The sequence below is a fragment of the Ornithorhynchus anatinus genome, chromosome 12, assembly GCF_004115215.2.
Source record: "Ornithorhynchus anatinus isolate Pmale09 chromosome 12, mOrnAna1.pri.v4, whole genome shotgun sequence".
In the NCBI taxonomy this organism is placed as follows: domain Eukaryota; kingdom Metazoa; phylum Chordata; class Mammalia; order Monotremata; family Ornithorhynchidae; genus Ornithorhynchus; species Ornithorhynchus anatinus.
The window spans coordinates 23805536-23949714 of record NC_041739.1 but is presented as its reverse complement, the minus strand read 5'-3'; the positions used below and the strand labels follow the sequence as shown (position 1 = coordinate 23949714).

The window sequence follows — 144179 nt, the reverse complement described above, 5'->3', positions numbered from 1 at the left end:
AAATAAATAGAATCACATCTCATTAACAAAATAAATAGGGTAATGAAGATATATACAGTTGAGCGGATGAGTACAGTGCTGAGGGGATGGGACGGGAGAGGGGGAGGAGCAGAGGGAAAGGGGGGAAAAGAGGGTTTAGCTGCGGGGGGCGGGGGTAGAGGGAGCAGAGGGAAAAGGGGAGCTCAGTCTGGGAAGGCCTCTTGGAGGAGGTGAGCTTTAAGTAGAGAGGTGAACTTTAAGTAGGGACATGATCCCTGCACCCAGGAGTTTACAGTTTACAGGGGGAAACAGGCATTACAGTAGATTAGGGATAGGGGAAAATAGTAGAGAATAACAATATTTACAAATATTTTTATTGTTATCAATTGTATTTATGGAGTGCTGACTGCAAAGCACTGTACTAAATGCATGGGAGAGTACAACAGAGTTGATAGACATGTTCCCTTCCCGCAACAGTTCCAGGTCCTGTGCTAAGCACTGGATTAGATACAAGCTAATCACAGTGGACACAGCCCATGTCCCACATAGACTTCAGAATCTTTGTCCCCATTTTACAGATGAGGTAACCGAGGCTCAGAAAAGTGAAGTTATTTGCCCAAGGTCACACTGCAGACAAGTGGTGGAGCAAGGATTAGGACCCAGGACCTTCTGATTAGGCCCAACTGCTTCCCTGAGGCCTCTTGGAGGAGATGTGACTTTAAGAAGGTTTTGAAAGTGGGTAGAATTGTAGACTGTCTGATGTGAATGAGGAAGAAGCTCCTGGGCTGAGGGAGAATGTGAAGAGTCGGTGGCACAATATTTCTAGGATAGAAACTGACTGCCTTATGTATTTCTGCTTTACAGGTCAGAGAGCACCGCATCTTAAAATGTCCACCTTCAAGGACAAAGAATTTTGTGACCTGTTGGTTAAAGATCACCTGAGCGTACAAACTGGCCTAAAGTAGTAAATAAAGTACAGGGGGCAGTGATGATTTCATATACTTTTTTTCCCTCAAATCTTTTTAATGGCATCTGATAAGCACTTACTATTTGCCAGGCACTGTACTAAGCTCTGGGGTAGATACAAGTTAATCAAGTTTGGACGCAGTCCCTTGTTCCACGTAGGGTTCAGGTCTTTATCCCCATTTTCCAGATGAGGTAACTGAGGCACAGAGAAATGACTTGCCCAAGGTTACACAGACAAGTGGCAGAACTGGGATTAGAACCCAGGTTTTTCTGACTCCCGGGCCTATGATTTATCCACTAGGCCATGCTGCTTCTCTTTTTCTTTGCACGTTTGTGTATTTGCATTTGCTCTGACTTCATAATTAGATTACAAACTCCTCAAAGAGTTCCGTCCATTTCTTTTGATTTCTGTAACTCTCTGAGGCACTTAATACAAGCTCTGCCCAAGCAGGCACTTTATAAATGAAGCTGACCACCTGGGAATATACTTTCCTCCAAAGGAAAGAAAGTCTAACTCGGACAACAGACTTTTCCCTCCTCATCCCAGAGACAAGCATTTCAAAGCTAACTGCACTTAGGTACCATGTCCTCTTCCCAAAGCAAGACTAGAAATACTGATTAAGGGACCATACTTCCATTTTCAAGCCTCCCAATGAAGGGTACACTGAGGTCTGCCTATGCAGTACACACCTCCTCATTTCAACAAGTCAAAAAACATTTCTAAGTGGAAATTCACATCACTTCCACTTACTCTTATGGCATTTTGATTCTAGACACACGAGTGATCTCCATCCATCATAAGACTTCCTCGTACCAGAAGCTTCATTATTTAACAATTCCTGAGTCTCTGAGTGGAAGTTGAACTTGGAGACGCAAGCTGATGTTACTCAGAACAGATTATTTAGTAATGAAATCAAAGCTTTGAAAATCCTCTAAGACCTTCAGGAATAAGATCAACCATAAAATGTTTCCAGTGAAATACTGAATGAATAAAAGTCCCTTCCCCTTTTTTGGCAGTACAAAAGGTAAAATCCCCTCATGACAGTGCAGCCCTAGGCAACATAATCTTTCTGTGTTCCTGGCTTAAGAAAAAAAAAAAAAAAGAGTTGAACTCCTCTATAAAGACATGGATTCTTTCTTTCTCTCCCTTCCTCCATCCATCCCTCTCTCCCCCCTTGGAAGGGGATGTATCAATGATTGAACTAAAAACAAACTCTGGAGAGAAGCTGATTGACTTTCCAGTTCTGTGAGAATGCACCTGTTTTTATTTTCCAGCTGCTACAAATGAACTTTTGTCTGCTAAGCTCACGGATCTATTGTCTGCAGGACTGTGTAGAAGTATGTCCCCCAAAAAGTGTTAAAAAGCTGAGTGCTAAAGGAATGGGCACAGAGAATGTCCTCAGAACAGAAAGATGTTTTTGACTAATAATCAAACACTATTTTAGAAAGTAAATAACCAGACATAATGCATTGTATTGCTTCACAGATCAGACACATATCTGTTTTCCAATTGGAAAATCAACTATTGTTAAGCCAAGAATTTAATATTATTTGATGTTGTTGATATTCACATATGCATCTCAGCCTTTTTGTCTTTTAAATGATTTCACAGCAGTCAAGAGCATAAATGCAGATTAATATGCATTTATTGATAAATTATGGAACACACATTTTATGCCTCTACAAGCCTGATAGTCTCCTGCCTCGCTTCTCAAGCACATTTTAACAAATTGCTTCCAATGTAGGAGTGTGTTGTTCCTGGTTTTAAAATGAGACAGTTCATTAAATAAAAATGCTACAACAAAAATATACATAGCATATTTCCACACTCATCTGTTTGTATGACTTCCATATACACTGACTTTTCCCTAGTCTTTCATTCCCAAAATAATTTCTTCAGTATCATCGACAAGCAATGGGATGCAGCAGACCTAATACTGCAAATTATCAGGGTCAAATGCATAAAATATATTGCTGGAGATAGACTAGTCATAGCTGCAAATTAGCATCTCTCCATGAGCCAGGCCAGAAAGCTTCCAAGTTTTCTTTCATTGATTAAATAGCAGGGCCCTTAGAATCCATAGGAAATTGCAACAGATGAATTCTGGCTCCTGAATTCATGCCAACCCAGTTTCCAAAGTCATTTTCACTCTCAATAAATCATTTTCCCTGACTTTTCTATCTCATCATTCCCTAAGGGAAGGTTAGCAGTATCACAAATGTTATATTACCTTTCTGAATAGCCAGGAGGAAAATTATGAGTTCCCAGATCACTATTTTAGATGTTTCCTCCACCTTTGCCAAGTCAAGAAGTAAATCTGGAATTCCTTCAGAGAAAACTAATGTTATCGACTCAGCACCACAGCAAAAGCAGTAAGTTCCCTCGGTGAACTCATCCGCTCTCACGGCTTTGACTACCATCTCTACGCAGATGACACGCAGATCTACATCTCCGCCCCTGTCCTCTCCCCCTCCCTTCAGGCTCGCATCTCCTCCTGCCTCCGGGACGTCTCCACCTGGATGTCGGCCCGCCACCTAAAACTCAACATGAGCAAGACTGAGCTCCTCATCTTCCCTCCCAAGCTCGGTCCGCTCCCAGACTTCTCCATCACCGTGGATGGCACGACCATCCTTCCCGTCCCGCAGGCCCGCAATCTCGGTGTCTCGGTGTCATCCTTGACTAGTCCCTCTCGTTCACCCCACACATCCTATCCGTTACCAAGACCTGCCGGTTTCACCTCTACAATATCGCCAAGATCCGCCCTTTCCTCTCCACCCAAACGGCTACCTTACTATTACGGGCTCTCGTTATATCCCGGCTAGACTACTGTGTCAGCCTTCTCTCTGACCTCCCTTCTTCCTCTCTCGCCCTGCTCCGGTCTATTCTTCACTCCGCTGCCCGGCTCATCTTCCTGCAGAAACGATCTGGGCATGTCACTCCTCTTCTTAAACAACTCCAGTGGTTGCCTATCGACCTCCGCTCCAAACAAAAACTCCTCACTCTAGGCTTCAAGGCTCTCCATCACCTTGCCCCTTCCTACCTCTCCTCCCTTCTCTCTTTCTACCACCCACCCCGCACGCTCCGCTCCTCTGCCGCCCACCTCCTCGCCGTCCCTCGGTCTCGCCTATCCCGCCGTCGACCCCTGGGTCACGTCCTCCCGCGGTCCCGGAACGCCCTCCCTCCTCACCTCCGCCAAACTGATTCTCTTTCCCTCTTCAAAACCTTACTTAAAAATCACCTCCTCCAAGAGGCGTTCCCAGACTGAGCTCCTCTTCCCCCTCTACTCCCTCTGCCATCCCCCCTTTACCTCTCCGCAGCTAAAGCCTCATTTTCCCCTTTTCCCTCTGCTCCTCCACCTCTCCCTTCCCATCCCCACAGCACTGTACTCATCCGCTCAACTGTATATATTTTCGTTACCCTATTTATTTTGTTAATGAATTGTACATCGCCTTGATTCTATTTAGTTGCCATTGTTTTTACGAGATGTTCTTCCCCTTGACGCTGTTTAGTGCCATCGTTCTTGTCTGTCCGTCTCCCCCGATTAGACTGTAAGCCCGTCAAACGGCAGGGACTGTCTCTATCTGTTGCCGACTTGTTCATCCCAAGCGCTTAGTACAGTGCTCTGCACATAGTAAGCGCTCAATAAATACTATTGAATGAAGTAAAAAAGCAGAGGGTAGACACTGTGAGCCCGTTGTTGGGCAGAGATTGTCTCTCTCTGTTGCTGAATTGTACATTCCAAGTGCTTAGTACAGTGATCTGAACATAGTAAGCACTCAATAAAAATGATTGAATGAATGAATCTGCCACAACCGAATCTAAGTGAGTAGTCATTGCACTGAGAAGGACAGACACAAGCCTGGGAACAACTTCCAGAAGTAAGGAATCTGTATTTTCTTGGTTCCCACTTTTTTTTTTTTTTTAAAGCCTCATGAGATTTGTTTGTCTCTTTTCTGGATGAGTTGGAAGAGGAGGTCTCTTTGCTGGTTAGGTAAAAAACACTGCAGGAATTGATTCTCCCTGCCAACACATAGAGATGACTTTCTAGGGCTTGTAGTACAGGGCGTAACGTTTGTCATTTGAGAATGGATTGTGTCGAGCTACCATGAACCTATTTATATCCACCAGAATGTTTCAGAGCAGGCTTCATGGAACTGATAAAAATTCCAAGAGCCTTTTTTATGGTAAGGAAAAAACAGCAGGATGTTCTATTTACTAAGAATCTGCACTTCTTTAAAATAAATAACCTCCAAATGTCCTAAACTCATCTTTCAGTTTTAGCAATAGAAATTGAAATGATTTTAGTGGTATTATACATTTATAAAAGACAATAAGCAGTCAATCCAGGCTGGCAGAGTTACATGATGGAAATTCTTCCTTATGAAAAACAAGCCTGCAATTTGGTGAATCCCTTAAAGATTCGCAGCCATGAGGCCGACAACAGTCTCCAAGTCCTCTAAGTGCCACTTTCGCCAATCCTAGTGAGGAATGGTGAGGCCTTCAACTTGCCTCCCCATAACAACCCTCCACTTTCTGCCACATCTTGACACATTCTCCCTTTCTCCTACCACCTCCCCCCGCACTCTGTAGGATGGCAAAAGTTTCACCATGCCCAGCATGTGGCATGAGTTTCATGAGGGGGAAAGCAGGTAAGACTCAGGTGACAACTCCCTGCTGCCATACTATCCTGAGGTGTTGGGATGAATCCTCCTCCATTTCCCCTCCCTCCTAATTTCTACCTCCCTCTGGGGTGGGAGCCAAGGAAGTCAGGGGACAGGGAGGATCTGGGTTCCAGACACAGGCCTGCTCCCCATAACCATCCAGGAGGGAGTGCTGAGCTTGATGGGAGAAGTTCAGTATGGTGAAGCAATGGGGAAGAATACTGTCCCCCAAAATGGTGTATAACTCACCCTATTTTGATTTTTCAGAAACATTCTCTCTCTCTCCCTTGGTTGCTGGGTGACCCTTTCAATAGCTAGAAAACTTTCTGTTGGTTCTTCCCACATTTATTAATGCTAACTGAATTTAAAACCATTCTTTAGTCCTCAAGTTACAAGCCGAGAAGCAGGTGAAGCCCATTGTTTTTTGCTGGATGCTTTTCTGGGTTCGTTCCAACAAGGAGTCACCAGTGAGACTGATAATCAAGTTCTACCTGGTACGGAAAAGCAAAATCTAAGACAGACCCCAAATAGACAAATCACTTCAATTTACCTCCTCTTAGCAAATCCCTTCCATCCTTTTCTGTTTCCCATATTACTAAGTTAATGGTCCTTGAACATCCATACTCAATTTCATCTCAATGACAAAGAAAAACGTTAATGCTCTATCCTTGCTCTTGACATCACTACAGCTTTAAAACTGGACGTGAGGTACCAGGAAATATATCAATCAATGGTATTTACTGAATGCTTACTTTGTGCAGAGCACTCCTCTAAGCACGTACATATAACCAATAGATTGCTACCCAGAAAACTACCATCATTTTCTGGCCCCCTCAATCCTCTAAACTCCTATGATACTCTTTGTCTCTTCAAACCAACATTGCTGTGTGCTAAAGGAATTGAATATTGCTATTCTCCAGTTTGTGCTCTTAACTAGCTGCATGCAAATAGTGTTTGAAGCCAAAGAGCACTAAACAAAGTAGTTTTCCAAAGGAAATCTAAAGTGTATTAGTATTCCCAAGACCCAAAAAATGGATCAAAACATAATACAAAAGTGATAAAAAGCTTAACAGATACAGGTGTAACAATAAGAAAATATTTTAATTTTTATTATGCACATATGGAAAAATGAATTAAAATCTTTTACCTCATATTTGGTGAAGTGGCATCTCCTGATAACATATTAGAGATCTCTTACCACCTATGTAGTTGAAGTAATGCTTCTCCTTAGCACCTCCAAGGCACATAGGGGTATTAATAATAATTATGGTATTTGTTAAGCACTTACTATGTGCCAGGCACTGTACTAAGCGCTGGGGTGGATACAGTCTCTGCCCCATGTGGGACTCACAGTCTCAATCCCCATTTTACAGATGAGATACCTGAGGTGAGAGAAGTGAATTGACTCATCTGCTGTGTGATCTTCTATCCACCATGCTGCTTCAGATTAGTCCAGACCCTTGTCCTGTTGAAGATTCACAATATAATTGGAGCTGATATGGAGTTTCCATTGGCAGTAAAGGATAAGCCTTGGTTCAGTCTTGAAGATTTTGGGAATCAGAACCAACCCAAAGGAATTTTAGTACTAGTAATTTTTGCCATGACACCTGGACTCTTTCATGTCTGCAACAAGCAAGTAGGAGGGAAGTGGTGCAGCGCAATGCTTAGTGCAAGCAAGCCTTACCATTTATGGTTAAAGTCACCACAGAAACCTGTGCTGTAGCTCCATGGATCAGCAGGTGGCTACCCTAGAGCCCTCACGCTCCTTATTTAGCATACTCCCTCCATAGTCTAAGCTAAACAGCTCTGCCATTTGCTATTTTCATTTGAAATGGGCTCTAATCACTTTATTCAAGTCAGTCAAAATACTTCAAAGATTGAGGAAACAAGGAAGGGAGGTTTTCAAACCTTGAGGTGAGATAGTGCTGTAGGTAACATGGCCTTAAAATTAAATAGAATTATCAGGAAAAAGTGCTAAAAAAAAGAGTGCTGTAATGGGGGATTGCTGTGTTATACACAGAACTTCTACCACAACACAGATAATAACGATAGTATTGTTAAGTGCTTACAATGTGACAGGCACTTTAAGTGCTGGGGGAGATACGGGTTAATCGTTTTGGAAGCAGGGCCTGTCCCACATGGGGCTCACAGTCTGAGTAGGAAGGACAGGTGTCCCACATTAAAATCTTAAAAGAATAAAGTTTAATACTTGATTTTCATAACGTCTACCAAATTCCCTTTTAGACCCAGTTCATTTGTTTTAAACCAAAGCGAGTTGTCCATTCAGAATCTGAAATAAGTTACTTTTTCCTAGCAGATAGAACTCTGTCAATAACACTGTTGATTTTCTCATCAGTACAACCCCCCTAAAAACATGGAACTATACCTGCTCTTCTGGGACAATGGAATTGTTTTTAAATTCAGCTAAAAATTCCAAACATTCCAAGCCACAGGCAAGAAATCACTGTCGTCGTGATCGACTTTGGAAACTACTGTTGGGAATTCTACAGGAATAAGCTCAGGTTTTTAGAGACTTATCCAACTGCAACTCCATGTGTATTTTTTAAATAACATCTTGGAGTTTTAGAATTTGGGGGAGGGAGAAAAATTCCAATCCTAATACACTGCCAATAATTTGTTTTTTTTGGTTCAAAATAGAAATATTTGTGCAGCTATAGGAATACGCACATCTTCTGGCTCCCTCAATCCTCTAAAAACTGTCTGAACCACTGTGATTCGTACAAAACACTCTATTACTCAATAGTATGGATCTCGTGGAAAAAATAATTTAATTAGGACGGATGAGGAGGACAAGTTAATTAAAGCCATTGGCAGTTTATTCACTCCTGGTTAGATACGAGGAACAGTGACCCTTTAGAGTGGTTCTTGGATGGCAGTGGGTGAGCACTTCCTGGCAATAATAATTATTATTATGGTATTTAAGTGCTTACTATATACCAAGCACTGTTCTAAGTGCTGGGATAGATAGAGGGTAATCAGGTTGTTCCACCTGGGGATGACACTTTTAAATCCCCATTTTACAGATGAGGTAACTGAGGCACAGAGAAGTTAAGTGCCTAGTCCAAGGCCACACACAGACAAGTGGCATAGGCAGGATTAGAACCCGTCCTCTGACTCCCAAGCCCACACTCTTTCCACTAAGCCACACTGCTTCTCTGGTAGAGGAGATTCCTCTATTCCAAGTTCCAGCCCCCTCTGCAAATCCTTTTTGATTAAATTCTGGTCCAGCTCTTAGACCAGCCACAAACCATAGATATATTTGGCTTCCTTTTGCTTTCGAAGATAATGCTACTGACAGAGATCTTTTCCAGGCAAGCAAGTGTGGCTGAAGAGATCCCCCCTGCATCGATTATAAGTAAGGATAGGTCCTGAGCTGCTCTCATGCATATGTCCCATACAGGGTACCTGGTCTGAAACCACATTGAGATTCAGATCACTGACTATATCCTACAATAATCTGTTCAAAAAGAACCGTGGTATTTGTTAAGCGCTTACTACGTGCAAAGGACTGTTCTAAGCGCTGGGGGGATACAAGATGATCAGGTTGTCCCACATGGGGCTCAGAGTTTTAATCCCCATTTGACAGATGAGGTAACTGAGGCAGAGAAGTTAAGTGACTTGCCCAAGGTCACACAGCTGACTAGCAGTGCAGCCGGGATTAGAACCCGTGACCTCTGACTCCCAAGCCCGCGCTCTTTCCACTGAGTCACGCTGCTCAGAAAGATTCTAGCTAGAAGGTTGCCAGCAATGGAAAGGAAGGAGAATCTTCTGTAGCATCCACAGTTAGCTCTCTCTATTCTTGAAGGTGATGGCCATGTTGGCACCTTTGAAGTCTTACGGAAGATTGAAGAGAAGCTCGGGCAGATATCTGAGAATTGGATCTGTCTCTTGTTAGGAGAAATTGCTGCCCACTGGTTTTAAGGCACTGAAGCAGCTCTTTCCTGGCTACTTATCTTTGCTGAATTTCCTAAAGGAGTTTAGGTGAAAGTTTTTTTTAAAAGGCTTCAAATCTACATAAAAGTTGGAAAGTCTACAAAATCTACATTAGCTCCATCCATATTAAAGGTCATAGGGAATAACACACCTAATATAAGGAAGCATCAAGCCTCATGGGTTCTAATCCCACCTCTGCCACTTGTCCCCTGTGTGATTTTGGGCAAGTCACTTAACTTTTCTGTGCCTCAGTTACCTCATCTGTAAAATGGGGATTAAGGCTGTGAGCCCCACATGGGACAACCTGATTACCTTGTATCTACCCTAGCGCTTAGAACAGTGCCTGGCATAGTAAGCACTTAACAAAAATCATCATAGTTTCAGTGCAGTGATGATTGTCATTCTTCATTAGAATCTTAAAATTTTTAATTTCACATACCATTATAAGTACTTCTGGGTCCTGAGTCAGGGATAATTTATTGGCTTGATTCCCCCAGGCCCCTCTGGTACTTATTTGCTTAGGATGTTTGCCCTCTTTCTTTCCCTTTCCCCATTCACTACCCAAAAACCTCCCATAGCCCAACTCCTCGTTATCACAAATCTATTCCAAGTAGAACACACACACAAACACACACACACACATTACTTTTCTTCCACCTTCTTTCCATAGATGGCAGTGACTCAATAATAGGAAAAAAAATGGAGGCAGAAAAATAGAAAATCTTACTTCCTGTATCAGCAAGGACTTTTACCCTCTTTTTTTTATGGTATTTGTTACGTGTTACTATGTGCCAGGCCTGTAATAAGTGCTGTGGTGGACACAAGCTAATCAAGTTAGACAGTCCATGTCCCACATGTGGCTCACCATCTTAATCCCCATTTCACAGATGAGGTAACTGAGTGTAGAGAAGTTAAATGACTTGCTCAAGGCACTTGCTTGGAATGGGAATATTTTCCCTTCTTCAAACTGATGAAAATGTATCTTGCTGCTGGCATTAGAATCAGTAAGTGGGGAAAAAAAACCCCTTATGACTCCTTTAGCATTCTCTAGAACATACTAAAATACTGTGTACAGAAATCATGTCATGATTCCAGGGTATGCAGGGGGCAGGATGCCAGTGTGACATCTCTTCAGAGAACTTCAAAATAAGGGATGGCAATAGTATGTTAGAAGTGATGCATTTCACTGGTGGATATGAATCTTCTCGAGTGAGGGGACTGAAGTTGCAATGTTTGAATAAAATAAATTTGCCAAGAAAAAATAAATCTCATTTAAGGAAGCTATAAAATGCTTCAAGGACTTCAAGGGTTAAAAATCTTTTTAAAAACTTCAAAGTAAAAAAGGACAATTCCTCAGTGGGGCCAAATGGACAGCTTGTCACCAGCCCCTAGAGTCTGCTCGATGGGGAAATACTATAAACCTGAGTGAAACTCCTTCCCAGTTTGATGGACACTAAGCCCGCAGGGTTGCCAAGATAAACATTTCACATTCACTGCACTGACCAAGAGCTCTTTCTATGAACAAGGGAGGAAGTCATTTGCCAGATGTTGCTGTTTACTTTACAAGCCTCCCTTTGACTTGTGCTTATTTTCTCTTGACCTCCCAGCCTTCTCCCATATACATTTGGTGGAAAGAAAGGAAGAATCTCTAAACCTTGCTAAGAAGTACCTAGCTGTTCCTGTCAAATGGCTTGGTTTCAACATGTGTTCTTGTTTATGAATCCAGTTTAATTGCTGATGGAAACAGAACAATTATATCCTCATATGTCCTTGCTATCTGGGACATGGTCAATAAATCTCAGTATCTTGAGGCTTTGGTTCTATGAACAGACACTCATGATAGAAACTTTCTCTTCAAAGATAATAGCCATCACATTTTAGTGGACAAATAACTCAAATTAAAAATGGGAAAGAAAAATATTTTCGATTTGCCACATTAGCAATTTGGACTGTTCAGAACAGGCTTCACCAGAACATGTCAGAGGGAGCACACCAAAAAAAGAATTTACTGTAGAGCTTGCTGTAGACACTGTCTTGGATTAACCTATAAAGCAACACTTAACTTGCCTGCTCAGTATAAATGATCTCCATGAAGAAAAAATGGAAGGAGGAGAAGATGGAGAAAGAGGAGTTTCCTTTAGTTACCATCTGGACTTGAATATGCAAAAAAACCCCAAACCAGTGGTATTTCTTGAGCACTTATATGCACAGTAGTATGTCCCTGGGAGAGCACGATCCCATAGAAAAATTTTCCTTATCTACAATTTTGGGTAAATTCAGGGAAGAAAATTCCATAATGGTTGACTAGCAGTACAATTAGCAATGAATAGGGAAAATTATGAATCAAATGATACATCTGCTACCATTAAGTAATGGATTGTAAGTTCCTTGAGGGCAGGGATGGCATCTACTGACCCGATTGTATTGTATTCTCCTAAGTGTTTAGTACAGTGTCATGCACTCAGTAAGTGCTCAATAAATGCCACTGATTGATTGAGATGGATGGAAAGGAGGGACTACTCTCACCCAGTTCCTCCAAGCCTCCGAGGCACTTGCTTTGAATGGAAGACAGCATGACTCCATTGCTCCTATCTTGAAGATTGGCCCAAGTAGACCATAAATCTGATTCAGTAGTGTACATCACAAGTTCTTCGGCACATCTGAGAGAATCCAAACGGTCCCCTCTGCCTGTTTCCAGTTTCATTTTCAATTTTAGGAGTGACAAAATCCACTACTCTGCTTCGAGGCTGAGCCAAGGATTTCTGCTTCCAATATCTTTCTTTCCCACACCGTCCTGCCCTAAAATCCACTCAGGGTGGTGCGGGAGCTGAGTAAGCCAGAACATGGGCTTCCAGGAGAAAGGGAGGGAGGAGCTTACTGTGGGCAGGGAACATGTCAACCAATTCTGTTAAATTTTACTTTCCCAAACTCTTAGTACAGTGTTCTGCCCATGGTAAGCACTCAAATATCATTAAATTGTGGTATTGTACTCTCCCAAGCGCTTAGTACAGTGTTCTGCACATATTAAGCACTTGGTAAATATCACTGATTGAGGAGGGAGACTTGATTTGGTCAGGAATATCCACAGACCTCGCAGGACCTATATTCCCATCCCATAATGAACAATCCAGTTGGATCCTTTCTCGGAAGAATGGACCTCTTCAGGCCTCTGAAAGCACTGTGATTTCCAGCTTCAGGCCTTAAGAAAGTGTTTTTTGGAAAGTCGTGAACCTTCTATTGTGTGTTTCTGAGGCTCCAAGTGGTAAAAATACCTGGAATTTTTAGTGGTGGTAGTAATAATAATAAATGATAGTGGGTTTTGTTAAGTGCTTACAATGTGTCAAGCCCTGTACTAAGAGCTGAGGTAGATACAAGATAGTCAGGTCCCACTTGGGGTTGGTTATCTAACTACGTGGGAGAACAGGTATTAATTGAATCCCCATTTTGCAGATGAGGGAATTGAGGCACAGAGCAGTTAAGTCATTTGCCTACGGTCACCAGCAGAGAAATGGTGGAGTTGGGTGATTAGAACCCAGGTCCTCTGACTCCCAGGCCCATTCTCTTTCCAATAAGTTCCACCGTTTCTCTGCTTCTTTAATTCCTAACAGAACAGGCTTGAGCTGGGCACAAGGAATTGCATCATTTTCTCTGTACTCAAGGAGTATTTTTTGTTAGTACTTGTTAAGTGCTTACTATTTGCCAGGAACTCTACTAAACATTGAGATAGATACAAAATAATCAGATTGGACACAGTCCCTGACCCACATGGGCTCACATTTAAGTCAGAAGGTGGAGGATTTAATTTCCATTTTAATTAATAATAATAATGTTGGTATTTGTTAAGTGCTTACTATGTGCCGAGCACTGTTCTAAGTACTGGGGTAGATACAAGGGAATTAGGTTGTCCCACGTGGGGCTCACAGTCTTCATCCCCTTTTTACAGATGAATTAACTAAGGCACAGAGAAGTTAAGTGACTTGCCCACAGTCACACAGCTGACAAGTGGCGGCGCCGGATTTCGAACCCATGATCTCGGACTCCCAAGCCCGTGCTCTTTCCACTGAGCCACGCTATTTTACAGATAAGAAAACTGGATCGGAGAGAAATCAAGTGATTTGCCCAAGGTCTGGGCACAGGACTAGCATTTAGAAGGATCTGGGTTCTAGTTCCAGCTCTACCACTTGTTTTCTGTGTGATCTTGGGCAAGTCACTTATCTTCTCTGTGCCTCAGTTACCTTATCTATAAAATGGGGATTATGACCATGAGCCCCATGTGGGACATGGACTGTGTGCAACCTGATTAGCTTGTATTTTCCCCAGCAGTTAGTACAGTGCCTGGCACATACTAAGTGCTTAACAAATACCATAAAAAAAGTCATACAGTAGACAAGTGGCACAGCTGGGGAGTTAGAGAAAAATGCTTTCCCTCTAAGTTGAGGTAGATATGAGATAACTCTACAGCAATACAATCTACACTGTTCCTAGACTATGAATATGAACTATGTCAACTGAAAGCAGTGTGGTCTAGTGAAAAAAAGCCCAGGCCTGAAATCGGAGACCCTGGGTTCTAATCCCAACTCTACCACTTACCTATTGTGTGTCCTTGGTCAAGTCGCTTAACTTCTCTGTGCCTCTGTTCCCTCCTCTGATAAATAGGGATTCAATACCTGTTGTTCCTACTACTCAGACTTTGACCCCTATATGGGGCTGATTATCTTAGCTCTAACCCAGCACTTGGGACAGTGTTTGGCATATAATATTTGTTAAGTTATTATTATTATGTTGGTATTTGTTAAGCGCTTACTATGTGCAGAGCACTGTTCTAAGCGCTGGGGTAGACACAAGGGAATCAGGTTGTCCCATGTGGGGCTCACAGTCTTAATCCCCATTTTACAGATGAGGGAACTGAGGCACAGAGACTTGCCCAAAGTCACACAGCTGACAAGTGGCAGAGCTGGGATTCAAACCCATGATCTCTGACTCCAAAGCCCGTGTGCTCTTTCCACTGAGCCAAGCTGCTTCTCTAGTTAAGTCCTTACCATGTTCAAGCACTGTACAAAACACTGGGGCAGACACAAGATAATTAGGTCCCATGTGGCACTAACAGTATTAGTAAGAGGGAGTGCAAATATTAAATCCACATATTGCAGATGAAGGAACTGAGGCACAGAGAAGTGACTTATCCAAAGTCACAAAGCAGGTGCCATGGTGGAGACAGGATTAGATCCCAGCTCCTCTGACTGACTCCCAGGCCAGTGCCCTTTCCACTAGGCAACATTGTTTCACAGAATAAGCATTTATATACCACAGTTTTTAGTACAGAACTGTACTAGGGAATTAGGAGATATTTTCCATGCCCTAAACACATGGTTTGCAAAGTACTTCAGATATTACGTTTGTCAGTGGGATGATTATTACGGATTGGTCTTTGGGTAAACCTTTCCCTTCTCCCTCATCTCATTTGTAAAAGCTTTTTAAAATGGAGCTAGTTGGTTGAGTGATTGAAGGAGGCTTGGTAATGCATTGTAACACGGAAAATGCTATCCGGAACTGGGACAAGTAAATTCATGGAAAACTGATAAGGAACTTAATAAAAGGGAATTAAGCTAAAATTACATTCCTATGACAGCCTGTTTCCAGGAGTTCTTTGCCTACTGAATGGCTAATGAGGGTCTGATCAATATGTAGTGTTTTATCATACCTCTACCTCTTTGGCTTTCTTTCTTTCTGCTTTTTAACTCTCCAGGACTTTGAGGGCATATTTTTCATTAAAAAGTAAACCATTTTGGTTACTAGGGCTATAAGCAGAAAATATATGCTTGTGATTTAATATTACCCTCAACTGTATTTACTGAACCCTTTTTAACTAATAATAGTTGTAGTATTTATTAAGCCGCACTGAGGTACACATAAGATAATTAGGTGGGACGCAATCTCTGTCCATAGAGATCTCAGTCTAAGGGGAAGGGTGAACAGGCAATAATAATAATAATGGCATCTGTTAAGCGCTTAATGTGTGCCAGGCACTGTACTGAACATTGAGGTGGATACAAGCAAACAGGGTTGGATACAGTCCCTGCCCCACGTGGGGCTCACACTCTCAATCTCCAGTTTAGAGATGAAATAACTGAGGCACAGAGAAGTGAAGTGACTTGCTCAAGGTCACATAGACAAGAGGCGGAGCCAGGATTAAAATTTATGATATTTAATCCCCATTCTACAGATGAAAACACTGAGGCATGGAGAAGTGACTTACCCAAGGTCGTACAACAGGTAAATGAAGGACCCAAGATTAGAACCACAGTCCTCTGACTCTGAAGCCCATTTCTGTGACTGTGTGTGACTGCAGCCACTGGGTAGCCGACTTCCAGGGGACACTGGCCTTCAAGTGACTCGGCCTCAGCAGGGAATGGGCAACCCAAGAAGAAGCTTGGCATCCTCCGGACCTGGCAGATCGTGGGATTGTTTTTTCCCCTCTAGCTTTTAAGCTCCTCGTAGGCAGGGGATACCAACTCGGATACCAATTCGTATTGTATTTTACTCTCCTAAGTGCTTAGCACAATGCCCTGCATAGAGTTAGTGCACAAATACCACTTGCTTACTGATCAATCTCTAGGGGGAGACCACTGCTGGGAATTAGATCTTGTAAGGTCGTCCTCTAGACTGTAAGCTCACCCTGGGCAGTGAACATGATCTACTGTTATACTGCACTCTCCCAAGCATTCAGTACAGTGCTCTGCTCACAGTAAGTGTTCGAAAAATACAACTGAATGAGTCACTTTGGAAGCCACTGGTTCTCTCTCTCTCTCCTGCCTCAGGCCTGTGGCCTGGGCCAGAGCAGAGTCACCTTCTGCAGTGTTTGTGTTCATGAGACAGTGACAATGCACAGAGCTGGGTTTGGGTCCACACTGGCCAAAGTCAAGTCTGACCAAGACTGACCAGTGATCAAGCCTTCTCCTTTCTCCTGACTCCTCTCACAGATCCCAGCCAGATGGTAGTGGAGATAAAAATCTCTCCTTTTTCCCCTGGTGAAAGAGAAGGGTCTCTTGTGGGTTGCGAAATGGGAGACCTTCCAATGCCTGGCCTGTTCCCTAGCAATGAGGCCTGGATGCCCTCTCCCATTTCCTGGCAGGGGCAGAATTAGCCAGTACTGAGGGAAAGGCTAAGGTAATAATAATAATAATTATGGTATTTGTTAAGTGCTTACTATGAGCCCAGCACTGTTCTAAGCGCTGGGGTAGATACAAGGTAAGATACAAGGTTGTCCCACGTGGGGCCCACGATCTTAATCCCCATTTTCCAGATGAGGTAACAGGCACAGAGAAATGGAGTGACTTACCCAAAGTCACACAGCTGACAAGTGGAGGAGCCAGGATTAGAACCCACAGCCTCTGACTCCCAAGCCCGGGCTCTTTCCACTAAGCCACACTGCTTCTCTAAGGTAGTGGGAGGAGGTGGTGGAGAAGTTCTTGCTTCAGGGTAGAAAGGGAGGAGGTGCGTGGGATGTGTAGGGTGGCACAATTGCATCACATATCACTGGGGATTGAATAGCCCTGGCTCCTGTCCGGGTCTTAATTGAGCTCTGCATCTACTCCAGGAAGGCAAGGACCAGTCTTATTTATCAATCAACAGTATTTGAGTGCTGTGTGCCAAGCACTGTACTAAGCACTTCGGAAAGAGCACTGCAGGAGAGTTGGTAGACATGATCCCTCCCCAAAAGGAGCTCACAATCTAGAGCTATTTTAAGGGTCCAAGTGCTTATTATAGTGCACTGCGCACAGTAAGTGCTGACAATGGCCAGACAATAGATGCTGTTGGAGATAATGATGTTAGATACTTAAGGCCCCTGTCCTTTGCAACCCAACGGGCAAGACAAACAAAGGAAATTCTTCTTCACAGAGTGGCTTATCAACATTTGTTAATCACTTAGCACAAAGAACCTTACAAGGCACTAAGGAAAGGATAAGTGGTTTCTGGCTCACTGGGGACTGACAGTCTAAGGAGGGAGGGAGTCGATGACAGTCACACAAGGAAAAATACCTTAGAGGCAAGGTATCAATAGCAAGACCTGCAGTCCATTTCCATGGAAGAAAAGGCTTTTAGGGTCCTCCCAACAGGGCCATTCCAAATCCAAGTTAAAACTTTCTCAATGCCAGTGATGATCACGACTTGAGCAGACAAAAATGTGAATAGGTTTGCAACTGATTCACATTGATCCAGAAATAATAGGTCTATAATGGGTTGTGAGTGAAAAGTTTAAGGTAGAAGCTCCTTCTGGGCAGGGAATTGTGTCTACCAATTTTGTTATATTGTACTTTCCCAAATGTGCTAATGCCATGAGCAGTGTGCTCTAGTAGATAGTGCATGGTTGGAAGAGAGAATTATAATAATAATGGTATTTGTTAAGTGCTTAACTATGTGCCAGACACTGTATTTAGCTCGGGGGTGGATACAAGCAGGTTGGGTTGGACACAGTCCCTGTCCCAGGTGGGGCTCAGTCTCAATCTCCATTTTACAGGTGAGGTAACCAAGGCCCACAGAAGAAGTTATTTCCCCAGGGTTACATAGCAGACAAGTGGCAGAGCTGGGATTAGAACCCATGACCTTCCGACTCCCAGGTCCATGCTCTATCCACTACGCCTTGCCGTGGGAGCAATTACACAATATATGGTATATTCATCCCAAAAAACTAATAAATGGATGGGAAATGGCATTAAAATATCTTCAGAACATATTTCCATTATCTGTGTCTCCTGAAAAGGAAGATATACAAATTTCTTTTTCCCACACTGACCAAAGCAATTATTCTACCACAAGGAATTATTTTACTGAAGTGATATTGAGTACAGCAGCTCAAAGGCAGGATTACAAAACAAACAAAACTGAAGAAAAGAGGCACCCCTTATTCTTCCCAGGGGCTGCAACGGGGAATGAAATGCCAGAAGATTAGTTTTTCAGTTAAGCTATACAATTGCTCCTTCCTTAGCAGCAAAATGACAGTCATTTGGATTTACGAAGTGAATCCCGTTCAGCTCCCCATCACTTCCTTAAAATATCTGGTTGGAAATCGTGTCTCACTTCTCTCGTTCCACAACCCAGCCCACACACTTCACTCCTCTGGTGTTAACCTTCTCACTGTGTCTCAATTTCACCTGACTCGCTGCGGACTCCTACCCCACATCCTGGCCTGGAACGCTCTCCCTCCTCAAATCTGACAATTACTCTTCCCCCGCTTCAAAGCCTTATTGACAGTACATCTCCTTCAAGAGGCCTTCCCAGACTAAGGCCCACTTTTCCTCATCTTCCACTCCCTTCTGCATCACCCCAACTTGCTCTCTTTGCTCTTCCCCCCACTCTCAGCCCCACAGTTCTTATGTACATATCTGTTATTTTATTTATTTGTATGCCTGCCTCCCCCACTCTAGACTCTAATCCCACTGTGGGCAGAGAATGTGACTGTTTATTGCTGTATTGTACTCTCCCAAGTGCTTAGCACAGTGCTCTGCACACAGCACTTAATACAACTGAATGTATTATCACTTTTTCAGCTCGAACAAAGATTCTGTAATTGGTGTGTAAGACAAGGTCTTTAGTTTGTTTCAGTATTTGAAACAACTGAATAGTTATGGCTGACTGAAAACTTCCAGCCAGAGTTGGTTAGTTTAGGTAAGTATAGAACCTTATATCTATTCTAGAAGTGGACAGGAAGTGCTTAAGTAGAGAAGTGGAAGATGTAGTTAAAAAAAACCCACATCAAAACTTGGCCATTCATTTGGGAGAATCTGTCCAAATCTTGTGAGAATCTAGAAAATATATTACTAACAGAGTTCAACCCATTCATTAAGAGTTATAGTCAAATATATATGGGGATGTGGAGAAGGGCAGTGATATGTTTCAGCTGGCACTTAGAAAGCTGAGTTGGACGGTCAGATATGGGAAAGGAAAAAGACAGAAAGTTCCCTTTGTCAACTATAAAGGGAAAGTTAGGAAAAGTGTGAAAATCTGAGGGGAGTTACTTGAAATGGAGGCAAGGCAAAGACTCAAAAACAGTTTAGAGATCAAGACAAAATACAGATTTGAGAGACGTGCAGCTAGACGATGTCTCCAAGTCCAGTCCAGTCCTTTAATGTCATCATATCAATCCCTTGAGTATCTTATTTATGGGATTCAATAAACATTTAATGTCACAGACTAAATTCTGGGTTAGATACAAGATAATCAGATAAAACATACCCCCGTCTCTCCCAAGGCTCGCAATTTTAAAAGGTAGGAAAAGCAGATACTTGATCCCCAATTTGCAGACAAGGAAACTGAGGCACAGAGATGTTAAGTGAGTTGCCCAAAGACCCATTTGGCCAGTGGCAGAGCTGGGATTAGAGTTCAGGTCTCCTGACTACTAATCATTTACTTGTTCCACTAAGTCATTCTATTTGGCTGACATCTTCGGAAAACCATCTCTTTGTGAGATGTTAGATATGGTCCATTAATATCTTTTATATTTGCAAAACAGTTTGCTCTATCTATTAGCTATTCATCATGTAGTGCTGGAAAGTCACTTGGATGATCCCCACTTTAAACGGAGGTGAACCAAGCACTTAGGGGGCCTGCCCAAAGATCCTGAAAGCAAAATACAGAATTATGTGAAGCCTATCCCATAAACCTGAACGTCCACTTCTCTGTTAGTCCAATTGCTCTCTGAGACTATCATCTATTCTGGGTGGAGAAGAGTGGGCAGGATTAAATACAAGTACCTCTCATTCATTCAATTGTATTTATTGAGCACTTACTGTATGCAGAACACTGTACTAAGCACTTGGGAAAGTGCAATACAAGAGACATATTCCCTGCCCACAAGGAGTTTAGAGTCTAGAACCTCACTCGGCCTTACAATGTGTCCAGGGAGAATACCGCTACCTAGGAGATGGGCTGTTGTAGAAAAAAAATGGTTGTCCAGAGACAAACCTCACTTCTTTCCCCTCCCAAGAAGTCGGCCAGCAACGCAAGGTCACAGGCATTTATTTGTTAGTGGAATGTGTATTTTCAATAATATTAACAACCCCACTAGAGCCCACCCATGAAGGGTGAATGGAATTGAATCTCGCACTCCAACTTCCTTCACTGTCAGACTAAAGTAAGGACAGTTTATAAATACAGGTGTACTTCTGCCAGAATCATTCAAATGTTAGTGTAGTGCAAAGAACAGGGCATAATCTGTGTGTTTAATTTAGTAAAATAACCCAACTTCAAAGCAGTACATATGGCTTTAATACTACCAGAATGAAAGATTAAAGGAGTGATATGACTTAAAGAGCATCATTTTGAACATCCCACAGTCCACTTACAGGGGAGGACAACAACACTCCTCTTCCATTCCACATTTTACAGCTTCTGGAAACTAGAGGCGAGGGACACAGTCAGTCAGGAACACCATGACAGAGGGTATGGAGGGGATGGGGTAAATGTTTCCTAAGGCAGCAGGCAGAACCTTGGGAGGGGTGATCAAGGAGGGAGTTTAGAGTGGATCCCAAAGAAGCCAACCAATTAAAGCCAAATATGGGCCACCTAAGGAAATTCCAGAATAAGGCCAAAGGATTTCTCAGAGGTCTCTGGGGGTTTCGTAGAAGCTTGTGGTTCCATAGCTTCAGATAGCATTAAAAAAAAGAGTTAGGCACAAATAGCAGAAGGGCCACAGGCAGAAGAGGATGAAGCAACCAGTAACCTCCACATATTTATCCCAGTGCTCCTTCCCCTCATTACCAACTGGGGAAACACTCCATCAGAAGAGAAAGTTGGAGTATTCTCTTCATCTTCTTTTATGACTCTTTTCCTAACCTAGTTCACAACTCCAGAAGGTAGCTTCTTGACTGACCAAGATTTAGACCTACTGCAAAAGTTTTGCCTTGATACACATTTTGGGAAAATACAGTCTAGTTCAAATAAGAGACTGTCGGCTTTGTGGTCAGTGATTAACATGTGAGAAATGGCAAACATTCCCATTTTGCAGGCCTAGCAAAAGTTGTGGACAGAGCCATCGTGTTCCATATAAATATGTGAAGCCACTATTTATCTCATCTAATTTACACCAACATAAAGGGTTAGTCTTTACCAGGTATTCACAGATTGAAAATATTTTTCTTGACCAAAAGCTGATCTTGGCTGTTTTATTCAAGGGAAAAGCCTTTCCTAGGACAGAAAAAGCTTCTAGAAGAATCTATGATCCTACCCCCTCCCAGTCTCCGTTGCCTTTTCTTCTATTCATTTTGAAAACTAGCACAGTATGCCATTGTTTTCTTCATTAGGAACTACACTGAGAGCTTCAAGGAACATTCTTTACAGCTACAGACTTTTGAAAGTTCTTGTTTCACCATTTCTTTTCCTTTTATGAAGCAAACAAGAAACAGGCATTTCATGGCGGAGATCCACAGTGTAAATTAAAGCCACACCACACTCATAAGTTTCCAGATTCTATTTGGCTTGCTGACCAAACTGTCAAACTCAATTATTTTCATTCATTTACCTTTTGCTAAATAAAAATACCACCAAACTATTGGTCAGTTCTTTCACTATTATTCTTAAAAAGCAGAGTAAATTCTTTAGAGTGACCTCCCTAATTTTTTTTGTTTTGAAGATATGGTCTGTTTCCTACAGTAAAGATGTTGAAAACTAAGCTATGAGTACTGCAATTGTTTTTTAAGTAAGATTTTCAGAGGAGATAGGCAAGGGCTTGGACTGGATAAGCACCTCAAATGTTCCCAGCTCTTTGATCTTGAAAAGATCCAGACTAAAAACCTCCCCAAATGTCTCTTGAAAAGTTTCCATTATTTTGTTCAGAGACAGCCAATCCACATGAGCCACTTGGATCATGGTCTTCCTTGTCTCTCCCTCTTTTGATCCCTTCAGCTACTGCCAGAGTAGAGTCCAAAAGGTGTTCACTACACAGACACTCCCCTTCCCACCCCACCACCCCCACACAGCAGCTTGCTTGAGTTTCAATTAGGTTCAGCTTCAAGTAACTGGAATTCAGGATCAACTGAGCTCTGTGGAACAGTTTTGATTTTTCCACTCAGGCTCATCCTTCATAAAGTTTTTTTTGTGTGTGAAATGTGTCATGAACTGCAAAGTTTTCTGCTTTGACTAAGTCAGTGTACATGCTTTCTTCACTTGTAACACTACACATGTTCTATGAGTGATGGGCACCTGAAACTACATAGGACACTATAGGGGTCCTGCCTATGCCCTTAAATTTGAGAAAAACATCTATTGGTTTGGTTTTTCTTCCCCATTCTCCAAGTCAACACAGTAAGAGTAGAGAAGCAACCTGGACTAATAGAGCACAAGTTGGAGAGTCAGAATTCCAGCTCCACCACGTGTTTACTGTGTGACTTGGTCAAGGGACTTAACTTCTCTGTGCCTCAGTTACTTCATCTGTAAAATGGGGATTAAGACTGAGTCCCTGTGGGTCATGGACAATGTGCATCCTGATTAGCATATATTTACCCCAGGACTTAATACAGTGCCTGGTATTACAGTAAAACAGTTTTGTTTTTTTAAAAAAAAAGGAATAGCTATCTTAATGGCAAGTTTTTGGACCAACTGAAGAAGCTGCAATACTGTGTCAGGGCAAAGGAGGATAATGAGGAATGAGTTACATTAATCAATTCTGAAGCTAACCATGCCCCAAGGCTTCGGAATCCCTAACTTTTGATTTGAGAGCAGATGCTTGGCTCCGTGTTAAGGGCTGAGTTAAAGGTCTCTAGTCCTCTGGAGTACTTTAGTGAGAATAATGAACAAAATAATTATTATGTCTTTTTACAGTGCCTTGGGATGCTAATCAAGAAAGATGCACAAGCCATTCTGTTGGCCCCGATTTTCCCAGTGAAGAAGTAACCTACTACTTTTGCTGCAATATTTATTCTCTCAGGAGACTGGGACCACAGTTCATCCTTGGCTAGGGATTAACTAACACAGCTAGAGTAGTGACAGTTGGACAAAGGAGAACAGAGTCTGGAATTGATGCATAGAGGCCCCTTAATAGCTAGTGTTATATGGCCCTGAAAATCTTGACAGCCTTGAGATACCACTTTTCATGAGATGTTACTTCATTTTGTTTCCCTCCAAAAATTTTGCCTCCATCTCACCACACAACCGCTGCTTGGATATCCTATTATTCTCCATTCTATCTCGCATGCAGTTGAGCAGAACTACAAATTGCCTTTCTGAAAGTTTTGCTACAGTTTTGCTATTCTTTAAGTAGGGGATCCAGAAGGCACAGGTTTAGACATTTGGTCATACCACTTTTTTTGTGCTATTTGTTATGTACTTACTATGTGCCAGGCACTGTACTATGTGCTGGGGAGATAAGCTAATTAGGTTAGCCACTGCCCATGTCCTACAGGCAGGGCACAGTCTTAATTGCCATTTTACCAATGAGGTAATTGAGGCACAGAGAAATTTAGTCACTTGCTCAAGGTCACACAGCAGACAAGTGGCAGAGTCAGGATTAGAATCCAGGCCTTTCTGACTCCCAGGCCTGTGGTCTATCCAAGAGACCACACTGCTTCACTTTCTCTTTTAAAATGACATCACCATGTTATACAGCACACGTACACATAGCGCATAAAAGCATCAACTACAACATTGCAGCAGTTTCTCTACCCCATCATATCCACTCCTTTTATCAAGCAATAGCATTTGCTGAGCATCTATGGGGTGCAAAGTATTGTTCTAAGCAATTGGGAGAGTAAAGGAGAATTCAGAGACATAATCCTTGCCTTCAAGGTGCTTACAGCCTAGTGAGGGCCACAGACTCTTAGTAGTTGAGTTCATGGGATATACACATAAATGGCATAGTAACCCAAATGGCCCATAGTAACTTAAGTCCTTAGGTTGCCCACAAGGGCTGAAGTGGCAGTTTGGTGATTTAAAGTGGGAGATTGAGTCCTCAGGGAAGGCCTCCCGGAAGAGATTTGGGAAGCAGTGTGACCTATGGGCACACAGGCCTGGAAGTCAGAGAATATAGGTTCTATTTCTGCTTCCTCTATTACTTGTAGCTATCTACCCTAGTGCTAAATACCAGCCACTATTATTCTTAAAGTGTTTACTGTGTGCACAGCCCTGTAGTAAACACTTGGGACAATAGGATAGAATTGGTAGACAAAAAACCCTGCCTTCAGTGAACTTTCACTCTTAGCATCAGAACCAGAAGTCTGAATTTTAAAAAGTAAAGATTTCTACTTACCTTCTGGCTCTCTTTAGGTTCTGATGAGTGCCTATTTTTTATCATGTCTATGAAGCCTGACGTATTTATGTAGTAATTGCTTAATATCACAGTTACTATCAGGTAACGTTAGAAGGGCTTTGAAGATGAAGAGAGCTGTGGTCAGTCATCTATAAAGGAGAAGGGAGTTCCAGGCAAGGGACAGGGTGTGATAATAGGTCAGCAGGGAAGGGGATAAGAACAGGGGTCTGAGAGACACCAATTTACTCACTCCCATCCTTCGACCTCCTTGATAAGAGCAGTGGTAGGACCATCTTTGAGAAGGACAGCAGTATCTGCTTAGAGAAAAGAGGTCCTGCTACCCAGCACCATGAGACAATGGCTCACATGGGTTAGTCTGAAGCCAACACTGGACAGTAACATGAAGGAATTGCTCAAGAAAACTGATGTGATGATATTTATGAAGTCCAGGTTTCACAAGTATGCCCTTGTGTGTGTTATCAACTAACCCCACAATGAGGAGGTTGTTATTAATGCAGTTAGGAATAGCATATGGACCAAAAATAATTTAAACACTTCGTTTTGGTAATAGCACTAATTTTAGAAAGAAAGATTATTTAGGCAGACAATGCAAGGGGTAGAAGAAGATTATTTATAACATATGCTTTCCATTTCATAACTACTTATTGATAATCAAAACTGCTTGTTAAAACCCTTAGAGATCCATCATCCGCAGAGGCTGGGGAATTATTTTTCAAGTCGTTAGCAGCAGTCCGTTTTCATTTAGATTATATTTAAAAGCAGTACATTTAGAGATGCCCTTTAGAATAAAATCAAATTGAAAATTGGGACCCAATCATATTGGGGTTTTTAGGCAAATCTTTTCATGAACGCTATTAATAGGAGCTTCTCTGTGCAATCCCACTCATCAGCCCAGTGGCATAGAGAATGAAAATCAAACAAGAATATCCACATGGAATCTGGAATCCATACTCAGTGTACGGAGGCCATCCAATCTTCAGACCCTCAGATGAACTTGGTTGGAGAAAAAAGGAGGGTGGTGCAGAAGGGGAGAGGGAGGAAAATCCATCTTGTTACATCAATATAAGAAATCCCTCTTAGAGCAGGAGGCAGCACTGGCTGAACTGGGAAAGTGTTGGCTAATTTCCACTTTCCTAATTTATCCCCAGAGCTCCTATCATTCACGGCAGGGGCTCCAAGACCTGCTGACTCCCACACCAGGTTGCTTTCCCATGAAGTCCAAAACAAAGAAAGTATTTGCATCCCAACAATTCAGACATTGGGCACATGAGAAGAAAAATTGATTCCCCAGGGAGCAAGTTTTTCTCTCCTCATGGCCTCTTCTGGGGGGAAAAAAAAGGCTAAACAGCTGCCTCCTGATGCAGGCTTGCATCTAACAGCTGGCATTCAAAGGAACTGCCCGTGGCCATACAGGAGGCCAGAGGAACAAGAGGGGAAGAGAGAGAAAGGAGAAAGGGAGATGTTTCTAATACTCAATTCCCTCCTCCAGTGCATATTGGAGAAAACAGTATTTGCACCAAGACATCCAAAGGGATTGCTCTACCACATCATAGTCCCTGATTTCCTGAAAGTCCAAACCTAATTTCAGGGATGAATGTGGGACTGAATTCCTGAAATAACTAGATTAAGATTTCTCCTTAGTCCAGTTCAGTGACTAAAATAATCCACACCCGTTTTTTGCAAGCACCCAGTCCCACTAATGATTTCTGAAAGCAAAACGGCCAAAAGGGTTCACTGCATTTCTGAAACTTTAAAGTTCCAGAAATCTGCCTAAGCAAACCAGAGGGGATAGCTGTGGGGGCCTGGAAGCTAGTATTGAGGAGTTTGGTGTGGGGGGGAGGGGAGAGTAAGTGGGACCTACTGCAAGGAAAACACCTTTACTAGGGGCATCCTTCCTTTTAACCCAAGCATTTGCAGTTGGCCAAAAGGACTGTTTCTTGCATCCCTTAATGCCCAAGGCAGTGGGATTCAGCAGGACGTGGGTTCTCATCTCAGTTCCCCCACTTGTCAATTGTGTGACTTTGTGCAAGTCACTTAACTTCTCTGTGTTCATTACCACATCTGTACAATGGAGATTAATGATGTGAGCCCCAGAAGGGACAAAGACTGGGTTCAACGCCATTAACTTGTACCTTCCCCAGTGCTTAGAAAGGTGCTCGACAGAGAATAAGCACTTTGAATACCGTTATCAACATTGTGGGCAGGGAATATGACTTTTTTTGTGTTGGACTTTGCCAAGCACTTAGTAGAGTGCTCTGCACACAGTAAGTGCTCAGTAAATGACTGAATGAATTACTATTATTAACACCACTTCCCCTCTCTTATTCCCTTCTTTCCTGAGCAGCCATATCCATTCACTCACAGTTGTTATTCCAGAAACATAGTTGGAATCCCAGGACAGCTCTTCCACTTCTGTTGGTTTCCATCACATTCTCTGCACAATGTATTCATTCAATCACATTTATTGAGCACTTAATGTGTACAAAGGTCAGTATTAAGTGCCTGGGAGAGTACGATATAACAACAGACACATTCCCACCGTGTCTGTGTGATACATACATTTCTGGAAGCCATTGATAACCCCTTGTAGAACCTTTATCACTCACATGAATTTTTCTAGGTCCCTTCTCAATATCTAGAACAGTAGAAACTTCTCTTACCTTTAGGTATTGACTATCCATCCTGAAGGAGTCACCATCTTCATTTCTCTAATGTGTAGTCTCACCTGGAATAAAAGCAATCCCTTCCTATAAAACCAGAACATACAGTTTCCAACCTCTAATCCCAACAAGGGCTTCTGAGAGGAAGTATTTTTTTTCCTCTTAATGGCTGTGGTTTGTCTCTTGAAGTCTTCAGGTCTCAGCTGGGTGATTCATTTGTGCATACTGGCTACAGCTGAGATGATTGCCAATTGACTTTGGAGTGAGCCAACAGCCATACAGATAGAAGAGTCTTCACAGCCTGGACCATCTCTGACAGAGAAGAAACCGGTTGAAGACCGTGATCCTTTGTCAGACATGGTCCAGGCTCTGAAGACTCTTCTATCTGTATGGAAGATTTTTAATGAGCAGATTTTAGAAGCCAGGTGCAAAGAGTGACATTTAATATCTGACTGCCTTTTTCACTATTGTCAAAGAAGCCACAGTCAGCTGGCACTCACAGAGAAAGCAGTTTGGAAATCTTCTTGGGGGTCTGTTGGATGACTTGCACTTTCCTGGAACAGATCGGAGAGGTGTCACAGAGTTATTTTAATCCCGACCCGCCTAAGTATTTTGGCCTGCACTCCGTTCCCACATTTGTATACATATTGTTTGAACTGGTTTCTCCCCCAACCTACAGTTCATCTTAATGTCTGTCCCCTATTAGAGTGTAAAATCTCTGAATGCAGTTACTGATCTAATTCCTCTATTGCACACTCCCAAGAGCATAGAACAGTGCTCTGCACAGAGTAAATAATAAATATGACTGATTGAGTGGAAAGTGAAGCTGGCTGCTAAGGTATTTGTCTCAAAGTTATCATTCTAGTGCCTATTGTTATTGAACACTCTAGTGGCTGGTGAAGAAAGCTTCACAAATAGAGTAAAACATGGCTTTTTTTTAATCGCATTTGTTAAGTGCTTACTATGACCCCGGCAGTGTACTAAGTACTGGAGTAGATGCAAGTTAATCAGGTTGAATATGGAGCTTCCGGTCTTAATCCCCGTTTCACAAATGAGAGAACAGATGCACGCAGAAGTGAAGTGACTTGCCAACCAAGGTCACACAGCAGAAAAGTGGCAGAGTCAGGAATAGAACCCAGGTCCTCTGACTCCCAGGCCCATGCTTTATCCACTAGCCCATGCTGCTTTTCTGGTTCCTGCCTTCTACTAATTAATTAATCCTATTCTCTAGGTAAGGTAAACAAGGATTAAGCAGTCTAGAATCTCTATATCTCCTGAAGCTTTTCCTGCCCAAGAATCTGCCCAAAAGAATTATGGTTATACTGGCTTGCACTCTTTTTCTCCCTTCTCTATCAGTCATTTTCCTGCTGAAACATGTACCAAATTGAGCAAAGGGAATTTTACCTCAAACCCAGCCATAACCCCTTTATGGTTTGACCCAGTTCCTATGCCAGTATCTGAGTCTTTTGCAAAGCCTTCCATTAAAATGTGTTGCAGCAAATATTTCACCTCAGGACAATGAGAGTAAATTGTCTGGTTTACTGCTTTGTTTAATTGCAATATTTGCGGTATTTCTTAAGAACTTACTATGTTCCAAGCACTATACTAAGTGTAAAGGCAGATACAGTAGATCAATCAACTCAGATAGGATACAGTCTCTATTCCACATAGAGCTCCCAGGCTAAGTAGGAGAGAGATCAATTATTTGAATCCCATTTTACAGATAAGGAAACTGATGCAAAGAGAAATGAAGTAACATGCCCAACTTAAACCAATCTCTGAACTTTCTAGGATCCCATTTAAGAAACCTTATATGGTTCTCAGGAGGAACCCTACTTGAGAATTGAAATGAGGTGGAAGGGAGCACTGAGTGTGTAGGCTTATGCAAATTAGATGTGCAAAAAAAATAATCTGGTGGAGCAAACCATTTTCCAAAACTTATCTACAAGCCTGAGGAAGACATGTGTAAATAAACACGTGTGGCCCTCCAAACTTTTTCTTGTACCAGAACGTGGCCCTTAAGAAAATCTCAAAGGAAACTTTTGCAAGGTAAATTGGACAAATTTGACAAGGCTTTCACAGCTCTGGGCATCCTCAAAAACTATAAAAGTACCCCGAAACCTTCCTCCTGTTTCTGTTGGAGCCTCAGCAAACTGAATCACATGGGAAGTTCTGTATAAAGCACATATGATATACAATGCAGACCTGAAGACATGGGAAGTTGGCTGTAAAATAATGTTTGGGTATTTCTGCTTATTCCCTGTAGTAACTGTGTCCAACTTCCTTTTGAAATTGGAACTTATTTCCTTTTCCCCTTTCACTCTCTGCACATCAACAACTCCCTGACCTTTTCTTGACTTTTCAAAGCTGCAGTCTTTTAGACTCATTCTGCATTGCCTGCTCAGCTTAAAAGAAAGCTTTGAAATTCATATAGAAGTATGTCAGACATTCCCTCTAAGTGTCTAGATCTAAAGAAATTCATGGCATAAATATTATGTAATTCAATGAAATTAGACATTTTTCAAAGAAAGCTATTTTCTGGATTATTTAAATCCTTTGAAAATTCCAGACATTGAAGCAGACTACTGATCACATACATATATACTTATGTGTACGTAATTGCATGTATATATTAATTAAATTCTACTGAATTTTAGGCTAGGCTGTCCATCATACATAGGAGTTAATGCATGGGGTTTTGACACACATGAAATGTCAATACACGAATCCACATATAAAGGCAGTCAGTGGAGTGGAAAGTACAATAGAAATGAATGACTAGAACCACAAAGTAAAGTTCACATGCCACCTTCATTATAAATCTATGAGAGCATGAGGCTCCAGTGGTTTGGACTTGCCAGATGCTGGATTTAACTAACTCCATATGTGCGCCTTCAAGATTCAGCTTTCCAGTATTTTACACATCAAGTCAGAGAGTAGGAGCCAGAGAATATCTGAAATGATTCACTGTGGGAATTGTTCTTTCTTAAAACCTATTTGTATTTGACAGACTGGAAGGATGGGGAGAGAGCTATTGCCCCTTGGCTGTTGAACTATAGAAACAATGTCATTTATTGGGTTGTAATTAGTGCAGCGGTTTAAGAAAAGCTTCTTACATAAAGAATTGGCAAGGTGGTTATATGCATGGGGGAACATTCATTTCTTTGTAGGATAGAAGATGCCTTTCTTTCGTCCTGCACTTTGAATGTAATTCACACCCCTGAGATCTGAAAAGAAGAGACAATGTGCTTGATTTCTAAGACGCCAAAAGTGTGTCTTGTTTAAAAAGCATGTGATGAGGTCAAGCCCGAACTATCCAAAGAGACACAGCTCTGTGAAGCCCTGTTCATCAATGTTTACAGGGCGCCTGGGCTTAGGTTTCCCATAGTGGGGGCAACTCATAAACTTCAGTTAGAAAAACAGATAAAAAGCATGAGGTGGTTAGGGTTAGAAGGAGAGAAAGGAAAGGAACTTATTCAACAAAGCAGGGAGAAGACACATGAAGTTCAAAAGGAAATGGTACAAGCAACTAATGAAGAGAGATTAGGATGAGGGTGGTATGTTCCCAGGACCCTAGGCAGGTCACCAATCTGGCAGCTGAATTTTGTACATGTGGTAATTTGAGCTGAGTGAATACAGAAAACACAGCTGATGGAGCAGAAGTTCTCTCAGAAAGTGGGGGAGAAACTCTAAAGTTACAGCAGCCTCAAAACTGTGACTTTAGCCCAGAAAGTCACTCTAGAGAAATGTTATGTATCAGCTAAACTACATTAAAACTAAAGCAGCATGATCCAGTGGAAAAAGCATGGGCCTAGGAGTCAGAAGACCTGGGTTCTAATCCCAGTTTCTACACTTATCTGCTGTGTGACCTTGAACAAGTTACTTAAGTGACTTCGCAGCGTGGCTCAGTGGAAAGAGCACGGGCTTTGGAGTCAGGGCTCATGAGTTCAAATCCCAGCTCTGCCACTTGTCGGCTGTGTGACTGTGGGCAAGTCACTTAACTTCTCTGTGCCTCAGTTCCCTCATCTGTAAAATGGGGATTAAGACTGTGAGCCCCACGTGGGACAACCTGATTCCCCTTTGTCTACCCCAGCGCTTAGAACAGTGCTCGGCACATAGTAAGCGCTTAACAAATACCAACATTATTATTATTATTCATCTGTAAACTGGTGATTAAGATTGTGAGCCTTGTGTGATACAGGGACTTTGTGCAAATTGATAAGCTTGTATCTACTCCAATGCTTGAAACATGCTTGGCACATAGTAAGCACTTAAACACCATTTTAAAAAATACCCTAAAAAAGCCTCAGGCTTGCTGTTTTGAGATTTGGCTAATGAGTCTAACGTACATGCTTTCAAACAATTTCATTACTGACCCAACTGGACTTGTACTTACTTCTCTTCTTTACCTCCTGGACCTACATCTTGCCCTCTTCACTTAAACCAATGTGATACGTGTCTGCAAGGAATAATGGATGGAATTTTTGAAACTCAGAAGCTTCACAAAAATCATTTCTATGGTAATTATTTGCCATTCACTACATTTTTGGCAAATTCCTTTTAGGAAGAGAAAGGATTCACCATATAAACTCTTTTTCCTACAGGGATTGATTGTGGACTTTCAGGGACTGATTGTGGGATTTTCAGAATAATATCAACTGTTCCAGTTGCTCATCCCACTTATTCTAGGCCCCAGCTCTGTCTTTAGACAACACTTGCTTCAACTGTGAGCCCTGTATGGAACAGGGACTGTGCCCAACCTGATCATCTTGTATCGACCCCAGAGGTAAGTACAGTGCTTGCCACATACTGAGCACTTAGTGGACAACACAGTTAATATTACAATTATTAAATGTGACTCTAAAATATAGGGTATCTGTTAACAACATAAAGGAAGGTAGGATGCAACATTCAAGAGATGATTCTTGTCTCCAAGGATAGAACAGGACAGATATGCAGGGAGGAGATGTGTGGGACAGAAGGCGGGTGACGAGGTTGCGGTGAGATAGAGGGATTTCAAAGTTGGTGAGATTATATACCCCTGTCAGGGTCACACCTGGAGAGTTTCTAGTACTCTACTAGTCTCGGCTACAGGAGGGAGAGTCAAGCAGAGGCCTAACCATTCCATTCCTAGCTTGGGCAGTGGCTAGTGATGGAAGGCAATTTGTTACAAGTCATAACTCACCTATCTGGGCAGCAGCGGCACGGGAGAGAGTCGAGGGCGGAGACTCGAGTTTACTGCGCGGAAGATGGCAATGGTAAACCAATTCCGTATTTTTACCAAGAAAACTCTATGGATCCACTACCAGAACAATTGCAGATGGGAGAGATGTGTCCGTGATGTCACTATGGGTCGGAAACGACTCGATGGCATAAGACAAGACAAGAGATTATATAGTGACTAGAGATGATGAGATCGAGCATGTGTGGTGACTGGGAGAGCTGCGGTGAAGCAGGAGGTTGGTGGAGTTAAGAAGTGATAGAAAGCGGGTAGCGGAAAGGTGGCCGGAACATCTTTGTGGATAATAATACTCGCTATTAGTGTTCATTTATCCCTATACATTTCAACCAATGGTATTTGAGTGCTACTGTGTTCAAAGCACTGTACTAAGATGCCTGTCTACTTGTTTTGTTTTGTTTGTCTGCCCCTTCTAGACCGTGAGCCCATTGGTGGGTAGGGATTGTCTCTATCTGTTGTCAAATTGTACTTTCCAAGCGCTTAGTACAGTGCTCTGCACACAGTAAGTGCTCAATAAATATGACTGAATGAACACTGAAATCCCTGAGGATCAAAGTAGGGAAGGAGAAAGAGAAGAATTCCTATCTTACTTCCCTGAGAGGTCCTCAAAGCTTTTCCTGCTAGCCTGTAAACTGTGAGGGCAGGGATCGTGTCTACTAACTTTATTATATTCTCAATTATTATATTATTATATTCTGCAAAAAGTAAGTGCTTATATTGATTGATAATTAGTAAGTGTATCCTAAAAGAGATTCATTAGCTAATGTAGCACAATGTACTATAGGATATTTAGGGAGCATAGATTGATGGATACCCATTACTTAACAAGGGAATAAATTATTCTTTGCAGATAATTGGTTTCTTCAAGATCTCTAATTAAAACCATGGAAGAGATGGATACCCATCCCTTAAGAAGGGAATAAATTATTCTTTGCAGATAATTGACCTCCTCAAGATCTCTCTCTAATTAAAATCAAGAAAGAGATCATTTATCAAATGGAGCCTACTGACCTAAGAGTTAAGGCTCAAGTCTCTCCTCTCCAGATATCTTTTCTCTCCTCTCCAGATATCTTTTTTTTTTATGGTTAAGCACTTACTATGTGCCAGGCACTGTACTAAGTGCTGGGGAAGCTATAAAGTAATCAGGTTAGGCACAATCCATGTCCTAAATGGGCTCACAGTCTTAATCCCCATATACAGACGAAGTAACTGAGACACAGAGAAATTAAGTGACTTGCCCAGGGTCACAGAGCAGGTACATGGCAGAGAGCCGGGATTAGAACCCAGGTCCTTCTGACTCCCAGGCCCATGCTCTACCAACTAGGCCACGCTGCTTCTTATAACAATGGTATTTGTTATGTGCTTACTATGTTGTGCTTACTATGTGCCAGGTACTATACAAAGCTTTTGGGTGGATACAAGCGAATCAGATTTGTCACAGTCCCCCTCTCACATGGGGCTCACAGTCTTAATCCCCATTTTACGGATGAAGTAACTGAGGCCCAGAGAAGTGAAATGACTTGCCCAAGGTCACATAGCAGACAAGTGGCAGAGCCGGGATTAGAACCCATGACCTTCTGACTCCCAGACCCTTGCTATGCCATGCTAAGAGTACAAAGCTACAGTGACCAAGATTCTTGTTTCATCTACTCCTCTGCCTACTCAAAGAGAAAGAGACAAAAATTCAGTTTCTACTTTTTTCTCAAAAATTTTGGTGTGGAGAAGGACAAGGATTGTGTTGTTGGGGGAAAGTAACATTAGGTGGGCAAATCAGGGATTCTTGGGAATTCCCAGTCCTAGGCCCTCGGCTCTAATCAGGTGCTATATCACCTTATCGTCACTTGGCTAATTAATATTAATTTCTCTGGGTTGAAGTTTTCCCATATTGAAAACAGAAACAAAAGTTTCTGCTCTCTTATTGGTCCCAGGAAAAGTAGGAGGATGATTGGGTTTAATCTTACCAGCCAGGAAGGAATACAGGCATGGATTCTGTTCTTCGGCTCTAAATCAAGAAAGTGCTTTCCCTTGTACTGCAAGATGAAGTCAAAATTTGGTACGTTTTAGGACTTAAAATGCCAAAACATCCTATAGGGAAACACAGCCTTGTAAATATGGTCAAAGTCTCTTCACTCACAAGAATCTTCCTTAGCCCTGTGCAAGCTGTCCAAAGGTCACTATGACCTCCTGACTAAATCTAATGGGTTCAATTCCTTCTTAATCTTTCTTGATCTCTCTGGGGCTTTTGAGGCTAATGACTACTCCCTCCTCCTACAAATTCTCTCCACCACAGTTTTGATCCACATAGCACTCTCCTGGCTCATGGGGCAATCATCTGTTCACAGGGTTTCAGCTACCACCCTATGCAGACAATTCCAAATCTTTTCGGGCCCTATCTTTTTTTCTGTTTTACAATCCTTATCTCTTTCTGCTTCCAGGTCATTTCAACCTAGATGACCCACCAGACCATTAGACTCAGTATGTCAAAAACTGAATTCATCTTCCCTCCTAAAACATCCTCCCTGCCATAGAAGCCCTCAGATTCGGTGTTCTCCTTGTCTCCTCTTTGTCCTTCCACCTCCTACCCTCCAAATCCTGCCAGTTCTTCCTCCTCAATATTTCATGGATCTCTCCTCCTTATTTCTTTCAGCCACCATTCTGGTGTAAATTATTTTCACCTCCTTCCTGGATTACGGCGACGTTATTCTTACTGATCTCCATTCTTCAAGACATTCTCCTCTTCAATCATCAATTCATCAAGCATATTTACTGAGCCCTTATCGTGTGCAGAGTACCGTATTGAGCATTAGGGAGAATACAAGATAATAGAGTTGATAGACACATTCCCTGTCATCCCTCCAAACACCTGCTTAGATCGTATTCTGGAAATGTTGTTTAGACCATATCACTCCCCTCCTCAAAAATGCCCAGGGTCTTCCATTTCTCTCTGCATTAAACAGAACTTCCTTACCATTGAATTTAAGGATCGCCATCAATTTATCCGTGGACTTCCTACTTACCGACTCAAATACTTTGCCATTCCAAAATAACAAAAAACTGTATCTCACCTGAGGCTCTCCCATGACTGACCAATTTTTCACACCTTTCCACTGTGCGGATCCCCCTCTCCACCTCAACTTGGCCAAAGTATGTCTCTCTAGATCTTTAAAGCCCCCATTAATAAGTCCCCTCATAAATTAACAAATTACCTCATCTGCAAAATGGGGATTAAGATTGTGAGCCCCTCATGGGGCTTGGACTGTATCTAACCTGATTAGCTTGTATTTACCTCAGTGCTTAGTACATTGCCTGGCACATAATAATAGTGATAATAATAATAATTATGGTATTAGTTAAACACTTACTCTGTGCCAAGCACTGTTCTAAGTGTGGGGTAGATACAAGGTAATCAGGTTGTCGCACGTGGGGCTCACAGCTTTAGTCCCCATTTTCATTCATTCATTCAATAGTATTTATTGAGCGCTTACTATGTGCAGAGCACTGTACTAAGCGATTGGAATGTACAATTCGGCAACAGATAGAGACAATTCCTGCCCAATGACGGGCTCACAGTCTAATAGATGAGGTAGCTGAGGCACAAAAAAGCTAAGTGTCTTGCCCAAGGTCAAAGCAACAAGTGGCGGAGGCAGGATTAGAACCCATGACCTCTGACTCCCAAGCCTGTGCTCTTTCTACATAGTAAGCACTTAACAAATACCATTAAAATGTTGTTTCTAATGGCCAAAATCATCTGTAACCTGAAAATGGACAGCTATGAATCAGTCAGCAGATCCTTTTTTATTCAATTTCTTACTCTCCCAATCATGACTCCTTTAATTTCTGGATTAATAGCATTTGAGCCTTCAGCCTCCAGAACTGTGTTAATTTTTATTTTTACGTTTATTTTCCCCACTTTGTTGTATGAAGCCTCTTCTTCCCCATGGTGACTGCCGTAAACCTATCCTTTCTGCTATTTCATGTTGAGTAGACAGGAAGGTGGGTGGGGCTGGAATCTGGAGCAGAAGCTGGATTCTCATGACCCAAGATAATTCCTGCATCATTAGTCTTTCCTTTCTTTAGTACACAGTAAGTAGCTCTTCTCACTTCCCTCAGACCTATTGCCAACTCACATATGGTGCTGGACAAGCAATCTCATGACTGGAAGAGGAATGCAGAGGGATAGATCAACTCCCACTCCAAAGACCAGTCCTAGTGTGTGAGTCTAGAAGCGGAGAGGCCCAGGGAAACTGGCCTGGCCTTAGGTCAACCCCAGACCAGACCACCCCTGGGGGTTGGAATGAACTCTGGGATCAGTTTAGGCCCTGCTTTTTCACCAGGTCCAAGTCCTCAAATAAACCCTAAAACTGACACAGTCTCCAAGGCTCTTCCAGGCTGGGAATGCTGAAATGACTAGATCTCCCAAGACTACTTTAAGTCTGAGACAGATTCCCTCAAGTTTTTCCCTATCCAGTCTCAGCACTGAAGCCCAAATGGGAACCATTCTCTGGAACTAAGAGGAATGAGGTTTCATTTATTGGGAATGCTGGGAATGCTGAAGTGACTAGATCTCCCAAGACTACTTTAAGTCTGAGACAGTTTCCTTCAAGTTTTTCCCTATCCAGTCCGAGAAGTGAAGCCCAAATGGGAACTAATCTCCGTGACCAAGAGGAATGAGGTTTCATTTATTGCCTGGGCTATTTTTACTGTGACTCATATAGTGAAGCAGGTAAGAGAGGATGGTGGAGTTTAAGGAAGAAATAGTTTCTGGGACAATCTGATCTACCAGGATGAACACCACTGGGCAGTGTGTGAGCAGTTGAACAAACTTAGAGGAACTAGTTTCCATTTCCTCTGGTGGGCAGGGTGACCTTCTGGACCTTGACTACTAATAATAATGGTATTTGTTAAGCGCTTACTGTGTGCCAGGCACTGTGGTAAGTGCTGGAATGGATACAGCAAATCGGGTTGGACATAGTCCTTGTCCCACATAGGGCTCACAGTCTTAATCCCCATTTCACAGATGAGGTAACTGAGGCACAGAGGAGTGAAGTGACTTGCCCAAGGCCACACAGCCAAGTGGCGGAGCCAGGATTAGAACCCATGACTTTTTGACTCCCAGGCCCGTGGTCTATCCACTACGCCATGCTGCTTCCCATAATTGCACTGTGGGGCAATAGGACCAAAAACAGCCCTTTGTAATATTGATTGTTTGTTTAGGAGACAATATTCCTAATAGCTCAGGGGAAGGAAAAGGAAATTAGAGGCTGAGATCATGGAGAAATGGAACTCCATGGTCCTGCTCTTAAGGAGGAAAGACTAACGTTTTCCTCACCTAGGGTTTAAAGATATTTTGATTTACTTATTCTGGCCCTTGGAAAATATTAAAAACAACAAGAAAAACCTTGGCCTGTTACAATGGGTTGGGTTCAATGCATTTCAAATTTGGAGTTATTCCTTCATTTTAATCCATATTTTGAAGGCCTACCTATCATTTGATCACCGTTGGTGACTGATAATGATTAAGGTATCATAAATACAAGATAATGCTTCCAAGTGGGAAATAAGTAGGAGTTAACCAACAATTTTATTTTCCTGAAAAGTCTTCAGAAATTAAAAGGAGAGGCAGAAACTACAGAACACTTCATAAAAGCTGGCAATTTACTGTGTCAAAGATTGTTTGGGATAGCAGAAAACCTAGAAACTTGAAAGAATAGATTATTTAAGTTGGAACTTTCTCTTTCAAATGTTGTGTTGGGAAGTAGTTTATAAATTATTAGAGATGTGGGTAATTTATATTCAGATCACAAAATTTGCACTGGCATCATCTTCTTCCTAACCAATCCAGTCTTGTACTTCTCATTTCGCCAAGTTGAGAATTTTCCAACATCTGCTTGTAGCAAACACACTGCCCCTCAGAATCCAACAATATAAACAAACATGATGAGAGAAGAAAAGAAACAGATCATATTAAATGTATTTTTGGCCCACCACCAGATTTCTTTAGCTGCAGTGCCTGATTTCCAATGAACTGTAGGCATACCGTTAATCTCATGTCTGCTCTAAAATACAGTACAAAACTCCAAATTATTTTGGGGCAAAAGTGCTTAATAGTTCTGGAGATTTAGAGGCCACAGAGTTGTGTTACAAACATTTACCTAGTTGGTATTTTGACCTTTGGGGCACCATTTTACTCAAGTGGCATTTTACTCAAGAGCCAGTTTGTTGTAATGAGCTCTCATAGTTTATTAAATGTCCATGAAAGAAAAAAAAGATAATATTGGACCGATGGAAATTTGCTTCACAGTTGGGCAATAATTTGATTCTAACAATAACATATCTTATATAACAGAAAAAGCAAAACTTAGGTAAGTGGGGAGGAAGGGGGAGAAGAATAATGGTCTCTTCCTGGGGGGTCTCTGCCCTCGATAAAGAAGTAGAGACCGGGGGGTGGGGGGGAAGGCTGAGGTTGCCAGCCTCCAACTCTGACCATGATATCATCACATTATGCTGTGGGCCTCTCGTAATGTGTATAGTGTCATGGGTGTGCCAGTAACAGGTATTTTCTAGTTTCTGCCATGGATGCATCCAAGGAAGGAAAGCATGCAACCCCATCACTGTCTGTCAGATAGTAGTGAATCTTATCTATGTCCCTCTATACCATAAGCTCACTGTGGACAACCAACGTGTCTACCAACTGTCATATTGTATTCTCTCAAGCTTTTAGTACAGTCCCCTACGCACAATAAGTGCTCAATAAAAATGATTGATTGATGTCTACTCTCCCTTTAGACTGTAAGCTCCCTGTGGGCAGGGAACATGTCTACTATCTCTGTTGCAGTGTACTCTCCCAAGCATTTAGTAAAGTGATCTAGACACAGTAAGTGCTCAGTAAATACCACTGATTGATCAGTTGTAAGGAAAGATTCCAGAAGTGACAGGCTTCAGCATTTGGGGGTGGTCCCCTCAGGGACCTGCCCAATTTTTCTGGCAAGTGGCCAGAGATACATCCATCTGCATAGTGCTAAGCATTCCCCCAGCCCCCAGACTAATTGAACTGATCCCAGAGCCCTTCATTAAAGAAGAATCCCAATGCCCCAGTTTCACTTCTCTCAATTACTGTCAGCTCTGAGGACCCAGCCTGACCTGAATGGTAGCAGGAAAGAGATCTGAACTGAAGAACCATGATAATTTCTTGACCGTATCATCAGCAGCAAGGATATCTACCACTCATAGGGAAGGACCAGGAAGAAGAAACTCTTTCAAGTCATCAAAGTAAAATGTATGCAAAATCACTTAACCCTGTGACCGGTCATTCAATGTCAGTGTTTGTACAAGAGCACTGAACTGTTCATCCCAGAGTTAAGCATGAAATTCAGAAGATATCAGGCCTCAGCCCAGTGAAATTGTTACAGTAATTGCATGAGAACAAAAAATGCAGCCCCTCAGAGTAAGGACTTGTCCAACGTTTAGCAGGGGCTGTATATCCTCAGGTCAGGGACCTTTCTGCGAAACCAGATGGTTGCCCTCAATCAGAAGGGTGCAGCAGTGCAATTTCTGAGCCTCCAGAGCCAGGCAAAGTCTCTTTCTGTTCCTTGCAGAATTCTGCTTTTACTACACAATTGCAAAATGGGTCTAAACAGACTTGGGTCAAAGAGACCCCTATAGCAGGTAAAAAGAGGCCTTCCCTGACTATGTACTCCTTTCCTCTTCTCCCACTCCCTTCTGCATCCCCTGACTTGCTCCCTTTATGCAATCCCCCTTCCTAGTCCCCACAACATTTTTGTACATATCTGTCATTTATTTATATATTAATGTCTGTCTCCCCCTCTAGACTGTAAGCTCTTTCTGGGGAGGGAATGTGTCAGTTTATTGCTATATTCTCCCAAGCGCTTAGTAAAATGCTCTGCACACAGTAAGCACTCAATAAATTCATTCATTCATTCATTCTATAGTATTTATTGAGCGCTTACTATGTGCAGAGCACTGTACTAAGCGCTTGGGATGAACAAGTCGGCAACAGATAGAGACAGTCCCTGCCGTTTGACGGGCTTACAGTCTAATCGGGGGAGACGGACAGACAAGAACAATGGCAATAAACAGCGTCAAGGGGAAGAACATCTCGTAAAAACAATGGCAACTAAATAGAATCAAGGCGATGTACAATTCATTAACAAAATAAATAGGGTAACGAAAATATATATAGTTGAGCGGACGAGTACAGTGCCGTGGGGATGGGAAGGGAGAGGTGGAGGAGCAGAGGGAAAAGGGGAAAATGAGGCTTTAGCTGCAGAGAGGTAAAGGGGGGATGGCAGAGGGAGTAGAGGGGGAAGAGGAGCTCAGTCTGGGAACGCCTCTTGGAGGAGGTGATTTTTAAGTAGGGTTTTGAAGAGGGAAAGAGAATCAGTTTGGCGGAGGTGAGGAGGGAGGGCGTTCCAGGACCGCGGGAGGACGTGACCCAGGGGTCGACGGCGGGATAGGCGAGACCGAGGGACGGTGAGGAGGTGGGCGGCAGAGGAGCGGAGCGTGCGGGGTGGGCGGTAGAAAGAGAGAAGGGAGGAGAGGTAGGAAGGGGCAAGGTGACGGAGAGCCTCGAAGCCTAGAGTGAGGAGTTTTTGTTTGGAGCGGAGGTCGATAGGCAACCACTGGAGTTATTTAAGAAGGGGAGTGACATGCCCAGATCGTTTCTGCAGGAAGATGAGCCGGGCAGCGGAGTGAAGAATAGACCGGAGCGGGGCGAGAGAGGAGGAAGGGAGGTCAGAGAGAAGGCTGACACAGTAGTCTAGCCGGGATATAATGAGAGCCCGTAACAGTAAGGTAGCTGTTTGGGTGGAGAGGAAAGGGCGGATCTTGGCGATATTGTAGAGGTGAAACCGGCAGGTCTTGGTAACGGATAGGATGTGTGGGGTGAACGAGAGGGACGAGTCAAGGATGACACCGAGATCGTGGGCCTGAGAGACGGGAAGGATGGTCGTGCCATCCACGGTGATAGAGAAGTCTGGGAGAGGACCGGGTTTGGGAGAGAAGATGAGGAGCTCAGTCTTGCAGATGAGGAGCTCAGTCTTGCATAAATATGATTGACTAACTAAAGATGGCCTTAAATGATTCTGGCAAGGCTTGTTTTTGAGCTGTAAGTGTGGAGTAGCCAAATGTGGGGTCTCTCTGTTGGTGCACTGAAGGAACAGATTGCTGTAGAGGATTTCCACCAAGGAGCAAAAGACAGTTTGGAGGCAAAGGAGGAAAGCAAAACTCACTGGGGGAATGTCATGAATGCCAATAAGCCCTTGCCAAGTGTCCAAAGCAACTGTTCCTTCTCCAGGGCTCCCAATTCGACAATAAGAATGGCGGTGTTTGTTAAGGCACAAAAGAGGAGGAAGAGAAGGTTGGTACCTTCAGATGGATCAGGGTATCCATTAATCAATCAATGGTATTTTCTGAATGCTTGTTGTGAGCAGAGAACTGTACGAAGCAGTTAGAAGAATACAACAGAGTTGGTAAGCACTTTCTCTGCCCACGAGGAGCTTACAGTCTAGAGGTTATTTGTTATCAGGTAGCAGCGTGGCTCAGTGGAAAGAGCACGGGCTTTGGAGTCAGAGATCATGGGTTCACATCCCGGCTCTGACACTTGTCAGCTGTTTGACTGTGGGCAAGTCACTTAACTTCTCTGGGCCTCAGTTCCCTCATCTGTAAAATGGGGATTAAGACTGTGAGCCCCATGTGGGACAACCTGATTCCCCTGTGTCTACCCCAGCGCTTAGAACAGTGCTCTGCACATAGTAAGCGCTTAATACCAACATTATTATTATTTATTAGTCTAGGTCCAGAAGTTAGTTATTATGTGCTAAATGTTGAACTAAATGCTGGGGTAGATACAGGATGATCAGGTCAGACATACCCCTGCTCTAAATGGGGGCACACAGCTAAATTAGAAGGAGAACAGGTATTTAAATCCCCATTTTACAGATGAGGTAACTGAGTCGTAAGTTAAGTGACTTGTCCCCAGTCACAAAGCCGGCAAATGGCAGAACTAGGATTAAGACGTAGGTCATTTCATAAATACTCCTACATGACAGAGTCATTTGAAGACTGACAAACCCATTTGGTTCTCGGGTAGCCAGGCTTTGCCCCTCGACCTCAGAAATGGCATCTACTGTAGCTTCTTAGGTCACTGTTCTCTTGCAATGAAGGTAAACCACAAATTGAATATCTGGCTCCAAACAAATGCCTAGATGTAATATTTCATCCTTGGCTAAGTTATTGAAATTACATTTTTGGATGCACTAAAGCATTTCCCAACACTCTAGCAATTCTTCTATTTTATTGCCTAGCATAAAACATTTATGTATGGTCAATTCAAGCATAAAAATAAAGAAGATGATACTTCAGGACTGGAAATAAACATAACCCATAATTTGTCACATGCACAGGTCTAGGGCTTCACGAAATGAAATAAGATAAAAGGAGCCTGGAAAAGAAAAAAAAAATTACCCCAATACAGACTAAAGGTTGGCTATGTGCATTTGGGCTGTCGTTTCCCTATACTGCTTAATGCATGGATTGTTCCGATTAAAGTAATTCCCTTTGCCAGAGGGTCGGCCACTAAATAATATCCTGTGACATGAAAGAAACAGAGGTAATTCCCCGTGCTGTAGTGGAAATGGACTGTGCACATGAGATTGTAAAATTCTCCATTAGACCATAAACTCTTCCAGGTTGTGATAATATGACTTGCCTCTAATCAATCAATCAGTAATATTTTCTTACCCTGAGCAATCTACTGTGCTAAGCACTTGGTTCAGTAGGCTTAGTACTAATTCATTCAATCGTATTTACTGAGCGATTACTGTGTGCTGAGCACTGTAGTGAGCTCTTGGGAGAGTACAATACAACAACAAACAGAAAATGAGTTTACAGACATGATCCCTGCTGTACTCTCCAGAGCAATTAGCACAGTGTTTCTGTCAATAAAGGCCATTGATGACTACGAGAAGGCACAATTCAAATTGCTTTGGAATTCCATATAATGCACAGGAACCACTGAGATGCTTACAATCAGCGATTTCCAGCCTCCAACCCCTGCCCACAGTCCTAGAAAAGGAAAGGCTAGCGGGTAGCATAACTTGAGGGTTCTGATCTCAGGAGGCTTTTAGCCTGACACCTCCTTGTGATAATGAGTTATCCTTATGATAATGTGTGGAGGAAGAAAAGAGAAAAAGCACTGAGCTAGGATGGGACCACTGCAGCATAACACAATATGACAAGAAGTCCTGAAACTGACTCACGTTTTCCCTCGTTCTGGTCCACCCTCTGTTAGGTCTAAGATAGGACTCATTAGGGTCTGGACGTGTCGCCCCACTCCTCGAGAAACTCCAGTGGTTGTCCATCGACCTCCGCATCAAACAAAAGCTCCTCACCATTGGCTTTAAAGCGCTCCATCACCTCGATCCCTCCTATCTCACCTCACTATTCTCCTATTAGAACCCAGCCCACTGACATCTGTCTCGCCTCCTCTAGAATGTAAGCTCGTTGTGGGCAGGGAATATATTTGTTCATTCATTCAATCAAATTTAATGATCTCTTACTGTCTGCAGGGCACTGTACTAAGTGCTTGGGAAAATACAAATACAGCAATAGAGTCAATCCCTTTATTGTTGTATTGTGCTCATCCAAGCGCTCAGTATAGTGGTCTGCACACAGCCACACAACATGTAGATACAAATCCTTATACTTTGCTCCTTCACCTATCTGTATTTTATTTTGAAGTCATCTCCACCATTAGAAAGTAAGATTCTTGAGGGCGGGGATCCCATTTTCCAAATCTATTGTATTGTACTTTTCCAAGTGCTTAGTACAGTGCTTTTCACACAGTAAATACTCAATAAATACCACTGATTGACTGGTTGGTGGATGGATGGATTGGGTTAGGGTGACAGGAAGGAACCTCATAACTGTGGCAATAGTAGAACAGCAGTAAAGAGGAGAGGAAGAAAGGTCAACTAGCATCCATTTCCTTCTCCTTCTCCCACAGCTGTCTCCTCCACAACTAAACTGGCCAAACCACAGCCTCTGGAAATGGCAGCAAAGGATGGCTAGTAATAATAATAATAGTAATTGTATTTCTTAAGCGCTTACTAAGTGGCAAGCACTCTTTCATTCAAGCATATTTACTGAGCACTTACTGCGTGCAGAGCACTGAACTAAGCCCTTGGGAGAGTACAAAACAAAAATTAACACTCACATTCCCTGCCCACAATAAGTCCCTGTCCCACATGGGATTCACAGTCTTAAGCCCCATTTTACAGATGAGGGAACTGAGGCACAGAGAAGTGAATCGACCTCCCTAAGGTCACACAACAGACAGGTGGTGGTCGGTATTAGAACCCATGACCTTCTGACTCCCAGGCCCGTGCTCTATCCATTAGGCCATGTTGCTTCATGGTAGTAAAAAGCAGACTGGTCTGGGAGACAGGAAGCCTGTATTCTAGTTCTAGCTTTACCACTGCCCGGCAGTGTGACCTCAGATAAGACATTTAACCTCTCTGTTCCTCAGCTTCTTCATCTTTGAAATGGGGATAATAATACCTTCCATTCCCTACCTCACAGAAATGCTGTGAGAATAAGAAAGATATCACTGATGGGAAAACCATTAAGTAAAAGTGTCCTACAAATTCAAGGCATTATTATTATTAGCATGAACAGTTCAAGAGTTGAGAAGCAGCACGGCCTACTGGAGAGAGCACAAGCTGGGAGTCAGAAGGACTTGGGTTCTAATCCTGGCTCCTTCATTTGTCTGCTGTGTGTCCTTGTACATGTCCTTTAACTTCTCGGTGCCTCAGTTACCTCATCTGTAAAATGAGGATTAAGACTGTGAGCCCTCTGTGGGATGGGGATTGTGTTCAACCTGAATAACTTAACTTGTATCTACCTCAGGGCTTAGTACAGTGCCTGGTGCATAGTAAGCTCTGAAATATAAAAATAAGGGCTTAGGTTCTGATTCCAGCTCTGCCATTTACTTGCTGTGTGACCTTCAGCAAGTCACTTAACTTCTCCGAGCCTCAGTTTCCTCAACTATAAAATGCGGATACCTGTTCTCCCTCACGTTTAGACTGTGAGCCCCGTGTGAGACAGGGACTGTGTCTGACCTAATTAACTGGTATCTACCCCAACACTTAGATCAGCATCAATTGCTGCTGCAGACAACATAGGAGAGGATATAGAAGAAGAGGAAGAGAAAGGAAAAATAGGAAGAATCCAGGCAGCCCCTCTTCCTCCTCAGTGTTCACTGAATAATATCACTTCTACCCTGGGGCAGCAGTTTTCATCAGTGGTCTACTACTGCAGATGACATGATCAATCATTCAGTGGAATTAACTGAAAATTTACTACAGTTGGAATACCTCTAGACTTTTTGTGGGCAGGGATTGTCTCTCTTTACTGCTGTATTGTACTTTCCCAAGCACTTAGTACAGTGCTCTGCACACAGTGAGTGCTCAATAAATATGATTGAATGAATGTGCAGAGCACTATACTAAGTATTTGGGAGAGTAAAATACAGTAGAGTTGACAAACACATTCCCTGCCCAGCAGGAGCTGAAAGTCTAGATGGAGAGACAGACATTAAAACAAATTATGGACATTTGGTAATTATGGTAAGTGGCTGGGGCTGCATGTGATTAAATGGTTCCGATCCAAGTTCATGGCTGATGCAGAAGGGAAGGGAGTAGGGGAAATGAGGCCCTACCTGGGAAAGGCCTCTTGGAGGGGATGTGATTTTAATAAGGTTTTGAAGGTGGGGAGAGTGTCAGATATGAAGAAGGAGGAAGTTCCAGGACAGAGGGAGAATGTGGACAAGGGGATTGTGTGACCTGCATCATTCTCCCCTCTCCTTTTGTCTTTTGCCTCCCCATCCCTTTAACCAAATTACATTGGCTCCCTTTCTCAACTCTCTCCCCAAGCCTCCCCTCTCCAGTTTCTCTTGTTTTTAAAGTGGACAACATTCTGTCTTGCAAAAGTTGATAGTTCTGTGTGCAGGGCCTTAGGCATTTTGAAAGAAAAAAGAGATATGATCTAAAAAAGAAACATAATATGTTCTTCCACTGTACCTTTTCCATGAGTTCTGTTCCAGTTGGCACTTAACAAATAGCAGTGCAAATGATATTTCTCATCTGCAAATGTTCATAATATTTTTACAAGAACTCTCATAGCATCCCACTTCTATTTGATTCTGCTCATCCATTACAGCCCAAGTTTAGCCACCAACATAAGTAATAGTAAAGAGAAGCAGGGTGGCTTTGAGGAAAAAGCACAAGACTGAGAGTGAGGACTAGGGTTCTAAACACAGCTCCACCATGTGCCTGTGGAATGACCTTGGGCCAGTTACTTAACTTCTCTGTGCCTCAGTTCCTCATCTGTAAAATGGGATTTAAATACCTGTTCTTCCTCACCCTTAGACTGTGGAACAGGGACTGTGTGTGATTGGATTATATCTAGCACAGGATTTAGTAAAGTGCTTGCCCCATAGTAAGCTCTTAACAAATACCAAAATTATTATTATAGAGGGGGAAAATTTTTGGAAATATGTTATCAAAAAAATACCCAGTTTGATATGCCTACACTAGAATGTTTGGTTATAGTTTGGTTTTCAGCTTTACCTGAAAAAAACTACTCTGAAACCTCTTCAGAGGTCATCGAGACAGTGACTTGAAGAAAAATAACTAGCACCTAAAAGTTTGGTTTTGTGACCCCTTATTTTTATTTGAGATATCATACTCTTCAGTTGTCCTTTGGAACTTCCTCTCACTTGGTTATTTTGTTGCCCTTCAGCCAACAACCTTTAAACATTCTATTCAAATCTCTAAACTCTAAGTGTTTGGGGAATCTATTACTCAAATCTCCATCCAAATGGTGTATGATGATGTCTTATGGGGGATTCCACATAAGATGGTCAATAAGTTACTTCATTTGTTCCTATGAAGTATCACACCTGGAGAGTTTCCAGTGCTCTACGAGTCTCGGCTATGGAAGGGAGAATAAAGAAGAGGCATGTCCATTCCATTCCTAGGTTGGGCAGTGGCTGGCGAATGGAAGGCAATCTACAAAAAGTTAAAACTCACCTGTGCTGTGCTCATGGGAGAGAGTTGAGGGCGAAGACTCAGGTTTACTGTGTAGAAAAAGGCAATGGTAAACCACTTCTGTGTTTTTACCAAGTAAACTCTGTGGATACACTACCAGAATGATTGCAGATGGAGAGTGGGGTGTGATGGGAGAGATGTGTCCACAAGCCGCTATGAGTCGGAGACGACTCGATGGCATAAGTCAAGACAAGTAATTTCAGGATCGCATATATAACTCAATTTCAAAATCCAGAATCATATGTGGAATATAAATCTTCACCAAGAATTTGAAAGGAGAAAAGGGGCCGCCTTCCAGATGTATATAATACTGAATATTTCTTTCTGAACGAATTTCAAAATGTGGAAAGATTCCCACATGGAAAAAAATACATCATTCATTGTTTATATATCTGGGTACATAAGCTTATGCTTGGTGGGGGGCAAGCAGGGTGGTTGTAGCTCTCGTGGAGGGGGCTCAGTGAATTTGGTCCATGTGTACAGATGATTTTTATTAATTTGTTTTACCCATCAAAAACAGGTACATGATTCTGCATAATAAGCACTACACAGATGGTTTCTCATTATGCATTTACAGAACTAAGGGAGGGTTGAATGGCTGACACATTTCCATCAGGCTGCCATCTCTCTCAGGTGACCCATTCAATTATAACTAAGAGCAATATGTTCTCTTTCAAACAGATGGGAGAGACTAGTGTCATATTTTAAAAGGCACCCGTGTCACTTGAAAAGAAATAGATTGTCAAATAATGCTTAGTACTGATTGTCCTCTGCTCCTTTAGGGAACACAAGATAAATAGATCTGTAATTTGGAACTCAAATATACCCAGAACAGACCTGAGGCATCGCACAAAGTCTTCAGATCAGTAACTATTCATCAGACTGTGGACTTTTGCATTTATCTTTCTGCTGTCTGGAAGAGACAGGTTGTAAACTCCTTGAGGGCGGGAATTATGTATACTAACTCTATTAAACTCTCCAAATGCTCTGCACACATTAGGAGTTCAATAAATATTATTGCTTGAATAGAGATCTATGAGGTCCACATGTGTTACTTTCATGTAGCATGTTAAAGAAAAGTCTTGCTGATTTGATATGCTCTTGTCTTCCTTGCTCGCGGTCATCCCAACTTTAGCTCATCTGGGGCATCCTTTTTGGTATGGTCACCCATTCTTTGCCCAGCTAATTCAGTGAAGCTGGGTTGCAAAGAACATAGCCTTAATTATAGTGGACTGGCAACAACCCAGGATCCTGTTTTGCCCATTAATGTTAAAAATGGCATGTAAATGCTCTTTAGGATTTATTCAAGAAGTCAGATGAGTTGTCTATTATAAACCCAGGAATTTCAGCCCAGGCAAAGGCTGATCTTCAACCACTCTGAAATTTAGCCAATCTCCCAGATGAGTTTAGTCTTCTTGATTTTATATTTCTCGGTATATCATTAAACAGTGTTCCCTGGGGGGGAATCAAAATTCAACAAAGCATTTAACTCAGTATTACTGATTTTCATTAGCAATAACAAGTCAAATGCTACACTGAATTTTGAAAGTCTTTGGTAGTGGGAAGGAGTACTGGGTTTCCAGGCTGGTACATACCTGAGGTTTTGATAGTGTTGCTTATTCTGTAATGGTCTTCATGCAGTCTTTGGCATATATTACTTATTTTGTGTGTCCAAAAGATGCTCATGGCTGAGTGAACATTTCCAGGAGGATAGTCTCCCAAGCACTTAGTACAGTGCTCTGCATACAGTAAGTGCTCAGTAAATATGACTGATTGACAGCATACAACTCGAATCCTCAGATAACTGCCTCTCAAAGAAAGAAAGTAGAAAGAGACATTGTTCCAAATTAAAAAGTTGATGCTAGCTCCATAAATAGTATTCTAGGGGTGACTAATCAAAATGCACTATCATTTGTCTCTCTCAAATGCATCCACTTCAAATTATTCTCTATTTTAATAATCAATTTTTTGACCAGCAGGAAGTTCAAAGGCTTCTGGAGATTGGCAAAGACCTCGTTTCATCACTCTTGAGTATTCTCTTCATTTGTCAAAACTTTCTTTGAAACTAGCAATCCCTTGTCAAGGGCCCATACCTTCCATTAAGCTGAACTTTTGAGCTCTCCACCTTCAGAACTCCTTCTTTTTTATTGCCTCTCATCATTAACAATATTACTTTGCTCTTTGTTTCTCTTCATTTCTAGTCATTAAAATCTTCATTCCTTTCCTTTCATCCATTTTAGCATTTAACTGTCACCCCTCACTGCAAACTCTTTTCTATCTCATATCTTAGTGCTCATCTTCAAGTTAGAGGAAAGTCCTCACATTGTATTTAGCAATATGAAATTATTCCTCCATGAGAAAGGGGTGGTGTTCACCAGCTCTTACTCATTATCATTCATTACTCTAATGGCTTTGATGGAGGCACACAAGGAGAAGAGTTAGAGCTAAAACAGGCCTTACATCTCACTTATATTTGGCAGAAGGGTTGCTGAGCAACAGCGGTGACAACTTTATTTTTTTATTGGTATTTGTTAAGCACTTACTATGTGCCAGAAACTGTACTAAGCACTGGGGTAGATGGAAGCTAATCAGGTTGGACATAGTCCGCATCCCACGTGGGGCTCACATTTAAGCGTTTAACAAATGTCATTATCATTATTATTGTTATTATTAATACCCATTTTACAGATGAGGTAACTGAGGCACGGAGAGCAATTTTATCAGTGGAGAACAGGCTCTATGTATCTGTCATACCCTTCTCTCTTCCAACCCCCACTACCTGCGGTTATCCCCTCTCATTCCCTTAATTCCCTAGCACCCTCCCTGCAGTGAATGTCCTGTAAGATTTCATTAAACTGTGCAAGTCTGAAGTAATTTCTGGACTCAATAGCCAAGGCCAGACATGATTAACAGGCATGAAGTCTCTGTGGTTGCTTGCCAATGTAGTGGGATTCAACTAACTGATGAGCTTTGATGCCATTTAGATGAACTATCAGCTCTGCTGTGGCTCAGTGTCCTCCCCCTTATCATTTTGCACTTCTCCTACAATCGATCGATCTCTGGTATGTATTAGGCACTTACTGTGGTTGAGCCACTGTGCTAAGCACTTGTACTACACCTGGTTCTAGCTTCTGAGTCAGAGTCCCTTCCAGACAACTATTTCAAACCGTGAATAAAAGTCCACAGATATAACAACATATATGGAATTATTTCCTTACATCTTACTATTCTTCGTAAAGCATTTTCACAATTAGTTGTGCCAACGAAAATAGTCGTAACGTTTAAATATACGTATTGCGCATTCTTGTATTTCACCTTATCTTTCTAGGTTTCAGGAGATTCCATTTGTTTTCATTTGTTTCTGGAGAAACCCACCATGAAACATTCCTGGAATAAGTTGAAAAGTGAAGATCGCAGACCATAGATTCTGAGTCACTCACTTTGTCAAAATGAGTAAGTGACTGTGTGTGACAGAAATGTGCTTGAAAACAGAATTAGATAGAATGGTTTCTATGACCCAGAAAACAAGCACTCTCACTGGCAGACAACAAAGAATGTGGTTTATAGAGGCAAATGTCATCTCCATGTTATATTTGGAGTCCATGACTATAGACACCGAGAAGAAACTAGTTTGTGTCATGATGTTTAAAATTAGAGATTCAGTTTGGAAAAAGACAGAAAGAGCACAATAGAATTAGAAGACATTCTCCTTGCCTCTAGACTGTAAGCTCCTTGTGTTCAGGGATTGAGTCTACCAATTCAGTTATATGCACTCTTCCAAGTACCCAGTACAGTGGTTTATACACAGTAAGCTCTTAATCAATATTATTGATTGACTGAAGGAGCTGATAATCTAGTTGGGGGAAAAGATGCTGCAATCAACTACTGGTAGGAGAAAGCAATAAATAAATATTTACACAAATAGACTGTTAAGAGTCAATATGGTTAGCAACTTTAATTCCTTTTATTTCCTTTCAATTTATTGGCAGAGTCCTTTGTTTCATCATTGCTAATGTTCACCTAGGGGAGAATCATCCAGAGCTCTATCACCTTTTTTTTATAATGGTACTTTTTATGTGCTTACTATGTGCCAGGCACTGTACTAAACGTTAAATACAAACTAATCAGCTTGGGCACGCTATATACCATGTCCCAAATGGTGCTCACAGTCAAAAATCCATATATTGCAGATGAGGTCATTGAAGCACAGAGAAGTGAAGTGACTTGCCTAAGGTCACACAGTAGACAAGTGGCAGAGCCGGGATTAGAACTCAGGTCCTTCTGACTCCCAGGCCTGACCTTTATCCACTAGGCCACACTACTTCTCATCATTCAATCAGTGGCATTTACTGAGTTTGTACTGTGTGCAGTGTACTGTATTTAGCACTTTGAGATAGTATTTCAGATAACAATAATGAATAATAATATCTGTTAAGCACTAATTAACAGCTAAGGACAAAGTCCCTGCCCAATAGTCCTATTGGGAGGAAGAAGAGGTTTTGAATCCTCGTTTTATTGATGAGGAAACTGAGAGACAGAGTAGTTAAGTGACTTGCTTAAGGACACACAGCAGGCAAGTGGTAGATCTGGGATTAGAACTCAGGTCCTTTCACTCCCAGCTCTATGCCCTTTCCACTACACCACGCTGTTTCTCTTGAGGAGGGTCCCTTGCCCCTTCTCCACACTGCCCTGAAACCATTTCTTATTTCCTGGCCTTGCTCACCGCTGCCAGGCACAGGTACAGATCTTCAAAATATGTGGTAAACAGGAACAATTGTGAAATACATATCCACTTAAAAACTTCGAAAAATATTGAGTAGCTTTTTCTAAAGAACAAAAAACAAAGAGATTGCAACACAGCATTTTAAAATGCATGTACCTCTCATTGTTGATATAGTTTGACTCTTTAGGTTTTTATCCAAGTTCACTTGATTTATTGTTAGAGGGGCTGGAAGGAAAGAACTCGGACAGCTGTGCTAACTAACGAGCAGCCAAACTTCATGAATACTCACCATCCGAACATCGGTTTACGCTGGCATTCCTGACAATTGTTATTTGTGTTTTAAGATGGCGCCATGAGTCTCGGGCCCAGATTGTTTGTGTGTCTAGATTTGAATCCGCCAGATCTTCCAAACAAGCACTGTGCCTCATGTTCTGTGTCAGTCACTGCTACTCAAATGTTAGAAAGAGTCATCTCCTCAAGGCACACAGAACTGCTGAACTCCTGGAAGGGGTGGCGAGGAGTGTCGACTGGCCTTAAAAGCCAAAGAAGAGCCTTAAAATCCTGTCTAGTTTATGTTTTAAGTGAAATGTGTTCTTTTTTTTGGCCCAGCTGCCATCCATCTGAAGTGGATCTCTGCAGCTTAAAGACAAAAGAGGAAGCGGCAAAGAAGAATTTCGTCTAAAAATTCTGCATCTCAACACTCAGTCATCTGCAGACTAATGTCGGAGACATTACCCATCCATCCTCTTCATACTCAATTTTCACAGTGCAAAACTTCTTCCTTAGCTGTTTAAGTGGCCTCTCTCTAGGTATATAAGTACTGTATAAAGAAAATGCATCATTCATCTCTTCTTCCACACACTTAAAGCATTAACTCAAATTTATAAACTCCCCCAGCCTCCCTAATCCTTCTTTCTTGCCACTCTGAACCACGGCAGCTGGCTCTTCTGAGGGCTTTCACGATAAAGTACCTCAGTTAACCATTTTCCCTCTTTCTGGAAGGCCCTATTCACTGTTGGGTACCTAGAACCTAGGTAAGCCTCCTCAAGGAACACCAGTAAGTGTGTGTAGCTGAGCAACCTGCATTACTGAAAGGGACCAACACTCACTGATGGCTTTCATTAAAGGAACTTTTTCATTTCTTCTCCTCTTGTCTTTATCTTACGCCGTCGAGTCGTCTCCTACCCACAGCGACACCATGGACACACCTCTCCCACAATGCCCCGCCCCCACCTGCAATCATTCTGGTAGCGGATCCATAGAGTTTTCTTGGTAAAAATACAGAAATGGTTTACCGTTGCCTCCTTCCGCGCGGTAAACTTGAGTCTCCTCCCTCGACTCTCTCCCGTGCCGCTGCTGCCCAGCACAGGTGAGTTTTGACTTGTAGCAGATTGTCTTCCACTCGCTAGCCACTGCCTAAGCTAGGAATCGGTAGGCCTCTGCTTGACTCTCCCTCCCCTAGTCAAGACTGGTAGAGTGTTGGAAACTCTCCAGGTGCGACTCTGAGAGGGATCTTTTCTTCTTACTCCTGGCAATTACCATAACTTAGGACCTATTCGGTACAATCATACTTAGAGCCATCCTGTGCTCCCCCATTGCCCACTCAAGCATAAAAACAATCTAAAGGGAAGCTGTTTGACCCAGTGGAAAGAGTATGGGCTTGGGAGGCAAGGGAACTGGGTTCTAATTCCAACTCCACCACTTGTCTGCTGTGTGACCTTGGGCAATTCAGTGAATTTCTCTATGCCTTAGTTTATAATAATGTTTTTCCCCCTCTAGACTCTGAGCTGGTTTTGGGCCGGAACATATCCATGTCTTGTTGTATTGTACTCTCCCAAGAGCTAAGTACAATGCTCTGCACACAGTAAGTGCTCAATAAATATGAGTGAATGAATGAATGAATGAACTTGTACCTATTTCAGCACTTAGAACAGTGCTTGGCACAGAGTATGCACTTAGTAAGTAACATTTTTATTATTTCCTCATCTGTAAAATGAGGATAAAATACCTTGCTCTCCCTCCTCTTTAGGCTGGGGGGTTCTATGCGGGACAGGGACTGTGTCTGACCTGATGACCTCATATCTACCTTAATGCTCAGCACAATGCTTAGTACAGTAAGGGTTTAACAAGTACCAAAATGATCATTATTGTTATTAAGCTTAAACATATAGGGAATTTCAGAATCCATCATCTGAGGTAGGCAGAAGGAAAATGAGCTGGGAATACATCTTAGGGCTCAATGGGAATAATGGGATTCAGGAAACTTTGCTTTTCTCCCCAAGTCTCTAAATAGAAACAACAAGAAAGTCAAACTGCCAAAATGAATTCAGTTTAGGTAATTTATCTATCAAATTCATTAAAACACACAGGACCACAAAGGAAAAGCCCCCAACTCAAAGCTTGGATTCAAGGATTCAAAATGAGAGTGCTGCTCAAAAATATTAATAAAGAAAGGGGCTCTGAAATGCAAGTGGGAAACAGTCTCAGTTCTGTTTTTTTCTGATAGCCTCAACCTCATGAGCACATGTGAAGAGGTAGATGGGGAAAGGGCAATTGGATTGCACACAAAAAATGAGTCCCATGATATGTTATATCCCATTAAAACCAGAAGGATGCATGCTGCTAAATTCCCATGCACAGCATTCAAAAATGAAATATGTCCCTTTAAGGTATAACAGGAGAAAGGCCTATCTTCTTTATGACCTAATAAGTTTGTAAACAGTCAGTGGAAGATGTGTATATTATTACTCTTCGGGGACCTTTATAACAGCCTAGATGCACTAACAATAAAGATGACAGATTAAGAGACGGGACAAAAAATAACTTGGACCTTCTTATATTCAGGTTTCAGGAGGCTGTGGCGGTATTTATAGATCTAGCTAATGATGTGAAAAAATTAGACATTTTGAGAACTTCATGTCCAAAGAGACACAGACCAGAATTCGCTGCTGGAATGAATATTTTGAGGATTTTTCAAATTTAGATTTGATTTAGAAGCTCTAAAACAGGGATTTGGGGTTTTGGGTCTCCAGAAAGAGGACTGCCTTGTCCAGGGTGAGAACAGCTTGCTTGCCTTGAATCTGTTCTAAGATGACTTTCCCAACCCCCTGGGTGTGGGCAGGGAACGTGGTCTATCAACTCTGTAACATTGTACTCTCTCAAGTACTTACTACAGTGCCCTGCAGACAGTAAGTGCTCAATATATATGATTGATAGAATCAAAGAAAGAATTGTGGGATAGTGAAATGACATAAAACTAGTCCAAGGCTCAGGGGTACTGCTGCTTCCACTTCCCACTGTTCCCATTTAATATGTTGATCAAAGAGATTAAAATCCAATTTTTAATTTTCTCACCAGAACTGGACCAATTGAATCAGCTAAAAAGAGGTTTGCTTAACTCTTCCCCATTTTAGAAAAAACCTGGAAACAATCCTTTTTTTAAAATGTTTTTTGTCAAGTTCTTACTACATGCCAGGCACTGTACTAAGCGCTGGGGTAGATACAAGCTAATCAGGGTGGACATAGCCACTGTTTTGCAAGGAACTCACAATCTTATTTCCAGTTTTACAGATGAGGTAACTGAGGCACAGGGAAGTGAAGTGGATTGCCCAGTGTCACACAGCGGACAAGCAGCAGAGCCGGGATTAGAACCCAGGTTCTAGCTTCCAAGTCTGTAGTCTATCCTGTAGGCCAAGCTGCTTCTCAGAGTCTGTGCAGAGACTCAGAATGGGACAAATAGCATATATTTTATGCTGCTTTGCACTCCAAGATTTCTGCAATGGGTTCCCAATAATTTGCCAGTCCAAGTGAACTGCACCGGGAGAATCTTCCAAGTGCAGCCCTTGTAGGGAAGCCCTTTTAATAATGATGGTATTTGTTAAGCTCTTACTATGTGCAAAGCACTGTTCTAAGGGGGGGGATCTAGTACATCTCCATCTGCATCCACCAAAGCACAGAAGCCAGGCCAGGCTCCGATATTTCATTCTGTCCACCCAGCACTATGTGTCAATATCTCTGATTAATTTATATGGCCCCTGTAACCTATTCCAGAGAGGGAATTCTCAGGTGCATATCACCGACATAGCTTGATTCTTATTTGATTTTATTCAGTTGCCATCTTAAATAATTTCCAAGCCCATTCCAATCATAAAATGCAGTCTTTCTTTGGGAAAAGAAGGAACGTGGGTTGTGGTATTCACCTAGGGCTTACTATGTGCTGAACACTGTGCTAAGTGCAGGGGTAGATATAGGGTCATCAGGTCAAACAAAGTCCCTGTTCCACATGGGACTCAGTCTACGATAGGCTCTCTGTCAGGTTGGAAACCCTCGAGGCTGTTTGGGCAGAACAGAATGAATGTGTCACACCTCATGCTCTGAAGTCTGCTGGAAACTCCATCAGAGGCAAAGGTTCCCCGATTTTCCGGGTTTTGTTCTTCAAGATGATCCCATGAAGCAGTGGTCTCTTGAAGTGGCCCCAGGAGTTCTCTGCGAAGTTTAAATTACGAAGTCTCTGGACTCTCTGGATTAGGTTTTGATTGCATATGACCATAGGGGTGGAGTTTGAATTGCATTATGACTGAGAGGTGGGGGGCTGGGGAGGCAGTGCCATGCAGGATACTAATTCAACCCCTTCACTTTGAGGTTCATAGCCTTGATAGGGCACCCAGATAAGCTTGGAAGGCAATAACACGATGGTCATGCAAATCGCAACTCTGTCTCAGCACTGTGGCAAGTATTAGTAGCTGCTGGGAGTAGTCAAACCGACACTGATAGCTATCCCAGCTTGAACCTGGCAGCTGGAGCTCCCAGCTGCAGAGGCTAGTCTCCTGCGCCTTTCTGCCGGTCACTTCCTTTCAACTCTGGGTTTGCACTCACATGTATGTAATTTCATTTCCACATTTGGAGTCAATCCCCATAGAAGGCTTTTTTATACTTGAGTTTTCCAAGCCAGTTTTCGAGAGCTTCTTGCCAAAGCCAGAGCATGACGGAAAGGGATCTTGAATTATTACAAACCAGCTCGGTCCAGCTTCAGGGCTAGGAGCCACAAGTTTTCTTCTCCTTCAAAATCCCTCTCCAGGCAATATTTTGTCCCCTGCAGGAGACTTAACCTGTATGCAGTTTGAAGTTAGTTTACTAATAAGCGATACATACTTCTGTTCCGGTAGGGACAAACTTTTCATCTACGAAAGCGAAAACGGCGTGTAATTTTCTCTCCCTCCCATTTCACCAGCAAGGCTTCACTCTTTGCCTGATGTCTCCATTATGTGTTTGTCTTTAAAAGTTCAGGGAGACGATATGCTTTCTCCACATTATCCATTTTCATAAATAATGCACCAGCAAGGAACTAGACAATGTACTTTGCAGATGTCAGGAAAATAAGAGGAGCAATCTTTAGGGGAGCTTTATTGGGGTGACTACATATCCTGATTTGGTCAGAATAATCCTTAAAGTTAGTGATTTTCAGATCTTTCATCTAAGCATATGGACACTGTTCTGATTTTCAGCCCAGAGATTTTAAGCATGAAGATAAGGGGAGGCAGCTAATACCTTAAACTCTGCCCATCTTCAAAGCTTTTTTAAGATTCCCACCTCCTCCAGGGAGTTTTTCTTAACTAATTAGTCCCATCCCCAGACACATCACCTTTAAGCGTCCTTTATGCATCTGTACTTGTTATTCAATTTATTCAGCTATTTTATCCCGACCTCTTTGTACTGCTACCTCATACCCTTGTTTATATCCCTTAGACTGCAAGCTCCTTGTGGGCAGGGAATGTGGATACCAACTCCACTGTTTGTACTTTCCCAAGTGCTTAATGCACAGTCAATGATCAATAAATACCAATGATAGATCGTTCTTCCCTCTGCTCCCATTATTTGCAAACAATTCACATGTCTTCCTTATTAGATTGTAAGGCCAATGAGGGCAGGGACTGTGTCTTTTGTTCTGACATACACTCCCAACATCTTATTACAGTTCTCTGCAGAAGTGAATCTGGATGCCCCACGGCACTGGAAACCACCTGAGCCGACCCAGCGTCAGGCTGCCAGATATTGCAGTCAGTCAATCATATTTATTGAGTGCTTATTACATGCAGAGCGCTGTACTAAGCGGTTAGAGAGTACAATATAACAATAAACAGACACATTCTCTGCCCACAATGAGTTTACAGTCTAGAGGGAGAGACAGACATTAATATAAATTATTTATAGATATGTACATAAGTGCTGTGGGGCTGAGAGGGGGATGAATCAAGGGAGCAAGTCAGGGCAATACAGACGGGAATGGGAAAAGGGGAAAGGAGAGTTTAGTCAGGGAAGGCCTCTTGGAGGAGGTGAACCTTCCATAATGCTTTGAAGCAGGAGAGAGTAATTGTCTGCTGGATATGAGGGGGGAGGGCATTCCAGGCCAGAGGCAGGACATGGACAAGATGTCAGAGGTGAGATGGGCGAGATCGAGGCATAGTGAGAAGGTTAGAATTAGAGAAGCAAAGTGTTCAGGCTGGGACCTTAGTGTTCTATTTGAGCAGAGGTAGACACTCCCACAGGCCTATTTATAATTCTATTTATATTAATATGTATATATCTCTAATTCTATTTATATTGATGCTATCGAATCCTGTTTCCTTGTTTTGATGCCTGTCTCTCCCCTTCTAGACTATGAGCGCGTTGTGGGCAGGGGTTGTCTCTATTTGTTGCTGAATTGTACTTTCCAAGTGCTTAGCACAGTGCTCCGCACACAGTAAGGACTCGATAAATATAACTGAACGAATGAATATTCATTCATTCAATGGTATTTACTGAGCGCTTACTATGTGCAGAGCACTGTACTAAGCACTTGGAATGTACAAATCGGTAACAGATAGAGACAGTCCCTGCCCTTTGATGGGCTTACAGTCTAATCGGGGGAAATAAATGAATATCAGAGAGGAGCCCAGCTTCAGAACTGTTCAGACCCTGGGGAGGCTGCGGCAGTTTACATGACTTCTCCCTCCAAGAACTGGGTTTAGTTACTCGGTTTTCTTTTGCTTTTCACTTTTGCTATTATCTGTTTACTCCCATTCATATAATAATGATGGTATTTGTTAAGCACTGGCTGTCAAACACTGTTATAAGAGCTGGGGTAGATAAAATTAACCACATTGGTCACAGTCCCTAACCAACATGGGGCTTACGGTCAAAGTAGGGTTTAATCCCCATTTTACAGTTGAGGAAACTGAGGTGCAGAAAAGATAAGTGATTTGTCCAAGGTCACAGAGCAGACAAGTGGTACAGCTGGGATTAGAAGCCAGGTCCTCTAACTCCCAGGCCCATGCTCTTTCCACTAGGTCAAGCTACTTCTCAAGCTGCTTATGTTTATATCTGTCTGTTTACCCCTCACTTACATTGTGAGCATTGCATGGAAGGACTGTATATATACTGTTTACCTTATATTGACACCAGCGTTTAGAACAGTGCTTTACCCATACTTCTATCAAAGCATGGTATTCAATATCCACTAAGTACACAGCACTGTACTAGGTCCTTGAGAAATACAACAAAAGTAAAACACAAACTCTACCCACAACAAGTTTATAATTCAGGAAGGAGACAAACATGCGAAAACATTCTTTCTGCAATGGCATCATTTGCTTTAATTAAATTTTCCCAAGCACTTAATACCATGCATCGAATCACTTGGTGCTCAATAAATATCCTTGCTACTAGTGTTGTGGACCGTGTGTAAATTTATAAGTGCTAAGGGTCGGCCGTTGGGTCGATACAACATGTAGTGATGGGAATTTAGGAAGGATAAACGATCTCAAAGACGATGTTCAAAACAACATTGTTTTGACCTTTCTGGAAGAGAGTTTCATCATTCAAAGGAATTGCACAATTATGTTTACTAATCATGACTGTCTCCTAACTGATCAGTGTAAACTGCTCTCAGCTGAAAAAATGATAACATGACGGCATCTCTCACTCTTTCATTTTTAAGCTGACCAAGGTCAAGAGTAGCCACTTCGCTTAGTGGAAAGAGTATGGGTCTGGGAGTCAGAGGACCTGGGTTCTAACTCCCACTCCACCACGTGTTCTGCTGTGTGACCTTGGGCAAGTCACTTCACTTCTCTTTGCCTCAGTTTCCCCATCTGTAAAACAGAGATTAAGTCTGTGAGCCCCTTGTGGGGGACAGACTGAGTCCAACCTTATTAGCGTCTATCTACTCCAGCGCTTAATACAGTGCTTGGTACATAGAAAGTGCTTAGCAAATACCATATAAAAAGAGAGACACTTTTTTCCCCTCTGGGTGAAAATGAGCCAGAATCTCTGGGGTCTGTAGCTCAGGCTGCTCTGTTCTAAAATGAAAGGCAAATGACAAAATGAATAAATAAATCATATTTATTGAGCACTTACTGTGTTCACAGCACTGTACTAACAGCTTGGGAGAGTACAATATAACAGAGTTGGCAGACAATCATGGTCACTTTCCCATTCACTCACAAAGCATTTGTTTTGAAACCTAAATCAAAATACAAAATCATGGGCTGCACCTGGTGAGTCCCGATATTCTCCCACAGAGAAAAATAAAGTCAAGGAGACAGGCTAGACAACACGGTACGAATCAGAAAGAGAAGCTTATATTCCTGTTCCACAGCAAAGTGAACATCATTAGACCCCAGCCAAAGAGCAGCATAAGTAGATCAAAATGAAAAGATGGAGAACAGAGAAGAGCTAACTCTGAATGGAACGGGAAACGTACACTCTGCTGCCCAGGGGATAGCCATAATTAAAGTGATTCACTCTGCTTGCCTTTTCCCACCACCATTTTCAGCCTCCCTTTTGTAATGATCATTAAACTAGCCCAGAACGGGGAGGGGGCGAGGAGGAGAAAGAGGGGGAAGGAAAGAGGAGGATGACTCTTGCCTCAAAACCACAAACCTGAGGCAATCCCACTCACCATGCTTCCTTTGCTCACATGCTCCCTTTGTTTGCCTTTGCCTTTATTGCTGCTCCCATCACAACAGCTTCAGCAGGATCTGATTCTAATTAGAGAAGCAGCATGGAGTAATGGTTAGAGCGCAGGCCTGGGAGCTCAAAAGGCAAGGTTCTAAACCCGGCTCTGCCACTTGTCTGCTGGGTGACCTTGGGCAAGTCATTCTAGTTCTCTGGCCTTCAGTTACCTCATCTGTAAAATGGGGATTGAGACTCTGAGCCTCATGGGGGACAGGGACTCTGTCCAACCCATTTGGCTTGTATCCACCCCAGCTCTTAGAACAGTGTCTGGCACATAGTAAGCATTTAACAAATATCACTATTATTATTACTATCCCAGCTCCACCACGCATCCACTGTGTGACCCTGGACAAGTCACTTAACTTCTCTGTGCCTCATTTACCTCATTTGTAAAAGGGGGACTGTGAGTCCCAGATGGGACATGGACTGTGTCCAACCCAATTAATCCCAGTGCTTAATACAGTGCCTGGAACGTAACAAGCATTTAACAAATACCATAAAAAAAATTGTCCCGATGTTACTGTCACTCCCTCAGAATGGGCCCTCTTCTACAAGGGACCAAAACTCTTGCCATATGCAAAGTTACTGAGCGGAGTGCTCTCTCTGCCTACAGTACAATCTGGCCCCTGCAGCTTTATGTGCAGTTCAGCTGTAAGACAACTAAGTGTAAAAAACTGAGATGGTGTTTCTCTTTTCCCCAGGCTCCACCGGGGCCTATAACCTTCTCTTCAAATTACAATTGCTGAGCATGTTATGCTGCCTCTGGCAGGGAGTTTTGAGGATTGGTGAGGTATTCATCAATAGCTTTGGGCACTTTGGGAAAGTTTTTCCATTTCTTAAAGCCAACATTAAGTTACATCGCCCTTCTGGAGATGCATTCATTTTTTCAGCTCACCCTTGATGAAGAATAACATATTAAGCGGCCCAGTACGGCCTCAAAGAGGCAATTTTGTAATCTTACTGCAAGGCATCTTTGACCCATAACTACCTGTTCTTGCAAACACTAATGGGCATGTAATGCAGTGGTACTCTCTTAAGAGATCATGGAATGTCTGGGTCAGGAGATGAAATTGTGTGATAAATACATAGAAATCCTTCCCCTCAACAATAATGTCAAGCATCCCATAGGAACTTCTATTCCTAAACCTTCAATCGGAGCTCACTCACTTGTGGCTGCCCTTCTTGGAATTAAATTACAACCCACTTTGCAATCAACTTTTTAAACAGCTGTAGCACCATTTTTCAATGATAACATTTGATCTCATTCTTACCTTAAATTGAGTCTCTCTTCCATGAAATAAGTATCTGACCTGGTAAACTTGTATCTACTCCAACATTTAGAAAGTGCTTGACACATAGTTTTAAACAAATGCCATAATTATTACCATCTTTCTGCTCCTGTTCATTCTACAGAACCAATGAATGGTTTGGGAACAGTCAGTTCCAGACAGCCAAGATGTTTTCAGTGGTAAGGAGTTATTTCACACAGCCAACAAATAGAGACCAGTGGGAAGTAAATAAAAGGGTAAAACTAAGAGAGCTGTGTTTAATTTGGTACTTTATAATGCTTTAAAAGGTTCTGAGCTAACTCCACTTCATAATTAGACTTAATGTGCCACACAGGCTCTTCATTTGCTATCTCAGCTGATTTTCCTAATGCATGCTTTATTTAAGCAGGTCTAGTCACATAAGGGGATGTACTAAGAAAGAGCTATTTGTAATTTAAAGGTGGAAGCAATAATAATTGTTGCATCAATTATTAAAGGAATAAACTTCTTATCTCAGTGATAAGTAACAACTGATTTAACAGCCTATTTACTTAAGTAGGCAGAGTTGCAAAAGTAAGGTAGATTTGTTTTGTAGGGAAAAATACCTTGTCAGGATTGTCAGGTTGACTGATTTGTTAGACTTGAAATATTTGATTTTTAAACCACTGTGACATGTAGTGATTTGTATCCTTGCATTTTCCAGTTATATTTAAATGCTGCACTTCCACATCTGACTGTCTAAAGCACTTCCTCCTGCATTCCAGGTGGTTAGATTTACTACTAAATATATGTGGTGATAGTAACGACATGAGAAGCAACAGTTTTAACAAGCAGTGATACACATCAATTCATGCTGCACACTGGGAACGATTTCAATAAATTACATGTTTTATTGAACAAGATGCTCCCAGGGGCAGTTATTCCTTGGTTGACTATAAGTATTCTTGGGGCCAGCAATTTTTCTTGCAGACTATATTTCAGTAGGGATGTCTGTTTGCTTACTAACCCAGGATCAGTTGAAGGACCCAGGCCTTACCATGGGTGTAGCTTTAAGGAAGCATGACTTCCTAAGAGGATGAGTTTTAACTGCCCAGTTCGCATTACATGTTTACACTGGATTATGGCTATCCCACAACACAGGCAACCTGAGGAAATGTCCTGTCCCACTTGCTGATTTATCTGAGACTATATAAACCCACCCCTGATGTTCTGGCCACTCACTGTAGTTAAATCAGTTTTCAAAGGTTTCAAACATGCAAGTGGAAAACACCATAAGGAATTGAGAAGAAGGTGATTCAGTGGATAGAATATGGGCATGGGAGTCAAGAGGACCTGGGTTCTAAATCTGGCTTCGCCACCTATCTGCTGTGTGGCCTTGGGCAAGTCACTTAACTTCTCTGTGCCTCAGTTCCCTCATCTGTAAAATGAGAATTAAGACTGTAAACCGCATGTGAGACATGGACTGTGTCCAACCTGATTACGGTCTGTGTACCCCACTGCTTAGTACACCGGCTGGCACATAGTAAAGTGCTTAAATACCATTAAAAAATAGGAGATTCTATCTCATTGTACTATTTAACTTTTCGAAATTCCAAGTCATTTCAAGTATAAGGCACATTTAGAAAACAATTGATCGAGAATGACAAAATTAGAAAGAAAAAGATTTAGGGTCTCTAATTTCAAAGTACTTGATATGACTCCCATTCCTGCCTCATACTTCTGAGTTCTCTATTTGTTATAAAACTTAAGTATTCTTTGAGGAACAAACAGCCCATCAACCTTAGGAGATTTGTTTGTTTTAGGTTCGGGGGGTTTTGAGGACCCAAATTGGAGTTCTCTAATGATATCTGTTTCAGTCATTCAGGTTGACATGAGTCAAGAATCACTTGAGCACAGAGCTATTATCTATCTATCAACTCCTTATCCATGAATAAAACACTCAAGAAGTTATCCTGTTTATTCCCCTTTTGCAGTCCTCAGCAGCTTATGGAGTCACTACGTTTATCATTCTATATCCTTTCAAATCTTACACGGAGGTGACAAAGTGGCAGCTTGAAACTTCCACGCCTGCATCAGCCTAGGTGGCTCCTTCGGAAAAGTTTAAACAAAATCTTAAAAAGCAAATCCTATCAGATTTCCATCGGAAAAATTTTATTTTAAAAATGGTCATACTGCAGCAGTACATATTAGGAGAGGTTTGTCGTAAGAACAGTGGTGGAGCTCAAACTTGCTAGTAATGTGAATTTCCCTACATCCCAATAGCTATAATAATATTAAAAATATATTTAATAAGCACTTACTATGTGCCAGGACTGTTCTAAGTGCTGGAGTAGATACAAGATTAACAGATCAGACACAGTCCCTATCCTACTTACGGTTCAAGGTCCACATATGAGGAAGCCGAGGAACAAAGATGTTAAGTGACTTTTCCAAGGTCACATGGCAGGCAGTTGGCAGAACTAGGATCTTTTCTGACTCCCTGGTTTGTGCACTTTCCACTCAACCAGGTTGCCATTCTGAAGTCACACATCCTCCAGGAAGCCTTCCCTGATTAATCTGTCATCTCCACAACCTGTTTCACCCATAACTGCCACTCCAGGACTTCTGCATCACCTAAGCACTTGGATACTCACCCCCTCATCCCCATGGCATTTATGTCCATACCCTTACATTCTGTTGCTTCCTCCTACCTGTAATTTATTTTAGAGTCTATCTTCTCTGTGGATTGAGAACTCCTTGAGAATTTAGTACTGGGCTCTGCACAGAGTGAATGCTCAGTGTATACTACTCATTGATGAATTTATTGGGTTGACCAAATGAGCCTAGAAACCTGATAATCACCGTGACCTAATCTAATCTAGTTTATTATTCATTCATTCAATAGTACTTATTGAGCGCTTACTATGTGCAGAGCAATGTACTAAGCGCTTGGAATGTACAAATCGGTAACAGATAGAGACAGTCCCTGCCCTTTGATGGGCTTATAGTCTAATCGGGGGAGACGGACAGACAAGAACAATAGCAATAAATAAACAACACGATTCCATCAGGATGGAGAGTCCATAATAGCACTGTCATCCTGTCAATCTTGATTCATTTGGCTGAAAGTGAGCAATTGAAAAGAAGGGGAACAAGGTGAAAATTTTAAGGATTTAATAAAACAAAGCCTCAAAAATATTCTATCTCAGCTGAAAACTTGGAGTCGATGCAGCAGGCAGACCAACATGATGCTTTACAAGTGAGAAAGGAGCAGTAATGTCAAAGAACTATGAGCTAGAGGTAGAAGAAAAAGCTGTGCTAGTCTATCAATGCTTTTGTTGGAAGTTAAACCACTGGTCTTGAAACCAGGTATGTTTTGATCCCACGTGAAGTATTTAGACCATTTACACCCACTGAAACAAAGAGTCTCCGGAGTAGAACAAAAAAAGAAAATATATGGGAATCGATGCTCGAGGAGGAAGCATCAACAGGAAGGAGAGAGAGAATAAAAATGTTCCTGGTGCTGGAGTCCAGGGGAGGGTCTTTCAATATTTTAAGGTGCTTGGAACAGAATAAAAAGATCAGGGAGAGATCCTTGTAGAAACGGTGAGGGAAGGAGGCAGATCTGTCATCAGGATATGATTCAAAGAGAAGTCAGCAAGTGTTCACATAGGGATTCTGTTGTGGGAACCTAAATTATAAAACCACTAGGGATGAATCCGAGAGACATTTTTGCAGTGATTCAAATGCCAGGGTTGAACGAGTATGATGTAAGCTTTAGGAGTGGGGTAAGTTATGATTTATTTTGGAAGAAGCAGCAAGGGAAAAACAGGAGAACTTTTGGCTGGACTTTGTGGTAAAATTGCTCAAGAGCCAAGGATAAAGACCACTTAGATAGTATTTAGGAAAGAAATGGTTGCTAGAGGCAACCCAGTTTATGGTTAAAAAGACAAAGAGCCCTGATCAGAGGGGAGTCAGAAAAGATGCAGGAGAACATAGAGAGGGATGTATGCACCTCCATGCTCCGGTGAACACCATTCTATCATGACAACTGGTCCATGGGCAAGCCCAGCCTCATAGCCTCGTTTGCTGCCAGGATTCATTCATTCATTCATTTGTTCATATTTATTGAGCGCTTACTAGGTGCAGAGCACTATACTAAGTGCTTGGGAGAGCACACGCTGGAACTTTCCTGCCCCACTGGAGATGTACATCATTAACAGCTAAGGCATCCAGTGTCATACCAGTATGAGACCAACCAGCTGAAAGACTGTGCCATAAAATCAGATTAATTGATAAGTAAGTGAAGCCAAGCTATGTTTCTTCCATCGCCTTTTAGGGAGAGGAGATAGTCTCCTCTCTGCTGTGTAGAAACTCTTAGAAAGATATCCAGGGCATCCTATGCAAGCTAGCATGTTACCACTATACCTGACTTCTACATGGAAAAATTGAAGGAATTGCTGAAATCCTGGCTCATGCTCATCCAGACAATCAATGAGCGTGAACATCACTCTCAGATCAAGTGCCACCTCAATTTTACTCCACGTCTGACCTGAAAGCAAAGAGTTTTAATTCTAAATACTGTGAGTGAAAATAAAAATATTCACCAGTTTAAATTCTCGAAGACTGCCAAGACTAGGCATGTTGCCTCTTCAGAGGTAAATAACTATTATCCCATTGTTACATTAACCACCATCTCTGAAGAGGATTTAGCCCAGGCATGTCAATTAATACCAGACTCATTAGATTTTGACAGCCTGTAGCTGTTTGATCCCTTTACTCTAGCCAAACCCTAGCAGCTATAATTGTCCAGTCTTTTCAATACTCAGTAACTTGATTATTGTTTTAAAATATTAGTCAATCAAAAGCATTGCAACAAAAATATTGTAAAGTATATATATATATCTCTCTCTCTCTATATATATATACACATACATACAGAGAGAGAGAATTTGAACAATAAAGGGAGGTTTGCAGACAGCATTTGTTTTGGAGTATTAACATCCAAAAATAACTATTAATTTAGATATTTTTCATTTTGTGTTTAGCATAAAACAACTGAAATGTTTTGGAATGGAAAATGTGTTAGTGTGTTGCAGGCATATTTGTGTATGCATTCAAATTCAATTCCCATTTTTTAAAACTGTGATATATACATATACATGGGTGTAGACATACATAAAAAGATGTGCACTGTCTAATAAATTACTATATATATATACATACATATGTGTGTGTGTATGTATTATAAAAATCTGGGTAAGTCTGAACCTGTCCTCACACAAAATGCTTTAAGAATGATGAGCTGTTTGATGTAGATGATCCAGAACACTGATCATTTGGTCACTAAAGAAACCACATCCTGATGGACAGAGGATACTAGAAAAAGTGTGCCAAAAAATAGTCTGCTTTTTAAAAAAAGTGGTACTTGTTAAGTGCTTACTATCAGGTACTGTTCTAAGCACTTGGGTAGATACAAAGTAATCAGGTTGGACACAGTCCATGTCTCAGTGGGGTCACAATCTTAGTTCCCCCTTTGCAGATGAGGTAACTGAGACCCAGAGAAGTTAAGTGACTTGCCCAAAGTCACACAGCAGACATGTGGCAGAGCTGGGATTAGAGTCCAGGTCCGTCCGACTCGCAGGCCCATGCCTCTATCCACAACCATGCTACTTCTCTCAGTAGAGAAGCAGCTCTATTGCTTAACCAATAAATAGAGCAAGACTACACCTGTGAAAAGTTACACAACTTGAACACTAAGGAAATAACTATTGTGTCATGGAGCAGCAGGGTAGTACTTGATGATGAGAATAATCACCGCTTAGAAATAACAGTAGGCATGGAACACGAAGTGGCCAGACATGGTGTTTGTGTCACAGCCTCTACGGGAAACCAGACTGTCTGATAAAGGAAGCTTACACACACAGGTGTGGGATACACCCTCTTCTCAGTAGATATATTACTAGAGAAACAGCATTACTTAGTGGAAAGAGCACAGGTCTGGAAGTCAGAGGACCTGTGGTCTAATCCTGGCTCCATCCCTTGCCTGTTGTGTGACCTCGAATAAGTTACTTAACTTCTCTGTGCTTCAGTTTAACAGTTGCAATGTGGCAAATGCTGTACTAGGGTTGGGTTACGTACAGGATAATCAGGTCGGACACAGTCCCTGTCACTTAGGCTACCAGTCTAAGTAGGAGGGAGACCAGTATTGAGTCCGTATTTTAAAAGTGAAGAAAATGAGGCAAAGAGAAGTTAAGTGACTGGCCCAAGCTCACATAGCAGGCAAGTGGCACAGCTGGGATTAGAACCCAGAACTTCTGACTCCCAGGCCCATGCCCTCTCCACAAGGCCATCTGCTTTTCCACTTCTCTCCCAACTTTAAAGTCCCTTGAAATAAAGGCAGTGCCACTCTGTGTCTTGAGAAGGTGGGTTTGAAGAGCTTTATTTGAGGATGCAACACTCACCCAAATGGCAGGAGCCAGAAAAGCTGCCCTACTCTATTTTGACAGGTGCAATTTTGTGTAAGAGATTTTTCTTTCAGGGACACACTCATGATTCGATTTCACTGCCATCAGAATGGTTTTCAAACACAAAGAACGGCTCTGTATTCTTCATGCTAAGTAAAGCAGCAGTCAGCAACCTAAACAATTAGAGGATTGATCAACAACCTAAGAGTTTAACCTGAACGGACTGGACCGTTCCAAAGGTCAGGCCTGTTCCTCTGCTGCTTCAGCAGGCGATCTCATCCTCAAGCTTATCGCTCACCAAGATGGTCCATTGTAGGTCACTCTTGCAAACCAGAAGGGAAGTCGTCTTGTTCCAACTCTGGCTTGGAACTCACAAAAGCACAAATTCCATGGCCAAAACAGGTGTCGGGTGAGAGGTCAGGAATGAGGCCGAGCCCTGATGGAAACGGGCCTCATCCACTTCTGTGCTGGGCACACCCAGGCTATTGTGAACTGACCTCCGGTAATCCTAGCCACAAAATTCTAGTTGAGGTCATAGTTTGTGGGAAAAGACAGTTCAGTGACCCAAAGGCAGTAATGGCACTTATCAGCATGGAAACATCCATGTATTGGATCCAGGTTATGATTTAATCCTGTTCCTAGGCAAAAATCCAAGCTTCAGGCCTAAGTCAAGCTAGGGACTGGATATGACCAGGCACCAGATCCAAAAGACTCAGCTATCTCCAGGCACTTCGAAGTCTAAAGGGGTGCCAGATTCAGCTCACTGGTCACATTGGATGTTGACCCATTGAATAAAGCCACTAAGGCTGTGCCTACACCGACCAGCTCTTACCACAAAATTGAAAAATCCTGAACATGGTAACCACCTCCTGGTTTCATTTAAATCGCAGACGGTCATGACTGCCGTTAAAACCAACTATTGGTTGCATTTGAGTCATGGGCCAGTTATGATTGCTGCTCTTTAAACAAATGAACAAATTAGGAAAGCTGAGTAGACCAACCAAAATTCTGTCTAGTAAAAGTTAAGGTCAGAAATGACCCAAATAATAATAATTAACAATAATTATGGTATTTGTTAAGCACTTGCAGTGTGCCAGGCACTGTACTAAGCACTGGAGTGGGTACAAATTGGGTTGGACACAGTCCCTGTCCCAAGTGGTGCACACAGTCTCAATCCCCATTTTACAGATGAGGAAACTGAGGCCCAGAGAAGTGAAGTGACTTGCCCAAGATCACACAGCAGACAAGTGGTGGAGCTGGGAATAGAATCCATAGCCTTCTGACTCCCAGGCCCATGCTCTATCCACTGTGCCATGTTGCTTCTCAAGTATCAATCAATTGGGGCCAACTATTAAAATCCATTAGATGGTCATTGCCATTCAGTTTTGACCCTAACTTAACCGATTCATTTTAATGAGGTCTGGTCCTTTCTACTGCCTAACAAGTTTCCCCCTGGTGACAGTGGATCCTCTACCACAACAGAAAACTCACGGCAGTGATGACAGAGATGTGTCACCCACTTCACTGCCCCAGATAACTTGTGCCTCCACTCTGAGTGTTTCTGAGATGTAAGCTCCTTGCGGGGCGGGAATTATATCTACCAATTCTAGGGTATTGTTCTCTTCCAAGTGCTTAGTACAGTGTGCTCTACACTGTAGGTGCTCAACAAATAGCATCAATTGAGCGAATGATGTTTAGTTCTAGAAATGTCACGTCCCAGAAAAGTCCCCATTTTCCACCATCCTTTCCTCTCACATTCTGCACAACTCCCTACATCTCCCTGGCAACAGCTCCACATTCAGACTTCTATTTCTTTGATTTATCTAAGAAATGAACAACGTACAATTAAACTTTTCATTTTCTTGGCAAGTTTATACCATGGGATGTCTCTACTAATCAATTATGTGAATTGAATTTGATCATTCAGTTCCAAACCCAGAAAAATATAATTTAGAAAAAATAAACATAATTTGAAGTATGCAGATGAGTTTAAAATATACATTTCCTAACATACGATTTCACTTTCAAATGCTACGAAGGTCTTTGCCACGGAGAAAATATGCTTCCCCAAATACGGATAGCTATTTTCTACTGCTATCAAATCTGATGCTTAAAATTAAGGGTTTTTTGTAAACTAATCTGTAATTGTTACAAAATAAATGTAACACAATATTCCCAAATACTCTTGTGTTAGTCATAATAGCAAGAATTCAGCCATTCTTGCAGTGTCTATCTCTGAGGATTTAAGTATTATATCACTGAATTTATAGTCATAGAGCTGCCCCTGAATTAGGAGTTGGCATCACCCAAGTTGATTCTCTCTCCACGCAAATGATGGGGCTGAAAAACTCTAACACCTAACCATTCAATCTGCTGACTGGAGTTGTAAAGGATGTTTCTTGCTATACATATACACTAAAACCTGTGTTGTTTTAGAGTCCTCTTCTTGGACTCTTAGTGCTGGATTCCAGGGAAGAGAATATTTGTGTTCAGGGGACGCAGACTTAGTGGGATGGTTTCCCTGGGAATTGTGAGCAGCTCCTTCTAAAATAAAGGGCAAGTTGCAGTGAAAAATACAGTAACAGGAATCTGGGAAAAAAGTGTGTGATCTATGGGTCTGGAAGTTAGAGGTCCTGGATTCCAATCCTGGATCCGCCATTTACGTGCTGTGTGACCTTGGGCAAATCACTTGCCTTCTCTGTGCCTCAGTTTCCTCATCTGCTAAATGGGAATTCAATCCCTGTTCTCCTTCCTACTTCAACTGTGAGCCTCATGTGGGACTTGATTATCTGTATCTACCCCAGCGGTTAGCACAGTACTAGGCGCATAGAAAGTGCTTAACAAATACCACAATTATTATCCAATTCAGATAAGACAGTGCTGCCAAAATATGACTCTAAGTTATTTGTAACCACACTGGAGAACAACTTAAACAGAACCAAACTGCTTGCTTTTCAATAGGTGAACAAATGTTATCTCCTCTGGTTCTTGCATTTTTTGGATTTATCATCATTATCATTAACTAAAAGAATGATTAAATGGTAATTATAATAGCATTTATGAAGACTTTCCTATGTCTCAAGCTTAGGGAAACTGGCCTTGTGGAAAAAGCAGAGAATTTGGAGCCAGGAGTCTCAGGTTCTAATCCCAGCTCTACCACCTGCCTACAGTGTTACTTTGGGCAAGTCACTTAACTCCTCTGTACCACAATTCCTGCATTTATAAAATGGGGATTAAATGCCTGTTCTCTCTCCCTCTTAGACTGTGAACCCCACGTGGGGCAGGGCTGTGTCTAATCTGGATTGCATTGCATTTATTTTGGTGCTTAGTACAACGCTTGGCACATAGTAAGTGTTTAATCAAATACTATCATTTGTTAACAGTTAAGTTACTAGTTAAGCATAGTAAGTGCTTAATATTACTATTATTACTAAGCACTGGGATAGAAAATATAATCAAATCAATCACAGTGCTTGTTCCACATTGAATAATAGGTATTTTATCCAGATTTTACATAAGCCCTTTGTGGGCGGGGATTGTCTTTCTTTACTGCTCTATTGTACTTTCCAAGCACTTAGTACAGTTCTCTGCACACAGTAAATGCTCAATAAATATGATTGAATGAATGAATGAAAGAGGACACTGAGGCACAGAGAGGTTGTGACTTGCCCAAGGTCACACAGCAGACAGATGACCAACCTACACTAGAACTCGTGTCCCCTGATTCCCTTTCCTGGGCTCCTTCCACTAGATCTTACTGGCCTAGCACATGATGTAGCAGATGTGCTACACAAAGCAAATTAATATGGTCATTTACCTATTTCTGGACATTTATGGTGTAAAATAAAGAGTCCTAGACAGACATATCATAGGGACAAAGACATAGGCAATTATACAAACACTGGGAGGCAGCATTTTGGCAAGAACATAAGCTAAGGATAAGTAAGTGCTCAATAAACATGATTGAATGAATGAATAAACTAATACAACTTTTAAAGTATTTATGTTTTATCCAAGTGGCAGGAAGGAAGGATGGAGATGGCTTCTCTGATTCCAGCTAATCAGAGAAGATTTCATTACATAGCCCTAGATAATTGGAAAATGCCAAACCAAAACGGAGATTGGGAACCAAGTACAAAGGTCATAAAAAGAAATCAAGATGTTAAAAAAACACCGATTTATATTATTGTCTCTGTTTTCACATTCACTAGCTCTGTTTTGATCTTAGTCTTTATACACTGGGAAATCGTCCAGTGGTTTTGAGATATCCATTCTGCAGTAGTTGGTCTACCCTACCTTCAGCAACCTAATCATCATCCATCCTTCCTAAGAAAATTTTCAGAAGTGTTTGTTGTTGGGTTTTCTTTGTTTCCATGGCTTCGGATTACAGAGAAGGTTGGAAGGAAAGGAGAAATTTTATGTTAATCAATCCTTCTCTTCCCTGAAGGTTTAATCTCCATTAGATCCATTAGTGTGTTGAACTCTCTTCTGCAATGAATATGCCCTAGGGTTAGTTTCTCTGGCAAATTACTCCATAAATGGAGGTTGAGTTAAATTTCAAAAAAACTTTCTTTACAATTCCCTCCCTGGCAGGATGCTCACTTGCACTGCAGGCCCTGACTCCCATTGCCAAATGGGGCATTCTACTTTCACAAATCATTCTTCTGGGTTTGAACCACCCGTTCTTAAGAGGTCAGCCAAGGAAAGGTGAGCTTTAATTTCCAGAACAGTCTCCGGTGTGCCAAAATACATTGTGTATATTAGGAGGGAATTCAGAACATTCCCAACCTGCGTGCTCCAGATGTTCTTATGGGCACATTTCCAAATCAGGATTGAGCACAGTGTTTCCTGGGTAAGACAATTCTGAATAGATGAGAGACTCCTCATTTCTTCCCATTGCATTGCACTGCAATGAATATCTAAGTCAAGTGTAGGAGTTCATAGAGGTTTGAAGAAAACGTTTAACTCCTGGAAATCATTATGTGTGTGTGACAATTTTTTTTTAGCATGAAAGATCTTACGGAGCAAATTGGGAGTTCATTCCAGGTCAGTTGCCTTCAAATCAATCAATCAATCAGTCGGTGGTATTTATTGAGCAATTAACTATGTTAAACACTTACTAATACAATAAAATTACTGGACGTGTTCCCTGCTCAAAGCGAGTTTAGAGTCTAGCTTATTTATATTTCCCAACTGTTGCTACTAAATAAGCATTCATTCATGAGCATTGGGTTTTTTTTTCATTTAATCAACACATCTAGGTTCTTGGCACATTTAGATTTTCATAACCTTATTCTGTGTCACTGCAATTACTGAATATGAAAAATTTCCCTGAAGAAAGAAGAAACTCAAGAGAGTGAGTTCATGAGCAAGTGGAGTTTAAGTACAATGATTGGCTAAGCATAACCAGAGTGTATGAACTATTCATTAGTTCATTCATTCACTTGTATTTATTGAGCGCTTACTGTGTGCAAAACGCTGTTCTAAGCACTTTGGATAGTACAATATAACAATAAACAGACACATTCCCTGCCACAATGAGCTTACAGTCTAGAGGGGGAGACATAATTAATATAAAATAAATAAATTACAAAATACTCACATTTTTAAGTGAAATGAAACAGAAAAGAAAAAGATTATGATTAAAAAAAGTACTGGTAGTAACTGAAACTCTGACTCTAGATGTTTCTATCAGTTACTGCCCCATAAAATAATGTACTGGCAGCATTCTTTTTTTCAGCTTATTAAATTCTAATGATGTTTAAATGAATAGCTAGATTGTTCCTCAACTCTTTGGATTTTCAAGTTCATTCATTTTTGACATCAAAAAAACTTCCATTGGAAATAATTATGTCAGAAGCAGAAGAAAAAGCAGATGAACTCTTGAGGGGAAAAAAATTCCCCTTTTCCTGGAAGCAAGAGCATCCCATATTAATCAAAATGATTCCCAGGAAAACTATTTTTCCATGATTTATTAAGCGTTTGTAAAAGAAACACTGCCAGAATGCACGTTCAAAGGAAACTCTGGGGGGTCAATCTCTCCTCTGTGAACTACATATTTAGGTTTGACAAACTGATTTACGGTCATAGAAGCACACTATTTCTGTATCTTTCTTCCCATCATGGTTAATTATCTATTGATATGCTGTTCCCCCATAAACCATGTGCTCATGGACCTCTTCAAAAATTCTAGCCGATCAATGAGGCATGTTTTCCTTTACTGCAATCATACTGCCTGTGCCCCAGCACTTTGTGATTTTTTTAAGTGCTCACTGATCTTAAAAATAATTAGCAATTCTACTAGTTTTCCAGGAACAAAAGTGCAACTAATAGTCTATAATTCCAAACACTGCCTATGGAATCCCTTTTCGGATGGGAATTATACTGGCAATGCACACTCCTCTAGTACAGCAGCCATCTGTAATCAATTGTGCTGTTTGTATTTATAAAAAATAGATTGCACGCTTTCACAGAGAGACCCACGACTTCTCTTCTGAGTTTCGCCAGAATGCTTTAGTGGACACCATTTTGACCCAATGGTTCATCAATTTGGACTAAAACATCCCATGTGGTTATCACAATCTAATCTATTTTTCCATCTTGCTCCCAACAAAGTAAAATGTTTGGGGACTTTCTGTAGCAAAGACCAAACTAAAGAATTCATTGAGCTGCTTAACTAGCTCTTTTTAATCTCAGACTAAGCTTCCATCAAGTGGCATATTTCATTTTTTTGATACATTTGAAAAAGTTTTATCATTAGCTTTGACAACACTTTAATTTAAAGGTGCTCTTCAAATTCCTATTAAATCTGCCACATTTTGTATCCAGAGCGGAGTAGTTTGTGAGGCTCAATCTTACATCCTAAAAATAACAGTCCTACCCTTATGACAATAAGTAGGACCCTGGGATCATATTTGCTTTGATTAGTCCTTAATAACCACATCTAGCTGCTTTCTAAACATTCCTCCTCAGGTCCTTTACACACCTGATCAGGTGAGAGTTGAAATGTATTTGTGGAAAGGTGCCAAACCTTGATTTCCTTCTGGAAGTCAGCTTGGAATTTCCCATAGTCAACAGCATTAGTTCTACCTAGCCAACCAAGTGGGCGGTAAAGCATTGTTTTTTAGCCTGAATTACTGGAATCCCTTGTTTTTGCAACCGTAATTCAACTCTTCACTTTGCTTTCATTGCGTAGACATGATGCTACTAAACTGCATTAAGGCAGAAAAGGGAGTAAAGCCAAACTCATCTTGCATTATTCATTATGCACCAGATTTGCTGAAGCCATTATCAACACATGCAGAAGAGTGAAACATAAACCAACAAAATGAAGTGATTGTTTAAAGTAATGATCTGGATAACTCAAGGAAAAGTACTTTTTCAAAACTTCCTAGATTTTACCTAAATGATCAGGATAACTTTTTTTTTTGATCCTCTATGTGTAGGTTCGACCTTCACAACATCACTAAAATCTACCTTTTCCTCTCTATCCAAACTGCAACTTCGTTGACCAGGCACTTATCCTTTCCCACCTTGATTACTTTATGATAAGGGAGGTTTCCTTGTTGACCTCCCTGCCTCCTGTCTCTCTCCACTCCAGTCCATTGTTCACTCTGCTGCCTGGAACATTTTTCTACAAAAACATTTAGTCCATGTTTCCACACTACTCGAGAACCTCCAGTAGTTGCCCATCCACCTCCTCATCAAACAGAAACTCCTCATCATCGGTTTTAAGGCTTTTACCTTGCCCCCACCTATCTCATCTCACTACCTTCCTTCTACAACCCAGCCCGCACACCTCACTCCTCTAATGCCAACCTTCTCACTGTGCCTCCATCTCGTCTATCTCGCCACTGACCTCTTGGCCTCAACCAGCCTCTGGCCTGAAATGCCCTCCCTCTTCATAACCGAGAGACAATTCCTCTCTCTAACTTTCAAAGACTTATTGCAGGCACATCTCCTCCAAGAGGCCTTCCCTGACTAAGCCCTCTTTTCTTCCTCTTCCACTCCCTTCTAAGTTGCCCTGACTAGTTCCCTTTATTCATCCCCCTTCCCAGACCCACAACACTAATGTATATATCTGTAGTTTTATTTATTTACATTAATGTCTGTTTCCCCCTCTAGACGTAACCTTGTTGTAGGCAGGGAGTAACATTGTTATATTGTTATATTGGACTCTCTCAAGCACTTAGTACAGTGCTCTGCACACAGTAAGCACTCAATAAATACAACTGACTCACTGACTTTGTGGGAACCTGACCACACACAGACTAGGGATGTAAAAGTTAGCTCTGTGGCTAAGAAAAGTAGACTCTTCTGACATGAATAGTATCTTCCCTAGGTCCACACATAAGGGCAATTCATTTCTTACCAAAAAAACAAATAAACAACAATAACAAAAAAAACCCCCACAAAACCTTTCTGGCTGCACTTGAGACTTCCATATTTCTAATTTACAAAGAAAAGAGAATGATGATTACATGGACTTTAAAGCTATTTGATGTTTAATAATCATAATAATAATAGTAATAATGTTGGCATTTGTTAAGCGCTTACTATGTGCAAAGCACTGTTCTAAGTTCTGGGGAGGATACAAGGTCATCAGGTTGTCCCACGTGGGGCTCTAATCCCCATTTTACAGATGAGGTAACTGAGGCCCAGAGAAGTTAAGTGATTTGCCCAAAGTCACACAGCTGACAAGCAGCGGATCCGGGAATTCAACCCATGATCAAATATTTTTTAAAAAGTTTTAAAAAGTTTAAAAGTTTAAGAAAATACACTGCCACTGCAACAAGATCCTCAAGATTCAAAAGACAGTTTTGAATTACTTCAGCTTCCTGAAGAATGAAGGAAAATAAAATGCCTTCTCATCGACTAAACTTTGAATCATAAATTGGGAGCAATGAAGAATGAACTTTCCTGGAATCATGATAAAAGAAAAGACAGAAACGTGATCTCTGGCATGAGAGTACGAGTTGGGTAAGCGGAGTGAGTGTGCTGTAAATGTCCTGTCCAATTAAGATACCTGTGAGAAAAAAAAAAACTTTTCCTATTTTTTGTTTGTTTTTTTGAAAATCGTGGATTTGTGGAAAATCATTCTTTCCACTTGTACCAAGAATTCTTCACTAATCCATGTATATCCACTCCCTTAGAGAACGCATTCGCTCCCATGGCGTCAACTACTATGCCTATGTGGATGATTCCCAAATCTGATCGCTGTCCTTTTCTGCAATCCGTTTACACCTCAAACTTAACATGTCCCAGAGAGAACTGCTCATGTTCCCACCCGAACCATTTCCTCCCCCTGACTTTCCCAACACTGTAGCAGCACCACCATCCTCCCTGCCTCACAAGCCCATAACCTTGGCGCTATCCTTGACTCATCTCTTTCATTTACCCAACATAATCAATGTTACCAAATCCTGTTGGTTTCACCTTCACATTGCTAAAATCCACCCTTTCTTCTCCATCCAAACTGCTACCCTGTTAATTCAAGCACTTAATTCCAAATTCTTAATACAGTGTTCTGCACATAGTAAGCTCTCAATAAAAACAATTGATTGATTGATCTCACCTTGATTACTGCATCAGCCTCCTTGTTGATCTCCCTGCTTCCTGTCTCCCCCACTCCAGTGCATACTTCACTCTGCTGTCCAAATCATTTTTGTACAAAAACTTTCAATCCAAAATCCCCCACTTCTCAAGAACCTCTGGTGGTTGCCCACCCCCCTCTGCATCAAACAGGAACTCCATACCATAGGTCTTAAAGCACTCAGTCACCTTCCCCTCCCACCTTTCCTCCCTGATTTCCTACTACAACTCAGCCGCACACTTCACTCCGCTAACGCGAACCTACTCACTGTACCTCGAGCTCATTTGTTTGGCCGCTGACCCCTCGTCCACTTTCTGCGTCTGTCCTGAAATGTTCTCCCTCTCCATATCTGACAATCACTCTCTCCACCTTCAAAGCTTTATTAAAAGCACATCTCCTCCAAGAGGCCTTCCCCAACAATGTTCTCATTTTCCCTTATCCCACTCCCTTCTGCATCAATCTCACACTTGTATTTGTATAGCACTTATGTATTTGTATAGCACTTATGGTCATCTGTCTCCCCTCGCTAGACTGAAGCTCACTGTGGGCAGGGAAAGTATCTACTACCTCTATTATATTGTACTCTCCCAAGCACTTAGTACAGTGCTCTGCACACAGTAAGTGCTCAATAAATACAACTGCTCGATTGATTGAATGGTAGATATTGGGGAAACTTTTTCTCTAGCACCTAAGGTCTAGGAAAATCTAATCAAAATGATCTATTAATCAAAATCATATTTCATGGCAAGTTGGCAATTTCTGTGATATAATGTTTCTTTCTGTTATCATAGTTCTGGTAGCTGAGGGCTTCAGAGACAAGATGTAATGCTTAGAGGTAGACAGTGGAAAGTAAGAATTTTAGCCCAAACTCAAACTACAGGCTTCCATACCTATCACTTAAAATTTCTTCAAAGGCTAATTAACTTGAATTTCTTTAGACATCACCTCACATTGCCCTCTTCCCCAGGCAATTAGGGGGAGAATCTCCTCTTTATTCCCTATAAAATGGCAAGCTTTTTCATAAGTTCTTCCTTCATCCTAAACATGGAGACCTAGCAGCCCTGAACAGAAACAGTCTTCTCTTTGTGCGCTAACTCTCCCTATCCCTCGGAAGTTCAGAGCCAAACAACCTTTCTGGCGGATGGCGTAAATCTGAAATCAGGGTCCGTGGCAGAGTCCAAACCCAGGACCAGGGTGGCAGGAGGGGTGTGGGCAACTGTCTCAGCACTCAGCTCACCCTCTGACCTCGCCACATCGGCCCCACTCTCACTGGTTTCTAAACTTGGACTGGAATAGACTCCTTTTGAAGGGTAGGTCTAGGGGCAAGGATCAGGAAAAGGGTGAACTCTGGGCTTTTTTTTTTAATAGGCCATGTAGAGAGACTGCTTGAGACGTCTTCCCTGACTAAGCACTCATTTCCCGTACTCCTTCCTCCTTCTGTATCACTCTTGCACTTGGATTTGTGCAAGCATTTGATATTCACTGCTCCCTGAAGACTCACAACTCATATATACAGATCCATAATTGATTTTAATGTCTGCTTTCTCCTCTAGATTGTAAATTCATTATGGGCAGGGAACCTTTCTACCAACTCTGTTGTAATGTACTCTCCCAGTAGTTAGGTACAGTGCTCTGCACACAACCAACACTCAATAGACATGACTGATCGATTGATCGATTGGGTGTAGTTTACCCCCTTCTTCCTCTCCCCATTTTGCCGATCATCCCAGCAATCTGCTACCTTGTTCCATAGTTTCAACTGTTGATGCCAGGCACACATAAAGCACTTAACAAATACTACCAAATAATCAACACATTATTATTAGGGGATGCCTCTGCTGTCCCCTAAAGTAACCTTGTCTTTCCATGCCACGAGACTCTCTCCTCAACCAAGCCATGGAGGCACAGCAGCCCCAAACAGGAATACCACAAACTAGCAAATTGGGATCCTTTAACTGCCTCAGAGGTTCGTGGAAACTCCCCTTTGAAAAACAATAATAATAATAATAGTCATATTAAGAGCTTGCTCTACATCAGATACTGCACTAAGCGCTGGGGTAGACACAAGATCTTCAGGTCGGACACAGTCCTTGTCCAGGATGGAGCTCACAATCTTAAGAGGAGGGAGAACAACTGTTGAATCTCCTATTTTGTGGATGAGGAAATGGAGGCACAGAGAAGTTACATGACTTTTTCATAGTATGAATTAAGTCCTTACTATCTACCGGGGACTGTACTAAGTGCTGGGGTAGATAGCTTGGACCGTGCCCATCTCCCGCATGAAGCGCATAGACTTTTCCAAAGATATACAACAGGCAAATGGCAGAGCTGGGATTAGTACCCTGATCCACCCCCCTCTAAAAACCTCTCAGAATTTGAATCTATCAAAATCTTCACAATACTCTAAACAAAGCTGCCATATTGCTCCCATCACTGTTTTAAATTACAAAAAGAAAAAGTGCTTATGGAGAAATGCGGTAAACTCCCAGGTTCCCTTTCATAGACCTCCTTCACTTTGGGGAGCTGCATAAATAGAATATTTTCCCCCTTTACTTTTCCCTTTTGGATTTGGACCAAGTCCCATTGACCTCCCTCCATCTTCTGTTCTCTCCTTCAGTTAGAAGGGGGAAAGCCTCCATTGTAAGTCCTTTGTAAAGCATTACTCCATTGTAAAGCAAGCTTTCACTAGAAGTTCTTCTCTCAGTCAGCATAGGGAGGCCTGGCAGCTCAAGGAGGAATGCACTGGAACCAGCCTTAGAGCACTGACCTCCCACTGAGAGTGTTCAGTGCCCCTGGGGTTATCACTTTAAGCCTGTTAGGAACACTCATGCTGTACCATGGTTTATCAGTCATTTCTCTCAGTCCAGGGAAGGACAACAACGTTTATAAAAGGAAAACGCAGGCCAATAAAGACGAAAGTATAATTATTCCCGGGGACAATCTGGAGAGCAGAGGATCGTGCTCCAGTTCTTCCTTTCCCTGACACAGATTCACATTCTCTATGTTAGAGGAGTTTAAGAGAATTTAATCCTGGAAGCTCTCAGGGAGAGGACAGCCCAACAGGTGCTTTTGAGGGGTGCCACGGATGATAACTGTAAAGCTCCTCGTGGGCAGGGAACATGTCTACCAATTCTGTCGTACCCTCCCAAATGTTTAGTACAGTGCTCTGCACACAGTAAGTACTCGGTAAATACCTCTAGGCTGTAAGCTTGTTGTAGGCAGGCAGTGTGTCTGTTTATTGTTATTGTTTATTTTGCTCTGCATGCAGTAAGAGCTCGATAAATATGATTGAATGATTGATTGATTGGATGCTCGAGCCATTCCAGGGCTTTGCCTCTTTTTTAAAAGCAGGTTCTTGAGTGTCAGCACCATAATGTTCATGGTGACTGGAGTCCTATAGCCATAACTGACTGTTCTCTGTTTTAGGTGTGGTGGAAGGACTTACTGTATGCAGAGCAGTCAGTCAATAGTATTTATTGAGCATTTACTGTGCAACTTAAGTAAGCATTCGGGACAGTACAATATGACAATAAACTGAAACATTTCCTGCCCACAATGAGTTTACAGTCAAGAGATGAGCTTATGGTCCACAACGCTGTACTAAGCACTTGGGAGAGTACAATAGAGCAGAGTAAGTAGATGATGTTCCCTGCCCTCAACAAGTCCTCAACGAGCCATGGTGGGGAGGGGGGGGGGCTGCAGGAGGTGGACTGTGAACTTGCTCTCTTCTCCCACTGGCCTTCTGAGAAGTAGTACGGCATAGTGGATAGAGCACAAGCCTGGGAGTCAGCAGGTCACGGGTTCTAATCCCAACTCCGCCAGTTGCCTGCCGTATGACCTTGAGCAAGTCACTTTGCTTCTCTGGACCTCAGTTACCTCATCTAAAAAATGGGGATTGAGACTAGGAGCCGCACCGACAGGGACTGTGTCCAACCCAATTCGCTTCCAGCTCTTAGAACAATGTCTGGCACACAGTAAGTGCTTAACAAATTCCCTAATTATTATTATTATTATTATTATTATTCCAGTGATTGGTACCAGAGATTGTGGTGGCCAAACGACTCCCAGAGCCCCGGGACACTAATCCTACCCCATTTTCCCCAGTCAGCCTCCCAACACCACATTGCTGCAATGAGAAGCAATGTGGCCCGGTGGAAAGAGCCCGGGCTTGGGAGCCAGAAGTCATGGGTTCTAATCCCGACTCCGCCACTTGTCGGCTGTGTGACTCTGGGCAAGTCACGTCACTTCTCTGGGGCTCAGTTACCTCATCTGTAAAATGGGGATGAAGACTGTGAGCCCTACGTGGGACAACCCGATTACCTTGTATCTAGAACAGTGCTCGGCACATAGTAAGAGCTTAACAAATACCAACATTATTATTATATACTTGGTGAACAGTGCTCCCTGCCTCCCTCTGACGGCCCTCTCCGTGAACATCAGTGAGGAAATAGTTAAAAAAAGTCTGCATTCCCTAGTCCCCGCGGGGCAGAGCCTTTGTGCTTAACGCTGGCAGACTCTTTTTGAGCTGGAGGGTTTAAGAGTTTGTTGTTTTGTTTTTTCAATTGGGGCGGAGGGGCAGCAGTATTTTCTCGGGTGTGTTATTCCCTCCTGCAGATTTCTCTGTCCCACACACCCACCTCGCTGTGTTTGGGAGAGTCAAGTGGAGGTGGAGATCCTCGATTTGGGCGACTTGCCTGTCCAGGAAAGTCATCCGGAGCCAAGTTTGCAGCCAAGAGCTGCAGCTGCAGCAGCAGCAGGCAGGGCCGAAGGAGAAGCATCAGCCTTCTGTGTCTGAGCCGGGAAGGACACACCACTCGGCAGCTCTGCAAGGATCAAGCTGATGCACGGAACGGGCATCGGGGCAGCCTCCTGCGCCTTGGGCGCACCCCTCGATCGGACCTCCACGGTATTTTAAACCCTCTTCCTTTCGGGGCTCGGCCTGACTCGGCCCGGGCATGGGAAGGAGATGGTCAGAGGGGGGAGGCCGAGGCACCGACCGGCTCCTGGGTGCAGGGGGGGGGCAGGACTTGGGGGACAGGGGGCTCTCCAGCCTCCCCCCTTTCCCTCCTGGTATCCGAGGGCGAGGAGGGCGAGCTGCCAGCACAGCTGGGGAAGGATTTGGGCATCAGATCCCAAAGGTTGCACGCCCCACCCTAGGCAAGGGAGGCCGAGATGTCCCGCAAACTCCAGACAGCAAGCCCTCCACCAACTTGAGGTTGAGCGAAAGCTTCAGAGGGGTTCCAGTCCCGGCTGTGTGACTTTAGGCAAGTCACTTCCCTTCTCTGGGCCTCAGTGACCTCATCTGTAAAACGGGGATGAAGACGGTGAGCCCCACGTGGGACAACCTGATGACCTTGGAACTACCCCAGTGCTTAGAACAGTCCTTGGCCTATAGGAAGCGCTTAACAAATACCATCATCGTCATTATCAGTATTATTATTAACACTGATAATAATAATAATAATTAAAGGACCCCGTTCAGCCAGGATAGGGGTGGGTAAGGCAGAGGTGCCAGGTTCCAGGTTGGTGTGTGGTTTTCCCCTTTTAACAATGCACAGGGAAACCCTGAACTTGGTGGGTAACATATTTTCTTTAACCTAGCCTGGCTAGCTTTCCTTTCTTTGTTTAGGGATTTTCTCCTCCGCTCCGGACCCCTTTCCTTCCCCCTCTTCATCTCTTCCAAGAAGAAAAAAGGACCCACCCGAGGAAGCTCGGTGAAATCAAAGCTGCAACACAGCTTCATTTAGGCACTCAAGTGCAGCATGTTTGCCAAACTTCTGGCAGGCTGGGAACGCGACTTTTTTGTTCCCTAAAGTCCAGGGGGAGGTTTTGTAACTTTCGATGAGCTGACATGCTGGAGCACTATTGACTGTTCCTACAGAAATGTCCAGTTTTTCTCGTAGTGTCCTTCAGAGTGAGCAGATAACCTAGCCATGAAATTAAAAGAAAAAACCCAAGAGGTTAGTACGCGGCAGGCAGCAGTACCCCGACAACAAAGTCCTCTAGTGAAAGGATCTTCTTTATGCCTCTTTGAAATTGCTTTGATCGTTCTCCTCTGTAGTAGAATCCCTTAAAGGAAGGGAAAGGGGTGGGGTGGGGAGGAAAGCTTTCTTCCCTCAGGTGTTAATCAAATCAAAAAATAACTTGGCACTTGGTTCACAGAAGTAACTTTGTCCTAAATTCACGTGGTTGTGCAAAAGGGGAATTTCCTTTCACAAATGACTAATTAGAGTAAACCAGTGTAGCAAAGCGGGAGTGGTTCTAGTTTAATAATGAAAACTTGATCTTGAGCACTAGTCTTATTTAACTCTGTTCCATTGAACCCTGGTCTTCAGTTAAGACTTTGGCTGGCTTCTTTCTGTCCTTCTTCAAAATGTGGATGTCATATAAAGAAAAAAGTTATAGTTTGGAGGTAGTCATTGACTTCATTTCTGTTCCTCAGTTTCTCTATTTTCAAAATGAGTGAATTAACTTTATTCAACCAAAGGCATGCCGTAAACGGTAAAAGGACTTTCTTTTGGAAAACGGAGGGTTATTACTGTTTCATAAATATTTCTGTAATAGTTGGTGTTACCTAAATGTTTTTCATGTTTTGGGAAAATGTTCTCTGGAACACGTCTTTAGTACGGCAGGGCTGACCGAAGTAGTAAAGTTGGGAAGCTATAACTTTAGGGGAACTGGCCCCTGAAACGGAATATTTCTCCTTGTCTCCTATCTTTTTTTTTTCCCCCTTCTGGTAGCTGGAGGATCGGGAAACACAACATAGTTTGCTCTTGAATGCTGTCCTCCCCAGCAGTGGTTATATTTTGTTGGCTTGTGGAAACACTGTTGATGGACTCCAGAATCATTTGAATTGGTGTTATAATAAAATCTGTTAACTGCTTGTAATGAAGTTTGGGAAGGAAATTGCCCACCTGTGAATGCTCTTAGTTTTAGACTTTAGTTTTACAACATTGTTTGCTCCCCACTGGTTAGGCCCCAAAGCCAAAGTTAAATATGCTCAGACCATCACCCAGACAGCAAGTTTTTTTTCTTTTGCTGAATATATCTGGGTAATATGTAGGTTGGTCGCATTCTGATAATGAATTCCCCCAGAAGACCCAGTCACAGGGAAAGGAATAAATTGTCACTTGAGAAGAAATTCCCAAGACATGTCAAAACTTTCCCCTAAAAGTGTTTATCCCATGAAAACAGAATGTCTGCTTTCCTAGCCCTGTGAGGAGTTCAGGAAAAGGGCATATATCACAAACACTGAAAAAATTTATAAACAGTTAGCTGGAGTCCACGCAGAGCATAAAGATGAATGGCTCTCCTTCTCTTACACATCAGAGCACAAGATTAAAGATGTGGAAATTGGGACAGGAAATGATTTTTTAACAGGGAAGTCTTTCCCATTTTATCTCTTCCCTCCACCCCTTCAGTATTCCTATTGCACGATGAGAAGAGTGAGTTCCTATGTCTTTCCTTGGGGAAAAAAAAGGGATGGCTATCTGTTGCCAAAAACTTTACTGAGACAAAATGTTTAAAAGGAGAGACAGTTACCTTAAAAACAATATTTTGTCACTGTGGAATTGTGTTCACAGTACAGAATACTAGCTACTGTCATGCCCAAGAGTGGGTGCAAAGTGAACCTCTGGCTGCATCGCTGCCACTCGTCATCAAACCTTAGGGTAAAAAATGATGGTTACCCCAAGTTTTGCTGGTTGGGATTCTAATGATAAATGTCCCTGGGACTAAAAGGCATGCTTCTCTTCAAAGCCATGGATTTTGCATGTTAATCCTCGAGACTTGAGGCCAAATATTTCTTAGAGGATTTTTGTCTTATCACCCACCTGCTGTATTTAAATATCAGCATGATTGTGTCTATTAATAGTCCTTTCGTCCTTTAAATTTTAAAGGATGTTATCTCCGTAGACTGGGACTTCATAAAGATTGTTCATACTTTTTTATTTAAACTCTAATTCAAATATTCTCCATAAGTGTAAATGTGCTGTCAACATCATTACCAAAACACACGATGGCTAAAATTGTTTTCTACTCATGTATATAATCATTACACCATTTATTGCATTTCAACATGGGAAAAAAAATCGAGACCTTAAAAAATACTAAATGAGATTTTAGTTTATATATATACATATATATGTACATAAATACATACACATATAAAAGAAACAACTCCATATTTTTTAAATTTCCCTTCAGCCATAGTCAAAAAAATTATTTTATCTATCTTTTGCAGGCTTTTCTTCCACGTTTCAACAAGTACATAAAGGTATAATGATAATACAAGATATCTGTAGTAGAGGTTAAACAGTTCTGGTTCCCCTTCCATCTGATTTTATTCCAGACATATACCAGTTGAGGGACTCTGACACTGTAATTCCTTGCTTCTTAAAAAGACCTGCAGTTAAACACCCAAAGTAAATGAATTTCTCGCAAATGACTGCCTATGATGATGGATAATTTTTCAACTATTAAGTACCTTTTTTTCCTTTCCCTTCCAGGTGAAAAAAGTGAATGTGTAAAACTGACACATATTATAAGGGACAGAATTCAGCAAATTTGCCCCAAGATGGAAGCCTTATGTGTAAGAGCCTCCTTTCTACTGATGTTGGCTGGTTACGGGATCAGTGACAATTCGGAGAGATTCTACACAAACTTGAGTGACAGTATCGATGACCTCACCACATTCCGTGGAACGGAACCCAGCTTTCTCTTCACGACCCACAGGCCCACTTCCCTGGTTCTAGCCTCCAATCTTTCTGCACGCAGCTATTGTCCTCAGCAGACTAAAATTACTACTGCCTTCAAGTACATTAACACTGTGATATCTTGTGCTATTTTCATCGTTGGAATGGTGGGGAATGCTACTCTGCTCAGGATCATTTACCAAAACAAGTGCATGAGGAATGGCCCCAATGCACTGATAGCCAGCTTGGCCCTTGGAGACCTTATCTACATTGTCATTGATATCCCCATCAATGTGTTTAAGGTAGGAAGCAGCCATAGATACCACTGTGATTTATTTGCCAATTTGCAACACCAGCTTTTCATTTTTCTAAATGAATCAACAAAGTAGAAACAAATGTGAAACTCTTACCCGGAGGCTGTGATTTCAAAACCCGTCATGGTACTTCTTTGTCTTTTGGGGAAAGGAAAAAAAAAACCCCAAACCAAAAAAACCTGCTATGTGCTAGCCATAATAAGGATTGTCCTTTGGGGTTTAGCAAACGCAGGACTGATTAGTTTCAAAGAAAAAAAAAATGTTACAGCTCTTGCCCTTGATTAATGTTAGCACTAGTACTTCTGGAATATATCTTGGAAAATGTACTGTTCTGTGGTGGCTTTGGACAGTTATCCTCACTTTCATAAGATTTTGACTTGATGACCTTTTCTATACAGTATAAGTGAAGAGGGAAGATGGCAGTGCATCAGGACAATTTAGAACTGTAACCTGAGTTTTTTGGGTCTAAAAACGTCACTGTTGCTGAATCAAATGGGTGATTTGGAAGATAGAATGGGTATCGTGTTTTTTTGGGTTTTTTGGCCTAATTATCCAGCTAATTCCAGCTATGTAGACCTGGACTTCCAGTGCCTATAGTGACATTTACATAACTGCTCTTCAGGATAGAGAAATAGAACAAGTTGAGGCCACAGTGTTTGGAAAGGGTAATTTATGTTTTACATTTAAATTTATCATCTATCCATATGATTATAAATAGCTCCTCATGCTTCCAGTTTTGGAACTGTTTAATATGGCAACAAACTGAACCAAAAAACATTTGATTCGACATTCTTTGACCCCAACATGTATATTAACTTGCATGATTATGTGCTATGAATATATTAGTAGGAAGGGATTGTTATAAATTCCATTGATAAATGCAGTAGCCTAAAAACACAAAACATTTGGAGTAACTTTATAGAGATTTTAAATGAGCCAAAATCATTTTCTCTTGCAGCACCCTTGTGATCAAAATATCTGTGGTTTGTAAAATATGCCAGAGTTTTGGAGATTTTTCTTTAAGTTTGGAGACTTTTAAAAATAAGTTCTGATCTCTTGAACTTTGTAAGCATAATGACAATATTGCTGTTTAAGTTAGTGTCCTCAAAAAACTTTATCCTTTCATTTTTTTCTTCATTACTCTTAGTAATACAAGCAGCATGCACTGTAATATGATCAAGCTTATTAAGCAAATTGGTCTCCTAAAGATTTTGTTAACTTTCTTTGGTATTTTCTCATTTAACCAAAAGACTGAAATTTTAAGTAAAAATACATTATCATTATCTATATTCACAACAACCTTTACACTGGTTTTAATCAATTTCATAATTCTCCGTAAATTAGAGATAAAAGTCCTTTACAAGTGACATATTACAAATATGCATTATAAGAATAATAATAATGGTGGACTATGTGCCAAACACATACCAAGTGCATAAGAAAAATTAGATTACAGGTAAGTAGACATGTTGGATAAATTCATGAGATAAATACATATGTTTTCTATTGGTTCATAAAATGAGACAAAAACAAAATTGTGATCCTAAACAAAAAATATATATATAATTGGGATATACTAGAGGATATTTATCATGATTTGTTCTTCTAAAAATGTCCATTGATTTTTTTTTTTTTTTACTAAGTAACGAGACAAGTACTAAAACTGACATTCTTTGACATATTCCTTGGACAACACATTCTAAAAGGATGATCTAAACGAGACTGTAAGCACTTGTAATTTGGGAACTCTACCCATCATTAATATTTGTCAGCAAGTTTAAGAATAGAGTTTGAAAACATCATGATGTGACTAGATGGAGTCTCCTGTCAGTAACAACTGATGAGCCTCAATTTGGAGATTTAAGTAACTGAAAACCAGCGCAGAACAGTGGATTATAATGCTAATGGCTTGCCCAGTGCTATTCAAACTCTCTTGTCCTTCCTAGTCATGTTTCTGCTGGGGAATGGAGTGCAATCTTTCAGTCAGTGGTATTAATTGAGCACTTAATATGTGCAGAGCACTGTATTAAGTGCTTGGGAGAGTACGTTACAACAGATTTGGTAGAAACATCTGCCCACAAAGAACTTACAGTTTAGAGGAGGGGAGCTGGGTGCAGAGCATTGCAAAGTCTTCACCCTCATTTGCCAGCAACAGGTAGAAGCAGGACTAGAACTCATGTCTCCTAATTAATAGAGCAGTACTCTTTCCACTAGGCTACCAGCAGAGCTTATGTACAGCAGAGGCCTTTACTGTGCCAAATCCACTCACCACAGCTTTTGTCTCCATCTTTGCTTCTGTTGGCCCTCGTTGCTAACTGAGTGAATTCAAAGTTCAGAGGCCACAATCACTATCAGAGGAAACTCCCTCCGAGAAGAAATCTCATGAGATTTCATGGAGGGTCCACCTCCATTCCACTGTACACTCCCCAGTTATTTCAATTAATCAGTGGTATTTATTGAGCACTTACTTTATGCAGAGCAGCGTACTAAGCACTTGGAAGTGTACAGTACAACAGAATTAGCAGACATGTTCCCTGTCCATAATGAGCTTGGTCTATTTCCTTCCATTTACTCCCACTTCTAATAAAATAAATAAATGGTGGTATTTGTTAAGCGCTTACTATGTGCAAAGCACTGTTCTAAGCACTGGGGGATACAAGGTGATCAGGTTGTCCCAAGTGGGGCTCACAGTTTTAATCCCCATTTTACAGATGAGGTCACTGAGGCACAGAGAAATTAAGTGACTTGCCCAAAGTCACACAGCTGGCAAGCAGCGGAGCCGGGATTAGAACCCACGACCTCTGACTCCCAAGCCTGGGCTCTTTCCAGTGAGCCACGCTGCTTCTCTAATCATAGCCCTGGGTTTGATGGCACTGGTTTTTTCTCCCTTCATACTGGATGGAGCATTTTGCTTTATGGAAATCATCATCATCATCAGTGGTATTTATTGAACTCTTACTGTGTGCAGAGCACTGTAATAATAATAAGTGCTTGGGAGGATACAATACAGTCCTTCAAATACTCCACTAACACAGAACTTCCCATGTGAAGCTGTGGGTTACTAATTTTTAACTGCCAAATCAGAATCTCAGTACTTTTGTTTCTGAATTACTATGAAAGTACTAAGCACTCGGTAAAGTTTGTAAATGTGATCCCTGTCCACAAAGGGATGACAGTGTGTGTGTTTGGGGAGGATGACAGATATTAAAATAGATTTCAAATAGGGGAAATAATAGGGTATAAGCCTGTTTACATAAGTGCTGTAGGACTGGAGTGAGTGTCAAAGTAATTAAAGGGGTACCCAGCCAAGGGCATAGTCAACGCAGAGAGGAGGGCAGGTAGGGGAAATAAAGGGCATCTGCATATGTGAGAAAGCCTCTTGGAGGAGATGTGATTTTAGGAGGGTTTTGAAGGTGGGGAGAGTGGTGATCTGTCAGATGTGACAGAAGGAGTTCCAGGCCAGAGAGAGAACGTGGGCAAGGGCAAGGGCAGGATAGATAACACCAGAAAGTAAGTAGGCTGGTGTTAGAGGAGCAGAGTGTGCAGGATGGGTCAACAGGAACAGGGAGGATGGTGATGATAGGATATTACCGGGGAGCCCAGGGTTTGGGTGGGAAGGTAAGGAGGAACAGCGTGTCCTAGTGGATAGAGCCTGGGCCTGGGTTCTAATCCTAGTTCTACCACTTGCCTCCTGTGTGACCTTGAGCCAGTCACTTTACTTCTCTGTGCCTTAGTTACCTCATCTGTAAAATGGGGATTAAGGCCTTGAGCCCCCTGTGGGACAGGGACTGTGTCCAACCCAATTATCTCGCACCTGCCCGGCGCTTAGAACAGTGATTGGCATATAGTAAATGCTTAACAAGTACCATAATTATTTTTATTATTATTATTTTGAGGAGTTCTGTTTCGTATATGTTAATTTTGAGGTGTCCTGAAGGCAGGGGAAAATGCAAGAAAGCAGAGAAAGAGAGACATCAGGGCTGGAGAGGTAGATTTGGGAATCATCCATGTAAAGATGGTAATTGAAGCTATTGGAGTTAGTGAATGCTCCAAGAGATTGGGGTATAGATGAAGAATAGAAGGAGACCCAGAACTGAACCCAGAGTTAGAGGGTGGGAGGCAGAGGAGGGTCCTTCCATGTCATATTTTGACATTCTGTACACATTCATGCCCAGCATGACTCCCTCTGTGCTTGGAGGATATTTTCATCTCCAGGGAGAAATTAGGCTTCAGACTTGCTCCAGGACACTGAAAATTTTCCAGAAATAGAATGTAAGAACTCTGATTCTATCTAATCTCTCCAAGTTCACATCCCAGATCTCCTCTTCCACTTAGTAAACCACCCTGGTACCCTACACTTTACCTAGTCCTTAAAAGGATAGCACACCCACATTTTAATAACAATAAAAGAAAAAGCAGCATGGCCTAGTGGATAAAACTCTAGCCTGGGAGCCCGAGGACCTGGATTCTAATGCCGGCTCCGCCCCTTGTCTGCGGTGTGACCTCGTGCAAGTCACTTGACTTCTCTGAGCCTCAGTTTCCTCAATTGCAAAATGGGAATTCAACACCTATTCTCTCTCCTACTTAGACTGTCAGCCCCATGTGGGACAGGGACTGTGTCTGATCTCCTATCTACCCCAGAGCTCAGAACAGTGTTTGACACATAGTCAACACATAACAAACACCATAAAAGAATGAACAAGCTTACAGTCACTTTCTGTAATTGGGAACACAGGTGCAAATTTCACCTTTGAGTACAAAGGCTCGTCAAGACCCCGTCTGGAGCCCCAGCTCCCCCGTCTGCTCTGCCCACGATTCTGAGGCCCCAAAACCCAAATCTGAAATCTCACAGCCTTTCTGCTGCATTTGTTTCTGGGGCAACAGAGTGCAGGCCTGGGAACAGAGCAGCCAGTGGCCAAGGCAGCCTGGACATTTTGGCCTAGCCCAGAAACACTCTTTGCTGCCTTTGCCCATGGCACAGATCTGGGGTATCCCTGCCTGGCTTCAGGCATGGCAGAAAAAAAACTAAATGGTGAGGGAGGTGGGGGAGAGCTGTACCCCAACAGCTTTTTCATCTCCACCACACAGCTTCCTGAGGTTAGAAATGCTAAAATCACACAAGCCAACCCCCACCCACCTGTTTGAACTCTGGAGTGGAGAGGTGGGAAGAGAGTTTAGGAGAGCCATGCACTTCATGTCCCATCGCCCTCCCTGTAAATACCAAACCCACACAAATAGAAATATTGACACTCTTTCCTCCAACACACTAAATACAAATGCCCATGACTATCCAACATACACTTTTATGACACATATACAAATACTCAGATACTACAATTCTAATAAGTATAAACAAAGGCCTTTTTCAGTACTCTGTAAATACAAAGCTACAAATGGACATATGATCAATCAATCAATGGTATTTTATTGAGCACTTACTGTGTGCAGAGCAGTGTACTGTGTGAAAGTACAGTGCAACAGAGTTGGTAGACACAATCCCAACTCTGTTGTATTAACTTCTCTCTAACCCAATGCTTACAACAATTCTTGACGGAGTAAGCACTTAGCAAATAATAATAATGTTAGTCAAAAATCCTTCCCCCAGGTGATATTTCCTCCTTGGTGCATGCACGCAAAAAGATTTGCAGAACTATGCTTTCATACTCACTCACATGTGTTCATAAGGATGAGACACATAGAGAGAAAAAGAAGATTGTAAGCCAGAGGAAGATAGTGGGAGAGATTGAGTATACTTGGAAAGTGGAAAGGAAAACAGGAGTGAGAGAATGAGAAAGAAGTTTGTTTATGAAACCTAGGTGAAGACCAAATATTTCCACTTGAATCACACACAAGATGTTGAGTGAAACACACTATCAAGTCATTTTTTCCCATTAACTCTAACTTTTGTTACAGGACTAGTTTCGCTGCACTAGGAAAATACACATGTTGACTAGATAACCATCTTAGTGGTCAAAGAGATTTGCTCAGTGGTGGTACTTGAGATTGTCCCTTAAGCATATTTTATATCCTTTGGAAAAGTCCTAGCATTTGGACATTCCAAAGGAACACCATCTTCTAAACATACCCAATTTTAAAAAAATCTTAAAAGAGGAGACATCTTTATTTTTCCCCAGTGCAAATTAAATACCTCATTTATCAAGGAGTGAGGTGGTGTCACTTAGCTAACCATCTGAGAAAGATCTTTCTAATCCCATACTCATGAGTTTAAAAAGTGGGTGGGGTTTGCTGGGGCCTTTGAGGCAGGTAGGAATAATGATGGAAAACTCCAGAATTCAGTAGTTCCCTTAGTTCTTTCCTAAATTGCCACTGTCTCCACCCATTTTTATGAAAGTCAAATCACGTAAATTTGAAAAATCATCTGGAAAAGATTCATCTTCACTCTGATTGCTGCCCCACTGTATCGTCTATCCGATACCAAATATTTGCATTTACTATGCTATATAATGATTCCATCTGGGATGAAGGTATTAATTCTCATCTTTTTATGTAGTGCCAAATGGGAGAAAAGAGAGCTACTGTGTTTTCAACACCCTCACTCTCCAGTGCCAGGATTCTGTTTCCAGTGATTATAGGTCCAGGATTACTCCTTCAACTGAGACCTTTCCCATGACACAGAGGATATGGTAGCAAAGTGTAATGCTCTGAAGGAGAGGAAATGACTTTTTTTCAGCCAACTGGATTTACATTTTGCTGGCAAAAAGTTATTATACTTCCTGCTGCTTGAAATTCTAATTCCTTGAGGTGTTTCTGTCTCCATGAATTTGAGAGATGAGACTACAAAATGAAAATCCTCGAATTGCACTATGATTCACATCATTTAACTCCAATTCCAGATTATTAAAGCTCAAAAGTTTTCTTTTCGGGGAACTCAGTACCTCATAAGCACTTCATGAAGTCTTTTTCTCTTTAGGTGAAGTACCAGCTGAAATGTCATTTTTCGGTATCTTTGTGGATTGTTTGTAGTTTGTGAATTGGTGGGAATATGATTTAGGTTAACTGGAAAAGCAGAGCATCATTTTAGAATATCAAAACAAATGTATTTATCCTATAAGTTTTATTGTGTCACAGAGAAAAAGATCCATTAATGGTCTGTGCTAAGTAGAATATTCCTAAATTTCAAAATCCATTTTTTAAACTATATTAGGACAGGGTTGTAAAACTATAACCTGACTTTCTGTCCGTTTTAAGAAAGATCCTGCCTGATTGATTTCTGAGCCCTTTCAATTGATACCTCCAAGTCTGAATTTCATTTCCTGTGTCTGGAAACTTCATTACTTTCTCCCATAATCATGTTAAATTATTAGTCCCATGTGAGGCTACTCTCTGAACACTCCACATTTGGCTAGAGGCGAAGTAAATCCCACTTCAGTGCAGGAGAATGGAAGCTATACAGTGTTTGTGGATTATCCCTACAATCAATGAGAGAGTATGATGTTTTCAGTCCAATTCCTATAGGGTAGGTGTTGAAGTGTAAATAGATTTAGAGGTAATTTGCTTGTCTAATGTGGTTTGACTGATCCTAACACAAAAGGAAAGTTTATTTTTATAAAACTATAGGATAATGAATATTAAGCAAATTTTTAATATAGAGAGAAGTACTTTTAAAGAGGGGAGGAGAATTTTTGTTACATTTTATTCTTTTAAAAATATTGACTTGTAAAATATTTTCCAGTCTTAGTATCTTGGCCTTTGGAATATGTCGAGGATCTCTCTACCTTTCATTTTGGAAATTCAATTATAAATTATCCTTAACTAGAATTTTCTTAGGTTCAGTTCACTGAACTTTAGGCTGTTTTAAAACTTTTACAATTTACAGGTGCTTCTGAAAGAACCAAAATTGGTTTATGGGGAATAAATCAGCTTTAGTTTCTCTTTGAATTTTGCAGTGTGCTCTGGGTGGCCCAGTAAAAGGTGTTCCATGCAGTACGGTCAAAAATTATTTGGATACACTGCAGGACTGGCTCTGGGGAGTGAACCCTGCCCTCAAAATGTAGAATTGCTGTTTCTACAAATACAGATTTTTTTTTAAATCAAGATCTCGCTACTTTTGGAAAATCCATCACAGCCCCACAATCATTACTGCTTGCCAGTCAGAAACTATCTAAAAAAATGTGATTTGATTGATTGAAGTAAAATTATAAGCCACTATAGGTATCAGAATTTCTTTAACTTACATCCCACACTATTTAGGTGAGCCTTAAATATGTTAACCCAAATAGCTCATTGCAAGTTTGGCTTCCTAGTTTCACTATTTTTAGAAATTTGCATTCAGTTGTATACCAAGTTGCAAACAAAGCAGAATATCTTGAAATGTGTACATTTTGAAAATTTGTTTCTGCTGGTCATTCATTTTGGTTCATATCTCTCTCAATGTTTTAAACGAAGTCGTGGATTCATGGAAACAACTCCAATCTGTGCACACTCGGGATAAACACTCTTCTGCCTTTGGGATCCCATTCATTTCAGTGGCATTTTTGCCCCAGGACAGGAAAAAGAAAAGATGAAGAAGAAATTTACAATGAATAGTTCTGGTCACTGACATAAGATCAGTCAGTCAATCAGTGGTATTTACTGAGCACTAACTGCATGCTAAGCACTGTACTATACTGAGTGTTAGGAAGAGAACAAGAGAAGAGAGTTAGAAGATACATTCCCTGCCCAAAAGGAGCTTACAATTTAGAGGAGACAGACATTGATATAAAAAAATTACAGCTATGTACATAAATAATGGGAAGCATACCTAAGTATTTAGTACAGTGCTCTGCACATAGTAAGTGTTCAATAAATGTGATTGAGTTGAATGAATGAAAAGCAGCGTGGCATAGTGGATAGAGCATGGGCCTAGGAGTCAGAAGGCTATGGGTTCTAATCCCGGATCCACCACTTGTCTGCTGTGTGACCTTAGGCTAATCACTTCACTTCTCTGTGCCTTAGTTACCTCATCTGTAAAATGGATTATATTGTGAGCCCCACCTGGGACAGGAACTGTATCCAACCCACTTTTCTTGTGTCCACCCTAGCGCTTAGTACAGTGCCCGGCACATAGTAAGTGCTTAACAAAGACCATAACTATTATTATTATTATGTGCCATTGGTCTGAGGATGGGGTGCATATCAAGTCCTGAAAGGGTACAGATCCAAGTGCATAGGTGAGGCAGAAGGAAGGAGTAGAGGAAAAGATGGTTTAGCCGGGGAAGGAGATGTGATTTTAATAAGGCTTTGAAAGATGGGGAGCATGGTGGTCTGTAATGTATAAAAGGGAAAACTCACTGTGGGCAGGAATGTGTCTACCAACTCTGTAGTATTCACCCAAGCACTTAGTATGGTGCTCTGCACACAGTAAGTGCTAAGAAAATACCACTGACTGAGTGAGGGAGTTTCAGGCCATAGGGAAGATGTTGGCAAGGGATTAGCAGTGAGATAGGAAAGATCAAGGTGCCTAGTAAGTTGGCGGTAGAGAAACAGAGTATGTGGACTGGGTCACAGTAAAGAAATCAGCGAAGTAAGGTAGAAAGGGCCAAGCTGACTGAGTTCTTTAAAGCTGATTAAATCAACTTAGACTTTTTCCCCAATAGTTAAAAAAGGGAGAGAGAGTTGGTGGGGTCTTTTTTATATAAAGGATCCACTAAAATCATGTAGGAAATCAGTATAAACTGCAAAGGGTGTTCCCAAGCAATTAAATACATTAGGGCTATACCAAATTTTAAAAATATTGAAGAATGAGTCCCAAAATTCTGGGTTACAAATAGCACCATAAATCCTATAAAGAAAAACCTGTGTCCCTACACTGAGAGGGGCCTAGAGGTAATCTGAGAAAGGAGTGATTTAAAGCTCTCTTTTTTTTTGCACTGTAGCAAAGCTGTCCTCTTTTTGCATTGTAGCAACATTAGTTTTTCATCAGTTTCCTGAGGACATATGGTCTACAGGTTTTTTTGTTGCCCAGTCATTCTCAGCAGAGTTAAATGACATAAGATGGTCAGCAACTAAAAAACAACTGAAAACAAAATGTTGTGTTCTTTGATGATCATCTATTAGTGTCCAAGGGCTCCCAAACATGCCGGTTTCTGAGTTGGTTTTTCAGTTAACTGTAAAGAACATCATGATTGAGACTGTAATCAGTCCTTAAAAGCAGCCTGTGAGTTCCGGTGCTATGCTTTCAGTCATATAGAGTCAAGAATCTCTATTTTTCATAATGGTATTTGTTAGGCACTTAAATGGTCAAGCACTGTTCTAAGCACTGGGTTAGATGCAAGGTAGAATTTTGGATACAGTGCCTGTCCCATATGGGACTCACAGTCTAAACAGGAGGGAGAACAGGTATTTATATTGTATATACACACAAAGAAACTGAGATACAGATACATTAAATGACTTGCCCAAGGTCACACACCAGGCAAGTGGCGGAACAGGAACTAGAACCAGGTTCTCTCACTCCCAGGTTTCTTCCCACTAGGCCAAACTGCTTCCCAAGAGTCTTTTTCCAGACTCTTCTCCCAAGATCAATGAGAAAGAAGTTTGGAGTTGGAGATGGTTAGGTCCTAACCATAATAAATTTACAGCAGTTAGGCCCAGGGCTAATGTTAAAGTTGTGGTAATTGAAATGCTAAAGTTTTGGTAAGTGAGTGAAGCAACTAGGTCAGGTCGAGACTTCAGAAGGGGTTGCAGCATGACTTAATAGAAAGGGCACAGGCCTGAGAGTCAGAGGACCTGGGTTTTAATCCCTGTTCTGCTACTTGCCTGCTGCTTGGCCTTGGGAAAGTCATTTAGCTTCTCTCTGCCTGTTTACTCAACTGTATAATGGGGATTCAATGCTTGTTCTCTTTCCTACTTTTTAAAAAAAAATGGTATTTTTTAAGCTCTTCCTATGTGCCAGACACGGGACTAAGCACTGGGTAGATAGAAGTTTACCAGGTTGGACACAGTCTGTGTCTGACATGGGGCTCACCGTCTTTAATCCTCATTTTACAGATGAGGTAACTGAAAGGCACAGAGAAGTTAAGTGACTTTCCCCAGTCACACAGCCGACATGTGGAGGAGTCGGGATTAGAATCTAGGTCCTCTGACTCCCGGGCCTGTACTCTATCCACTGGGCCATGTTTCGTCTTAGACTGTGAGCCCCATGTGGGATAGGGAGAGAGACTTTGTCCATCCTGATTATCTTGTATCTATCCAAGATCTTAATACGGTGCTTGAAATATAGTAAGTGCTTCACGAATACCACAGTTATTATTAATAGAAATTTTAAAGCACCCAGCCCAAGTTGGAAGTGAAGCCACTGTGACCAGGGCTTCGTGGCGGGGAACTCGATAGGTCTGGAGCAAGGCAAGTCTGAGAAAACACACTACGTTCAGGGGTTTGAACAGACTTCCAGGTAATGTCATACGGAAACATAATATTATTTAGAATTGGGGTTGACAAAATTTTTACCTGCTTCAGGGTGGCCAAATATTTGAAATTAGCCGTGAGTGGCTCTAGCCACACTGACATAGGATGACTTTGCTTAGCCTGGGTGGCTGTGGGGGTGGGAGAATAAGAAAAGGGGGAAATTAGTTGAAAGGGCAGAATGTAATGACTCTGGGCTTCCACTGTGCCCTGGCCTCTGGCTTGGTTTGTAGAGGAAGTAATACTGCAGGGACAAGTGCACCAATTCTACTCTAAAACTTCTTGTAAATTCATGAGTTGGACAAATTAGGTACCATTCTTTCCACAACATGAGTGATCTAATAACACGATCTGCAAGTTGGAGCAAGTAGTTTTGCTATAGGAAGAAACAGTTGTGCCTGAAAGTATGATATCAATCAAGACAGATGCTGCCATACTTCCCAGCCCCTGCTAAGCCTTACTGTGCTTTGTGTTTCTCTGTGTTTTGTAACTTACAGTGTTTAATCAAGTAAAATGACATCGAGTTGCAAGGGTCTAGATCATTTTGCTGGTGGTAGACCCAATGATATAGAGGAATTTGTAATGAAAAATATTTTAAAAATGAAAAATATCTCAACACTCCACGCATTAATTCCTTTTAGGTCAATGTTTTTTCCTCATTCAGTTTTCCCATAACCAATGAGTCTACACAGTACTATGTGCAGAACACTGTAAAGAGAAACAGCATGGTCTAGTTGGGAAGAGCATGAGCCTGGGAGTCAGAGGAACTGGGTTCTAATCCAAGCTCCACCACTGGCCTGCTGTGTGACCATGGGCAAGTCACTTAACTTCTCTGACCCTCAATTCCCTCATCTATAAAATGGGGATTCAATACCTGTTCTCCCTAGTACTTAGACGTAAGCCCCATGTGGAACCTGATTGTTTTTTATCTATCCTAGTGCTTAGTACAGGGCTTGACACGTAATAAGCTCTTAGCAAATGTCATTATTATTATTAGCATTAATAATAATAACAATAATTACTTGCGAGAGTACAGTAGAATAAATAGACACATTAGAACAATGCCCTTAAGGCACTCCCAGCTTAGCTGGGGAAACAGACATTAAAACATTAAAATAAATTACAAGTCGTATAAAGATATGTACAAGTGGTGTGGAGACGGGGATAAGGTGAGCACCTAAGTGTTTACAGGCTACAGACAAGCTCATAGTGCTACTGTGGGGAAAGACTAATCAGGAAGGCTTCCTGGAGAAGTGATCTTAGTAGGGAAAGCTTCCTGGAGATGAGATCTTAGTAGGGCTTTGATGATGGGGAGAAGAGTGATCTTTCTAATGTGAAGGGGAAAGGGATTCCAGGCAGGAGGGAGGAGATGTGGAAGGGGTCTTTGGCGAGAGAGACAAAAGCCAAGCACAGTGAGTAGGTTGATATTAGAGGATGAATCAATGGGTCAGGGTCATCGTGGAGAGGAGTGAGGATAAATAGAGCTGATTAAATGCCGTAACGCCAATAGTGAGGAGCTCTTTGCTTGATACAGAGATGGATGGGCAAACATAAACACAATGTTTTTCAAAAATGCAAACCCCACGTCATTGGAAAACGCCTCCATGTAGTTTTGCTCTATAAATCCATTCCCTTTCTCCTACCACCTCAACCCAATGATGGGGACAAGAGATGTAGGCTTGCCTAGGGCTGTCCAACACAGAAGCTCTCAGGGTGGTGGGGGTTAGGGTTGGGAAAGAAAGGGAAGAGAGACTATGGCCCAGAAGGCTCTGTACTCACAAAGGAACAGGTAGCACATGAAAATAAAAATAATAATTGTAGTATTTGTTAAGCATTTACTATATGCCAGGCACTGTACTAAGTGCTGGGGTGGATACAGCAAATTGGGTTGGACACAGTCCCTGTCCCACGTGGGGTTCACGGTCTCAGTCCCCACTTTACAGATGAGGGAACTGAGGCACAGAGAAATGAAGTGACTTGCCCAAGGTCACACTGGAGACAAGTGGTGGAGTCAGGATTAGAACCCATGACTTTCTGACTCCCAGACCCATGCTTTATCCACTACGCCATGCTGTTTTTCTAGCATGGAAAGCATGGACCCTTCGATTTTGCAGCCAGGACATCAGAATAGCTCACACATCATCAAAATAGAGTTTTATAATTTAGAATGTGAGTAAGAAAAAATTACCTAGGGGACACAGTTCTTTATCCCAACAGAGTTGGTTTAAGAGAATTTTTATTGCTCTTTCAGCAGTACCATTAGTGAATATCTGTTTAGATTCCAAAGAGCTCCTGGTACTAAACTGAGCACAGCTATACTGTAGCTCCTGGGCACAACTGCAATTTTCATTTCCAAGTATCCTTCAAACAATGAATCAATCAGTGGTAATTATTGAGCAGTTACTATATGCAGAATTTGGGAAAGAACAATGCTTGGGAAAGCACAATGCAGCAAATTTGTTAAATGCTATCTCTGCCTACAAGGAGCTTACGATCTTTGGACTGCACATCTCAGGAACATCAGGTTACTGAGACAAGCAGCAAGACCTACTGGGAAGAGCATGGGCCTGGGGGTCAGAGGATCTGGGTTCTAATCCCGGCTGTACCAATCACTTTCTGTGTAACCTTGGGCAGATCACTTAACTTCTCTGTCCCTCAGTCTCCTCCACTTTAAATGGGGATTCCATACCCATTCAATATCTAATCCCTTCTCCTTAGACTCTGAGCCCCATATGGGACAGGGATTGTGTCTGGCCGGATTAATTTGTATTTACCCCAGTGCTTAGAACAGTGCTTGGCATATAGTAAGCACTTAATACCATAAAAGCAAAACAAAAACCAAACTCTGGTGATGCTCCTTTGTGTTCGCTGTCCATGACCTGAGCTTTATGACATGGTTTTTGGGGGGGAATAATTGCCATCCTTACCCCAGCCATCCAAGTGGGCTTCTTTCTCTCTTTCTTACTCCTACAAATGATAGCGAGGTTTTTAAAGTTTAACTCTGATGTCACTCTTAGATCAACTGAGCTAAAATATTTAGAAACAACAGGATGTTTTGACTGGGCATAGCTAATGTTCCATAGTTGCTAAGAAAAGCAGTTGTGGTCCAGTTGTAATTTTGTCATTCCAAAATAGCAGTGTAGAAAGGGAAGAGAAGGAAAAAGGAATCTCTGGTCTGAGATGAAAAAGATGCATTTTTATCAAACTACGGCATGTGTCTGTGACCCTCAGAGATCCATGTATAAAAGAATAGTAGCACAGCTTGTAATGCAGATGTCCAAAGACAGGCAGAAGTTGGCAAACATCACAGACCAAATAAAAAGAGCAACTAATCTTACCGTGTAAACAATAAAATACCACAAAAGAGATTTCTCAAATGGTATCAAGTGTCTTAACACCAGAATTTTGGATCTAATTAATGCAGGATTTCAACTACAGCTGAATTGTCAAATCCTTACCTGCGGTTTGGCAAGGCTCTCTGGCTGCAGAACAAGGTCCTCATTATCAGTCGGTGAAACATTACATTTCTTTGTTTGTGGGATGCCCATAGTTTACTTCTTTTAAAGGCTTTTGTGTCCCACGGGATCTTCCAAGACGTCCGTTGATAGAGTTACCGTTATTAGCTAGAGAGCAGCCCACATACGGCTTCTTACCTTCTACAGTCACAAAAAAGGAGACTGCTAAATGTAAGTTCTGTGGAAGGTTATGGTGCTGATGGATCACTGCACAGCGTGGCTCAGTGGAAAGAGCCTGGGCTTCAGAGTCAGAGGTCATGGGTTCGATTGCCGGCTCTGCCACTTGTCAGCTGTGTGACTGTGGGCAAGTCACTTAACTTCTCTGAGCCTCAGTTACCTCATCTGGAAAATGGGGATTAATTGTGAGCCTCATGTGGGACAACCTGATTACACTGTATCTACCCCAATGCTTAGAACAGTGGTCGGCACATAGTAAGCGCCTAACAAATACCAACATTATGTGGGCACATGACTGAAGTCCTGGGAATAAAGATATGGCATTCCCTAGCCTAACGATGAAATTCTTTGGGCTTTAATTATACTCTTTGAAGTCCGAAGTCTAAACAGATTCAAAAAAGGTGAGCCCTGAGAAAGCTATTTAATTGTTCTCTCCACAGAGTCTACTTTGGTTGATTAAATGCTCCCCAGAGGAGCAAGAACAGTTAGTTAATTCTGACCAGTGCTTTCAAAAGAGCCCGCAGGTGGCCGGCACAGGTGTTACAAACCTGTTAATGGTTTGAGGAGCTGCAATTCTTTATCTCCATAATATTTATGGTACTTATTAAGCACTTAAGGTGTGCCAAGCATTGTTCTAAAAACTGGGATAGATTCAAGTTAATCAGGTGGCACACGGTCCCTATCCCATATAGGGCTCACTCTCATCTCCATTTTACAGATGAGATAACTGAGGCACAGAGAAGTTAAGTGACTTGTCCCAGGTCACACAGCAGACATATGGCAGAGCTGGGATTAGAACCAAGGTCCTTCTGACTTCCAGCCCGTGCTGTATCCATTAAGCCATGCCTGTTTGACCTCTCTCACTCACCTCCCCAGCCTCCATTTACCTTTCTGTAAGACTCTAGAGTAGCACTTTTAACATCACTTGATTGATAGACAGTAGGTGTGTATACTTGTGTGCATGGTTTGGTGTCCAAGAAATTAAAATAACTTTTTGCCCAGATTAGAAGACTGGCAGCTTGGAAGCCACTCCTCGCTAATTAATTTGACACTATGAGGTATCAATGAGTTAGTTTAGCTCTTTTAATAGTAGAGTTTCTATTCAGTAGCTACTCATTGTATGTTCATTTTCACTCTTGGAAATAAATCAGGGTCAAAAACTGTGCCCAAAGAAAACATTCAACAACTGACTCTATGTTCGTCTTTTTGTGTCTATGTTTAGCTAATTGCTCAGGGATGAAAAGTTCAGAGCTGTTTATTTTCAGAGCCACTCAAGGTGGATAACAGCAGAAGTGTTTCATCTGATAGTAGTTACTTATTGGGCATGACTGTGATGTCATTTTAGTCAGCTTTTTAAAATCATCAATACATTACCAATTGTGTTAATGTCAGGTGATGGTGGACCTTCCATGTCAGAAATGATGTAGATTCATTTTCAGAGGATGGGTTGGAAATAAGGTTGGGTTGAGGAATATGCTTCACTCAGGATCTCATGGATATTAAATCATTTTCTAAAAACAATTTATTTTGAAAAGTTGATAAAAATTTAGGAAACTTAAGTATCCTTGCACCCCCAAATCCCACTTTTTTAATCTAAGTTATTTTTCATTTCTAAAAACTTTTATTGGTCTTTGTGAAATTAGTGCATTAGCTCAATTGTATGTGTCTATTGCTTAATTTAGTATCACCCCTTTTTCCATAACTGCCAAATACATCCTATAAATTTTCTGTTGCCTCCAGTTGCTTTATGAGTTTAGTCTACTATTACTGATAAAATGAAAGTGAATTCTGCATTATTTGCAAAAACTCTGATGTTTTTAGTATGTTTAAATAGGTAGAGATAACTGTGGAAATATAATTGATTTTTCCCTGGCTCAGCAGAGAGTGTCCTTACCCTGGTAGAATCTCACTTGTTAAATTTGATAAATATTTAAAGTAAGAATTTTGCTTATTCCTTATTGCAGGGCAACTTTTCATTTCTTTCCAGTTGAACGAAAGTGGACCGTAACTCTTTAACTCACCTTCGTAATGATGCAAAGAGGCATTCATGCCCTGAAGGTTAATTTATTTGAGAGCAGCCACTATGAGATTTGTAATGAGAGAACATAAAAAACTAAGTGAATCGTACCCTGTAATTATGAGGAATTCTGAAGTGCAAAACATTGACAATGCTGGGGATGGATCGTAGGTACGGAAGTGGAAAGGCAGGCTGGCAATTTAGTTCACAAATCTATGAAAATGTAGATTTCCAAAACCAGTTTCTGGAAGTAAATTACTAATAAGTAATTTACTTTTACTCTGCACTTCTCCTAAGATTAAAATATTTCATTAAATGACCCAACTATAATAGATCTTGTTGGATTAGATTGTAATTTGAATGTACAATGGACACAGTGTAGACCCTATCTTAAGGAAGACTATGAGAGAAATTGGGGCCACTAGGGAAACATTGTGGAAGTGGGATCTTCTTGTATTATTTGGGAATCTGTAGATTTAAATATATAATTGATATCCATTCTATTTAAATTGTTGCTGAAGTTGAACATCCATAGGAACCTCTAAGCACCTACAGACTGCCAATTCGGAGAAGCGGTGTGGCCTAGTGGAAAGAGCCTGGGCCTGGGAGTTAGAGGACCTGGTTCTAATCCCGGCTCTGCCACTTGTCTCCTGTGTGATCTTGGGCAGGTCACTTAACTTCTCTAGGTCTCAGTTCCCTCATCTGTAAAATAATGTGAGTTCCATGTGGCATGTGGACTGTGTCCAACATGGCTATCTTGAATTTATTCCAGTACTTAGTACAGTGTCTGGCACATAATAAGCACTTAACAAATACCATTTAAAAAAGAGAGAACAGTAAATGTAGAATGTAGTAACAGATTGTAGATATGGCTAGGAAGGCCCTGAATCTATTTTGGATTCAGTTTTATAATAGGAATGTGGTTGTGCATAGAGAAAACTATCCACACATTTTCATTATGTATTCCATCAGTAGAATTTATAGTTCATTTTAAGATGTTGATAGCTTGCTTTATGTCATTCCTGTGCTCTAATTGTCCAACACTATGCTACCCAAATCCCAATTGCTTAAAAGTGTAAATGAGAAACATGGATTGTGATCAATTAATCAATCAATCATTTATCACTTACTAAAAACTGTACTAAGCGCTTGGAAGAGTATACTAAAACAGAGGTGGGAGGTAGACATATACTTTGCCCACAAGGATCTTATAGTCTATAGGATGCATTTAAAACCACTGATGGAGATTTGATGGAGATGAAGCATTCAGTAGATGGCTTCATGCCTGATTCAGAAGCAATAAGGACACAAAAATAGCAAAAAAGGATGGTTTCCCCTCCCTCCAGCTAGTGCTGATTGACCCATTCATTTAAGATGGTAACATGGAAGGGCTATAAAGACTGAAATGGAGTAAATGCATGATGAACAAAGGTCTTTTCCCAATAGGAGGTATAACTCTTTGTAATTCATTCAATCGTATTTATTGAACGCTTATGTAACATGTAATGTCATGTTGCACTTCCTAAAACACCTTCCTTCCCTAGGCATCTGTCGCTCATCCCCTGACCCCTCTCTTATTTTCATTCATTCATACATTCATTCGATCGTATTTATCGAGCACTTACTGTGTGCAGAGCACTGTACTAAGCACTTGGAAAGTACAATACAGCAATAAAGAGAGAGAATCCCTGCCCACAGTGAGCTCAGAGTCTAGAGAGGGAGAGGCAGACATTAGTATAAGTAAACAGGCATCAATACAAATAATACAATTTATAGATATATACATTAAGTACTGTGGGGCGGGGAGAGGGAGGGAAGAGCAGAACGAATGAGTCAGGGTGATTAGGAAGGGAGTGGGAGATGAGGAAAAGTGGGGCTTAGTCTTCAGTTTGTGAGCCTCTTGAGAACCGGGGACTGTGTCTAATATTCACCTCAGTACTTAGTATAGTACTCAGTACAGTGTTCTGCACACAATAAGCACATAATCCTATTACTTCTACTACTCTGAACCTATTTCTTTCCCGCACTGTATAAGTAAGCAGCCTATTTGTTTTGGTACAGTCCTCTGCGTTTCCCCTGCTGTTTATTTTTGCTCTCTCTGAATAGAAAAAACATATTTGTTTATCCCAGACATATCCCAAGTCATTGCAGTGGGATGCCGTCTGGTTGTATAAAGCAAATAGCCTTCACCAGTTCTCAGACCTCCTATTTCTGGTAAACGTGAGTGGAAAAAACTGGTATCCAACATGGCTGCCATGGCGGGTAGGGAAAAGTGGGAAACTTTGTAAAGAAGAGAGGAAAGAGCCTAAAATGCAGTTTGTATTTTGGGGATGACCTGGTTGCAGTATTTTCTACAGTTTATAACCCTTTCCCATCACAGCCACCCACCATGAGATTGTCGTATGGGCACATGACTTCCTTGTGTCACCCAGTGGGTTGTAGTGCCATTAATTTGGGCTTTTTCATCGTGCAGGATGAGACAGTTGTGGGGCAACAGGGAGGGAGAGGGAAACACACACTCATGTTTTAGTTACAGGCTTGAATAGACTAGAAACGATTCAAATCACTATTTCTAGTCACCCAGGCTGGTTTACAATGAAATGTCAGCTTCAGCTTGCTTTGTATTCCTGGAGGAACATATGGTAACACTTTGTTCATGCTCTAAGCCATATCTTTGTTAACCAAATGGTTCACTGTTTCCATCTACATGCTGTGATAATTACCACCACATGGCATACCTTCTTCTGAGGAACTGACTCACATGCCAAATCTATGGACCTCCCTATCCCTAAATGAGCTTTCAGCCAAATTAGGAAACTGTCCTCCAGACCACAAAATCCATTGCCATTTGCTTCCACTTTTTCCCTGTAGTTAAATGGTTTGGAGGAAGAGCAATTATTTTGGTCCAAAGGCCGTTCAGTAATTTGACAAGAACGTTGAGTGACACACACCTCCTGATGGAAAGCTGGAGGAGAGAGTGTGTACAGAAACAGAGGTGGCCCTAGAGAAGCGGAGATGACTGAGCTTCCATTCATAATGGCTACTAATAGCCTACTGTCACCCAGCCCAGGCCTCTCAGCCACGTGACATGGGGATTTGCTGACTGCTTCGGCTGAAGGCTCAGAGATAGTGTGACATTCCCGGGACAGAAGTTCTGTGGGTTCCATGGGTCACGGGTGAATCTCTTGGGCCAGATCCAGCCCACGACTCTCTCTGGAAAAAGGCACGCCTCACATGTCTCCCACATGCAGAAGAGTTCGGATAACCGTGATTTCCACCGTTCTTTTCAGTGTTTTTGCTTGCCTGCTGAATAAAAATGGAAGCACCTACTAGCGGCTTGATGTTGGTATGGGGAATACTCCCTGTGCCAATCATTGGTATTTAATGAGTGCTTACTGTGTGCAAAGCACTGTACTGAACATTGGGGACTATACAATAGTATATATAATCATGCTCCTTTCTCTTAAAAGAAATGCTGTATTCTTTCACTCTCCAGAAGGAGCCAAGTTGTCTTGGACTCTTACCTAGCTGATGAGTCCTCAACATAAGGGATGCCATCATCATTTCACATTTCTCCATCAGCCTCAGCAGAGAGATCGTTTTCTTGACTGAGTCTTCAAGGAGAGCCAAGATACATGGAGGTCCAGTGCTTAGAACAGTGCTCAGGTTTTTAGAACAGTGCTTGACATATAGTAAGTGCTTAACAAATATTATTATTATTATTATTAAGAGTTGGTACTCTCCAGTAAGTGTTCAGATTTGGACTGACCAGAAAGCAGCTAAAAGCAGCATGGCCTAGTGGAAAAAGCAGGGGCCTGGGAGTCAAAGGACCTGGGTCTTAATTCTGGCTCTGCCACTTGCTTGCTGTGCTATCCTGAGCAAGACACTTAACTTCTCGTGCCTCAGTTTCCTTCTTTAAAATGGAAATGCAGTAGCTGTTCTCCCTCCTACTTAGTCTGTGAACCCCATGTGGGACAGGAACTGTTTTCAAGTTCATTATCTCATATTTGCCCCAGCACTTATACAGTGTTTGGCACGTAGTCAGTGCTTAAAAATTACCATTATTATTATTGTTGTTATTATTTTATTTATGGATGCTTGAGGGCATGTCTACCTGAGGGCAGGGAGTGCTCAGTTCAGTGTTCTGCACATAGTAAGCACCCAATAAATATGAATGATTGATTGATGGATTGATTGATTTTAGCTCCATTGGTCACTCACTGTAGTGCCTTTCCTTTCCTCTTCTCAATCAATCATTTATTCACTCATTCGTTCAATCATCTATTGAGCACTGTGTGCAAAACACTGTGCTAAGCACTCGGCAGAGTATAATGTAACAATAAACAGACACGTCCTGTCCACAACGAGCTTCCACCATGTGGTGTGAGTCTGAGTGGAATACTTGGCTCTGGAACTAGTAAGGATGCGGGCAAATTGAGGAGTAAGCAAAACATGAAAAGACAACCGATGGAATGCTGCTGTAGCAGGAGCAGAATTACTGAGGCCTTTTCCACCCATCCCAGCTCACCCCATTTTTGGTATTCCATTACCTGCAGAGATAGTTATTTCCCTCCCCACACCCCCTTGTTTGTCCAGATGAATCCTCAATTGATGGCAGAAGTTGCCCTGAATAATCTTTGGCAGAAGGATCCCCATTTTTTCCATTCTCCTGCATTGTTAAGCTAACAAGCTAAAGGAAATAAAAACATCTGACTAACGATAGCAAAATATCTATCCCCAACTCTGCTAATGGTCTTGAAGAGCTCCAAACTCTTGGAAATTCTGGATTTTGTTAATGTGCACCTACAGTTGACCTAACAGCTCTGAGCACACCGTTGAACCTCTGAATATGGAAACAGTTAAAAGAAGGAAGACTGGGGAGGTAATACTATGGCATGCAATGGGCTTTATTTATTTACAGTATCTGCTGTTATAGTATTGGCTTCGTAGAAACCAAGGAACGTGTTCTCATTAAAGGCATGCTCCGGGCATCGCATGCTATATAATCACCTCAATCTGTGCCGTTGGAGTTGTTTGGGGTCAATTTCTCTTTCATTTCTTCTTCCGTTTACCCTGTCTCATGCCTCCCTTGCTCTGATTTCAATCATCCCTGCCAGGACTAAGTGGAGTGAAATGAAGATAAGAAGAGATGTGTGGAAAGGAGATGAACACTTTTGATCAAAGTTGTGCCACAAATTTCTCCCGCCCCTTTCCCCACCCGGGCATGTCATGCCTAAATGCGGGGTTTAACCTGAGATTTCTTCTCTCATATTTTTCTATATTTGAAATCGAGTTCCCTTTTGACTGGCTGCGCATGGGAGAGGTTAGGAATTATAGCTGCAATGAGATTGGAAGGAAGAAAGCAAGGAATTATTTTTATAATTTTAGCACTACCACATTAAATCCATTTGGGCTGGTTCCACAATAGCGTGGCTTAGTGGAAAGAGCCCGGGTTTAGGAGTCAGAGGTCATGGGTTCTAATCCCGGCTCTGCCACTTGTCAGCTCTGTGACTTTGGGCAAGTCACTTAACTTCTCGGTGCCTCAGTTTCCTCATCTGTAAAATGGAGATTAAGTCTGTGAGCCTCATATGGGACAACCTAATGACCTTGTATCTACCCCAGTGCTTAGAACAGTGCTCGGCACATAGTAAGTGCTTAACAGATACCAACATTATTATTATTATTATTATTTGTATATCTACGTGGCCCTAGGTCATGATTTTTGAAGCTAGAGATTCTAGTCCAATCATTTCATAAAGGTGGTAGTATTTATCGAACACCTACTGTGTGAAAAACATTGAACTAAGTGTTAGGGAAGCAGCATGGTGTAGTGGATGGAGCACGAGCCTGGGAGTCAGAGGTCATGGGTTCTAGTCCCAGCTCCGACACGCCTGCTGTGTGACCTTGGACACATCACTTAACTTCTCTGTGCCTCAGTTACCTCATCTGTAAAATGGGGAATGAGAATGTGAACCCCACTTGGGACAGGAACTGTGTCTAACACGATTTGCTTTCATAATAATAATGAAAACTATGGTATTTGTTAAGCTCTTACTATGTGCAAAGCACTGTTCTAAGTGCTGGATCTACAATGCCTGGATCTACCCCAGCGCTTAGTACAATGCCTGGCACATAGTAAGTGCTTAACAAATACCACAATTATTATTATGATTATTATTATTAATAATGGAATTTGCAGAGAGGATCGACTCATTTTATGCAGCTCGACTGGTATAATTTGAAGTGAATCAGGGGGTCGGTATTTTTGGCAGCCTCTATTCTGTGCAGAATAACCCTTCACAAGCCATATTTTTTCATCCCGAAGAAATTACAACCAGGTCAGGTTGGAGTCATGAAGAGGGGTAGAAAGAGCGAGGTTGACGTTTTCGGAGACTTTGCTACCCCTGCACAGTTGGGGATTGAGTTTCCACGCCTACCCCACTGCCCAGGGCAATAACTTTGCCCACTGGACCAGACAGGGGAAAGCAGGGGGAAGGAGCAAGAGATATTATGAGATTGGGGACTGTCCAAGCCTGCACTGGATCCAGGTGGGTTCTGAGAGAATGGCCCAGAATAGTGGGTTTGGGATTGGTTTTTGCAGGGTTCTAGTGCAGAGCACTCTTCCAGGCTCTGGAGGAGAAAGAGGTATAATGGTGAGGCTAGTTGTGGGGCTGACACGCGTAGGATGTCACAAGCCCACTGCAAAGGGGGCGGAGAGGACAGGGGTCTGTGGCAGTGGGTGAGAATCAGCAAATGACATTCTTACTCCCATTAGAGGTCTCCCTAATTAACATCCCAGAGCCTCTTTCGAGGGCTAGTGAGAAACAGCGTGGCTTGTGGAAAGAGCAGAACTTGGTTCTAATCCCAGCTCTGCCACTTGCCTGCTGCGTGACCTTGGGCAAGTCACTTAACTTCTATCAACCTCAGTTTCCTCATCTGTAAAATAGGGATTCAATATCTATTCTCCTTCCTTATGGTATGAACCCCATGTGGGTCGGGGACTGTGTCCAATCTGATAAATGTAACTGCAATGCTTAGCACATAGTAGGTGCTTAACAAATAACACAATTATTATTAATTATTATGACAAACTCCCAGTGCATTCCTGAAAAGGAAGATTCACTTAGGTTTTCCTTTTGGAGATCTACTTTGAAAATCTACCTCTTTTACCTTTCTCCATTGTAAATCCTTTTACCAAATATTAAGCCATTATTCTTTCATCTTTTATTTGGTAAGCATCATTCTACTTCAGGGTTGATGATCATTATTTTGTATTATTGGACCCATACATAGAGTCCGTGTACATAATGGGTAATCACTAACATTTTATCTCTGTGCCCACCCATATTTAAATCATTGAGACCAATAAATATGATAGGTGTGCATATTTTGTGCTGGGCAAATACTTCCATTTAATTCAGGAAAGGGAGTAAGTATCTTAGGACCAGGAAGTCTAAAATGGAAATAGAGAAGTAGTGGCCATTTTTTTCTGGTTCACGACTTAACCTCCTGTGGCCTTAATTTCCCTTAAGTTAGCCCATGAACAGAATTTATAGAACTGACTCTGCAAATGCCTGTTCACCAAATGACGATCTGAATGACGTCTAGCATGAGATTTTTGGGCTAGCCTCTATTATCTGTTAAATAGTTTCTATCTGGAAGAGAGCCAAAAAACACTCCATTCAGTTACCCAAACTTCTAATAATCTGAACTAGCCCTGAACTTAATTAGGATGGATAATTGGCTTTCTACTGGATTTTTTTTACTGCTGTGCAAATGTTGGGGCAGGGGACGGGAGATAGCTTGGAATGCAATTCAAGAACTCGTACGTGAACAAATGATTTAGCCGTGGTACAGTCAGGCAGATACTTTCAATTCCATCATTACTTCATTATTATTACAACCTTGGAGGTCTTTGGATGAAAACTATTCAGGTGTAAAATCCTGTCTTTCAGGAAACATAGTTTCTTTGTTAGTGGTAATGTTGGGAATAGTTCAGAACATCAGTCTTTACTTGTAGTTGTGTGGAACAGTGGAAACTGCAAGATGATTATTGTTGATTTACTAAACATTCAGTATGTATCACAACTCCTATACCGCTTTTGAATGTATCTTGTATATCCTTTAACTTAGGGCACTACCTTATACCCCCTTCTTCTTCTTTCACCTATCCATAATTTCTTTTATTGTCTGTCTCCTGCTGAGAGCAGGGATTGTGGCTAATTACCATATGGTACTCTCCCAAGCTCATAGTTCAGTGCACTGCATTTAGTAGGTGCTCAATAAATACTATATATCAATTGATAAAAATTCAATAAATACCTTTGTTGATTGAATCATAAAGCAGCTTGAAACAGAAGTATGATGGAGGGTGGTGCTTCTCAAGAATTTTGCTTGGGAATACTGTGGCAGGTCCTCAATTCCAGAAGGTTTGCCCTAGCGAGAACTGGAAATCCAGTAGGCTGATCTTTGGTTTTCTGAAGAAGGGCCTAGAATCAGGGCTGAATTTGAGGGGGAGGGAGAGAGTAGGAAGAGACACAGCCAGAGAGGCCCACACGGTAAAATTCACCACAAAACTTCTCTCTTCTTGGTGGGACCATGAACTGTCTAAAGACATTCTCTGGGGACAAAAGGGAATAAGATTGAGGGATTATGACTATGTGTGGGGAGATGAAGAATCAGGTGTGGGAGTAAAGACTTCCAACCAACCTCTCCACCAGTTAGGTATATATATGTTAGTCAGTCATGCATTTCATGTTGCTCATTAATCATTCGCCAATAAGCTGTAGAAAATGTAAAGGTATGGAGTTTGTCTTTCCTCTTGTACTACTTCTTAGTGCCGTGAAGCAAACAAAGTAGATGCTATTTCGAAACATTAAAATTCTGACTGTCCTGGAGTGCTGATAGGAAGATGAGGCAGTGTGGCCTGGTGGAAAGACCATGGGCCTGGGAATCAGAGAGCTTGGGTTCTAATCCGAGTTCTGCCACATGTCTACTGGGTCACCTTGGGCAAGTCACTTAACTTCTCTGTGCCTCAGTTACCTCATTCATAAAATAGGGATTAAATCCTATTCCCTCCTAATTTGATTCAGAACCCCATGTGTGACAGGGACTGTGCCCAACCTGATTAATTTGTATGTATGCCAGCTCTTAGAATAGTGCTTGGCATGCAGTAAGTGCTCATCAAGTACTGTAATTATTATTTTTTCCTCCTAATTTGATTCAGAACCCCATGTGTGACAGGGACTGTGCCCAACCTGATTAATTTGTATGTATCCCAGCTCTTAGAATAGTGCTTGGCATGCAGTAAGTGCTCATCAAGTACTATAATTATTATTTTTATTATCTCAGTTCCACAACTCACCTGCTGTGTAACATTGGGCATATCACTTAACTTCTTTGCACCTCATCTGTAAAATGGGGGTTCCATACCTGCATCCGCTTGGATGGTGGGCCCCGTGTGGGACAGGGACTGTGTCTGACCTGATTATCTTGAATCTCCCAGATTTGTTAAATGATTACGTGCCAAAGATTGAATTAATGCCATAATTATTTTTAGTAGTAGTATATGGATCAATTGGCAAGAAAAAAAGGAGACGATCCATGACATTTAATTAGAGGAAGGTTTGGGGCAGGAAAAAATAATTGGGAAGTTTGAATGTAAATAACCCCGGATTAATCAGTTTTGCAGATACAACCCCAGTAGGTACTGTATGATCGTGAACAAGTCACTTTCCCTCTCCTTTTCAGTTTCCTCAACTAAAATAATGACATCAACTACCGTAAACTACTTGACTCCGTGAAATAATCTTGAATGCTAAAATAATGGAAACCATGGAAACCCAGGTCTGCCAGAATGTGTGTTTTCATTATGTGTTTTGGCTAGAACATTGCTAGGGTATTAGGGAGCATTCATATAATAATTAATAGTTATAGAATTTGTTAAGTACATATTGTGTGCCTGGCACTTTTCTAAGCACTGCGATAGAAACAAGTTAAACAGGTTGGACACAATCCCTATCCCACATAATAATAATAATAATAATGTTGGTATTTGTTAAGCACTTACTATGTGCAGAGCACTGTTGTAAGCACTGGGGTAGATACAGGGTCATCAGGTTGTCCCACGTGAGGCTCACAGTTAATCCCCATTTTACAGATGAGGTAACTGAGGCCCAGAGAAGTGAAGTGACTTGCCCACAGTCACACAGCTGACAAGTGGCAGAGCCGGGATTCAAACCCATGACCTCTGACTCCCAAGCCCGGGCTCTTTCCACAGAGCCATGCTGCAGTACTCTGCACACACTAAGCATTCAATAAATACCACTGATTGATTGATTTCATACAAAACCGGCAAAATCTCTCTAGCAGCAGGGACAACTGTGCATGAAGTGATAATGGGAAATTAAGAGATTTTGTTATTTCAAAGAGACTTGTAATACTATAAAAGGTGCCATCAGTTCTCCTCCCTTTCCTGCCACTCCCAACTTTTTCTGCTATTTGGAAATCAGGTTTCAAGTGTGATGACTCCTAGAGGTTAAGAAATGGCACGGTTTTGCATATTGGGTGTCTATTCTGATCGCGTTGTCTCCTTTCTTTAGCTTCTTGCTCAACGTTGGCCTTTTGAACATAGCGACTTTGGAGTATTTCTCTGCAAGCTTCTCCCATTCCTGCAGAAGGCTTCAGTGGGGATCACCGTACTCAACCTCTGTGCTCTCAGCGTGGACCGGTATTATATCCTCCTCCCTTTTTTCCTCTCTTGTACAATCGTGACTTAAGCTGTTTTACCTACCACCTCACTGTTTCAGAACCAGCAGCATGGCTTAGTGGATAGAGCCCAGGCCTGGGAGTCAAAAGGACTTGGTTAATTAATTAATTAATTAATTAATTAATTAATTAATTAATGTTGGTATTTAAGCGCTTACTATGTGCAGAGCACTGTTCTAAGCTCTGGGGTATACAGGGTAATCAGGTTGTCCCACATGAGGCTCACAGTCTTAATCCCCATTTTACAGAGGAGGTAACTGAGGCACAGAGAAGTTAAGTGACTTGCCCACAGTCACACAGCTGACAAGCGGCAGAGGCGGGATCTCCCCCTGACTCTGCCACTTGTCTGCTGTGTGACCTTGGATAAGTCACCTAACTTCTCTGTGCCTCAGTTACCTCATCTGTCAAATGGGGATCAAGACTGTGAGCCCCAGGTGGCACATGGACTGTGTGATAATAATAATAATTGTGGTATTTGTTAAGCACTTACTCTGTGCCAGGCATTTTACTAAGCACGGGGGGGAATACAAGAAAATCGGGTTGGACACAGTCCCTCTCCCAGGTGGGGCTCAAAGTCTCAATCCCCATTTTACTTACAGATGAAGTAAGTGAGGCCCAGAGAAATGAAGTGACTTGCCCAAGGTCACACAGCAGACAAGTGGCAGAGTCAGGATTAGGAACCATAACCTGCTAGCCCCATGCTCTATCCAATATGCCGTGCTGATGTGTTTATTATATCTACCCCAATGCTTGGTGTACAGTATCTGGCAAATAGTAATCGCTTAATAAATACCATCAAAATAAAATAACACCCAGCACCAAAAGATCAACTTACCCTATGCCTTCTGTATCGGGTTCACAGAACCAGCTGGAGGAGAAAAGAATATCAGCAGAGAACTAAGGAGATGGGGGGTTGAGGGTGTGTAACCCTTTTCATTTGTTTTTAAATGGTATTTATAAAGCACTTTCTATGTGCCAGGCAGCGTACTAAACACTGAGGTAGATACAAGGTTGTCAGGTAGGACTCAGTCCAACCCTATTAGGGTTTCAGTGGCTTGAAATAGGTAATCAATCTAAGTAGAGTGGGTATCTGGCTCAGAAAATAGCTAAGATTCTTTTTTTTCCCATGATTAAGAAAATATGACCATGAATGGGTTAATTCAGGGGCCAGACAGAGGCTAAGGAGTTGCAGATTCTCCCGCAGTTTTCAAGGGAAATAGAATACTTTCCCGTCAGAAACGAGTATGATAAACTGTGAAGTCTGTCTTGGACATATGCATATATACCATTTCTTTCCCCCTCTCTTCTTCCCTCCTCCTCTTCCCTTCTTACATAAGGATCCTTTACAGAGATAAAGGCTGCATGTCAGATATGGGGAAAAGTGAGTGGAATAATAAATTATTTTCCATTCTGAAAATTCATACGTTAGGAATTAATTCTAAATGGAGAATGGTCAAGGTTTCAAAGCCTTACGGTATTTATCTTTGCCCCACCACTTTTAGGCATACGACTGTGTAATTTCCTCACTTTTAATCCTAGCATTTCCTCTAATAAATCATTTTCTGAAACTTTAATTTATTAAAGCCCATCCTAATGTCCTACTGATGGTGGGAAGCACATTTGAGAACACTTTTAAATTACTGTTGGAGAAATCTTCTGGTGGTTGAATAACTATTTCCAACCAATTTAATTTACAGCAAAGAGAAGATGAAGAAATACCAGTGGAAAAAAAAAAGTCAAACTGTTTCCTTGGTTATATTACTGAGTTTAACCAAATGTTTTCACCCTTTTTACACACCGCCTTCTGAAAAACTCTTAATCCAGTTGATTTCCTTGGAGTAATAGTCTTTCTGGGTGTTTTTTCTTTTTCCTGTAAATATTCGATACATTAATTTGCATTTTTCCCACTGCTTTGTACAGTACTTTGCACACAATAAGTGCTTAAAAATACTATTACTATTAATACTGTTACTACCATACGAAACCATAATTTCCATCCCTTAAATGTTGACAGAATGCTTACATTACTACTGCAAACTGCCACACTAGAGCGGTAGTCGTAGTTTGCCATTTCATTCCTAGTTCATTCTCCAAGAAAAGGTTGTATGTGCAGAAATCCCCTGTATTTGGGTACAGAATTGCTTCATGGTAGGATTGCCCTCATAGGGAAATTCAAGGACTCAGAGTTTAGTAGAAACACTTCCTTATTATTTTAACTTACTACCGTATTGAATTGCCTTGCTATTTTCCTTCATTTTTGTATGAGTAAAACGAGGTGGAACTATAACATGGATTGTACAGTAATTAAGTCTAGCAGTAAGGGGAGGAGAAGGAAATCGAAAAGAAAAAATGAGAAGGAAGAGGAAGGGAAGAGGACATTTGAGATTGCATCTCTTACTTGTATTGCATTCTCTCAAATGCTCATACAGTAATAATAATAATAATGTTGGTATTTGTTAAGCGCTTACGATGTGCCAAGCACTGTTCTAAGCGCTGAGGTAGATACAGGGTAATCAGGTTGTCCCACGTGAGGCTCACAGTCTTAATCCCCATTTTCCAGATGAGGTAACTGAGGCACAGAGAAGTGAAATGACTTGCCCACAGTCACACAGCTGACAAGTGGCAGAGCCGGGAGTCCAACCCATGATCTCTGACTCCGAAGCCCAAGCTCTTTCCACTGAGCCACGCTGCTTCCCCTAGGCACTCGGCACTCGGTGAATTAAAACCCACTTCTCTTCCACCCCAGAGTTCACCTTTTTGAATGAAGAAACTCCCCAGCCCCTCGCCTGAGCCTATCTCTTCTATATTGCCATGTTCTTACCTTTTGCCTCCTCCCCACGTGTCCATTATTGACACTGCTTCTAATTATAGAGTACCAATTTTTCTTTTTCTCAAAAACCAGGATAGGCCACTTATTCAGTGTCCATTCATTCATTCAATCATACTTATTGGATGCATACTGTACAAAAAGCACTGTACTAAGCACTTGGAGAAGTACAGTAGCAAACAGACCTATTCCCTGCCCACAACAAGCTCACAGGGGGAGACAGACATTAATATAATAAATGAATGAATGAATGAATGAAATTATGCGAGTAAATACAATATTTAATGTTACTGAATATATACAGTGCTAGAAGACTCAGTGAAAATTTATCCTCTTCCATCAGTCTGTAATCTGCAGAAGGAAGACATCAGGAAAAGAAAAATGATTCGTACCAAAACGACATAGAAACTGTTACTGAAGCTTCAAGCCCATTTATCTACTTAATCATTTAGTACTGCTGTGGCATTTTACTGCATTCTTCTAATCTTCTCTCTCCTTTGGCATTGTCAAGCTCTGGACAGAGAAGATAGGATTGTTAGTTATTGAAAAAAAGTTCAAAGGAAGAATTTTTAAAAAAACATCGCATGATTTTAGGAAAATGGTGTGGACCGTAGCCAGTTTGAGAAAGGACAAGAATTGGAAAAATGCTATGGCAGTGTATTCCATGTGATAAATGGGCATTTCCCAGCAAAATGTGAACAGTTATCCGTGCAAACAATCAAAACAAGGACATACACCTCAGAAATATGCAGCTTGTTCTGTTTTATTTTAGAAAAATATCCCTATTATTTGTAGGGTTAACAACCTCATTAAAAAAAACCCAAAGTGACTCAGATCATACAGGAAAAGAATTCTGACTGCTGATCCAAATTCCAGGAAAAAGCAATCTGATGAGGGAAATTTAGTCAAGATGTAGCTGCCTTAACTACTCTTCAGTCATGTTTATTAGTTACCTGGAAAAATTGCCTCGAACCACAAAACTAAGGCTAGTTACCCCTCTACGTTTCTATCTCAGAATCGCTTTCTAAACTACTGTCTGTAGATCTGGACTTAGATGTGCTACAGAAGTCAGAAATCTGAAGCAGTGAGTCAGAAAGGACGGTCAAACTTCCTTCCTTTCAAGGAAGAACCAGTTTCAGTGGAGTAGCGGATAGAACACGGGCCTGGGTGTCAGAAGGTCATGGGTTCTAATTCCGGCTCTGCCGCAAGTCTGCTGTGTGACTTGGGGCAGTCACTTAACTTCTCTGTGCCTCAGTTACCTCGTCTGTAAAATGGGGAACAAGACAGTGAGCCCCACCTGGGACAGGGACTACATGCAACAGCGTGGCTCGGTGGAAAGAGCACGGGCTTTGGAGTGAGGGCTCATGAGTTCGAATCCCAGCTCTGCCACTTGTCAGCTGTGTGACTGTGGGCAAGTCACTTAACTTCTCTGTGCCTCAGTTCCCTCATCTGTGAAATGGGGATTAAGACTGTGAGCCCCACGTGGGACAACCTGATTCCCCTATGTCTACCCCAGCGCTTAGAACAGTGCTCGGCACATAGTAAGCGCTTAACAAATACCAACATTTATGCAACCTGATTTTATTTGTATCCACCCCAATGCTTAGTACAGTGCCTGGCACATAGCAAGCGCTTAACAAATAACCATTATTGTCATTATTATTATTATTATTATTATTAATTGATTCAATTGCTTTGGTCTGGATCACTCTGGCATAGTTGCCTGGCCTGAGCCCTAGACTGGTTCCAGTTCTTCCAAGGTCCAAGGTCCAGGGTCTAGGGTGCTCTCTGCTGCCAATGGATTTTTCATGGACCAGTCTGACCTACAGAACAGTGAGCTAAAGGGAAAGGGTCATAATTGACTTGGTGCTCTCCTTGACTCATCTCTCTCCTTCAACCTAGGTATTCAATCTGTCACTAAATCCTTCACGACATCGCTAAATTCCACCCTTTCTTCACCATCCGAACTGCTGCAATGTTAATCGAAGCGCTTATCCTATCCTGCCTTGATTACTGCATCAACCTCCTTGCTGATCTCTCTGCCACCTGTCTCTCCCAACTCCAGTCCATACTTCAAAGTTCTGTCCAGATCTTAAGCCCATCAATTAGACTGTAAACCCATCAAAGGGCAGGGACTGTCCCTATCTGTTGCCGATTTGTACATTCCAAGCGCTTAGAACAGTGCTCTGCACATAGTAAGCGCTCAGTAAATACTATTGAATGAATTTTTCTAAAAAAAATTCAGTCCATGTCCCCCTGCTTCTAAAGAACCTCCAGTGTTTGCCCATCCACCTCCGCATCGAGCAGAAACTCCTTATCTTGGGTTTTTAAAAATTCAATCACCTTGCTCCCTCCTCCCTCCCTCCTACCTCACTGCTTTTTAACCACAAGCCAGCCCCCACATTTCACTTCTCTAATACCATCCTACTCACTATATCTCAATTTTGTCTATCTCACTGCCGACATCTCACCCATGTCCTGCCTCTGGCCTGGAATGCACTTCTTCTTTATAACCGACTGACAATCACTCAAAGCCTTATTGAAGGCACATCTCCTTCAAGAGACCTTACCTGACTAAGCCATCAGTTCCTCTTTTCCCACTCCCTTCTGCATCAACCTTGCACTGGGATTTGCCCCACAGCAAATTTTATCCATATTTTATTTATTTATATTAATATATATCTTCCTGTCTAGGCTGTAAGCTCACTTTGGGCAAGGAATGTCTTTTTAGTGTTATATTATACTCTCCCAAGTGCTTAGTAGAATGCTGTGCCCACAATAAGTGCTCAGTAAATACGATTGACTGACTGACTGGATTTAGGAGTGATCTGCTTAGAAATTGTAGTTGTAGCCATGGGAGCAAATGAGTTCCCAAAGGAGTGAGTATGAATTCAGAAGAGAAGGGAACCCGGAGCCTAGGGGGGACACCCACAGTTAGGAAACGGAGGCAGAGGGAAAGTAGGTGAAAGAGACCATGCAGAATCAGCCAGAGAGGTTAGAGGAGAACCAGAAGAGGACCGACTTAGAAAAACCAAGATTAGATAGCCTTTCCAGGAGGAGGGAGTGAATAATCCACAGTGTCATAGGCTGCCGAGAGGTCGACGAGCATTAAGGCATTCCTATTCCTATCTCCTCACCTCTGATCACAACGTTCAAAATTGTATCCCCATTTCCCCATGTATGTTCCCTCCTCCCCCACCCAGAGCTAGTGTCACGAAGGAGGCTAGTACTGAAAATTAGAACCAGTGTAAAGATGAAACAAGGTGCAAATTTAGAAACATTGTAAACGCTGGCCGTCGTACCTGGAAATGTTTGAAGTCAAGGACATCCTGTATAACTCACGCCTAATTTCTCATCTGTTTTCTGGATGTTAAAGTCTACAGCTAGCTCTCTTACTCCACAGTTGCCCTGTCTATCCTACCTTTGCATATTATTATTTCCACTCTACTTTGCTCTTCCCGACTGATAGTTGAGTTATTAAAGGAGTGTTTACCATTGGGGACTTGCTCGGTGCATAGAAATTCCTTGTATACATCACCCTGCACTTTCAAAAAGAAAGCTGTTACCAAATTTTTTTAAGTGAACAAAATAGGAAAACCATTTTCAGCTGGTTGTTCTACATCTATTTGAAATAGTCTAGACTATTTTAGCATCTCCCACTTGCTCCAATGTACACAGATCATATTTCACTAAAAACCATAAATTATGTTATTTCAAACGTTTCTCCAGCATATCACGTGCTATATGCATGATGTTTGGCATTGATGTGCATACCAGAGATATCTCCCCTAATCTCCAAGCGGTTAAAGTGATGAAGAATTGGGCACATGCACTCCCCAGTGTTGGTATTTTCTGTGATCACAATGTCTCTGAAAGCTTTCACAACATAAAGAAATACAACCTCATTTCACTGAAAGGAGATAGCACAACTTGGGGGAGTTTAAAAATTGAGCAAGGGTCCAAGAGACTGTGTCACTTATTGTAATCATTGGTTTAAAAAGAGTGCATTTCCTTTTCATTACAAGCCATAAAAAATAAAAGTATGAGGCCATGCAAATAACATACCAGGAACTGTATGTCCAGACTAATAGTTCCTTCCTAATACACAATGTAAATGTGTTAGTATCAAATTCAAATTAGGTCAAAGGATTTAGAGGATCATTAGGCATGTTTTATATCACTTTTGGAAATTTCCCACTTATGTGAGACAGGGAAATTCATAATTATCTTTTTTAAAAGATATATGAAGGAGTCTTTTTTTGTGCCTGGTTTTGAAATAACATTAAATCACAGGACACCAAAATCGGATTTCACTGAACCAAGCTAGACTAGAAGATAAAAAGGTCCTTCCGCATGAATAAGGATTTCTTTTCGGCAAAAAATGATCAGTAGAACCTACCTCAGTTATCCATCCAAGTTAATGATAGGAAAAGACTGCCTGGCTCATTAGAGCCCATACATCATCCATTAAACTTTTCTTACTTAGTTTAATGGCTGATACTAGCAAAATGAAGCGATTTGTGTTTCACCTGCTTTTCCTTCTGTCCACTCTTCATTGAGGACGCTGATGAGCAATGGCATCTTTTCTTCTTACTCTTCACCTTAAAATTAAGAGAAACGAAGAGGTTTTGCATATTCAAGATTTGACTGTTTCATTTTTCACCCCCAAGTGCTTCTTAGGAACATTTGGAAGTTTTAGCTGGGCAGTCCAGAATCCGTACATTTTTGGTGCTCTAGAAAGCCTGCGGGGTTTGTAAACCGGACTGTGAGCTTGATGCCATGAGATATCTGAAGACTGTCCCCACCAAGTATGATTGACTGATATTCATTCATTCAATAGTATTTATTGAGCGCTCACTATGTGCAGAGCACTGTACTAAGCGCTTGGAATGTATAATTCGGCAACAGATAGAGACAATCCCTGCCCATTGACGGGCTCACAGTCTAATCGGGGGAGACAGACAGATAAAAACAATAGCAATAAATAGAATCAAGGGGATGTACATCTCATTAACAAAATAAATAGGGTAATAAAAATATATACAAATGAGCAAATGAGCACAGTGCTGAGGAGAGGGGAAGGAAGAGGAGGAGGAGCAGAGGGAAAGGGGGGAAGGAGGCTTAGCTGAAGGGAGGTGAAGAGGGGGGCAGAGAGGCAGCAGAGGGAAGAGAGGGAAAAGGGGAAGCTCAGTCTGGGAAGGCCTCTTGGAGGAGGTGAGCTCTCAGTAGGATATATGGTTATTTTTTACTACCGTTATTTTTATTCTTAAATTTTGACATGTTTTCCCTGCACTTGTTCTTCTGATTTTCTTTTAATAACCACAGCAGTTAGTACCATGTTTTGCCCAATGGAATGTCCAAAAAGTAGAAGAACTAACAGTAATAACCGAGGACTGCTCTTTAGTGGTTTTCCAGACAAGTCTAGACCTGATGTATTTCTTTATTCACTATTCAATTCTGTTTTCGAAACCTAAAACTTGCCCTGGTTTTGTAGGTCTTAGTGAAGACAATTGAACGAAGATGTAACGGTCACTGTCCTCTTTTATTTCAGGTACAGAGCAGTTGCCTCTTGGAGTCGTGTTCAAGGAATTGGGATCCCTTTGATCACTGCTATTGAAATTGTGTCCATATGGATCCTCTCCTTTATCCTGGCTATTCCTGAAGCAATTGGCTTTGTAATGGTGCCCTTCGAATACAGGGGTGAAGAACACAAAACCTGCATGCTCAATGCTACCACCAAGTTCATGGAGGTACTGTCCCAGCTGAAATTGATTAAGGCTTTTTGGTCTTTTGAACCAGTAGAATAGGCTTCCCAGCTGAATTACGCATTATATATTTTTACGTGTTTATCAATGGAGGTTTGTTATTCATTAATTATAGAATTTGTTAAGCGCTTACTATGTGTCAAGCACCGTTCTAAGAGCTGGGGCAGATACAAGGTAATCGGGTTGGACACAGTCTGTGTCCCACGTGGGGCTCGCAGTCTAAGCAGGAGGGAGCACAGGCATTGAATCCTTTCTGAATCCCTCCACTGAATACTCTTGATTGATTTCATGAGTGTTTATTGTGTGCCGAGAATACAGTAGAGCTGGTAGACATGCCTAGATCAATTTGCAGTCATCTGGAAGAGTGTAATACACCAGGACAAATGTAATATCTTCACAACATCGTTAAAATCCACCCTTTCCTCTCCATCTAAACTGCTACTACACTGATCCAAGCACTTATCATATCCCACCTTAGTTACTGCATCAGCCTCGTCCTTGACCTCCTTTGCCCCCGACTCTCCTCACTCCAGTCCTTTCTTCACTTTGCTGCGTGGATCATTTTTCTAAAAGAAGTCCAGACCCTTATCTCCCCACTCCTCAGAAACTTCCATTGTTTGGCCACCCACCTCTGCATCAAACTGAAACTCCTTACCGTTGATTTTAAAGCAGTCAATCAGCTCGCCCCCTCTATCTTATCTTGCTGATTTTCTGCTAGGCTTCATCCTTCAGTGCCAACCCTCTCACTCTACCTCAGCCTTATCTGCCTCTCTGCCAAGCCCTTGCTATATCCTCCCTCTGGCCTGGAACTACCTCCCTGTTCATATACAACAAACCACTACTCTCCCTACCTTCAAAGTCTTATTAAAATCACATGTCCTTTAAGAGGCCTTTTCAGATCTAGTCCTCATTTCCCCTACTCTCTTTTCCTTCTGTCACTATGCGCTTGGATATATATCCTTTCAGCACTTGATCTTCATGCACGCACACACACACCCCTCATTCCCAGAGAACATGTTTTAATGTCTGTCTCTCCCTCTAGACTCTAAACTCTCAGCGAGTGGGGAATGTGTCTACCAAGTCTGTTGTAATGTACTCTCTCAAGTGCTTAGTACAGTTCTCTGCACACAGTAAGCACGCAATAAATACCGGTTATTGATTGGTGACGGAAAACAAATATCAAGAACCTAAGATGAGGAATGGCTGTCCAGGCACAAGTTCAGAAATAATTAAGAAACCACAAACTGAAAAGACCTAGGGACTATACAGTCAATTACAGGCCAAATATGCATCAAAGGTATATCGCCATTATTTAAAAAAGAAAATCAACACCAAACTGCAATGAATTTATAGGAGCATGACAAACAAGAGCCAGGAAGAAATCCTTTAATTAATTTGCATTGTTCCAGTTTTGGTGGAGAAACTGGAAGACCAGTGAAAAGTGGCAGAAATGATTGGAGGGATAAAAAGACAGTCTTTTGAGGAAAAGTTGTATGAATTGGAGTTATTTGATCAGAAGAAGAGAGGAGAAAGAGTGAACTAATGTGTGTTTTCATATATGGCTGGGTTTATGATAAATGCCATAGTTATTTTTAAGAACTTACATTTGCTGAGCACTAGGGTAGATGCAAGGTCATTCAGGTAGACATAGTTTACTGTCCCACATGGGATTCGGAATCTCTCTTATCCCTTCTGGCCCTCAATTTCTTCTTCTGTAAATTGGGATTAAGTGATTTGCCCAAGGCCAGAGACTAGGCTGCCAGAAGTGGAGCTGGGATTCAAACTCAGGTTGCCTGATTCCCAGTCCCATGTTCTTTCCATTAGGCCACACTGACACCCATAGCTTTTTCTTCTATCTCCAACAGAGATAACGTTTAAATTGCAATAAGGGTTTGGTTGCATATGAGAAAAAACTCTAAGAGTGCTTACGGGATAAACTACCAAGGCTTAAACTGCTTTTATGGCGATGTTAAAGGAAGCTTAGGCAGCAGTCTCCCCTACTCCCCAGCGTCAGTGAATCTGACCAAATTTCCTCTTGCAGTTCTTCTTTCTCTTATTCATCCTATCTGTAATCCAGATAGTGGTTACAGGGCAATTCAGTTTATAACAGGCTGAATTTCATTCCGTAGACATTTTTCTTTGGTAGACTAAACAGAACTTGTATAAGGTCATATTTATGTTGCTGACAAACCTTCCTTTAGTTGCATTTGTCTCTAGAGTTGATCTTCAGTGGCCAAAATGGTCTCTTTGAAGGGCTTTCAGGCAAACAAGGTAGGTATTTGAAACTGTCTCTACCACAGTCGCATAAGTAGTAATGAGCCCACTTCCTCTGGCTCTTAGCCGTCCCTTTAGAGTCACAGCTGGAGGTTCTGGGAGGTGTCTCAGTAAATCATTGCTCCAAACCCAAGCTCCAGAGCTCCTTTCCCACAGATGAGGTAGTGATCAGTTTTAATCTTGTTTGATCTTATTGTTAGGGGTAGAAAATGCATGCTGGGTCCCAGTGCCGGGCTGCTGTTTGAAGAATCCTCCTCTAACCGTGTATCTTCAGCAAAGTAGGAAGCAACTGACACACAGCATTCAGAATCCTTCTCATCTCCAGATTGGTCTCCCCCGAGTGTAGGCGGAGGTGGGAATCCCTGATTCAGCTGCATTGGACCACAGGCAAGCTGTTTAGCCCCAGGGAGGTAGACCAGTTGAACTCTTTTGTCCTCAGATACTCTAACCAAAATATTGTACATCTTACTAAGACTTAGCTGGCTCTTACACCAAATATGATATGAGATTTGAGTTTATATCTTCTGCAAAGACGTTAAAACCAATTGTGGGGGGGTACTCCTGCTCATATTTCTCAGGGTCCTTTTGAGTGGGAGAGTTGGAAGTCAAAACCATGAAACCTCTTTTTTATACACTGCAGTTAGACATTATTTTCTTCTAGAGTAGGACCGTGATTTTTTTTTCTTTGCTGTGGGAATTGTGATGCTACAGTAAGGACTGTGGCCTTGCAAAATAAACAATCTAGGGGAAAGATTATGAGAAAGAAGAACTCCCTTTCCATCTCAGTGATTAATCATTTAGAGTCAGGAAGTATTTAAATATCATGTTTCAATTTCCATTTTTGGCAGACCATAAAAGTTCATATTTTAAAATGAAACCAAACAGAAGAATTCTTGGATTTGCAAATACAGCTACTTCCTAGTCCCACAGGAACATAAAACTAAACACTAAAGCAAATATGGTATTCCTTCCAAATGACTTCCAGGTGTTAAGCATTAAAAAGAGGGGAAAATAAAGAAACTTATTGATAGCTCTAATTTCCTGGTGATGAGGTCACATAGCACACATTCCAGGCAAAAGGGGTTAAACAGCCCATGTAACTAAAGCTACCGAAATCAACCATTCATAAGCTTCCCATATTCCAAACAATTGCCTGGGAACGCAACAAACCAGCTGCAGGAATTCTTCCGCTCATAACTGTCATTGAAAATACAAGACTGGAGCTCTAGACCGTAAGCTTGTTGTGGGTAGGGAATGTGTCTACCAACTCTGTTATATCATACTCTCCCAAGCACTTAGTACAGTGCTCTGTACACAGTAAGTGCTCGATATATATGATTGATGGACTGATAGATGACCGAAGAAACAACATCCATTCATTGGACTTTTGAAAAGAAACCATCCTTCCCAATAGATTCTCTGTCAAAAACTGTATAATTGAACCAGTTTTAAGTGTTTCAAAATATTGGGTTTTCTATCTCCATTTTTGATTGCTCTATTAGTAGCTGTTTCCTGAGTTCTAGGGCTCAGAGATGGGTTTTTGCTCCCATGAACAATTAGTAATTGCAGCCAGAAAAATTTAAGGCCAAACAAATCTGGAAGCCTCTGAAGGTTTACCAACTTCAGCCTGACATGCTGAGTTTCCCAGGCTAGTTCAGGTTTGCCTTGCATTTAATTTACAAGATTATTTCCCTCTTTCTTTTTTGTCTCTCTCCTGCAGTTTTACCGAGATGCAAAAGACTGGTGGCTCTTTGGCTTCTATTTCTGTGTGCCTCTAGCCTGCACTGCCATATTTTACACTCTGATGACTTGTGAGATGTTAAACAGAAGAAACGGCAGCTTGAGAATTGCCCTCAGTGAACATCTTAAGCAGGTAAATAAGGAATTGAGGCTGGCCAACATGTGTTTTTCTATGGAGAAATGGTTCGGATGTCCAGCAGAGAGGGGCATTGGTGACTGGTTATTTATAAATCAAAACTATACAAGGCTTGGCTTAGTGGAAAGAGAATGGGCTTGGGAGTCAGAGGTCGCGTGTTCTAATCCCAGCTCCGCCACTTGCCAGCTGTGTGATTTTGGGTAAGTCGCTTAAGTCACTTAAGTAAGTCACTTAACTTCTCTGTGCCTCAGTTACCTCATCTGTAAAATTGAGATTGAGCACCACGTGGTGATAACCACCTGATAACCTGGTATCTACCCCAATGCATAGAAAAATGCTTGGCACATAGTAAGCACTTAACAAATACCATCATTATTATTATTATTATTATTATTTTCATTTACTAATTTAGCCAAGAAGAACAGAGAAGTTTTTTTTTTAATTTTCTTTTTTTTTAAAAGGTATTTGTTAAGCGCTTACTATGTGCCAGGTACTGTAACTAAGTGCTGGGGTAGATCCAAGCTAGTCAGACTGAACACAGTCCATGTCCAACATGGGGCTCACAGTCTTAACCTCCATTTTAGAGATGCGGTAACTGAGGCCCAGAGAAGCAAAGCGACTTACCCAAGCTCACACAGGAGACAAGTGGCAGAGCCAGGATTAGAACCCAGGGCCTTCTAACTCCCAGGTCCACGCTCTTTCCACTGGTGCTTCTCATTTCCTATGTCATATACAGAGCTTCTCACCAACAGGTGAAGAGTTGAGTGAGCAAGCACAGTTCTTCAGCGGTGATTATCTTCAGGATGGCATTGTGTTCCTTTTACCAAGGAGCGAATCAGCTCCTTTCAGGCAAGCAATTCTGTGGACTGAATTGGGTAGAGTTGTCAAACTTACCCTTGCCCACTTAGCACCTCTGGCAAGCACAATGTTGGAAGTGTTTCTTCACCTTACAGTAACCTGGCTTTCTTCATACTACATGTGAAAAAGTAAGCTGGTTAATGGTGGAAAAAACTCTCAAGGCACAGCAAGTATTTTTTTATGGTATGTTAAGTGCTTACTATGTGTGAAACACTGACTAAGCACTGAGGTAGAAACACATTATAAAGGTTGGATACAGTGCCTGTCCCGCTTGGGGCTCCCAGTCTAAGTAGGAGGGAGGACAGGAGAACAGAGGCACAGAGAAGTGAAGTGACTTACTTAGGGTCACACAGCAAGCATTTGGCAGAGTCAGAATTAGAACCCAGCTCCTCTGACCCCCAAACGCGTGCTTTTTCCACTAGGCCATGGTGCTTCTGTAGTATTGACATGGTATAGTCCATGTTCCGTTGGCTGGTATCCCAAGATGCGATATACTGACTGATTTCTGTGGTTTTAGTTGTCAGCCACCCACATTCACTCTCTGTGACCAACTGAAAAGTCATGAAAATTCTGTACCAACTTAATGAACCCTATCAGAAGGACTTGAAAGATGGTATTAAAAATAGGGATAAGGTCACTAAAATTTCGCTAAAAATGTTTTCCAAAAAAAAAGATATGACTTTTTTGCATAAATCAAGAGCATAACATGGGGTGTGAAACTCCAGTATACAGGTCAAGTCTGAGCTGCTACCGACCTCGTTTAATCCGGTCCTCCGAGTATCATTAGGTTTGGTGGCCTTTCGCTCCTGGTGAGTCAGTCAGCCGGTCGTATTTATTGAGCACTTACCTTGTGCTGAGCACTGTACTAAGAGCTTGGGAGAGTACAATATAACAATATAGCAGATACATTCCCTGCCCACAGTAAGCTTATAGTCTAGAGAGGGTGGGCAACAATTTTACTTGGTACCACTTCAATTTTCTCCCAAAAGCACTGTTTCCAAGGCCTCATTCCAGGCTGCTGATTAAAGGGTGGAGTAGCATTCGACAAGTAGTGAGCTTCCAATGTGCTGCCAGTGGTGGGCATTTATGTGGTCCAATACAGTTTGTTTATTCAGTCCTTTGGGAGAAAAAATTGGGGATCCCATTGGCCCAGAGCCTTTCATACCCAATTGGTTGAATACTTAGAAACCCCTTTCGTGGAAAAACCTAGTCATAGGTGGTGGGAAGTGCTCAAGTGTTTTTCATTATCTTTGGTCCTTTTTGTTTGCCTTTACTGAAATGAATGAAAGAAGTGGGAGTTGTTGGAAGCCCTTAAAAATGGAGCCCTCATGTCAGATAAAGAGACCTCCCATACAGTCTTCCTTTCCAAAAAGCAACCTCTGTGTATTTACTTAGTTTTTCTCTAGGCCAACTCTTTTTTCCCCTATTCAAGCTAGATGAGCTGCTAAAGCAGATGAAAGAACTTCCAGTTATAATGGACTAGGAGGGGACAATTGTTCCCATTCTCTTCTCAGCAATTTGTGATGGCTGAACTGAAGCCCTGTTCAGTGGTGCTAATCATGTGCATGGCCTGCAGTAATTGCACAGCTAAAACTGTATTTTAGAGATGGACCTGCATGTCACTTCCAGTTCAAGCCCTTGTTTTCAACCAATTTTATCTCAACATTTACTCCCCCCCAGCTGCACTCAAGTGGCATTTTTACATGCCTAGTTAGACTTCTAAATGAATGCTTTATTATACGAGAAGGGTAATTGGAGCAAGTTCATAGTAAGAGGAAAATCTAAGCCTATGAGTTCTGTGAATTTCAATGTGCTGATTAGCAAACCAGATGGAGGCCAAGCTTTTGTGTTATACAAAGCATCAGCTCTCAACATGCTCATTTTATTGGCACTGATGTTCTTCACCCTCACCCCCCGTTCCTAATTCTATCTACTGCCATATAGCTTACTAATTCTCCAGACAGGGACTCAAGGGACATCAGCAATGCCTCCCTCCCCCTAGAACTGGGGACAACATAGCTTCCCCTTAAACCCTCTCACCCTCCGATGAAAGCAGATGAATAGAAGAAATTCTGGACCAATCAGAGATTTGGTATTAGCTCAGGGTTGGGGTGGAGTAATCCCCATTGCTCTCTGACAGTCACCTGGGTGAGACCAGGCTTGTTTCGGGTTTGGGGACTAGGGCTATTCAAAAAATTTGTCTTGTCCATCTACTGGATCCCCCAATCACAGTGTGGCCAGTCCCTAGTTACCAATAATAATAACTATGGTATTTGTTAAGCACTTACTATGTGCCAAGCACCATTCTAAGCATTGGGGTAAAATGCAAATTAATCAGATTGGACACAGTCCCTGTCCCTCGGGGACTCACACTCTTAATCCCCATTTTACAGATGAGGTAACAGGCACAGAGAAGTTAAGTGACTTGTCCAAGGTCACACAGCAGATACAGTAGGGGAACTGGGATTAAAGCTGGAGTCCTTCTGACTCCCAGGCCTGTGTTCTATCCAGTAAGCCACCCTGCTTCTAATAATAATAATAATGTTGGTATTTGTTAAGCGCTTACTATGTGCAGAGCACTGTTCTAAGCGCTGGGGAAGATACAGGGTAATCAGGTCGTCCCACTTGAGGCTCACAGTTAATCCCCATTTTACAGATGAGGTAACTGAGGCACAGAGAAGTTAAGTGACTTGCCCACAGTCACACAGCTGACAAGTGGCAGAGCCGGGGGTCCAACCCATGACCTCTGACTCCGAAGCCCAGGCTCTTTCCACTGAGCCACGCTGCTTCTACCATGCTGCTTACTACCAGCAGCTGTGAGCTGGGATGAATTGTCACCAGGGGCTTTAGAAGCTGCAGTCTGGGGCCTGGAACAAGAGGACCACCCACTGAAACTAGGGATGGATGGGTGGCCGTGTCCTAGGTCAGTAGATGGGGCAGATGGGGAGTGAAGAGAAAGGGGTTCCCAGTCAAATTCACCTGGATTAGGGAGTCAGTACTGCTAGCTCTTTGCTAATGCTAATGAGTATTAACAAATGCCCCTTCCCTATTAATTGGATTAGTCCAGGGGGAAGTATTAATGAGGGCTCAGGCAGAAGGAAAAGCTGAGGGAGGGACAGGGTGGACTGAGATTTCCTTGTCCCTTCAGAGAGCCTGGTGAGGCAGGACTCATCCTTCTCTTCTCTGTTCTCTCTCTCCTGAATCCCCATTCCTTGCCCGAGCTGCAATCCCGTTGCCCCAGCCCTGATCGAATAAAAGTACATTACTGTGTGTTTGTAAGTGAGGGGGAAAGGGGTCACTCTTCCCAGGTAGCCTTTCCCCTCTCCAAATCCCACCCCAGCGACCTCATACACATTAACAATAGTATGGAGTGGAAGCACCAGTCTGAACCTGGTGGGGAAGGGGTGAGGAAGGGGGAGTGGCAAATTCTTCATGCATGCACTTACACAATTACATACTTTCTCTCCACCCCTCCTTCCTTTTCTCTCCCCTCCTTCCCTCCCCTCTTTCTGTCACACATGTGCTCTCCATCTTTGCACTCAGGAGCTCCAGACACCTCTGTCTGCCCTCCAGCTGGGGCACCGTAATCCCTTCCAGCTTCAGAAACTGTGAGCTGGAGCCTGATTGGAGCCTGGTCCCTCCTCCCTAGTCCCCCTTCCCTCCCTCCTCTACACCTCTCCTAGGTCAGAGATTCCAGCACACCTTTGTGCATGGCTTCCTTCCCTCCCCTCCCTTTTCTCCTTCCTCCCCTCACCCACTTTCCCAGTCTGCTGGCCAGATGCGATAGGTACTTATAATTAGATTCCTGTAGGACAATCAAGTGATGCTATAACTAATGAGATATAATGTGTCACATGAGGGGGGCCCCATAAAATTGAATAACCCTGAGCCTCAACCCAGGTTGAGGGCAGGGTCCTTTGGGCATTCGCGAGTTGTCTACCGGCTCCAGGCCTCCAGCTAGTGATTGCCACTTGTGAGCTGTATCCTTTTTACTGCCCAACCTTTCTCACTCTGGTGCTATCTGGGCATACCTGTGCAAAAGAACATCAGAGGATACCTCCTTGGCAGATCTAGGGGGGGCCATTCTTTCCTAACATGGAAAAAAGGGAAGAGAATGGGCTGATAAATCTGAGAAAGACTCAACCTGAACAAAAGATTCTTCCCATCAGATTTTCATTGAGATACTGCAGACTTCTGTTTTGGTTTTTTTGTTTGTTTGCTATTTGTTAAGCAGTTATTATATACCAGGCACTGTACTAAGCGCTGGGGTAGATACAAGATAATCATGTTGGACACTCCATGTCCCATGTGGGGCTCTCAGTCTTAACCCCCATTTTATAGATGAGGAAACTGAGGCACAGAGAAGTTAAGTGGCTTGACCAACAGCTCACAGCAGGCAAGTGACAAGAGCTGGTATTAGAGCCCAGGTCCCTCTGACTCCCAGGCCCAGGCTCTATTCACTAGCCACGCCGTTTCGCTGAGATGATAGTAACAGCAGCTTCTGGTTCATCCCTGTCCCCAGTTTGTATTAACTCACCTGTCCGTCTTTGCAGAAAAATAGTACCTTGGACTCAGTTGAAAATCCACACCTTCCATGGGATCTTACAGTGTGATCTTGTCAATCTTGTGGACTTTTTCTAGTCTCTCCTGGAACCCTGCCTAGTAGTTGATCTATCCAATCCTATTTCTTGCTTCCCTTTAGCGGCGTGAAGTGGCCAAGACTGTCTTCTGCCTGGTTGTGATATTTGCTCTTTGCTGGTTCCCTCTTCATTTAAGCCGAATTTTGAAGAAGACCGTATACAACGAGAAGGATATGAACCGATGTGAATTGCTCAGGTACTGAATAATTTTTCTACAACTTTACTCATTGTAGCCAAAATGATTTTCTGCAGACCCATGATATCTCCTGGTAGAGATGTAGAACTTCCCAGATCTTCCAACCATAATCTTCCTTCTCTTCTGTGTTTCCTCTTTTAACATTCTCCCTGGGGCTTTCATTGTTTTTATTCAGAATGTAAATACAGAGCACTTTAATTCCACAGCTGATCCCTCAGGGATTGCCAGAAATGAGTGATGAGTGTTAATTCTGTAGTCTCAGCCACAACCCGAAGTAGGTGGCCCTTTCTCAATCTGCATGAAAAACTTTCCTTTGGTGCTAATTGCGGTGGGTTTTGCAGTTAAATCCTAGGGCAGTCCAGAACCACCACCTCTCTTTATGAAAGCGACCTAAATCAGTCCACTGAGTGGCCATCGGAGAGAAATGGCTTGGGGGAAAGAATCGTGTTTGTTTTGGGGGTAAAGTAGAAAGCGTGTTTAAATAACTATGTTTTGATTATTGTACTGTATTTCCATTGCTTTAGTTTCCTGTTGCTCCTGGATTACATCAGTATTAACTTGGCAACCATGAACTCCTGTATAAACCCAATAGCCCTCTATTTTGTCAGCAAGAAATTTAAAAACTGTTTTCAGGTAAGCTCTGAATTGTTTTTAAGGGCAAACTGGTAGTGCCTACATAGTAGAAGGGAAAAAGATATTGCCCTGATACTCTGAGGAGTAACAGTCAGTTTTCCTCAACCAAAGGAATAAAGGACTGGCTTTCCTGTAAACTAAGTTGGTCAAATAGTGTCATGCCAGAGGGATTACCAGAAAGGCAATTCTTGTTGAGCAGAGCCAAGAAATTCTTGAGTCAAAGGTTTGCACATACCCCAATAACAACTGAGTGTGCAGCTTGAAAGTAGCTCTAAAATAGGATACAGGCATCTCACTTGATGCGCTTCCCAGGGGCATCTTTTATTCCTGGGACTTAGCAAAATTTTTTTATATACCAACTCCACCTGCTGTTCCCAACTGCCACCTGCAAAATTCCTGTCCATTAAATTTTCATATTCTGATTGTATGTGTTCTCCCTGCATGCCCTCCCTGTGGCACAGACAGAAAATGACAACCCAGACCCAGATTGGCCCAAGGTGAGACCCAGGACTAACCCATAACAGTCCTGGCCGGAAGGAAGCCCAAGTCGTGTTTCCAGGGAATGGTGTCATGGGTACATAGGGCTTTTTTATGGTATTTGTTAAGCACTTAGTGTGTGCCGGGCACAGTACTCAGCACTGGGGTAGATACAAGCTGGGGCTCAAACTCTTGATGCGTACTCCTTGACCATCGGTGCTGTTCGTATTCAGGGCTGGATCGGGAGGCAAACGAACCCAATTCATTTTGGGAGCTCTGGGCACAAGCCCTAGTTCAACCTTAGAGATCTTTATAGGCAAGTTTATTGTTTTCTGTGTCTGGGATAAACTCTAGCTGCAAACAGGTCACCAAGATTGGAAATGCAATAGACCTGGTTTTCATGAATTGAGCGAGACTGGAAGTGCAGGAAGGTGGTCTGACTTGGGGCTCTCTTTGTCTAGAGTCAACCTCACCGTTGCTGCCTTCCCATGTTCTTTTCTCAGTTGGAAGGATAGCATGAGAGAGAAAAGGGCAGCTATTTGGTGGTCCTGGGAGAGGCAATCATTCAGTCTCTCCGACCTTGGTCTAGAAAGTAAGGAGCCAAATTCCCCCTTCAGATAGAGGCATATGCTCAACTGTATATATCTTCATTACCCTATTTATTTTGTTAATGAGATGTACGTCACCTTGATTCTATTTATTTGCTATTGTTTTAATGAGATGTTCTTCCCCTTGATTCTATTTATTGCCATTGTTCTTGTCTGTCTCCCCCGATTAGACTGTAAGCCCGTCAAAGGGCAGGGACTGTCTCTATCTGTTACCCATTTGTACATTGCAAGCGCTTAGTACAGTGCTCTGCACATAGTAAGCGCTCAATTAATACTATTGAATGAATGAATATGCCCTCTAATTGCATCGATTTCCCAGGAAACCTCAACCTGCCTAATACTTTTAGGAATGCCTTGATCGACTCTCATTACTTGGACTTGTTTCTTTTCTCCAGTCCTGCCTCTGCTGTTGCTGCTACCAGTCTAAAAGTCTAATGACCTCAGTGCCAATGAATGGAACAAGCATTCAGTGGAAAAACCATGAACAAAACAACCACAACACAGATAGAAGCAGTCATAAAGACAGTATAAATTGAAGCTCTGAAAGGAGGCTCATAGTATTCACGTCCTCCGAAGAAGCATCCCACTGCAGCAGTTTCAACAGGAATCGATGGATTATCTATGACCTGATCTCCCCTCCAAAAGAAAAGCCTTTGAAGTGATCACAGAGTGGACTGGCTGTGCATTTAAGATTTGTGAATTGGATTGCTTCTGCCTGATATGCATTCCCTGGAGATTCTGTGTAGCTTTTTGGGACAAATGGAAAGTGTTGACTTAGCAGTGAAACTGTAAGAGGAGTGGCTGCCCTAGGTGGAATTAAGTTTGCCCAGAGGTTCATCTTTTGAGTCGACTGTTCCGTGAGAATTCGTTAAACATAGAGTTTTGGAGAGAGTGCTGTGAGTCATATATCGTAACTTCATCCTTTTATAGATTAAAAAAAGAAAAATCACTTAATGGGGTGATGACATTTTTCCTTATAAAAAACACATTCAGTATGGGTCGAAGCCATATTTTGAAATGTCAGCCTACACTGATGTTTTACAAAAGTGCATATCATAGTCTAGTAATCAGTTGGCCTTATTTACACTCTAGGGGAACAATTAGAAGGTTAGCACTTCACAAGTCAAGGTTTTATTTATAAAACATTTTTATTTATAAAAACGTGCATCTTAAATGGCATCAAATCTAGGCACTTACCAACACAGAGTGATACCAACAAGAAGGTATTATAATGTGCAATTATTCTAAGTATTGTAAAAGAAACATATATTTTTGTAAAAAAAAGTGTAGTCTTTTGTTAAAGGGGATCTTGAACATCTTTGTAATCTACCTATCATGTTGATTGATAATCCATGTTCTTCATAAGCCTGTGCTCTTCAGGTCTGTCTATTTCTAATTTTAAATGAACAGCACGAGTTAGGATGAACAGGCTTACAAAATATCCTAAACCGTTCCTGATAATTTCACAGATAGTCATTAATTTAAGAACTAGAGTACAGAGAGAGTCTGGAAGAAAAGGAATGGGCATTTTAAATTAACTTTTTGAAACTTTCATTGTGGTTTCATATTTAACCATCGATATAAAAAGCCTATTGCTAATAAAAACTGTAGAAACTTTTGTTTTGATACAAATAAGCATGCGACTTAGCTTTCTCTTAATTATTCTCAAAATATGGCTAAATGGCAGATATTATTGTTCAGCATTACATTTTTTGTATAGGAAGCATTATACTAAATAGTGGGCTGAAGTTTATCGGTGTATTTGTATATCTACTGTAGGATTCTGCCATGAGATTCATAGCGTTTGCTCTGTCAGATTGAAAGAGCATCGCCCCATCTTCACTCTGAAATTCTTCACCTCCGCTTGTGGACTTCAGGAATAAAAATTCAAACCTTCACCTTACTCACAAGGTCAACTTTTCAAAGTGCCTACAGTGGCTTCTGCTGCACAACTTTACAGATGTTTACAGTATGTACACAACAAAGAAAGTCTTTTAGTGTATATAAAACCCTCTGTAAATTGCTCTCTTGTTTTTGTTGTTTAAACCTCTATAGTATTTTTGTGTGCATATAGTATATATGCATGTGTGTGGTGATATAATATGAATATAATCGAATAGTACTGCTCAGTAATAGTGGCAAAGAGCATACTATACGTGGGATCAAGATGATGTTAATCACAGCTGCCTTACTGGGTCAGGCCTGCCCGTCAGAAGCTTCCTGGTTCACACAGTCCTAATTACCACATAACCGTAAAAAATGTTGGTATTAGAATACTTGACATCCAGGCCGAATGACCACAGGCCGTGACGTAGGGCAGGGATGAGCCAAAAAGCGAGAGCGTTTCTATTTTTTTGGCATGCACATATTAGATGTGATAAACATATTGTAATTCAACAACCACAATGCAGTGTGATCGAGGAGAAGCGGAGGATCTGTTTTTCGACGAAGGCCAGTTCGGAAGTACAACTTTGTTGGGGAAGAACTAAGCCAGTTTATGCTGCTGCATTGGAATTCACTGTGAGCACAATGTGTAATCTGAGGCCTGCAAATTAATTGGACAAGGTGTCCGCTACTTAAAGAAACAGAGTTTCCCAGCCTGTCAGTTCAAGTGGTAACAGTCATATTCTATTATTTATTGGTACGTCACATATGCCTGGTATAAACTAAAGTAATATGTCCGCTTTGTTTAGATGAAACATACCTAGAAAAAAATACTGTTTTTTTGCAATTGGACAGAATGGTTTTAAGAAATGCAGACAAGCATTCTGGTCACAAAAAATAACTGCACAAGCCTCTGTGTGTGTGTCTGTGTTTGTGTATTTTCATAGACCACAAGACATAACGGAAATGACTTCTCTCTAGAGTAGTTTTCAAAGTATTTCCTATCTCAACAGCAAGTTGAATTCCTGAAAACCTGATCCCAGAATCCAAGGCCCTGCGATGGAAGTGACCCCAGAAATGTAAAATAAAAAAGTTACACAGTAATCATTAGTATTTTCATGATTATTCCTATGCAACTCTGTGAAAATGATGCTCATATTCCACAAATGTCGGCCTACTCACGGAAAAGTCACTATTCAGCATTCAATAAAGTGCACCTGTGCTCCCAGAAGATTCCCATTGTAGGAAAATGAGCAAATTCTGTTTAAGGTCGAGCAATTTTAGCCAAAAGAAAGCTTCAGAACCAGTAGCTGACTGGAAATCAAGTTATTTTGTAAGTCCTTAGACATTTTCCAGGCCTGTGACAAATCATCACCCTGCCCTTTCAGGATGCAGTGTGCAGAAGCGAGAAAAGTCGGCCCAGGGATTCAATTCAATTGTATTTGTTGAGTGCTTACGGTGTGCAGAACACTGTACTAAGCACTTGGAAAGTACAATACAGAAAGAGAGACAATCCCTGCCAATCCATTTCCCAGTGTTTGTACTAATAATGGAGAAGACTGGGTGTGGACATTGTGGGAGAGAAAGAGGGCGGATGAGAAGATAGGGAGGATGTCGATATCACAGGGAAGCATCTCATATCCTGGAGGCAAAATTTTGAGTCACTGCCATTCCGTGAAGGGATGAAATCAGCATCCCTTTCCACGGTATTTTCAAAGGTGATCGCTAGTAGGAACAGTGTAGAGAAGCAGCGTGAGTTAGTGGAAAGAGCACGGATTTGGGAGTCAGAGAACTTAAGATCTAATGCCACCTCCGCCACTTGTCTGCTGTGACTTTGGGCAAGCCACTCAACTTCTCTGTGCCTCAGTGACCTCATCTGCAAAATGGGGGTTACGACCGTGAGCCCCACGTGGAACCACCTGATTACCTTGTATCTACCCCAGCTCTTAGAACAGTGCTTGGTACATAGTGTTTAAAAATACCATAATTATTATCATTGTTATTATTAATAATAGGAGATATATTTCTGGAATACTGGACGGGGGACTCGAAAACCTAGGATGGCCCTGAAAGCAATGATATTATTTGAGAACATTTTACTGAAAAGCCTCTACAAATATGCTATACACAAGCTCATAATCCTCACCATACTTTGGAAGTAAAGAAGTGATGTGAATTTACCAGATAGAGTGGGTTATAGAGATGTTATCATTACGGGCAGGGAACATGCCTGCTAATTCTGTTGTACTGTCCTCTCCCAAGTGGTTATTACAGTGCTCTGCAAATAGTAAGTGCTCAATAACTATCACTGATTGATTAATTAACCACTGAATAAATACTATAGACAACAATGAGGTTAAGAGACTTTCCAGAAGTCCTAGAACTACAGGTGTTAAAAAAGACTATCCAACAAGCCAGTGCCCAGGACAAACTAAAGAAGCCTAAATAAATTAAGGAATAGTGGATAAAAAGTTTATATCCCCTATCCCTTCCTGACTATTCTGCTTTTAGGGTGCTTCACTGGAATCTGTGCTTGTTTGTGTCCTTGTAATAGCGGTTAGAAGAGCAGATAGAGGAGCAGAAGTGCAGCTCTTGAAGTGCAGCTTGAGCTTCTGGAAACTACTGACCAAATGGAATGTTTCTGTAGTTCATCTGAAAACTGCTGGCAAAACAGAGACAGAGAACCAACTAGTGAGAGAATCCAGGATTTCTGTTCCCAGATCACCTGCTTATTCCTGAGACTTTCTTTGCCGCCCTTCCTCACTGCCCCCCAAAACAAGACTGAGGCGTTATTTTCATTAGATACTTCTTAGGTTCCTTGTCATTTAGGTTATGGCCATTCCTGATACTGTCATTCAACATATGCTTTCGTCAAATACAGTGGGGAGATTGGTACAGGGCTATATTCTCTGTGGGTATGCAATTAATACATCTGCCGATGGTTTTTGAGAAGTAAAACCAACGAGAAGCTTATAGCAAGCAGAACCCGAGTCAGCCCAATATAGAGAAAATAAGTAACTGGAAGATTATCAGAGAGAGGGTATGAAACTTGGTCAAAATACAGTCCATTTGCTAATTTGGATTGCTCCGTAGCATGTCAAGCAAGCGGCCAGAGGCTCTGGTTGGGGCTGGGGCCCGGTGCAACCATAGCATCCCAGAAGGCAGTACAGGTGGGAGAATGGAGTTGTGTTGGTCAGACAGCATTGGAAAGATGGAAAGGCATTTCATTCATTCATTCATTCAATAGTATTTATTGAGCGCTTACTATGTGCAGAGCACTGTACTAAGCGCTTGGGATGAACAAGTCGGCAACAGATAGAGACAGTCCCTGCCGTTTGACGGGCTTACAGTCTAATCGGGGGAGACGGACAGACAAGAACAATGGCACTAAACAGCGTCAAGGGGAAGAACATCTCGTAAAAACAATGGCAACTAAATAGAATCAAGGCGATGTACAATTCATTAACAAAATAAATAGGGTAACGAAAATATATACAGTTGAGCGGACGGGTACAGTGCTGTGGGGATGGGAAGGGAGAGGTGGAGGAGCAGAGGGAAAAGGGGAAAATGAGGCTTTAGCTGCGGAGAGGTAAAGGGGGGATGGCAGAGGGAGTAGAGGGGGAAGAGGAGCTCAGTCTGGGAAGGCCTCTTGGAGGAGGTGATTTCACACCTCTGGCGTGTAGGAGAGAGGGTTTGAAAAATCAAGATCCTTACCCAAATGCCAAACTGGATTGTTCCACTCTCTCCCTACCCCAGCATGGCAGCAATGGAAATCTCAATTAAAATAAAATAGCAAATACCCTCCTCACTTTAGGGTCATCAGAACTGTCCTCAGCTATTACTGCCACCATCTCTTCTTCCTTCCTGGCTGCTTTTAGGTCCCAGATTCCCTCAACTCCCCATCTACTATACTTTGGCAGCCCATCTTCCCCTCTAGCCTTCCTGCTAAACTACACTTCTACCTGACTTCTAGCTGAAAGATGGCAGGCTTTAAAAGAAGGTTCCAGAAGGATTTGTTCTTGCCCTGTCAGCTCCAGCTGTTTTTCCCAGCGCTTCCCTAGGCCCGTCACAAACGATCATCATCATGGTGGTATTTGTTAAGAGCTTACTATGTGCAAGGCACTGTTCTAAGCACTGGGGGATACAAGGTGATCAGGTTGTCCCACGTGGGGCTCCCAGTTTTAATCCCCATTTTACGGAGAAGTGAAGTGACTAGCCCTAAGTCACCCAGCTGGCAAGCGGCGGAGCCGTGATTAGAACCCACGACCTCTGACTCCCAAACCCAGGCTCTTTCCACTGAGCCATGCTGCTTCTCTACGGAACTGGTTCTCTGATCATGTGAGTCCCGGCCCACAAGCCCTGTTAATCATCCTTCTCAGCTACTATTGCTGTGTCTGGAGAATTTATTAAAGAAACACTTAATCAATCAGTGGTATTTATGGAGCATTTACAGTGTGCAGATCATCGATCTAAGTGCTTGGGAGTGGGGAGAATTATCCCAGTACTTAAACAACAGTATCAGAGTGGTCCTTCTTGGGAATCCTGGGAAAACCTAAAAAAATTATCCCTGAAATTGGAATGATTTCAGTAGCATAGGGCTGTAACGCACACACTCCGTGGTACCCTGTAAGCAACTCACCACGTTCCCAACTGGAGGTTTATCTTAAGCCTCGACTAATGGCACTCATTAATAAAACATGAGGACATTCTCTCTGTCTCCCTGCCTCTCTCTCTCTTTCTGCCTTCGTTCTTGAAGTTCTCTAGTTTAAATAATGGAAAGAGATTCTTAGATGCCTGTGGCTTATTAATAACCATAGAATGTAAATACCACTTCAACACTATATGGCAACTTTTGAGGCCAGGAAATCCCCACTTACTCCTAGAACCAGTGGTCTAAATAGAATCGGCCCCAGTAAATTTAACTACGGCGATGAGAGTTTCTGGGGGAAAACTGCATCCTTCCATCTTGACCTTGATTGGATTTTTTTTGTGTATTACAGGGAAGACTACGTGACATCTCAAGGTATCTTCCATCACTAGGCCTCTATGATTCTGTGATTCCCTGAGTAGGGAAATTCATTATGTTAGATTTGATTGTAGAGCAGCAGCTATGTTTTAGTCTGTGAGAGTACTTCACTGATGGTCCTTGACTTGCCTAACAGTTGCCAATCCTAAAGCCTTTTTAAACAGTTTCATTTGGTTCCTAAACCTGAAAGGACAAACAGAATGGCCCCCAAAACAACAACAGTTAAGAGTTGGAAAAATTCTGCAGCAGCAGTACAAAGTAGAGGCCCACGATACATGTTTCAACATTTATTTTTGAAGCCAGAAGGTCAACTGCCTCCCAGTTTCCCAAATGTTAAAACTTTATTTAATTCAAGAGGTGATACAGAAAAAGAAAAGAGTGAGCAGGAGCTGCTCCTGGGAAGTAAATCAGTGATACAAACTCTTAGTGTAATTAGTAGGTTCTGGAAAAAAAAATCATTGAAATGAATGAATGAAAATTAAATTATCTATCTAGGATTCCTGAAAGACTGGAGGGACCTTTTAAAAAGTTAGAATAAACCTGTGCTCCATTACTTTTCAAAAACCTGTAGCTTTTTTATCTGGATTCATTTTATATTTGATAATCTTCAAGATTTCAGTTTGAGGCATATGATGGGAGTTAAATTTTGATTTTGATTCTTTATCATTTGACCTAATTGACTGAGTGTAGAATCTTCCAAAGTCCACCTTTCTCCTGAATCATTTCAGAAGGCCTCTCCAACTACTATTATTGGGATCCAGATGTATATATATATACATCTATATATATACATCTGGATCCCAATAATATATAATAATATATTATATGTGTACATACATATTATGATAGGGAAAATGTGAGGATGTTTGAAGGCAGGGCAGAAGGCCCAATAAGAGAGTAAAACTGTAAGCTCATTGTGGGCAGGGAATATGTCTGTTTTATTGTTATACTGTACTCCCCCCCCCAAAAGTGCTTAGTACAGTGCTTTGCACTTAGTAAACTTCAATAAATATGACTGGATTAATGAAACAATGACTTTAGGGATCAGGTGAGGGGAAAAGTATAGAATCCCTCTTGTGGTTGGGTGCGAAGATGCTCTTTAACAGTAAATTCCCTCTCCTCCCACGCACCTTTTTTACAGTATTTGTCAAGTGCTTGCTATGTGCCAGGCACTATATTAAGCACTGATACAAGATAATCGAGTTGAACACAGTCCCTGTCCCACATAGGCCTCACTGTCTTAATCCCCATTTTACAGATGAGTTGAGGCACTGAGAAGTTAGGAGATTTGCCCAAGGTCACCCATCAGACAAGTGGTGGAGCTGGGATGCCAAGATACTTACTTACCCTCTCCCAACATCCTCT

The 144179-nt window shown here is 41.8% G+C and overlaps 1 protein-coding gene and 1 non-coding gene across 2 annotated transcripts; both read left to right on the top strand.

Annotated features, from left to right (window-relative positions):
- Positions 1-32518: 32518 nt before the first annotated feature.
- On the top strand, positions 32519-32655 carry LOC114815836. Its single transcript, XR_003763638.1, has one exon. It is a non-coding gene; the product is annotated as a small nucleolar RNA SNORA7 (small nucleolar RNA).
- Positions 32656-83374: 50719 nt separating this feature from the next.
- EDNRA (endothelin receptor type A) lies at positions 83375-138892 on the top strand. Its single transcript, XM_001513388.6, has 8 exons — positions 83375-83770; positions 87372-87859; positions 115585-115712; positions 124129-124327; positions 128337-128489; positions 134053-134186; positions 134711-134819; positions 136300-138892. The coding sequence occupies exons 2-8, from the start codon at positions 87440-87442 to the stop codon at positions 136438-136440; spliced, it is 1284 nt and encodes a 427-aa protein (XP_001513438.1). The 5' UTR covers positions 83375-83770; positions 87372-87439; the 3' UTR covers positions 136441-138892.
- Positions 138893-144179: the final 5287 nt, after the last annotated feature.

Coding starts and splice junctions, on each gene's coding strand:
- EDNRA (XM_001513388.6), top strand. CDS start 87,440: ATGGAAGCCTTATGTGTAAGAGCCTCCTTTCTACTGATGTTGGCTGGT. Junction 115,713..124,128: donor TGTGCTCTCAGCGTGGACCG/GTATTATATCCT, acceptor CTTTTATTTCAG/GTACAGAGCAGTTGCCTCTT. Junction 134,820..136,299: donor AATTTAAAAACTGTTTTCAG/GTAAGCTCTGAA, acceptor TCTTTTCTCCAG/TCCTGCCTCTGCTGTTGCTG.